At 38.1% G+C, this 121,896-nt stretch overlaps 1 protein-coding gene across 8 annotated transcripts; it reads right to left on the reverse strand.

Moving 5' to 3' along the window:
• Positions 1 to 15,111: 15,111 nt before the first annotated feature.
• Positions 15,112 to 121,068, reverse strand: KIDINS220 (kinase D interacting substrate 220). 8 transcript variants are annotated; one of them, XM_045549000.1, is made up of 33 exons: positions 120,932 to 121,068; positions 112,781 to 112,924; positions 106,729 to 106,827; positions 105,156 to 105,254; positions 101,066 to 101,164; positions 100,238 to 100,339; positions 95,372 to 95,470; positions 91,243 to 91,440; positions 88,896 to 88,994; positions 86,834 to 86,932; positions 85,014 to 85,112; positions 81,382 to 81,559; positions 78,204 to 78,368; positions 77,035 to 77,214; positions 76,092 to 76,257; positions 74,277 to 74,428; positions 73,799 to 74,088; positions 68,539 to 68,679; positions 67,566 to 67,809; positions 67,314 to 67,402; positions 65,706 to 65,850; positions 62,115 to 62,277; positions 42,600 to 42,778; positions 41,256 to 41,482; positions 39,078 to 39,191; positions 38,270 to 38,326; positions 31,429 to 31,461; positions 27,160 to 27,291; positions 25,141 to 25,239; positions 23,621 to 23,857; positions 21,385 to 21,465; positions 16,814 to 16,865; positions 15,112 to 15,525 (listed from the first exon to the last, which is right to left on the reverse strand). In XM_045549000.1, the coding sequence occupies exons 2-32, from the start codon at positions 112,886 to 112,888 to the stop codon at positions 16,815 to 16,817; spliced, it is 4,224 nt and encodes a 1,407-aa protein (XP_045404956.1). In that variant the 5' UTR covers positions 112,889 to 112,924; positions 120,932 to 121,068; the 3' UTR covers positions 15,112 to 15,525; position 16,814. The 8 variants fall into 8 exon arrangements, with proteins under 8 accessions (XP_045404956.1, XP_045404955.1, XP_045404949.1 ...); XM_045548999.1 differs by having other exon boundaries at positions 15,112 to 15,593; XM_045548993.1 differs by lacking the exons at positions 15,112 to 15,525; positions 16,814 to 16,865 and having other exon boundaries at positions 18,575 to 21,465; positions 100,238 to 100,336.
• Positions 121,069 to 121,896: the final 828 nt, after the last annotated feature.

The raw sequence follows: 121,896 nt of genomic DNA on the forward strand, positions 1-121,896 counted from the left end.
AGGGGAGAGACGGCCCCACTACAACTGAGCATCGTGCAAGCTGTGCACGTGCCACTCAGGAATGAAGAGGACGCCGAGAGAGCAGGGATGGGAACGTGGGTGATTCTTCCTAAATTCGGATTCACCCTTGTCTCGGATGCACCATGGACGGCACAGCGGCTGGCTGAGGCACTCACATGAGCTTCGTAGGCATTAAAGGTCCAGGCCGGCATGGCCTCCACCTTTCCTTCCGGACTCATCCACAGTCGAGTGCCCACAGTCTACGTTCCAACCACCAGACCACGATAAAGAGTTTATTCAAGCAGTTTCCTTGAGGAAACGTGTGTGTGCGTGTGCGTGTGTGTGTGTGTGTGTGTGTGTGTGTGGTGAAGACACACTTGTTTTCTTTAGCGGTCACCCACCCTTACTCATGAGACTAACCAGCCCAAGGGATTTATGGGTCTGGTTACTCAGTGGGTGATCTCACTCAGTCCCCACAGCCCCACCGTGACGTAGGTGGTCTCAGCAGCCTTTAAGCCTGAGGTTTAGAAATGTGGAGTGGCTCGCCCAGGGGCACACAGGGAGCCGGTGGGCAGCTGGGGCTCAGACCCGCTCCCAGTCCCACCCACGTGGTACCGTCTACCAGCTGCATGACGACCTGCGCAGCTGCCCTAGCACGACGCCGAGAGGGAGCACCAGGAACTCCGAAGTCAGCAAACCTGACTGTGATTCCTGAGTGGGGATGAGACTTCAGGCCAGTGTCTTATCCCTTCTGTGCACCAGTCTCCACATCTGTAAAATGGGTACCTCCTTCCTTGAGTGAAGCCAGCAACGTGCTGGCACACCACGGGGCCAACACTGGGGTCTCAGTGTTGATTCTGAATTTTGAGTTCTGTCCTTTCCCAGCTGTCCGGCTCCAGCTGCACCAAGTACATTGATAGGACAGTCAAGCCCTCAAGCGCTTCCTCCTTCCCTTCTGTAAACTTCCTGTGCGAAGTGAAACCCACACAGAGAACAAAGACCAAAGGCTCATCAAGTATTGGATTTAAAAAGAATTTTAGTCATGCATTAGTTATCTATTGCTGCATAACAAATTATCCCAAAACTTAGTGGCTTAAAACAACGAACATGTATCCTCTTGTGTAGTTTCTGAAGGTCAGGAATCTGGGAGCAACTTAGTTTGGTGTCCTGGCTCAGGGTTTCTTACAAGGCCAAGGTCATTTCAAGGTTCCACTGGGCAGGAGAATCTGCTTCCCAGCTCACTCCTGTGGTGGCTGGCAGGCCTCTCTCCTTAACTGCTGCCGGCCAAAGGCTTTCAGTTTCTTGACCTACGGGCCTCTCCATAAGGCTGCTCATGTCACGGCAGCTGGTGTGCCCCAGAGTGAAGGAGAGAGAGAGAGAGAGAGGGAACGTCCCAGACGGAAGCTGCACTCTTATAACTTAATCTCAGAAGCGACCTACCCTCGATACTGGTCACACAGACCAACCCCACGAGGCAGGGATTGCCAGGGGCCATCTGGGAGGTACTTTTATTAAAAGCTTTGGGTTGCAGGGTGGGGTGGGATCAGGCCAGGCCAGATGTCCTGATTCCTTCATTGTTGGTGAAAACCCATGTAGAGACCCCGAGATCATGAGCAAGCACTACATTCCATAGGTCCTACAAGTAGGAAATGCCTCTTTAAAAAATGGCTAACTTCCTGCTGCAGGCACCATTTTAGGTGCTCTGCAGAAACATTTGGTGGAAATGGCAGGGATAATTTTGGCCATGTAACTCCTCCAGGCATATCTTGCTTTGTCACTAAAACTCTCGATTTAGGAATTATGCTGGCATTTCCTCCAGCTGCTGAAATGTCTAGATGTCAATGGTTTATATCTGTCTTTTTTAGTTATAGCCAAGATATTTCAAACATATTTACTAGACCACAATTAACTTGGTTTTTTAACCCAAGAAAATAGCATATTAAGTAATCACGTGTCTTTAGATACTTTTACTTTTTCTAAATAATGTTCCCAACTGATTGAAACACCTGACCATCAATGGTACCTTGAGCTGAAGTAGATAATAATGTAATATTTCCACTTCTACAATGGCAAGGAGAATTTTGGCATATCTCAAAGATATGTATTTATTACATAATGTATAGTTTATATTATTTTATTAAATATAATATATATTATCTATATCATATATATTATATTCTTCAGATGTGCCAAAATTCTCTCAGCCATTGTAGAATATATTTACATATGTAAATAGAATGTATCTATTTCTATTCAGAAGAACCACACTATTAAATTATTTGCACTTGAAATGATTATTATAATAATAAATTAAATGACAAAGCAAAATGGGTCCACAGGTAGAATAGCCAAGGAAGAACTTTAGGCGTTCTTCCCCCACCACATGCACGCAGCTTGTCTGTGGGAAGATCTTTTAATTACTGAAAGCTCACACATGGTTGATGGTGTTCTTCAGTCTTGGCATTGCAGGTGACAGCCCTCAAGTCCTAGTGCTTGGTTGAGGTAGACAGAAGGACCAAGGTGCTGGAAATGCAGCTCATGCCCTTGGCTATTTCCACACATTTACACATAGGAAGGTGGTAGCTTTTTCGTAATATCTAGATAGATAAAGACAAGGGACTTGAATCCTAAATCTTATGTTGATATGCAATCCCAAAATAGTATATATTGAAGATTTTTATACACTTCAACATTTTCTGTGTAAGGCCTTTATATTCTTAGTTATAGGCAAGAGCCCAAGTTTTCTGAGATCCCATAGCCAAATCATCAGTGAAATAGAAGAAGAAAAAAAAACTCTCACTGGAAGCCATATGCAAAGGGTGGCGAGAGTGTCTGCAAAGAACGCCATTTCTATTTTTTACATCTCTTCCACTATAGTAAGGGTGTGAATTTTAACTGACATTTTCCAACTAGTGAAAATCATTCCAGGGTGGGGAGGGGAACGGAGGCAATTAGACACCAAAAGAGGGCTGGAGGCTGCGATGTTGAAGGAAAATATCTACTTGGTTTCAAATATTTTCCACCAAGACAGCCTCCTGCCCCAAGCCAACCTCACAGAAAGCCTGTGGGGCAGGAAGCTTCGGAACATTGTGCCCTTTTTCTCTGCCGTTCACCACGGGGTGTGAGGGAGTGTGTGCACCAACTGGCTCTCAGTCCGCCAGAGGCGAAAGGAGGGGATCGTTTCTGCTCTGTTCTCCTGCCCCAGATTAGCAGTTCTTGAGATCAAGCTGGGACGCACCAGGCATGCAGCAGACGTGTTTTTCCACTCATTTTCTGCCGTGATAGAATCAGTCCCTACAAACTATTTGTCTTCCTTCTCCCTGTAGTGATCTGTGGCAATTTGTATCTTCCTAAAATGGCTGTAAAAATACTTCTGGTCCCACATGCTCTTGTAGAACCCTGCCACTCCTGCAACAGGAGGGGACATCTATGTCTCCTGCCCTTGACTCTGAGCTGGCCTTTGTGATTGCCTCCAACAGGATGCCATGAAAGGAAGTGACATTCTGTGACTTCCAAGACTAGGTCATAAAAGGTGATAGGACTTCTGCCTGGTTCTCTCTCTTGGGACGTTCATCCTTGGTTTGTAGCTGCCATTTTATGAGGAAGCCCAAGCTGCAGAGAGAGACCATGTGTAGGAGTTGCCACCAATAGCTGCCGTCCCAGCTGACAGCCAACATTGCCTGTCAGACACGTGAGTAAGGAAGCCTATGAGGCACCCCCAGCCCCAGCCACCATCTGGCCACAACTGCATGAAAGACCTGAAATAGGACACCTGGCTGAGGCCAGTCAACCCCAGAACTGTAGAACTATAAGAAAAAAATATTGATAATAAATATCTATAATAAGCAATTGTTTTATGTCATTCCATTTGGAGTTATTTCTTATGCAGCAATTGATAATCTGAATATGGTCTGGAAAGGTAAGAGAGCAAATAGAATTACTATCTTCAAATATTTTTCTTTATGTAAACCATTTTGAAAAACTATGTATTCACTCACACATTTTTTTAAGTTGCCATCTAAAATTTTTGCTGTCAGTTTAAATGTCTGCAAAAGAAAATTTCATGCCAAATAGTCAGAGTATTCTCTTCAGTGCATCCACTGGAATATTAGCACCATTTAATAGCCATGATCACCCATATTTAAAATACAAGAACCATTTCTTCTTTAATAGTCAAAAACTTCACATTATTTTTTCTCTCTGAATTAGTGTTTCTATTTCATTTCCCCCATGGGATTTTATTCTAATGTGATACATGTTTATACTTGAAAATTATTTATTGATTACCCTATCATACTTTTCTGTAAAAAAAAGAATATATATATAAATGTACTGCAATTATAAATGTTTTTATTTCCAGTGATCACAAATCATTCTTCAACACTTTATACTTTTTATATAACCATTAAGATAATATTTTATAGGAAATAATCTCCTAATGAGATGAGCTAGACTGATATATTTTTGTATAGAATGAGCTAGAGTTCAGCATGAACTTTTTTTTTTTTTTTTTGGAGAAAGGGTCCCACTCTGTCACCCTAGCTGTAGTGCAGTGTTGTCATCATAGCTCACAGCAACCTCAAACTCCTGGGCTCAAGCGATCCCTCTGCCTCAGCCTCCCAAGTACCTGGGACTACAGGCATGCGCCACTACGCCCAGCTAATTTTTTCATTTTTTTTGTAGAGACAGGGTCTCTCTTCCTCAGGCTGGTCTCGAACTCCTGGCCTCTAATGATCCTCCCACCTCGGCCTCCCAGAGTGCTAGGATTATAAATGTGAACCACCATGCCAGCATGAATTTTATTCCTGCTTTTTTTTTATTTGCATAGATATAAGTACCAAGAAACTTTATTCCCATAAATAAGTAGATGGAAATGGAAGCAGTTATGATGGAACTGTATCATTGGTTCTTTCAACTTCTTCCAAATGATATGCTAGAAATTACATAGTGATTCATCATCAAACATCATTTTCAGTATTCTAGCCAAGGATAGCTCAATTGCATTTGCCTTCAATTTTATTGAGAGTAAAGAATTCGAAACCACTTGGCTTGAACAGTTCCCCAGGCCTTTGAGTTACTCAACTTTTCCATTTCTGAGAATTATAGTATAATAAAAAGGCTTCACCAAGATTTATCAAGTGACTATTAATTTTACCATTTATTCTTTTACTTAGGGGCACCCTGTTGAACAGCTAATGCTCAGAAAGGAGTGAGAAAATGGTAATATCCATCGTGTCAATAAGCCTTTCCCCAAACAATATTTTTGATAGAATGCTTTTTATATTGTGGGCTTTAAGTACATTTTGTCAAAACTGGAAACACAGAAAGTTTGTATAATTATGCAAAATGTCCCCATAAAAACTAAGTGGTAAAGGGTCCTCATTATCAAACAAGTCAGTCAACTCTTACTTTTTGTCTTTAAAAAACTAACTTTATTTTTCCATTCAAAATTCAAATAAACGTGTCCGCAATACCTCCTGGCAGCCAGGTGGCTGTAATTCTAATTCTGCAGGGGGCCTGGCCACGTGGGACGTCTGAGGACACGCCCCCTTCAAGTTTCCTACGGGGCTTGGGGGTCCTCCCTCGGCAGCACTTCCCGATAATTGAGGGAGGGAAGAAAGGGTGTTAAATAAAAACTATCATTCCTGAGCCCTTCTCTCCAATCTATCTCGGCTCAGAACATCCCAGCTCGGACTGACATTCCTTTCCTATATGCGGGCCAACCCGTAGCAGAAACGTGTTTGAGACGCGGAAAGACGGGGTCCTACCGCAGCTTTGGGAGCCTCCTTGAAGCCAGCCTTGCAGGGGTCTTCAGTCTGCTGCCTCTGGGGTTCGCCTCGGGCGAAGGGTTCAGGCCTGTCTTCTGTGAAGTGGAGAAAGGAGGTTGTAAGAGGCAGGAGAGGGCGTGCTTCACTCCCCCCTCCCCGCAGGTGCGATCCCGCCCGCAGGTGCGATCCCGCCCGCAGGTGCGATCCCGCCCACAGGTGCGCTCCCCGCCCCACCAGCTCCGGGAAGAGAACAAGGAAAGGGAGGCCGTGAAAGCGAATCCCTCACCTCTTGCTGCCTGCATGTCTCCAGTTTGCAGACACTCGGTTTAGCACGGAGAGAGGCTACACTTCAGTGTTGGCCGCTCATCCCGGTGTTCGCTGACTGCAGCTCATGAAGGAACATGAGCAGTGCGCTTCCGCCTCCCGGCCTGGAAAATCTAGGGTTATGGGAGTAACTGAAAAGAAATGAAGGCCGGGCGCGGTGGCTCACGCCTGTAATCCTGGCACTCTGGGAGGCCGAGGCGGGAGGATCGCTCAAGCTCAGGAGTTCGAGATCAGCCTGAGCAAGAGCGAGACCCCGTCTCTACTAAAAATAGAAAGAAATTATATATTAAAAAAAGAAAGAACGAAATGAAACTTGGATAGCTTTAGATATGTAAATTTTTGTTTGTTTTCATTTTCATTTTTAACCAAGGTAATATATGAACATAATTTAAAAATCCAAACAATACCAAAATGCTCATAATGAAAAACAGCATCTCTGGCCCATCCCATTGCGCCCATGCCTCTCACTCCCCAGGAGAAACCGGCTTCAGCTCTGCCGCCTTCCTGGATTTACTGCCCCATAGCTAAATAGTGCGCCAACTGCTCTTTCTGGATTTATCAATTCGGGCACCCTATATTCACTTCCTACGCCAACAGTATACATAGACTCTCTCATCTTCACAGAGCTATAACCACAACTGTTATTAAGTCAGCCGTTAGTGTTTACATTATTAAAACCACCAAGTAGCACACCAAGACCATACCTCTATTCTTGCATATACCTTCAGTTTTTCTGAAGCTGATTGTCATATTTTCTCAATTGTTTTCTTTCTTATAAACTTACTTTTAATTTCTCCCAAATTCTCAGATACATCTGTCACCTGTTTGTCAATAAATTTTCCATACAATAAAATGTATCAGTCTTCCCCCTGTCCATGAAGATTTTTTCATCCTGCTTCAGTCTGGCTGCATGGCTGTTGATATGGAATGTACCTTTGCTATAATCTTGACATACTTGACTCTCTTCTCTTTGGAATCCCATTTCCTGGATTGTTTCTCTTCCTATCTCTTGTTTTGCTGGAGTATATCTTGCAGTAGCTTCCTCAGAAAAGTCCATGTATTGCAATCTATTTAGAGTTCTTGCATGTTTGCAAGTCTTTATTCTACACTCTCACTTGATGGATAATTTTTTCCTGGGTAGAGGATTTTAGGTTGAATGACATTTGTCTCTCAGAATTTAAAGGCTTGTTCCAGTATCTTTCAGCTTCCAATATTGCTCTGAGAAGACTATTATGATTCTTTTATTTATATATGAATTATTTACATATGACCCATTTGTTCTTTTCTGCAAGCTTTTAGAATCTTCTATTTATCCCTGAGATACTGAAATTTCATAGTAATGTGCTTTGGAGCAGCTGTTTTTATTCACGATATGGAGTACTGGTGGGCCTTTCCATCCTTCAGTCTGGGTACTTTTTCTTGTAATGTTCTGTGATAAATCCTCCTCTCTGTTTACTGTTTCTAAACCTGCAGTTTGTTGGGTGTTGGATCTCCTGTATTGATTGCCTCACTTTAAAAAAAATTTTCCCTTGTATTGTTCTTTTGTGATTTTATTGTACATTCTGGGAGATTTTCTGAACTTCATCCTTATCCTTTCCATTAAATTTTAAACTTTGTCCATCATTTATTTAATTTCCAAAAATCATTTTTTGTTCTCTAATTGTTCCTTTTTTATATATCGCATTCTGTTCTGGTGGCAGTATCTTCTCTTAGCTACCTGAAAATATTTATTGGAGTTTTTTTTTTTTTTTTAAGTTTTCTTCTGCTCCTCTTTGCATTGTCTGTTTCTTTCAACTATCTTTTTTCTTTCTTTATTTTTCCTTGTTTGTCTGTTTTAGTCATTCTTTTTTATATTGGAAGCTCTCTTAAAGTGTTTCCTGATACTTGGATCTATTCAATCATGTAGCAAAAAAATAGTTATATAGAAAACACAAAAGCTCTATGTTTATAAGATGGAATATGACAGCTGGTGGGCATCACTGAGGCAGGGGACGACACCCCCTGAATGCCAGGCTCCGGTCCTATTTCAGGACTCTTCAGTTGTTCTAGGATTGAATCCCCCAGTCTTCTGCCTGGGGGGGTCCCAGTTGTCAGCTTCCTGAGCGCAGAGCAGGGCATCAGGCCTCCAGCTACTCAGTGTTGCAGAATCTTACTTAATCCCCTTGTTTTAGAACCTGTGCCTCACCCTCCATCCCGTGTCACCAAGTTGGGGGTCTCTATACCAGTTTCTCCAAAGAATCAATGTTCCCTCTCCCCCATGCAGGGGGGAGGAGGGATCAGAGGGGCCAAGAAAGGGTGGTCACCCGCCATGCGGTGGAGCAGGGGCTTTGTGTGGCCATGTGAAAACCGTCAGCCAACCTCCCTAGCCTTACCCCGCTTTCCTCTTGGCCTCAAGAGGACATCCTCGGGCTGCAGGTTCTGTGAGGGCCTGGCAGGGCCCTGTGCATCGACGCTCATCTCTCCAGGGCCTTCGGCAAGCCTTGGGGATATGGCTGGTTCCTCCGCTCTCGAGCCCCTTGTCGTGCCTCATCCGCTTGCCAGGACGGTATTCACTGAACCCTCCCACCTACTCTACTGTCACCTCCCTTCCTGTGCTCTGTGTTCGTGGGCTGACACCTGGGTCAGGAAGGAGAGGAAAGAGGTGCACGTGGTCACTCTCCCAACCGGAACCGGCAGACAGTGACTTGTACTCAGACCTGCGCAAATGAGCATCTCACACCCTGAACAAGCAGCTCAGGCGGCCTCCTCTTTTGGAACTGATTTCAGCAATTAACATCATAGTTTTTTTTTAATATGCTCAATGGTGGATTTGATTTATTGAAATTGCCAAAAGTCATCTGGAGGAAAGGCCTGCATTAAGCAGGCCCTTTATAGAATGTTCTATGGAATACTGTCCTACAGGTTGCTCAGGGGAAAAAGGGTTTGGGGTGAGTTAATTTGCAAGAGATTGCACAACGTTTTCTCTTCTTGGGGTTCAAAATGTACACTGAAAGTTCTAGTAAATTATGTAACAAAGCAACCTATTTGGTTGGATTTTCTAAATGGACCACAGATCCGGTTTACATGTGCGCAGCACCTGCTAACATCTTCACATGCCCCATCCTCCCCAGGACATTCCCAGGGAAAGGCTGAGCTAAGTGACAAAGCTGGTGACAGACTTGGGCCAGAAGCTATTGCAGCTCTTTCGGAAAACCCCCTTCAACTGGGCCCCCGTCGTGGTGAGGCCCCGCTCGGCTACCTGTGCTGCGAAGCCTTCTTTGCACCGTTGGGAGGGTGAGCAGGATGCCGTGGATGGACGTCTCAACCTCAGGGACTGAACAGTATCACAGAGGTCAGGGGAACAAAGCAACGCGTTCTTTGTTTGTGATTTTGACATGTGCACTAGTTGGGATCTTGGGAATGTTGTCATTTTTCAGTGCAAACTTTGATATTTTGTTTCTGGGTTCCAGAGAAAACACCATCTCTCATCACCCAGTACTGTTTTCCACGAATCCATGCTATTTTTGTCCAGTGTCCTTAGAAAGACTACAACAAATGTCAAGGCTTTGATTTATCCGTTTGTCACTCAAATTCACGGTATATCTTTCAAAAAGTCTTACCTGGTATTTAAGTCGTCCCTCAGAATATGTGATCATGTCTTGAAAGTTAACTCTTCATTCTCCCAGTACTTGTCACTTGGCTAAACTCACATCTTTCCCACGATTCTGTAAGTGATGGCCTGTTCACTTGGATTGTCTTCCATACCTTCCATACCCTGTTTCATTTTCTCGCCACACTCACTTTTTATGTCTTTCATTCCAATAAAGGCTTTTATTTATGTATTTAAATTTTACATGAAAATTTAACTTCACATGAACTTTGATATTAATTCTTTGCTCCAGATAATGTCCACTTTCTTTCAAGCCAATGCATAATACATTATTCTGTTTTTTTAGGCTGCTAGAGCAAAATTAATTTAGACAATGCTGAGATTAATGCTGCTACATGTTAAAACAAGTTGCAACATGCTGGAAAACATTTTGAGCCTGGATTTTTAAATTTGCAAATTAAGAATACTGGACCAGACTCCAACTCTACAGTCTCTTTGGAAACCTTTAAAATGCTTCGTCTATTGCTAAGCTCAGGACTCTTCTGTTTCCATAAGTTACACAAGAACATTCTTATTAACTTATCATTCATTAAATTTATCTAAAATTTTTGAGATTCAGTTATGTTTCAGTCTATTGTAGCTCTTTCAGGAACAAATTCTGTTAACTTGCACACCAAGTTCAGGTTCGACCCTTGGTCCAGCACCTTGCATATAGCAGTGACTACGTGAATGAACATTTTCTTAGTCTGTGATAAGTTTTCAAGCTTCAAGGGTTACCCCCCCACACATACAGACAAATGCACTTCAATAGAAGATGTCGAGATATTGTGCCCGGAGGCACAGCGTTGCAGCATGCGAGGAAGAGAGGAGCGTGCATTCTGGGAGTCTGAAGTGAGGACAAACTCATGAAGATAAGGTCCATCTGTACATTTAGTTTCCTGAAGATATTTGGAATATTTAGGAAAAACTAGTTAGGTGGACAACTTCAGCTGAGAAATCAGTTTGCACAGGAGTAAATTTGGGTCGGCCATTGCAGCGCCTGAATGCCCACCTGGGTCGTTAGAATTTGATTCTGCGAGTGACAGGGAGCCGGTGAACAGCGCCGGGCAGGAGGTGGCAGTGGTGAAGGCCGCACTTGGGAGGCTCCTTCGGCGTTTCTGTGCCGAAAGGAAAAGGGGGGCAGGCTGGAGGCAGGTGACAAGGATGGCTAGGTTAAAGATGGGGGGACCCCACAGGGAGCCGAGTGGCGATGTGCTGTGCAGCGGAAACCTCTCAGACTTGGAGTCAGAAAACCGGAGTTGGTGTTTTGTTCTGCTTACAGCTGGGTAAACTTGAGGGGTAGAGAGATCTCAAATTCTTGAATCTTCTTTCCCCCCAACCAAAAAATAGAGATAGTGATAATGTCAGTGTTCTAGAGCAGCGGTCCCCAACCTTTTTTTCCACCAGACGGGGTGGGGGTTGGTTTCGGGATGATTCAAGCGCATTACATCTATTGTGCACTTTATTTCTATTATTAGTACATTGTAATACTTAATAATTATACAACTCGCCACAGGTTGGGGACCCCTATTCTAGGGGACAGTTATAAAAATCAAATGCATTATTAGTATGTAAAAGTTGTAACTTTCTGCAGCTCAGTCTTCTCATTTGTGAACTAGGGATAATAACACTATCCACTTTACAGGATTATAGGCCCTAACGAGTTACTCCAGGCGCGGTGCTACATGATGTCTGGCGCGTGGCAAGTGCTCCAATTGTTAGGCAGACACTTGTGTAAAACTAAAGTGTCACCAGACCGTCTCAACCTGCTGTCTGTTCTCTGTTACTGATGTGTCTGTTCGTCTCTTAACTCTGGTGACTGATTTGTCATTATGAAAGGGAGAAGGGTCCTTGTTTTGCCTATTTCCTTTTCTTCTTTCCTTAGGAGACAATGACCAGAATCATTGGGGTAAAAACAAAAACAAAAACAAAACAAAACAAAAAAACTCTACTGCAGGAATGATTTTTAAAATAGATATATATTTCTTATCTATTAACATTTATTAAGCATTAAACTGTTCAATAATATAGTATGAAGAAAAATACATAGAATGGTATTTGGATTCTATCCAACACAGAATACTGACAATGACATATAAAAGGGCAAGTATATGAAAACCAGATAACAATAGCATTGCAAATAAGATGAATATATTCAACGTTATAAATAAACTTTAATGTAGTGGTCTAATCCATGAATAATAATGGGATGAGGTACATTAAAAATGTCAATAGATTTTTTAACCAAATATTGAATGTTGTTAAAATAGTTAGTAGGAACAAAGATGTCTGATGTTAAAAATAATCAAGACTTTTTCTCTATAAATATAATTTACATGGCTATAAATTTTTAAGAGTTTTACCTTTCTAAAGCAGACAACTCGCTGAGAGACTCCAAGTCCATTTTAAAACAAGAAAAAAATGATGATGATGATATAGCAAATAGAGCTAAAATTAAAATGTATCTTGGAAAAATGTGAATGTTGACTCATTCCCAACTGGCAAGGAACAATGATGATAAATCTAGAACCCAGAGTGGGCATTCTGGAGCCACACTGCCTGGGCCTGACCCCCAGCCCTGCCACTTACTAGCTGTGTGACTTTGGGAAATTACGTAACATCTCTGTGTCTCAGTTTCTCATTTGTGAATTGAGGATAACAGTAACTATTATATGAGGTTGTCATGAAAATTATATTAGTTACTACATATAAAGGCCTTAGAACATTGTCAGGTATACATTGTATGTCTAGAAAAGGTAAGCTGTTTCTATTACAATAAATGCATAAATAACCAAAATGAATATAGGATGATTAGCTAATAAATATTCAACTAATATTGAATAACTAATAAATATTCAACAGAAAATGTTGAATTTGGGGGTCAGTTGAATACAAGTCATCACCAGCCTATTCATATTGCTAAAGATACAACTCAATATAACCAAATTTAACCATGCCATATATTAAAATAATATCACATTTCATTAAGTCTAACAAGATAAAATCAACTGTAGGAGCTTTAGGAACCATTAAAAAAAATGTTGCCATTGATATTATGGATTGCAAGACATACTCTAATATCACATAAGTCAAAAGGTAAAAAAAATGTGCATCTTAGAATTGAAAAAGTCTATGAAAAAACTGGAAAGTGGTCCAGGGAATTGGACTGTAGAAGAGTTTGTTTAAAAACAAAAATGCAGACATAAAGTCTAATTTGCCCCACTGACTTCTAAGGCGGGGGCAGTATTTCTGGGACAGGAGGCTTAGCGTCTGGTCAACTACCAAGCCCTGGGCCGCCAGGGACAAGGGCATGCCCTGGGCTAGGGAGCCTGGCAGGAACACATCCTACCACACCTGCCAGGTACAAGCAGAAGCCACCAAGAGTTACCATTGCCACTGTTGGGGGCGGGGGGAGGAGGCTAAAGAAACAATAGCACCAGAATGTTTATATCATCAATATATATAATCAAATCTTAAAAATCAAGCAGATTCTGGGTGGGTTTGATGGTCTGTGGGAGTCCCTTGAATAAAAAGCATCCCAGAAGAGCTGTGAAACTTCATCTTCCCACCCACCCCCTTTTTTTTTTTTTTGAGACAGAGTCTCCCTCTGTTCCCCTGGCTAGATAGAGTACAGTGGCATCATCATACCTCATTGCAGCCTCAAACTCCTGGGCTCAAGCAATCCTCCTGCCTCGGCCTCCCAAGTAGCTGAGACTACAGGCACGTGCCACCACACCTGTCTAATTTTTCTATTTTTAATAGAGATGGGGTCTCACTCTTGCTCAGGCTGGTCTGGAATTCCTGAGCTCAAGCAATCCTCCTACCTTGGCCTCCCACAGTGCTAGGATTACCGGCGTGAGCACTGTGCCTGGCCAATCTTTCCCCTATTCTTAACCTTGCCTGCAACCTGCTCTGCATTAGAAATTAAGCTTTTCAGTGCATGGAAAGAACTGGCTTATTGAAAACTACCCTTCCCTAAAACCCTTCTTTGAGTTAGGTGTTATGATTTTAACAGACCTCACCATCAGAATAAAAACTGCACATAAAGTAAAACTTAAGAGATGTCAACAAGAAGAACTGACTGCTGTTCCATACCAGATGAATTCACCACATGTGGTCTGCTGTGGATAATCCATGTCAACATCTAAATGGCAAAGACTCCGAAACGCTCCCCTTCCGCCAGGGCGCACAGTCACAGATTTCCCGTCTCAGTGGGAGCCCGTGACTTAGGAAAGCCAAGGGAACGTGGGTGACAGTGCCATGTGCATCACTCACAGGCCTGGACAGGTGTGCTCCTCCACCCCGTCTCCTCCCCTAAGTGTGGACCAGAGGCAGAAGGCGGGGCAGAGGGCTCTGAAGCCTTGCAGGACGGTGGAGCCCAGGATGAAGGAGCCTGGGTCTCTGGAGTCTTTATGTGAACTTAGTTGACAGTGAATGTGACATGAGCAAAAAATAAGCTTCAAATGGATTAAGTTAGTAAGGTTTGGGAATTGTTGTTACGGTGGTTTGCCTACCTCAACGTGATAAAGAAATTTTCAATCACCACGTAATGACTCACTCATACATAAAGTCGTCTATACGGAATCCCAAGATAATATGCTCATTTTAGGTCAATCAGAGTGTTCTGAGGTGGGGATGACAGCAATCAGTAAGGACGGTCATTGGAAATAAGCAGCCTCCCTGAAGGAGAAGTTGGAAACTGAGCCCCGGATAGCGTAAGTCACATCCCAGACTTTGTGATGGTCCTGATATTATCCCAAAGAAAATGTAGAGTGGAACCATTTAAATTTGATTCTAGAATTATATCAATTTATAAGATGGGCATCGTCATGGAGGACTAAACCAAGTACACAAAAGGATTTAAAAATACAGCCAAGAAGGACGCACAGCCTAGCACGTCATTAGCGCTTGTGGAGATGGGCTGTGGGTACCGTCCCTGGGAGTTTTTACCAAAACATGCTATTCTGTCTTGGAAGAGTCCTGAAATCATACACAGAACAGCTTACGGAGCAGGCGGGTGACAGGGTGAGTACAGAGTGAGCGGGAAGCTGGGCCTGTGAGGGGCTACAGCACCACCTCAGTATTTTTAAGGCTCTGGGTGGGATTTGCGAGCAGACCACCCCAGCTCAGCTCCCCACATAGACACACTTGATTCACTCACTCAGCAAGTGTTCACTGAATGTCCACTGGCCATCTGACATCTAGGATTTGGTCTCAAAGCTGTCTTGAGGTTTTTCCCATTCTACTGCTCTAAGGAATGTTTTCTGGTAAAATAGGATGAGTACATGACAACCTCAAAAAAACTTAAGACAAAAGAAGACTGAAGAAAACCAGGTAAGGGACAGCAGAGGGAGAAAACCACAAAGCACTCAAAAAGAAAATTCCTTTCTTTCTAAATAAAAAGTTTAATTTGCAGTAAGTATAATAATATGCAGTCTACAAATTCTCAGAAACACAGCTAAAAAAGTGCAAGTATCAGGAATTATGATAAATTTGAAAATAATCTAACTTTTTATCAGATATCTGACCAAGAGGATGCTATCAGATATGAAATGTCAGTTATGTAGTTTATTTTACATGCTTCTTGCTATATACATTTGGGCTTTTACCTAAAATTTCATAAAAGGAACACTTCATTGGAACTAACTTAAATTCTACAAGTACTGAGAACAAACAGAGCTGGTAGAGGTGAACACATCTCTTCTCCGGCCGACTGGACAGCAGGGTTACTGAACGGTGGGCAGGCCGTGTCTTCTGTCCCCCCTGACATTTGGCGAGGAAACCAACTGTGAGGACCGACCCGCGCTGCCAGGAGAAATGAGAAACGAGCTTGGGTCTACGGGCAAGGAACTAAGCTCTAGAGCCCTTGTTGCCTTGAAAGAAAACGAGGTAAATAAGTATAAAATGTTAACATGAGAAAATGACAGTGGACAATCAAGACGATCTTAATTACTTCAAACAGCTTAATTTTAATAATATGGAGGATATAGTTCTATATTCTTTCTAAAGGTAAAATGTCATTTACTCAGTTAATTCAGTTTGATGTTATTATTCCATGTTTTGCTGACTCCCAGCAAAACTCAGAGAGGGTTCCTCATACGTATCACTAGTGTAAGTAACTTTACAAAAAGCATATTTAACCAGAAGTATGAAGGACTTAAGCGTATTCTTCGTGAACAAATGACTCCTAGGCAGACTCTGTGTATTTTGTGTGTTTGAAACATAACACCGCCTGTATTTCACATTAGGTGACTCAGGCTATTGCTAATTTAGGTTGGTCTTCACTCCACATAGGTGTTTTATTGACCTTTAAAGAGTCATCCTACTAACAGTTTGGAAATAATTGCTCTTCCTTCTTGACCAACCCTTTCATTCTTATAAATTCTTCTTTTTCCAAAGTGCCTCACTGTGCTGGAAATTCAGGACGGTGCTCATCCTACAACTACCCAGGCCCCACGCCAAAAGGGATTCTGCTCCAAGTTCCACAAAGACCCTGTCACGAAACCTTTCACCCCCAGCGCGGGCGTGTGACACACCAGACTCTGATGCTGGAGTCAGCCAAAGTGGAGGTCTGCTAGTCATTTTACTTAAAGAGCTTTGACCATGTAGATAACAGTATTTAAGTTCTAGCAATCATTTTAGATGTTGTGAAAGCGATGAGAACTACAAATCCTCTAACTGGTGAGAACTTTTTCAACAGCTGGCTTTAGAGTGCAGTCATGCACCACCTTACAAGGGAGACACGTTCTGGGAAACTCATCTGTAGGTGACTTCATCCTTGTGCGAACATCACAGAACGCACTTAGGCGAACGCAGCGTGCAGCCTACGACATGCCTAGGCTGTGTGCTCTAGCCTGTTGCTCCCGGGCTACAAACCTGCAGAGCGTGTCACCCTGCTGATTACTGCAGGCAGCTGTAACACAATGGTAAGTAACTGTGTATCTAAACATAGCTAAACATAGAAACGGTACAGTAAAAATACGGTATTATAATCGTATGAGGCTACTGTCACACATGCGATCTACTGCTGACCAAAATGTCCTTAGCGGGCACATGACTGTAGCTGACTTTGAAAACTAATTTTTTTACATACCTTAAATTGTATCCTCTGAAGAGCTATCTATCTCAAGAACAGCATTTTCTTCCTAGGCATGAAAGGGTTTAAAATTACGTAAGATTCTAAATTCTCTATTTAATCAGTCTCAACCAGGGATTCTCAACCTTTGTGATAAGCAGTTAAAAAGCCATCAGTGCTGGCTCACTGTTATCTATAAATTTCTATTTTTCAGTTCATTTGCATAATTATGGCCTATGCTTAAAATCCTGAGGTAGGGGAGGGTAAAGAGGCCCTTGACCTGGAAATTAGAAATGAAGTCATTTCTGACAGCTGCCCAAGGCTGCCCGCCCCGCCCCACCCCGGCAAAGTTCACGGCTGTTTCTTCCCTTCTGCCTGGTGTCAGGGCAGGTCCAGAAGGGAAGGTGGGGAGTAACGGAGCACAGATACTCAGTTTCAAGCATTTGCCAAAGAAGTTAATTTTATGGCGCCTTTCCTTCGACCTGTTTATTCTCAAGGTCACTCACGCCTTAGATAAAGGGGAACAGTGCATCTAGTTCGCTCCAGTTCTTGCTAGCTATGTCGAGGTACTCAGGAGTTAGCCAGGTACCTCCCCGAGGTACCTCAGGGATTTTTAAACTCCGGGATACTTCTAAATAGGCTGAGAATTCCTGGTGTAACTAAAAATCATGTGGTCTTAAAACCTTTTAAATTTAGTATGTTAGCCAGAAGAAAAAAGGATTTAATTTCATTCAAAATATATCTTCTAATGGTTAGTATTTGTAAGAAACAAATCATAATTACAAATATATTTTACTGCAGGACTGTAACATGCAAATGATCTAAAGAGTTCTCGAGATGAGGATGTTAGCGAATAAGTTTCCAAAATTACTTGGCTAGGCAAATAAAATGATTTTAACCACTATATAAATAAAACTCATGTAAGTAAAATATAACATGAAGACAAATTTTCCTTTTAATATTTAAAATGTTGGTTGTTATGAATGCTCAAATTTCCCAGTGTTAGAGAGGTGCTCCTGAAACATCCAGCACTTTGTAAGTTGCTTCAGTTGAAAGATCAAGAAGCTTCTTTTCATTTCTAGTCTTCTCTTGAAGAAAGGTTGCTCTCACAGGTAGCACTCCAAAAGGCCAAGAACAATCTGCTTAATGTTAGGCTACATTAACGGGCCTATCTGTGGCTTTAAGTAAAGGTAAAATGGTTTATGAAGCACAGTCTCTAAATGAGACAGAATCCAAGGGATTAGCAAGTTTAGAGCACCAATTTTCTTTTCTATCATATTTTACCCACCTTAAAGCAGAGTTTTGCATATGTGAGCATTGCACTGAGCTATGTATTACAAATTGACACAGATGAACACAAGCATTGACACACAGGTTCAAAAGGATGATGGTGTGTGATTCAATAACTCAACTGATTTGTCATTTTCTGTATCAGTATGAAAAAGCAAATCTTTCCAGGATGTTCATGTAATAAACTGATATCCTCCCAGGATCTGACAACCTAACCCTGTGGCTACAGAAATGACTGCTCTGTGCTATCGGGCGCTAATGCTTCATGAAAGCACCATTCAGGCACTGGGACTTAGAAGCCAAGTTCTCTCAAAAAGGCTATTTGGGAGCAGTTCAGAACACTCCTGCCAACTCCACGGCTGTACGTGAACCTGAAAGTCTTTAATAAACTTTAGACATATGATAAAACAAACACACAGATTACTTTTTTATTTTTAATCAAAATGTGAATTATCATCACTGTAGTGAATAAAAATTCATGACTCAGAATAGCATGCAATGTTTTATTGTTTTCTAAATCTATTTGTACACTTAATACTCTAGTCTTAATTTCACAAACAGTATAAAGAATGTGCTCTGATGATATTAAGCTGCAATTACTCACCTGAAAAGAAACAAAATATTGCCTCTGAAATAATTACTAATTATACATACTGCAAACTAATAAACACTATAAATATTGAATGTTAAGACTTCAATATATAATGTAAATAACATCCTGCCTTTTTTTAATTGCTTAAAACATTTGTTAAAGATCATGCAAAATAAACACTTCATTAAAATGCTAGATTACACTCAAGCATCAAGGCAATGAAACACAAAAGAGCAACTATTTAGCACAATGACTGGCTAGGTAAATAATTTGATCACCACATTAATAAAAATCCATTAAGTGATAAACATTGCAAATGTAACACTGAATCTAGACAATCGCATATCTGTGACCTCGCCGTCTCTGACCCTATCTGTGACTTGGGATATGCTGCCAGAATTAACTCTACATGAACAAGCTACGTTAAAATGACAAAAGAAATTTCAGTACATGATGACAGGGTACATTTCTAGTCCACACAATACGTAAACATGATTATTCTCTCAACTCTGCTAAGAATTAATGGAAAGTATAGTTTTATAGTTACATCAGTTTTATCTTTTTTTTTTTAACCCCCGCTTTGTTACATGTTTTTAAACTTTTTTAAAAAATGTTTTTCCTTTCTTATGCTCCTCCTCAAGAATTAATATGCTGATTTAGGAACAGATGAAGTAGACAAATTCTGCCCTAGTAAAGGAAAGCAATGATTTAGTTTTACCTAATTAAATATTTCCTTGTTATTTGTCAGTTGCCACTGACCTTTCTGATGTAATTATTTCCTCATTCACTCATTCCATAAATATTTATTAGTGCCTATTATTATCAATGTCTCCCTGATTTTCCAAAAAGAAAATTTGTGGGTTTTTCCCCCCCTCTCATTGCTAAGCTAAGAAAAAGTTGGACACATGATTTAAAAGGGTTGCAGAACACACCAGGGTGGTTTCCTGGGCACAGATGGATGGTGCTGGAAGCCAGGTCTGGGGTTTAAGGAGTAGAGTATCCAGGTAATAAGGAGGTTGTTGGCCTCTCCCCCCACCTACTGTAACCTATAAAATCTTATCTAGATTAAATCCCCTAAGAGCAAAATTTGTTTCTGCTTCATCTAATACCATATCATCCTTCAAATATTTGATGACTGAATATTCTACAAAAGGGGTCCCTAAATTTTTATTTTCTTTGCCAAATTAAGCCCTTTAAATTTAATAGAATATTTCTGACCTATCTTTACATTTAGCTCATGCCTGTCTCATCTCAAAAAGTTTCATGGGGTTATGGGCCAATGAAAAGTATAATGATATTAGTGAGTTTTAAGCTTCTAATTGCAAAGACAATAGAGGATGACTGGTGTACCATCATTCCTTATGCTTCCTTGTTGCACAGTGTATGTCTCAATGACCAAGGGCCTTCCCATCCATTAATTATCTGTAAACGAAATGTATAAACGTGATGTGCACAGACGGATTCTGAATTCAGGGCAATTTTGTCATAGGGCATAGTAATACTACTCTGCTTTTGTGTGTTTCTCTTAAAGAATGCTTTCTCTTTCTTCTCCGAAGCCTGTGCTCTCAGACGGGGCTACGGCATGGAGCTCTGAAGAATCTTTGGAGAGCCTCGTGTAACTCGGACGCTGGCTTCGCTTGTGCGTCATGCTTTTTAGATTTTCATTCTGAACAGCAGTTGGGTTGGGACTGGAACTAGGCCTCAGAATGACTTGAGAAGTCTCCCTGGGCCCCTCCATTTCGTCGAAATTCTGATTGGCCCTGTTGGCCGGGGCACTGTTGTTGTTCAGAGTCAGGGTGCTGGGCGTGCGGTTCAGGTTGTAGGCTTTCTGACACGCAGGCCAGCTTTCTTCAGGGCTGCTGGCTATCAAGCTGCACTCGGAAGGGCTCTTCTTGTCCTCTGAACAGATGGACATCCGAGCTATGATCGGGTCCTGCAGGCCGCTCAAGCTGTGCGGGATTCCGCGCTTGCCACTGTGGCTGTCGTCTTCCAGCTCTATGAGATTCGCCTTTTCGAGCTGGGACTCATCCGCCGCTTCGTTGTGAAGAGAGTGATTGGGGGAACTTTCATTGGATCTCACTCCTGAATCTGAGGAATCCTTTTTGTCCAGAAGGGCATCCGATAAATACTCTTTTGCTTTAATGAAGGTTCTAATTGGCTCGGCGCTGTGTTCAGGAGACTTTGACACTCTCTCGACTTTCCCTTCGGCCTTTTTGTCTTTATCATCCTTGAGCAGTGGCGTATTATCTGATTCTTCCGTTCCAGATTCATCTTCGTCACTGGGCAGTTTCTGATAGCGCAGCCCCCCTCCCTTAAGCTTCAAATCCGTCTGGAAGAGACTGGACCTTTCGGAGGATTTCTTGCCTGGGAGAAGCTTACTGCCTGACTGATCAGATTTTTCATCCTCTTCAGTGATAGGATCCAGGGGTGAGGCATCGTTAGTGGACACCCCTGAGGATGAATAATCTATAACATCTCCCCTCTTCATTAAAAAGGACTTCCTTCCATCATCTTGTTTGGGTTCACTCTCCTTCCCTTTCTCTTGCTCTAGATTAGAATGAATAGAGCCCCCTGACGAACTCTGACCCATGTAGTATGTGCTATGTGGAGAAGATCTGCCGCTAATGGTTGCAGACCCTGTACCCCCTTCTAACTGGGACATCTGAGCAATGTATTCTCTATAGGCATCTCTATACTCGGCCTGCACCTTATCAGTAAGCTTTGAAATTTCAATACTGGAATCCTGGGAATTGAGACTCGAAAGACTTGGGGTTCTGCGAGTTTGTGACTGTGAAGACAGAAAAAAAAAATAATTTAAAAATTCAAATAAGCAAAACAAAAAGCATAATAAACATCAGTTTAGAAAAGATATATGTACACTAACAATTTTAAAAGTCATCAAAATACCAAGTTCTTTTAAAATAATTTTATATGACAGTTTAACAAAAGCTGTGACCTTATAAATAATTCTACTGTTATTAGAAAGCTTTATATAAATTTTAATAAAATCAGTTTATTACTAATATTTAAAAGTATAATTAAACATAGTATTAACAAATAATCTTAGCATTTGTTTTTGTTTTGTGATTTTTTTTAATTTAATTTTTTTTTAAGGGACGGGGTCTTGCTGTATTGCTCAAGCTGGATTTGAACTCCTGGCTCAAGCGACCCTCCTATCTCAGCCTCCCTAGTAGCTGGGACTACAGGGGCACACCGCCACGCACAGCCAAAGCACTTGTTTTTATAATTTCAAACTTTTAACTTTTATTTAAGGTAAAGTCACCTCCATTGATAAAATATAAAAAGCCATGAGACCAATAGTTGGGCCCTAGTAAACACAGAAATAACATTTTTTAAAGTTTGATTTCCAATATGAAGTTTTAGGGCTAGAATTGCTTTAGATCCCAGAAAAAACTAATAAACAAGGGGTAAAAAGCACAGATTTGGAAAAGGGAAACAGGAGAAAAAGAATCAAGAAATTTTAAGAAGGGATGAGAACAAAGGTTAAAACAAAGTAGAAGCAAAGCAGAGTCTTCCTTCCAGAGGAAGAAGATGTCCCATGTCCTTAAGGCCCCAGTGATCACATTCAGACTGTGAGGACAGTGCCATTCTCCACCCATTAGGGTGGCTGTTCTTAAATGTAGCGTGCGCCCCTTTCCCGGGACCCATAAGGTCAAAACTGTTCCTCTATGAATAGGAAAACGTTATCTGCCTTTTCCACCCTCACAAGAGCATCCAGTGGAGTTTCCAGAGGCCACATGACATGTGATGTCACAAGAGATTTGCCTGTGGAAGCAGGATGGGAACCTGGGGGTCTTCTATGAAGCCAGGCATTTAAGAGATTTGCAAGACAATACTATTCTCACTAAATTTTTTGTTTTGGAAAATACAGTTTTTAAGAGTGTAAGGGAGCCGAGACTAAAGAAAAGTCTGAGAACTGCTGCACCAACGGGAGAGCTCTGAACTTCCAGGTCCTGTAGGAAATACCAAGCACAGTGAAGCTAAAACTGAGGGTTTCTTAAGAAATTTCAAAGGGAACCCTGGGGAAAAGCAAAGAGCTGCTGCCGTTGAACAGAGAAATAAGAGGATCAAGTGAGGACTTCGCTTATTGTAAAATTTTTATCTTAATAAGAATTTTTATTTTAATAAAAGAGTAATACTATAATAGTCAATGGTTTCCCAACTTATAGAAATATAGGTAGATAGTATGGAGAAAAAGATAATAACAACGAAAAAGTATTTTTACTATCAAACAAAACACTGTTAACAACAGTAGACCTACCCAGTACTTGCTTTTCCTGAATACTGACCCCGTTAGTGTGGTGCTTCTTTGTAGCTACTTTTATTTTCCTCCCTTGCTTGTTTCCTGTACCCTGCTCTGATTTCTCCTAGAGTATTCTCCTTCTCAATCCCCTCTCCTCCTCCTCCTCCTCCTCCTCCTGCATCTCTCACTTCGTTCTGTTCCTGCTCCTCACCTACACCCAACACCAGCTGAGAAGAAGAAAACCAATACCCATAAAAAGCATGCATATGTACTGGAAAACCAAGTGACAGTGCTCAAAGGGAAACATGTGGCAAATGTTCCAATAAAGACGTATTTTAGCCGATGATTAATGAATGTAACAGGAACTTGCCAGCGAAAGGCCGAATCTGCAGACCACCCTCACTGAGGCAGCCCCACTGCTGTCTACTCTCCCAGCCATCACCCTGATTGGTTCACAGGTCTTAGCAATTTCTAAATGGTCTCACTTTTTTCCTTCATTTGACTGACTGTCCCTCTCCAGATGAAAGCAGCTCCCTGAAGACATGGCACCCTCCACCTTGCCCACTTAAGTATACAGTAAGCATTTTCCGAGTGAATGTATAAATGTCCGATATATTCTCAGTGAACTGAATAGTGTCCTTATTCTTCAATAATATGAAAAATGATATTTAATAAATACCTGCCAACTTAGGTTACTGTGACGTGGGGCACCTTCATCTAGGCCAAGTGTGTTCAACTCTTCAAAGCTGAAGTTCAGTGTGTAGGGCGTCTGGCTGGCGAGCTCGGTGTGAGGCAGCTCGCTGTGTGCAGAGCGGCGAGCGGCTTCCCCGTGAGGAGTGGGGCCGCTGCTGTTCTCGTTAAGGAAACGCGGGTCTTCAGGAACCACCTGGTTTTCTGCGTTTCTCATTTCTAGTATCTTAACAGAAGAAAGCATATCATAAATATCTACATTGATCTTCTTTCTTCCTCCCTTCCTCCCTCCCGTTCCCTTCCTGAGACAAGGTCTTGCTCTGTCACCCAGGCTGGAGTGCAGTAGCATAATCACAGCTCACTGCAGCCTTGAACTCCTGGGTTCAAGCAATCCTACTGCCTCGGCCTCCTGAGTAACTGGGAAAGCAAGCACATACCACACCACACCTGGCTAATTTTTTTTTTTTAATAGAAATGGGGTCTTGCTATGATGTCCAGGCTGGTTTTGAACTCCTGGCCTCAAGCAATTCTCCCCCTTCTGCCCCCCAAAGTACTGGGATTACAGGCATTAGCCATGGTGCCCAGCCAACAAATTATATTTTAGAAGCTTTAGAAATAGCTTTTTAAAATAAAATAGCATAAAATTATTATAAGGGAAATGAGTAAGCATACTTCTGGTAAGAGAATTTCTAGTGAATTTGTACTATATCTGCTTACAATTAATACTAAAAGAAGTAATGGCAGAAATCACCATATATACTACCCCTTGGTTTGCCCATTATATTATTACTCTAGTTTAAAACTTAACTTGAGAACAAAGCAAAATGCAACTGGAGTGTGTCAAAGAAAACCAGAACTGGACAGTACTTAGAGCAGTAAAAACAGATTTTATGCAGGACTACTGCAGTAGGGTAAAAGAGATCTCAGGGTAACAGTGGGCTCAACTCTGAATACAGCATGGACAAATGGAGATTTACAGCCAAGGAGCAGGGTGGGGCCAGTGACTGGAAAGTGACTAAGAGGAAGCATCAGGTGGGCGGGTCTGGCTAACCCAAGGCCAGGATGACCAGACATCACTTGGGGTGGAGGGGTGAGGAAGCTGATCAACTGCCGAGGGGGATCACGTATGGTTGTGGGGGGCGGGGCTCCTTCTAAACTGACCTCACAGGATTCTTGCTAAAACTGGGCAATGCAAGCCAACGGACAGACACTGAAGGTCGGGGGCCTAGAAGAGCCTGACCAGAGTTAGGTCGAGAGTCTGTGTTAAGTGAAAGCATGAAGAACTGGCAGTGGCCTCTTCCCCAAATTTCTGAGTGAAATGTCAAAGAAGGCAAAGGTTGCCAAATGCTGCTGTGTATATTCTCCCTAACCTAACCGGGTGTACACAAGTATAAAATGTAGTTTTAACATTTTTTTTAAATATGGAGAAATACCAGTTTAGACCAGTATTGGTTTTATGCAATGTTATAAATAATCTTGGACATTAAAATAATGTTATAAATATCTTACTGTGCTTCTGAAAAGGTGCCAGTCTCCAAAATTCATATTCATCTCTTTCTTCAGTTCATCAATGTTACACTGAGCTAACACACGGCCATTTATGTTTGCCTGAGGAAAAACAAGTACAAGGACAAACAAAATGTGAAATATTCTGAATTACTAGTGATTAAGAGGTACGCTTACATTTAGTTTTACAAAAGTCATTAGAGACTAGAAAGGCTGACCCTAAAAAAAGGTTGTCATCTCCTGTAATAATAGGTAAAAAGCGGAATTTGAACAACATAAGCCACTCTATATTTTCCCAAGTGCCTTAAGCATTCAAGTAAACAATTCACTCTTCAGGGACCAACCCAAGAACCTACCCTCCCAACTATTTCCAAAATCACCTACCCTGTCATGAGCAACAACAAAACTGCTAGTTTTTCTTTTCTGGCCTTAGAAAATATGAACATGAACACAAGCTTCAGGGAAGCAACAAACACATCTGTCCCCACAGGTGTGTTTGGTCCTGAGAAGTTTCTAAGTGAAATGTGCCTAACAAACTTGTTAATCAGTTACAGTAGATACTTTCAGCTATAAAGAACATCCGCCCACTAACTTCCTAGTCTATTAAATTCACAAAAACGATTTTATCACTTTTGGTTCTCTATAATCTTAGTTTTCCCCAAATAAGGAACACAGCATTTTCTTTATTAATAATAGGCAGCTTACCGATTTTATGAAATATAAAACCTGCCTCTATTAACTGTGGTAAAATTACGGAATACCTATGCTTAAAATCGATGCAATGTTCAGTTACCAAGTTAATTCTGAAGAAAAAAAGAGCCAGTCTGTGGTAGAAGTCCCACTATAACACTGCAAGGGAGTTTGCAGCATGTAAGAAACTACAATAGCTGCTATGATGGACTTCAGAAAGCCAGGGCCTGGGAGTAAGGGCTGAGTGGGAAGGAAACCACCGTCCTGATGGAAACGAGACTGCCACAAAGGACTAAGTGGGAGACCTCACTCCTTCCTGACGCGTGCCGGTCGCCTGGAGGAGTCAGTCTGTCACGAGAAAGGCAGTGCTTGACTCATGCAACTGGACCAGCACGAACGAGCTCTGTGAGAAAACCTTTCTGACTAAACAGTGGCTAAGATTAGTAAAATGGTATCTATATATGCTCATAATTCTTTTAAAAACTTATTCTAGAGGCCATTCTTTAAAGTATGTAAATATCAGAGGCTTGCTTTTTGTTTTTGTTTTTTTGAGACAGGGTCTCGCTCTGCCACCTGGGCTAGAGTGCAATGGTGTGATCATAGCTCACTGCAGCCTCGAACTCCTGGGATTGAGCAATCAGAGGTTTGTTATTGATGTTCTATTCTACTATAGTACTCAGATATATAAAGTATAACTTAGTGGAAATATCTACTACAACTGGACTTGGTTAATCTCGTATAGGGGAAGCTGCCTCCAAAATCTCTGCCTCACTGCCCAACTTCCTGGTAGCTATTAGAATTGTAAGAATAGGATGTTGGAAGAAATAAACTGCAAATACATTACCCTGGCAAACCCAAACCTATGTGGTTTCATCAAATGTGACATGATCCTAAGTCCTATATGACACAAAAATAAGAATCTGGGGAAAATGAAGCAAGTGTGGCTTACTTTAATGGAGTCATACATACAAATATTAGAATTAAAGAAAATGTAACATAAAAGAAAAAGTTCCCTGTTCCACACTGGAAAGGTGAGTTATTGATTTTCTCAACGTAAAATCCCTTAGAGCCTTACATTTCTTGCTAAGGCTTTCTTTTACTTATATTAGGTCATTACGAAAATAACATTGTAATACAGCTATTTTATTCTCTTTTATCCATTTATAAAGCGATAATAGGGCAGTTCTAGGAAACAACACAGTAAGAGTCATGCTTTCCATTTAGAGCTTTCCCATTTCAACAGGGAACCTGTCTCTGAGATGCTACTTGGAAGGGTGCTCTGTCCACCACACCCGCAGTCCCGTCCCTACCAGCACGTGAACCGTAGGTCACCTTTTTGATTGTTGCACAGTACTGCGGCAGCATGCTCTGGTCCAGCCCTTCTATCTGTTTCAGTTTCTCACATACTGCATCCACACTGAACGAATTCAGCAGTATCACTGGTCCTGGGGCCGGGCCTGATCCCTGGGTAAGTCGAGGAAAAATACAGGTATGAGTAGCATTTAATGCTAGATGTATGAGGTCATGTGACAGACAAACTTATTAAGTTGTACTATGAAGTAAAGTAAAAACAAATGTGTGTAACATAAGGAAACGCTATTAGGAGACAGATTTAGCTATTCTTACACCCTAATGAGTAGCTTTTATTATAGCTGATACAGCCTTCTCAAAACTACTCTTCTAAGAAGATTAAACATTCCATGAACCAAGCTTAGGCCAACTGCTCGAATGTTTACAGCCTAACCATAAGAGAGAAGGGCGCTGTCCTTAAAAAGAGGAAGGACAGAGGTTAGAAAAAAAGCAACAAAGGGTAAAAACTACTGATGCCTGTGTTATAGGAACACAAAAGATAAACCTAGGAAATCATTTTTAAAGTGCCTATGATAAACACTTACACAGCTTTGAATGTTTCTACAGACTAAACAGCTGAAGTTTTCATATCTTGATCATATTTTAAGTCCAAGAGATCTAAAATTTCCTTTAGAATCTACGTGTAATAATCATGTAAATATAAAACTATTATTTCTTAACACGTGAAAGCAAATACAGCCTATTATAATTTACTCTCCTTTAAAAGATAAGTCAAAATAATAAATAAGCCTAGTATTTATTTGAGAGAAAAACATTTCCTGAACGTGGTGACGTATCAAAGAAGGATCTGCTGTGGTCAACGACACCTGCATCTCCTCAATTACAGATGCGCACACTGAGATCTAGAGCATTAATTCAGGACTTCAAAGTCACAGAATAAACAGCTAGTTAGTGGTAGATTTGGACCAGAACGCTAACTTATCAGGTCTTTTAACTTCCTATTTTCATTGCTCCAACTCTCTATTTTTGATGAAGTTATATAAATTACAATCACAATAAAGAGAAGACAAATACAGAGGAAACTAATATAAAGGACAAAGATAATACGCCAAACAATATGTCCTGTTTACCATTCAATCTAATCTTCAAACAGAAAGTAAAATTTATCATATCCTCAGGGTATATGAATTTATATTTTCTACGGCCTTTTATCCCTATAAGGGCAAAACTAGACTACGGCACAGCCAAAAATGCCTTTTGCTAAACATTCTTTATAATATGAAAGCGTAATGTAATATTCTTATTACTAACTGATAAATATATACATATAGTATACATACAACATATATCCGTATTACAGATAAATATAAATATAGCTAGGGAATGATACCATATTGAACAAATAGCTGTAGTAGTAGCTGTGTAGAAAGAGAGAATTAGGGAGTCTTAGCAAGTTTACAAGTATGACACAGGCCCATAAAAGTTTGGAAATTAATGACCTGGAACATAATGCAAACACATTTATTTATAGTTTGTTTTTAATTAAATAAAAATTTTAAATATGCCATATTAATGGTCCAGGGTTCAACTGCTCCAAAAATACTAAGAGCAAAACACTAGTCTTTCCATAATTTAGTTTTCTTATCTCTCCATATAGTTCCATTTTCTGCCTGGCCAAGTAGAACCAATATTCAAAGTATTAATTATCCACTATCTACCAGGAACATGCTTTCTATGAATTTTTAATAACTATAATTGTTTTATCTTTTCTTTTTAAATAGCTTTATTGAGATATAATTCACACACCATACAATTCTCCCATTTAAAGTGTACAACAGAGTGATTTTTAGTATATTTATAAACTTGTGAAATCATCACCCCAAACTGAAACCCCTGCACCCATTTGCAGTCATTCCCCATCTCCTCAACACCCACCCCTGTCTCCTGGCAACCACTGATCTACTTTCTATCTCTAGACATGTCATATAAATGGGATCATACAATATGTAACCTTTTGTATGTGATTTCTTTCACTAGTATAATGTTTTCAAGGTTCACCCACATTATAACATACGTCAATACTTCATTTCTTTTTACTGCTGAATAATATCTATCTTTTAAAAGATCTTTAATTCTGTCTTTCAAATGCTTTTATTCCTCAACCTGTCTCCTTACTCTGGAAGCATTTACACTTGTCTATATTTTTTTGGTTCAAAAATCACAAAAGAATGGTTTGATCAACAAAATAAATAATGATCATATGGGATTATACCTCACAGATAAAATAAATATCCATGAGTCCATACTGATATAACTAAATAATTGAATAAATAAATGAGTTAGGAAGAAGAGACAGCTTTTCCTTACAGAATTCCAATTAAAATATGTAGAAGAGGGAAATCAAAAATAATCATTAGGCAAACATAATAACAGTGATTGTACACATGATCCACTGATGGATGCTAAAATTAATGATCTAGAGTGTAAGTAGAAACAAGAAAGATATTTGCAGCTTCAAAGTATCTCCCCCAACAGACTTTTTAGTTACAAAAGGAAAAACAGCCCCTTACAGTGTTGAAACCTGGCAGACACCACCTTAACCAAGTGATGGAGGTTAGCATTCCCAGTGGGAAGACTCAGGGACACCGCAAAGCCTCACTATGATGCACCAAGAAGGACACGGCATCATTCCTGCGGTTTTCTCGCAATGAACAACCTCCTTCCAACCATGAGGAAACATTGGACAAACCCAAGTTGAGGGACACGTTAAGAAATAACTGACCAGTATTCTTCAAAAGTATTAATTAGGAAAGACTAAGGAATTGTCACAGATTAGAGGAGACTAAGGAGAAATAACAACAAAATGCAAATAAATTGGATCCTGGACCAGAAAAATGGCATTAGTGGAAAAGCTGGTGAAATTCAAATAAAGTCTGTAGTTTAGTTAATAGTAGTATACCAATTTTAATTTCTGCCCTTGATAATTCTGTTTTTGATAACTTTAATTTCTGGTTATAAAAGATGTTTACATTAAGGAAATTACATATTTTTTGCACCTTTTCTTTAGGTGTAAAATTATTTTAAAGGAAAAAGTTGATTAAAAATTTCCCCCAAAACTATTTTTGATTGTGCTAAAAAGGACAAGCATAATAGGTATGAACCAGATTAACTCTGTCAGCTTAGGGGCCAAATGTAAAATATTAAAGAGTATTTTATTTCCATGGAGAATCTAAGAATTCTGCAACAGACACATGTTAATAAAGATACTACACTTTCCTTTAAAGCAAAAAGTTCCACACAATGTTACTACCATAATCCTTTAAAACTTTTATTAGTTACTTTAAAGTATATTTTAACCTTTACTGGGGATTATGTAGAATACATATATTAAATCTGAATGATTTTTAAAAGCTGTATAAGAAAAGATAGACACACACACGGGCATAAGATCTTTGTGACTACATCAAAACTATAGTGTGACTCTCAATTATTTGTAAGTTGGGCTTTATACAAGGAATATATTATCAATTAATGAAAATGTGTTACAATATGCATCTTTGAATAAAGGAGAAATGATAAATACCTGCCAGGTCTTTTCTAAAGTAATCATGTATAATAAAATTATTTTGAAACTAAATAAATCCTATAACCAAAATAATGATTTTGGATAGAAATCTCATAAAAGAAAGAAGAAAGTATAAAAGTGATAAGGAAACAGTAAAAAGCATATTCAATAATTCAGTAGGTAAATTCTTAATAGAAACTAACATACTACTTTGAAAACACACGAAATAGTTCAAATACTTTAATATTTACCATGCATTCTTACTTGAAATTTACATGTAAGTCAAGAACAGATCATTTCAGCTTACTGATTTTATAAATCAGAATTTATTAAAAAAAATCTAATTTGGAAAACTGAATGCAGAAAATGTTAGTTTGTTTAAACTGTTAAATACAAACTTCAAAATGCATGCAGATTAGAATTTCTCCAGGTAAAAGTAAAGCTACCAAAATACTGAAGTTAACTTGAGGTAACTGTATGATTTTTATATTGTAAGTAGATTAAAACTATACTCCGAAACATTATCATCTTTGGTAAATTTGTCAAATAAGCTTAGAAATGATTAGCCAGAAATAATGCCATGCAATGGCTAGAAGCAACTAATAAAATAAACCAAAGGTATCGAAATGAGCAGATTTATAAACAGCCCAGCATGAAGTTGCCAATGATTGCTTATAGAAGTCTAATAACAAAAGTGAGTAAGATTTCACTGAGAGTTTCTGTACCTGTCTCTGTTTGTTAAACCCAGAATCACACGACTTTAAGGAAGGAATAAAACAGAAGGAACAGAATGAAGGACAAGAATGTAAAGTAGCACATTTAATATACATGTATAAATGTATAATATACACAGGCACCCCTTTGTCATTCCTCTTTTTTCCCCCTTAATTTTGAACGGACCACTCAGCAGCAACACAGCAAGGAACACACGTGCATGTGTGCATATACAGTTTAATTTCATTAACATGCACTTGGTAATTCTCAAATTGTACTCTCAAAATTTATACTTTTTGTATCAAAAGAATAAATCATGGGGTATACATTCAATAAGAAAACCAGGTAAATCAAACTTACTATGAAAAGTCAATATTCCTGCTACATACAAGTTTAAAATTAATTTTAAAACATTTAATAAAAAAAAGGCTTAATTACTTGGGCTATCACACGATCACTTCATAAAATGAAATACCTAGCCACACTACTGTTCATGTTCATTAACACACCTTCAAATTGTTTTGTTTCATTGCATATGTGGCACAAGCAGATGCGCTAAGATATCATTTCAAAAGAAAGGCCCTAAGAGCCTCACAGGTCAAGAAATAATAAGCTGACTGGATGAGAACTTGCCAACTATGATGAACATACCCATTTTAGTGAGGTAGACTTTTTAAAACTCTCATTCAAAGCAAACAATCACTGCTGTCAATTATTGTTCTGCACTTACTAGACTGGTGGAAAAGATTCTTAAAATGCTTAAATGATCTAGAGATGACTGACAATATTGTATCAAATTTAATTTACAACATTATTTTAGCACAATAAAATGCCAATACTTCGCTAGCCTAATATCAGGTGTCTTTCTTTTAACATATTCAGTATCTGGAGTACTTCATGGGACTCTTATTTTTTAGTTTATGTTATCAACCTTGTTATAAATAGATTTTTTAAAAGTTACTATATATATCTGTGGAGACTTGCAAAAACACCAAAACAGGAGTGCTAATGAAATTACAGTTTACTATAAGACACTCAAAACTCAAGAGAAACCTATTGTTGACCTAATTGGAAAATGTAACTTACACTTCAAACTAGTTGAGAAACAATAATTAGGTTAAAGTTGACAGGTAAGACACTACATTTTAAGGGCCGTCATTTAAAAAAAACACAAGTACTAAACAACTGCAGTGAACACAATTTTGTTATTTTTTAACTTTTAACTGTACTCTATGATTCAATGATAACATTACCGTAATATCCTTTCTGTGAAAATATCTCAAGCAAGTAAGTTGAAATTTATTAAATGTTTAGGGAAAAGGTTTGTTTGAGTTGAAGTCTGGCACAAAGACCTTCTTCAAGCACAAAGTGAATACAATTTTTCACTGCACTTCAATAAGAGGAAAAACCAGTAATAATTTTCCAAATTCAAACAGAATAATAAAAATCCACTTCTAAAATACTTTAAAAGGAGTGAATGATGTTCAAGCTGGTTGAAGCTACCGAAGGGAGTCCCGGAGAGCTGACAGGAAGTACCTGTCCTGAGCCCGCAGTCTAAACAAAATCTAAAATGTCCCCAACTGCTTGCCCACGGCATCTGTAACTTTCTTGTCCAAGTCTCCTGAATGATGAAGAGACAGCCTGGTTGGACACACGCTTGTTTGAAAACAAGTTGTAAGTTCTAAAGCAGTGGTGGAAATAAAAATGATCTACAAGTGAGCCCTATCTTTTTATGCTTTTTACTTGATCACTCCAATAACTGGATCCTGTTTAATGAAAACTAAGACCTTCACTTTTAATACCTTTATTAATCCAATAGTGTTCATCCGTCTCTGAAGGTAAAGGCAACAGCACACTGGAAATTCTGATATTGTATTAACACTGCCTTTGCAATTCTGAAGTTCTTTACAATTAAACTTTGTGTTAATCATTGTCATGCCTTTTCAACAAGGTATAAAAGTGATCTAAATAGAGCTGTCTAGAGGTTCTAGAAGTATCGAGTAAACCCTGTGGCAGAGAAGGCCAAGAAAGAATGACTTAACAGTACTGTAATTCCCTTGGTGACCTCAGATCCACAACCTCCATGAAGGCAGGACTTTTACCAATTTTGTTCACAGCTGCATCCCACTACAATAGTGCATCTCATACTCAATACATGTTTGCTGAAGCAATGAATGGTTACACAGGCATCTGCAGTACTCAGTGCTAAATGATCCAGGGAAGAATGAAAGGGTGAAGAAATGCTGTATCACTCCTTCCTTTGAAAAAATGCTTTTCATTGAAACAGTCACTGACAGGAGCAGCATCCCTTAAGTTAAAACAGGCTACAGCACTCTTAAGAGCAACTCTTTGAGATAACAACATGTCACTGAGAAGACCTGGCCAGATATAGGCCCTCCATAATGGGTCCTTCCTTGCATGAGGGTCATAGAATGATCCAAATGCCATCTCCTATAGCTTGGATGTCTCCCCCCTCCAAATCTCATGCTGAAATTTGATCCCCAGTGTTGGAAATGGGGCCTAACAGGACGTACTTGAATCATGGGGACAGATCCCTAAGGAATAGACCAACACCCTTCCTAGGAGAGGGGTGAGTGAGTTATTGCTCTCTTAGTTCTCACAAGAGCTGGTTGTTAGAAAGAGTCTGGTACCTCTCCTCCCTCTCTTGCTTGCTCTCTTGCCATGTGATCTCTGCACATGCCAGCTCCCCTTCCCCTTATACCATGAGTGGAAGCAGCCTGAGACCCTCACGAGAAGTATGTGCCAACACCACGCTTCTTGTATAGCCTGTAGAACTGTGAGCCAAATAAACCTTTTTTTCTGGATAAATTACCCAGCCTCACATATTCCTTCATAGCAATACCAGTGGACTAAGACACCACTATTTCCTGCTGAGAACTGGACTGAGAAAAGCTAAAGGTACCAAGATAAAACACCCCTGGAAAGCTTTCAAAATTTTAAAGTATTTGAAGGATTCAAATAATCTAGAAATTCTTCTAAATTCTAAGAAAACAAAACAATTGACACTTGTGGAGGGGGTGCCTAAGAAGAACCAACAGATAAAAAGGCTGAGGTAATCTAAACTGACTGGAGTATTTATACACTACTCCCCACTACTGAGATAAAAGTTATTTAGCCTGAAACAGTTTCAGTTCTGTTTTCTTTTTTTGAGACAGGGTACCACTCTGTTGCCCAGGCTGGAATACAGTAGAACCATCATAGCTCACTGCAGCCTCCAACTCCTTAGCTCATGTGATCCTCTGACCTCAGCCTCCCGAGTAGCTGGGACTACAGGCACACACCACCATGCCTGGCTTTTAAAAAAATTTTTTGTGGAGACGGGGGTCTCACTATGTTGCCCAGTCTGGCCTTGAACTCCTTGGCCCAAGCGATCCCCTCTCCTCAGCTTCCAGAGTAGCTGGGGCTATAGGTGTGCACCACTGGGCTTGGCTGATTTTTCTTATTTTTTGTAGAGAAGGGGTCTTGCTATATTACCCAGGCTGGTCTCGAACTCCTGGCCTCAAGCAACCCTCCTATTTCAGCCTCCCAAAAAGCTGGGATTACAGGCATGAGCCACCATGTCCAGCCAGTTCTGATACTTTAAAGCTTCATGGAGTTTGGCCTTTGGGTAGTAATAATAAAGTACTTAAAATATGCTAAGGCTGAGTAATCCTTAAATGAGACCTATGAGGTAGGTCTGCTTTTCCCAGGTAAGAAAGTTGAGAAGCAGAGGAGTTAAGCAATTTTTCCAAGGCAAAAAGCTCACGGCCAGGGTCTATTTAACTCAAAAGACCAAAGACCTATCACACCCAGTCTGCACGGGAGCAGAGCAGGCCGCACGGCAAGGATAGTGGACTGTGACACAGGACTCTGGGATTCTAGTTCCAAATCTGGCACTATCCCCTGTTCCCTCAGGTGAGCCTCACATGGCTCACGTGTGGTGCATGGAAACTGGACTAGACCTCAGGTGCCAGCACTCCCTTGGGGACCTTCAAGAGGGAAGGCAAGTCCAAGGTGGGGGCCATGGTTCTGCTTTTACTAATTTATAAACTGGAGCTCTGATTAAGATTTCATTACTAAGAATGAGCTTCTGTGCTTTGAAAGTCTGAAAAACACTGGCTCTTTCTAACACTAATATTCTGGGGAGCAATATCTTAGGTCTAAGGCAAATTTTTTTTCCTGTTTCACAATTTGGCATATATTTTTCTCTATTATAAAATTATAAGGAAAAAAAGGTAGCATGGAGGCCAGGCGCAGTGGCTCACGCCTGTAATCCCAGCACTCTGGGAGGCCGAGGCGGGTGGATCGTTTGAGCTCAGAAGTTCGAGACCACCCTGAGCAAGAGCGAGACCCCGTCTTTACTAAAAATAGAAAGAAATTATATGGACAACTAAAATTATATACAGAAAAAATTAGCCAGGCATGGTGGCGCATGCCTGTAGTCCCAGCTACTCGGGAGGCTGAGGCAGGAGGATTGCTTGAGCCCAGGAGTTTGAGGTTGCTGGTGAGCTAGGCTGACGCCACGGCACTCTAGCCTGGGCAACAGAGTGAGACTCTGTCTCAAAAACAAACAAACAAACAAAAAGGTAGCATGGAGGCTTACATGTTAAATCCTCACCTTTGTGAAACACTGAATATATCTATAATTTATTAATATCTGGTAAGTCTTTGGTTGGACTTCACTAGCTATAATCACTACAGTGCTCTCTAATGTGAGAAAACTCAATTATTTTCATAACGATCTGCTTTACAAAGGTTTATCAGAAATTGCTAACGGTAAAAAAAGATAGGAGCACCCATATTTTGAAAAGACTGTAGCTAGTTAACCCTTCATGGTCTGGCTTTTTTAAAAACCAAATTATCCTTTGTCTGTGATGACAATTTGTCCAAAACCATTTATACAGCTCCTGACTTATCTATAAACAGCTCTTCTCACCAGTGTTGTGTAGGGGACAGCTGAACAAGCAGAGATGGAATCAACGGGCAATCCTGTTGTCCCAAAATACAGAGTTTCCTACCACCAATCTGGAAAGCGCTATGAGCCACGAAGAGCTAAATACTTTCCTATCAAGTATTCTCTCTTGGTCCCACTACAAAGTCCTTGACATTGTTCCCATGTACAGATTCTTCACATTTCCACCACTGTTTCAGTTGGCTTTGAACAAGTGTCTACTTACTTTTGCTAGCCTTCTACAAAGCAAATTTTGCATGCTATTGTCATTGTTAATTTCTTAAAAACAAAGGAAGCTAAGTAAGCATCTGTTATTCACTAATCACAAAACTATTTTTTAATAGTAAAAGAACGGCAAATAGTATGGTTATTTTACTAAACAAAGGCACTAATATATGCAGAGCACCTTTACTCTTTGTTATTGGGCTTCTAAACATGTTTCAAAAATTGCATTATTTCCTCTTTTCCAAAACTCATTTCAAAATTTGCCTAATGCTCCTTCACTGGTTCCTGAAAGAAACTCAGACACCTTTTAAAGACAAGCGTTTGTCTACATTCTTGAGCATGTGAAGAGCTACTACGTCAGCAAGCCTATGTCGCTAAGGCCATCAGATTCTTCATAGTTATCTTATTTTCATCAACAATTTGCTAGGGATTTTAGCTCAGAGAATTGCATTGCATACATGAATCTATGTATCAAAGGCTCTCTGACTAAACCAAAAGTCATTCTTGCATACAGTGGTGATGATCTATGGATTAAAGATTCCTTAAACACTCAAATAGAATTCTGGTGGTTTATTGTGTCTATCATTTGTGGATAATTGAAGTCACTTAAACACTTCAGCTGAAATGTAAATGACTTAAAAAGAAACATCAACCCCTCAGTGAAAGCACCAAAATGATTCTCTTTTTCTCTCTCACATTAACTCAAAGGAAATTAAAGTTAAAGAACTATTGCCTACCCAAGTGCATGTTTTAAGTTAAAAATTAAGGATACACTTAGGATGCAATGTTTCAGTATGTTAACTCTAACTGCTAAGCCACATTTCAGCATGGCTTTAGATTAAACTGATCATATTTATATGGGTATAAGGTATTCTGTAAAAACAACCAAAGATAAAGTACAAACTTAAATTCCAAAATGACTACATGAAGATTTTAAGGCTCATCACAAATTTATTTCTTATTAAGTACAAAGTCTTGAATAATTTATGAAGTGATTTCCTCTACAAGATTTTTGTTTGTTTGTTTGTTTTAAAGAAACCTACAAGGTGTTTGCAAAAACTTTTACGGTGTTTGCAAAAAAAAAAAAGTTTAAGTAATTCCCTTTCCATGCTGTGTTTATCTGGAAATTTTATTTTAATAAATATAAAGAAAAGTAGTACTACATTAAGATTTACATTAAGACTTCATTAATGTGGACACCTAGACTGAGTTACTAAAGATGCATTTTTGGTCTACACCATCTCACAATGTCTTCTTTAAATTTCAAGAGTAATGTTGGATATTTTAAAAAATATTCTACACATATAATACCAACTACAAGCTTAATAGAGACAGTCAAAGGTGAAACTAGACCTCAACACTATGGAACAAATACCACCAATTAAACACTCCTGATGGCTGCTGGAAAAAGCCCTTCCTTACTGGAGAATAAAAAAGACCCCATCCATGTCATTGAAAAAGGGGAAAAGTGGGAGGAAATAAAGGGTAAAGTTAAACATCAGCTTTTAATTAATTCATGAACTATAATTGTTAGCACTCAACTACTCTACACTATAGCTGCCCACCACACCACAAAGGCCGAGTTAGCGAGCTGCTGTCATCACAAGTAAGTCAGTCGTTACTGCTGCACAAGCAACGAGACACTAGCAGTCCACACCACAAGACTACTCTGTTACCCTTGAGGAGTCTGTGGGTGAAGAAAGCCCCTCGGCAGCATCCTCCTTGATAACCTCCTAACAACACAAAATGGGAGAGTGTGGGTGCAAAGGTGGAAGGATGAGCCAAACCATGAAGACACATGAACATGATGTCAAAATAATAACATACAACACTCAAACACTTCATGTGACTAGATTTTCCCTTCGTAACATTTTACAATTTAAATAGCAGTATAAGTTCTATAGCCTTTGCCTTCTAATGTATAAAAATACAATTAAAAGGGAGTTTCTTTTGTAAATTATTAGTTAAACTAAGTTTACCATCAGGAACCCCTAACACTCGGGGCACAAATATCTTTTGTTTTGGATTAATTAGATTCAACACTACATTTGAAGCATTTCCCTTATCCTGTTTAATTTCTGCCACTAGATTGAAATGTCCTTCTTTCAATACATCCTTTATTTCTTATACCATAGTGCTGACATATATATACAGATGCCATATATGTATGTCCTTTAAAAAGATATTAGAAATTAGTAAATACAAAGATTTAGTTTTAAAAGTTTTGGTAATAAACATTATATTACAAGCCAGAAATCTCTGGTTGTAAACAAGTCAACATTTATTTACTGAGACTGCTAGTTATTTTCCTTCCATAGATATTTGCCAGAAATGAAAACAAAATACATTTTATGTTATTAATAGCTTATGTTTCTTAAAACTATTTATAAAATAAGTTGCATTATTTTAGGAAATAACCAAACTTCTAATGCTATCTATGTTTATTATTAGATTAATATTTTAGTTACCCTTTTACATACTTACTAGGCCATTGCTCTGATCTCTGGGCAAATTCGTTTTTACTGATGGACGTGAGATGAGATGTTGGGAACCGCCAGGGTAATACCTTGGCGTGTAAAGGTATGGGGCAAAGAATGGCTATGGAAAAACACGTAACAAAAACAAAAGGGGATAAACAATTACAGAAATCAAAGTGTAATGAGATTTAGCAAATGAAACTAACCAATAACATACAACTCTAAAATTTTTAATGCAAGTGACAAAACAAAAGAAAAAATGCCTCACTCATATTTTATAGGATAGCAAACCCAAACTTAAAACATACTATTTACATTTTTATATTATTCATTTAATATGAGGGTTTCTTTAAAAAAACAAAAGCAACTAAAATTTATCACCTTACCATTTGAAACAATAATTTCTCTTCACATTTAATATGTTTACAAGCTTACCATGTGTCAGGCTCTAAGTGATTACGAATATTAACTCACAATCTCTTTAAAAGAAGAGATTCTTTACAATTAAGATTCTTTACAAAAAGTATTAGCCTAAATAAGACCAAAAAAAGGTCCGGATTATATGAGAACACCCCAGCACAGATTCCAAGAATAGTGTTATTCCAAGTTCCTGGAGTTTACCTCTAATCTCCATCCTGGAGTTTATACCCTAAATAAGCAAGTGGATTTTTTAAAAAACAAGTGGGAGTCCACTGTTACAGGAGATTTACAACTACAGCATGCATTGTAAGCAGCTTCAATGTAGGCAGGAGGCATCAGATTATACGGGCCAAACATGAAGACTGCACTTCCTTAGGTTTCAGTACACTGAGGTAACACCTTTTAGACTCCTACCAGTTTAGAAGAATTATCCTGCTTTTAACTTTAAGATTAAAAATTCAAGTAACTACAGAAAAAGTAATTAGAACTAAAAACAAGAGAAAATTTTAAATGTTTATAAATAATAAAATACCACTGAAGCATTATCACATTATTGCTATTCATGAACATAACATCTATCTCAGCCTAGACTGCCTGGAAATCTTTTTTGTTCTTTCCTCAGATAAACTTCTTCGTTTCAAAACTTCAACTGGCATTAACTGAGCCATCAGATTTTAAGACTGGTAAATAAAAACTTGCATTTCACACTGCCTACCACACAGTTAAAATTTATAAGGATGGAATATGTTATAAAATCCCATTGTTCCACATTTGTCTTCTTGTCTCAACAGAAAAATGGAATAACATTCCTAGGCCTCCATGAGCAGTGTACCTAATTACTTACATGGCCAACATTTTTCAAAAACTGAAAATTTAATTTAAATTCTGGAATTCCTTCATTGCCACATTTAGCTCATATGAAATTTATTTAGGCAGGCAGTTGCCTTCTATGAATACTAGCCCCTAAGTTCTCTAGAATTAGACTAAAGAGAGAGACAAAAAACTAAGAAGCTGCAATGGACCTTGGAGTACAGTTCTAGAAAGCGTAATGCCATGGTTCATGCATGTCCCATTTTCCTCTAGGAAACATTAGCATCTAAGATCATTAAAGTAAGAACAGATAGCTTGGCCTTAACACACTTGACAGGGTGTACCACCAATAATTAATTGTGGTTTCATCTTTTCATCTAGAAAACTGTTTTATTCATATTAAGTAAACAATTATACATGACTGAAGATAACTTGAAATAAACTCTAAAAATGGGCTTTGGTGCTTATTTGGCAATAACATCTGAGCCCTACAAGCAGTATTTCCCCATTATTACCTCACACTTAAAAGACATAAAATGTATTAAGTACAGGTTTACTGAACCACTGTAGGAGTTTAAGTTTGTCATTGTTTTAAATGCCACTATAAATTATTATACAAGATATAACAAATGGAACATTTGTTTATAAACGGAGAAACAGGTTCCTCTGAAGCACAGGATAGTCACTGCTGACCCTGTGTTCATTTTCTAATCAAGAAAATAAATTAAAGCAAAAAGCATCTCCAATATTCAGACTCTCTTGAAATTTAAAACACATTAAAATTCAACATACTTTTCATTTTTAAAAAATCATATATTTTACATTTGAACTTTACATTTTTCCTATTTTAAAGCCAAAGTATAGTTTCAAAACAATAATGGAATCCACAAGCAGAAAACTTGTGTGACTTCTCTGGAATAAATTCTTGAAAGTAAGGCTGCCTCGACCTCCTTACCCTGTTGTAGAAGGGATGCTGAGGGCCCGTCATGCCGCTGTAGTAGCTGCTGTGAGGCTGTGGTGACACCACCCCACCTGTGAAGGGCCCGTTGAAGGACGTGGAAGATGAGCACACAGACGGGGGCTGGCTGTACCCCGACGGCGGCCTGGGAGGAGCTTCGTGCAGAGGGAGTGGGGGGTACGCCAGGCCTCCTATGCCGATCTGCTCTCTTGCAGCACGAACGTCTGCAAGAGTCCATCAAACCCGGAGGCGAAAGAAAACAGGACATTAGGGATAAATCCAATTATCATGTCCTTCTTTAGCTAGCAGACAGAGACATGATTTTATCACTCTTGCCAGGGATTCCAACTGGATTAAAGAAGACAGGAAATCTGAGTATTCCACAGAACTTTTAGTGAGAAAAGCCCAGTACTTTGCATAAAAGTCACCAACATCTGGATTCTTCTCTTCAGTTATCAGAACTATTCATTTTTCTATGACTTGTAAAGGATTTGTTTACTTGTGCTATTCTACAATTCTTATGACTCATAAAGTGTTACCAACTATCAACAACTCACAGTTGTCTAATGTTAATACATACAATGCTAGCTAAGAGTACGGGTTTGGAAACTGTGAGACTCATCCAGCTCTGAACAACAATAGATTCCACAGCCACAAAACGCACCTTTGACATCAGTCTTATAACAGGCACCTAAAAAAGGAATGTAGTAGTTTAAGGCGATCTCTTCACAATTCCTGGAAAACTCAAAAGTGGGTCAGAAGAGCCCTGTTATTCAAAAGACAGTGTTTCAATAAAGGTTCTGTGTGTGTGTGTGTGTGTGTGTGCTTACAGTGGTACCTCAAGAACTTAATCCAAAACCAACATCTTACAGTCATGACTATATGTTAAAAGGAATCTGATTCCAAAGTTCCAAAGTAAAGATTTGGTTGGGGTGGGGGAGTGAATTATAATTAAGTTTAACATATAACATTTTATTGATATTCCAAAAAGGATATCAAGATTCCTAATCTTAGCTGGACATGGAACATGCCTGTAGTCCCAGCTACTCAGGAGGCTAAGGCAGGAGGATCGCTTAAGCTCAGGAGCTCGAGAATGCAGTGAGCTGTCACTGCGCCACTGCACTCCAGCCTGGGAAACAGAGCAAGATCTATCTCAAAAAAAAAAAAAAAAAAAGACTCCTAATTTTAATATCATCAATTCTCCTATGTAGAGCTGGGTTCAATACTTCCTGTTTTTTTCATGGAGCAGGAGAAACTTACATAGCTAAGTTAGAAATAAGAAAAATTTTGAGGACTTGAGGACTTTAAAGAAGAAAAATTAAATTTACTACTAATACTCACCTGCAATAATTTCCCGTAATTTGGGATCTAGGTTTACAGTGCATGGCAAAAAGATTTTTACATCTCGAGCCACAAGAACTGGGGTCCTTGAAGACAGAAATACTTCAAAATTTCTTATATCGCCATCGATTTCAAGCAGTGGCTCAACATCTTTAGTTGTTGGAATATTCTTTGATATTCTTCAAACAAGAAATAAATGAAAAAGGTCATTAATGTCACTATTAGAAAGACAAATTCTGCATGTAACTTAAAATTTGTTATTTATATAACAACACATTACACATCTTGCTCTCATCTAAAAAAAAGAAAAAGAAAAAAAGAAACCCCCCCAAAGTGGTATGGTTACAAAAAAAGGTAACAATGAGTGAGGCAGGTCAGTTATACTACCTTTAGCCAAAGGCATGATATGGGCTGGGGAAACAGAGGAAGGAAAGCGGCATCTACAGCAGGTGTGTCACTGACAGGTGGGGACTCAACGAGTTATCACTTTACACATGAGGACAGTGGGCTGATCAAATAGCCTGTCCAAAGTCACAAAGCTAGGAAAGAGAATGTGACTGGTTCTGAAACCCACGATTTTCTAGTAGAGTACCATGGTTCTTCACTTTGCAAAGAAAAAAAGAAATAAAGAGGCACTTTTAAATAAATTATATAAACTAGAAAAAAGCACATATTTTTCCTTTTTTAAAAAAGAAGCATACATATGCAAGCATATATGTAAGACAGAAATACAGAAAAACAGACAGAAAAAAACATACTTTTACCAATCAAGACACAACAACTGCTAATGTAATGTGTCAGTCAGCCTTTTATTATGCAGAACTTTTTACATAGTTGAGTTCGAACAATATTGTAAACTATTTTGTATAGATACGTACAAATTATTTTGTTTGTAAATGTAAAAACAAGTAATATTCATTAAAAATATTTATTAAATACCACTATGTTGAACTATATGAAACTGCAATTTTTGTAGGCTAAAAGCAATCACACATTGACAATTCTGTATGGTTCAACCTACTTCGCCAGGCAGTGAGCAAGAATGCATCACAGAGATATAAAAGGATGGAAAATATGAAAGAGAAATTAAATGACAAGGAGGTAGATGAGAAAACTAGAAACAACCTAAATGTCCACTAACAGATGGAAAAACAAATAAACAGTGGTCTATAATACAATGGAACGTTACTCAGCAATAAAAAGGAATGAACTACTGAGACACACAACATGGCTGAATCTCATAATCAATTATGTTGAGTAAAAGAATTCAGCCAATAAAAAGCACACAGTTGTATATTTTTATTTCTATAAAACTAGAAAATGTAAACCAATCTAAAGTAACAAAGCAGATCAGCGTTTCCTGTGAAGTCAGGAATGTGGTGGAAAAGGAGACAGGGAGAAAATTTCGGAAGTGATGGAAACTCTCCTAACTGTAGTGATGATTTCATGAGTGCACACATACATCGAACTTGTGAAATTGTACAATTTAAATATGGCAGTTTACTGTTATACCTCAAAAAGCTGTTTACAAATGACTGGAGATAACTTCAAAACACTCACTTCCCAATTAATCAAGAACATTAACTGTTAGATTATACTGAGTGAGTACAGTTTCAGAGGAGCAGTAAGATTTTCGCGCCCTTCAAAAAGCAAAATGGGAATCTTAACTCCAATATTAGTAACAGTTATATTATTTCTTTGAGACTAGCACTTTACTGCTCAGACTCAATACTTGGCTGGTAGTCAAATATTAAAAGTCATATAAGAAAAAATCCAGAGAACAAAATTAGCAAACGAGAACAGAATAGCGTGTTGGTAAGAAAATAAGGATAGCAATTTTGAATTAATGAATTTCAGAAAGTCCCTTTTATGAACTCACACACACACAAAACAAGAAACAGAAAAAGTCTTCTGAAATGGGATTACTTTTCATAAATTAAAATGGCATTCAACCTGATTATTAAATACATTTAAAATGAAATCATCTGCAGAAGTAGCCAAAATATCAGAGCTTAAACAGTTAAAAAGGTAGTTCATCTATTTTAGGAGTTTACCACAAAATACCAGGAAGAAAGAATAGAAAGATTTAGATAAAAACACACAGCTGACAAGTCACATGAAACAAATTAACTGAATTTTAATGCCAGCTCTGCTTAAGCTTGAATGCGGGCAGTGCTCTCAGCGTGACGAACAATGCTGCTGTTCACAGCCGACAGGCTACTGCTGGTTTCCAGATTGAAGTCTCTATTCTAACCTTTTGAGCTCAATACATTAAACTCTTCTGCTGAAAGAGATATTTATGTAAATGATAATCTTTTGGCAGTGGTCCATCAAAATCATATGTGCCTTTATTTTTCAGATATTTTTCCAAAGATTAGCATTTAAAGAATTTAAGTAACTTCACTTTTCAATTAAGAATGAATTTAAATTTCCAGCATTATGAATCATGTGAATTAAAGTTGCCGGCAGTTAAATGGCCACAGAAAGGCTTATAAAGCCTCAGGCATCAGTGAGCCCCTAGTAAGCCTAAATGCAATTTCTGTCTATGCTTCCAGTCTAACAGTACTTGTTAATGCAACATCAATGTAAGTTAAAAGCATTTTGATTATAAATGACAGTGGTTTATAGAAAGTCCACATTAATTCCTTGGCAGAAATTACATAAGCTATTCATAACACTTTCATTCAAAATGAGGTTTTAAATTACATAAAAAAGATTTCTGTTTTAAATCAAAGTATAAACAGATTCTTAGTGCATATTTATTAAGGCATTATTTACCATACTTTTTCTGAAAGTAGTTGCCTAATAATGTCATTATTTAATAGGAGATTAAAAATTAAGAAAAATTTTCTTTAAAAATTTAAACAGGGGAAACTCTTAAATGCATTAAAATTTTATTACCTTAAAATAATTTCAAGTAGACTCAAATACCTTCTACCAGTGAATGACCAGTTATGAAATACCCTCTATGCACAGAACACTGGAGCTTCTGCGAGACACACAGAACACACAAACTAAAACAGCCACTCAGCAGTGTAGCCAAAGGGTCAGAAACAAAAGATAAAACAAAATCCATTTTTATTCCCACTGCTATCTCTGGAAAAACAATCAAAAACCCTAGACACCCAAGGAGCTGGCTACACTCTCCCCTTCCATCTTCACCCAGTTAATTCCTACCCATCCTTTGTACTCAGCGCAACCTCCCCGGGGACCAGCTCAAGTTCCTCCACTACAAGCCCACACAGCACACATACTTTCTTGCATGCCACATATAACAACGAAATTCTATATTCATTAGTGGAATTATTTTCTTAATGTCTGTCTCCCCCTCTAGACTGTAAAGTCCATTAAAACTGGGAACAAGTTTGGCTTTGTTCACCATTGTATCTCACACAAACGTCACAATGCTGTCTGTCGTTCAGTAAATATTTGTAGAGTGAATAAACTACATATACACAAAATGTGTTCTTCCTAAAGAATTCTATTCTTTTAAAATAAAATAATTTTCACTTTAATTATCTTTTCTGATATTGACAAAACCTTGTGCTTGGGAAAGACTAGGTTGATCTACTTGGACTTAATTTTTGTACACCGTGTGAGGTAGGGTCTAACTTCATTCTTTTGCATGTGGAGATCTAGTTGTCCCAGCACCATCTGTTGAAGTGACTATTCTTTCCCCAAGTAACTGGACCTGGCACATTTGTCAAAACTCAACTGGTCATAGAACATACGGGTTTATTTCTGGACTCTCAATTCTATTCCTTTGGTCTATATGTCTGTCCTTATGCCAGTGCCACCCTGTTCTGACTACTGCAGCTTTGCAATAAATTTTGAAATTGAGAAGCATGACCCTCCGACTTCGTTCTTTTCCAAGACTGTTTTGATTATTTGAGGTACTTTGTAATTTCATATGAATTTGAGAATCAGCTGTTTCTGGAAAAAAAAAAAGACTATTGGAATTTTGACAGGTATTGAATCTGTATATCACTGTGCGTAGTACTGACATCCTAATATTCAGTCTTTCTATCCATGAGCACAGAATGTCTTCCCATTTATTTAGCTGAGGCACTTTGCAATTTCATATGAATTTGAGATTCAGCTGTTTCTGGGGAAAAAAAAAGACTATTGGAATTTTGACAGGTATTGTATTGAATCTGGATATCACTTTGGGTAGCACTGACATCCTAATATTCAGTCTTTCTATCCATGAGCACAGAATGTCTTCCCATTTATTTAGCTCTTCTTTAATCTCTTTTGCAATGTTTTTTAGTTTTCAGTATACAAGTCTTCAACCTCCTTGGTTAAATTTATTCCTAGGTATTTTATTCTTTTAGAAGCTATTGTAAATAGAACTGCTTTCTTAATTCCCTTTCAGATTGGTCATTGAAGATGTATGGAAACACAACTGATTTTTATGTGTTGATTTGTACCTTGCAAACTTTATTGATTTGTTTACTAGCTCTAGTAGCTTTCTTGTGGGTTTTTGGGATTTTTTTATATACAGGATTATGTCATCATCGATTAGAGATAGTTCACTTCCTTCCCAATGTGGGTCCTTTTATTTCTTTTTATTATCCAATTGCGCTGGCTAGAACTTCTAGTACAATGTTGAATAGCAGTGCTGAAAAAGGGTGTCTTAGTCAGCTCAGGCTGCTATTACAGAATGCCACAGACTGGGTGGCTTAAACAGCAGACATTTATATCTTGAAGTTCTGGAGGCTGGAAGTCAGAGATCAGGGTGCCAGATAGTTGGGTTCTGGTGAGGGCCCTCCTTGATTTGTTGTGTCCTCATATCAAGGAAACAACAGAGAGAGGGAGGAAGTTCTCTGATGTCTTCTTAGAAGGGCATAATCCCATCATGAGGGCTCCGCCCTCATGACCTCATCTAAACCTAATTAATTACCTACCAAAGGCTCCAACTCCAAACACCACCACATGGAGGTTTGAGCTTCAACATGTAAATTTTGGTGGGACGCAAACATTCAGTCCATAGCAGGGGGCATCTTTGTCTTATTCCTGCCTTAGGAGGGAAAGATTTTAGTCTCACCATTGAGTATGACAGCTGTGGGTCTTTCATAGATGCCCTTTTTCATGCTGAGTAAGTCCCCTTCTTTTTCTAGTTTTCTGAGTGTTTTTATAATGAAGTATATTGGATACTGTCAAATGCCTTTTCTGCATCAACTGAATATTATCTTGAAATCCTTTTTACTTATGCAAGGTTGATAGTATTAATAGCTCCATGTTCTGCTTATTTGCAAATGTCACTAAAATGGCTTTTCCTTCAACATGGCAACAAACTCCAATTTGGAAATGCCAATTCGCTCTCAGTCATAATTGTCTACTACATAAACCTGTGTTTGAATAATAATATCTCCAGTATAACCCTGTCCTTCTAATTCTCAGACTTGGAATTTTGTATGGTTTTTGTATGTTTCTGTCTCAACATTAAATCCAATGGTAGGAATATTGGTTACAACTTCTCCAACCTGTAATCCATACAAAATTGTGTTTTTTTTCCTACCCCATCTAATCCCCAAATTAAAATCCTCATTTCCCAGGTTCCAAACATATTGGGAAAAATATTTGAGAAAAATTCCCCACAATCTAGCGCTGTGTACCTGCACCAATCCTCAGAGGCAGGCCCTAGGCTGGCGGCAACTCCTATTCAAGCCACCTCCACTCACTGTGGTCTCCAGCTCCGGCTCCAAGCCTGGACTTCCACATTGGACTAGTCAACTTGTTGGTCTTTTCAAATAAAAAACTTCTAATCTTATTGCTTCTATTATTATTCTATTCTCTATTTTATTTCTCTCCACTCTAATCTTTATTATTTCTTTCCTCCTGCTAGCTTTGAGTTTAATTTGCTCTTCTTTTCTAGTTACTTAGGTGTAAAGTTAAACTATTACAACTGAAGATATAGCTATAAATTTTCCTCTGAGCACTGCCTTTGCTGCATCCCATAAGTTTTAATCATTCCTATGACGATATGCAGTACTTTGATAACTATTCCATGAGTCACCTTTCATATCATGTTGGAAAGAACATTAGCCTATGGGGTCAGAAAACAGTCGCTTTCCTTGCCACAGCTAAAGTAATAAAAGTAACAAAAGCTGAAACTTCCCACATGCAGAAGACTGCATTCAGTGCACAACAACTTTCAATGGAGAAAAGAACTTGCTAGAAGAGAAAATAAAGAGGCATCTATGTGCATGCAGTGGTCCGAGCAGATTCTCAAGACAATAATGTGAACAGTGCCAGGTGTTTTCACTAATACTTTCCAAAGCCTACAAAGGTATGTTTACATTTTTACAGACAATCTATTCAGTAAATAAGCTAGGAAACAACACAGCATTTCTATACTCTGCATACCAAATATATCATTATGACAAACTTTCAAGTGTGTTCTGATTTTAAACAAGACATTTGCAAATATTTAATGTATTTGACTTATGTGTTTAAGGATGGTCTATTTAGGGTTAAATAATGTACACCATGAAAGTACTTATCTAAGTTGCCACAGAAACCACTGACAGAGCTAAACAATGTTATTTTTTTACTTGCTAGAAGGGCACACTCTACATTTTAAAAAAATTATTTCCCATTGAGTGTATATATTTCCAAGATGATCTATTTAGCCAAAACATTAGGGCCCCAAGATTACTTTTTTATGTGAATGGAGGAAACACATAGGCATGTTATTTATTTTTAGAGACAGGGTCTTGCTCTGTCGCCCCAGGCTGGAGTGCAGTGGCGAAATCGGCCGCTCATTATAATCTCAAATTCCTGGACTCAAGCAATCCTCCTGTCTCAGCCTCCCTAAGTGCTGAGATTACAGGTGTAAGCCACCTCGCCCAGCCACAGGAAAGTCATTTAAAGGACAAAAAATGTTCAGTATTCAAACTTGGTAGAATGTCATCATACACGCAAGTTGTCTATCTGCAAGTAGGCCTCAGCTAGGCTTCAACTGGGTAGCACAAGAACCTGGCGCTGGCGGCAGAGGCTCCGCTCCATCCACCAACACCTCGAGCAACACAGCCCCCTCTGCTCCAAGTCATGTCCACTCTTCTGGGTGGTAAGCCAGTGCTGCTGGCACAATCTTAGTTACATCTCAGCTGCTCTTGCTTCTTGTTTTGAGCATGAATAAAAAATAGGGTCAGAAACTGAAAAATTAATCAGGACTAGAAATAATAACAGGAAAAATTTTATGACCACAAAAATCCCATTCTTTATAGGTTAAAATAAAGCACTTCATTATTTTGACATAAAAGCATCCACACTCAAAAAGAAACAAGGCTTAGTGAATTTACAGTGATGATTCAATTTGCCAGTATGTTCAATTGACTAGGAAACTTATTATAGCCAAGTCTGGAGGGAAAACAATCTCCTGTTGAAGCTATTATATAAATTTAATACATATTTACAAGCTAGATGCTTTTCATTAAATGCAATTTTGATAAAGGCAGTAATTCTCGGGATACAGTGCCTGCATAAAATGCAACTTGGCTGTATTTTGAGACAAATGAGCACAGTTATTTACTTCAGTGCCTTCCCTTAAATCCAGACTTGATGATCTCAGATAACTTAGAAGATTGTACAGTCTTTGACTGTAAAGCAATGAGATTAATTTTTTAAAAGACATAAAATGTATTTAAGAGGCTGTGTCACTTGTTAACTGTAGGTGATTTGGGACAAGGCATTTAACCTCACTAGACTACAGCTCCCTCGTTTCAAAGGGCCTGAGGCTGATTTCCAGGTGTGGCCCTGTAACTGCTTCCGGTTCCTCCCCGTGTAGGCAGATGCTCTTTGCTCTCACAGCAATGAAGGAAAGCCTTGCCCTACATAGATCAGAGATTTCCCTTCCATGTCTGAGCTCCCTTGGTTTTTGGTGTAAAAATGAGACACCTGAAAGCTTAATTCCACTTGGCTTTAAGGTTGCAATTTTAGTAACCACAGGGATGAGAAAGGATCAACAAGCAGGGAGGGACCGGACACAGTGGCTCACGCCTATAATCCTAGCACTCTGGGAGGCTAAATCGGGAGGATGGCTTGAGCCCAGGAGTTTGAGGCTGTAGTGAGCTAAGATGACACCACTGCACTCTAGCCCAGGTGACACAGCAAGACCCTGTCTCAAAACAAACAAACAAACAAAAAGCAGGGAGGGTAAAATACAAAAGCAAAGAGTTATCCACTCAGGTTCAGCTACAATACTGACGAGGCATTGCCTTCATTTGTGCCTATTATTTCAAATGTTCCCAGTAGGGTACATTTAGGGGCTTGATATCCCTTTTGTTATATTACATCAACTCTAACAAGCAAATACAAATTTAAAAGCTATGAAAAATACAGAGGGAAATAAAAAAGGAGCTAACATTTGTTTAATACCTACAGTGGGCCATTCTCTGAGCCAGATGCTTTACCTAGTTTATTTAATTTCCATCTCTCAACACCCCATGAGGTATTATTTTAATTTTTAAAATGAGGAAACTGAGGCTCAGAGAGGTAAGCAATTGGCCCATGGACATAGGCAGCAGAGCAGGAACCAGCCAGAGCCTGCTTCCAAAACATAATAAAAAGAATGTTGTTACATGTTTACACATTAAAGAAGATCAACATATAAGCCTGTACTAACATGTCATCCTAGGTTTTTGTTTACTTTCAGTTTTTTGCAGACTTTCAAATAAAGCTTTTCCTTCATCTTCATGCACATATTTAAATTTCTTCACCATTTTTTAAAAATCCAGGTCAGCACTTTTCTGTTCACAAAATTACACAAGCCATTATACTACTACAGCCTACGTGCCTAAGCAAAGAGCATGAAAATCAGTTAGAAAATTGCACGACATGACCCAGGTGACAGGACCTAGTCAGAGAAGCAACATCCAACACTTCAAATAATTTTAAGAAATGTGAGCACCTGTAAGATACTATTTGTGATTCACCTATGAAACAATATTCTCAATTAATTTTCTTTTACGTTTATGGATCAGATTAATTGTAAACATCCTGCCATTGCAAAGAGAATTTAAAAATTGGTAACTTTTGCATCTACTTACGATTTAGGATTTTCTCGATGTTATATTCCCAAAATTAACTATAGAAACAAGTAAATGTTTAAACTGATATAAGATTGCAACAGTCATCCCCAACTCTTCAATTTTTTTTTTTTCATTTTTGAGACAGGGTCTCACTCTGTCATCCAGGCTAGAGTGCAGTGGTGCCGTCATAGCTCACTACAGCCTCAAACTCCTGGGCTCAAGCAATCTACCCACCTCAGCCTTCACAGCATCTGGGACTACAGGCAGGCACTACCATGCCCAGCTAATTTTCTGTTTTTTGTGGAGATGGGGTCTCGCTATGTTGCTCAGGCTGGTCTCAAACTCCTGGCCTTAAATGATCCTCCCACCCCAGTCTCTTGAAAAGTGCTAGGATTACAGGCATAAGCCATCACACCCAGCCCACAACTCTTTAATTTTAATATTCTTCAGAATAGCTCATTTTTCTAATTGAATTTATTAGGAAATGTTATAATTTAAATCAATTAATTTATACTAATTTTGATTTATTTATTGGGATTTTGGATAAGATGTCATTTGGAAAAAGGTTTTCACTGGAAGTAAAAGTCTGAAAAACAGCATGATACCTACCCAGTTATGACCATGCAAGCGATTAGATAATAGCAATTCAGATGGCAAAACGGTAACTTCAGCTAGGGTAATGAGAGAAGACTTCATTAAGGAGGTAAAAGAGGCAAAACAATTCACAATTGACACAAACATGAAAATGAAAATGATATCGTTAAAAATCAAAGCCTGTTTGTTGGCATTAAGAGTTCATACTATGGCTGGGTGTGGTGGCTCATACCTATAATCCCAGTGCTGTGGGAGGTTGAGGCAGAAGGACAGTTTGAGGCCAGGAGTTACCAGCCTGGGCAACACAGCAATACTCTGCCTCCACGAAAAATTTTTAAAAATTAGATGGGCACAGTGGCAAGTTCCTGTAGTCCCAGCTACTCGGGAGGCAAGAAGATCACTTGAGCCCAGGAGTTCCACCCTGGGTGACAGAATGAGACTTTGTCTCTTAAAAAAAAAAGTTTATGGTATGATATTTAAAAATGTTCAGATGAAAGTACATGACATCAAATTTTCATGGCTGTTTTAGGCAACAGTAATAATATCAGGAGTTGCTACCAAGTGATAAGAATTGTCTCTGTGATTGTTGCCTTCAAGAAATCTAAACGTATATCACATTAATCATATATAGAACCAAATGTTCTGTAATAAAATTCTGAATAACACGAATACAGAATGGAGGCTCTGAATTCAAAATAAATCTCTGAATTATTTTAGATTAAAGCAAAGCCTTTATTACATAAGCAATCTTAAAAGATTTAATGTCTAATAAGTATAGAACCCAAGTTCTACAATTTTTAAGATTTAATAGTTTTAAATCTAAATACAAATTTGTAAGCAGATCAATTTTTAAAACTCTTTTTTTCATATCTACTCTTTTCCCAAAAGTTAATTTAAAAGAACTTTAGGAGAAAATGATAACAATAAACTTAAAAACTCTGCCATATGATTAGATAACCACTCATTTCCTTATGGTCATGATTCTCAGTGTTGACAAATGTCCTGTGAAGCCATTAAAAAAAAAAAAAAAAGAAATTCAACCTTTCATTAAACTCTACTTTTCACTTGTTTTTCTGCTATAGAAAGGGGAAAGCAAAATGCCTGACATCTTATTTCTGGCCAAACGTGCTAATGATGTTTCTAGTGAAATACTCCCATCTTGTGGACTCCTTGAAAAATGCTAACAGAAGCCACTTTTGCAGCATAGTTTGACATCAGCACCTCAAGTTATCTTAGCATTTTAATTAGCCAGCATTTTTGTTGGATGTTACTTTTGTTTATTCTTGTATTTTAAAAAGTCTTAAAAATATTTTAATTTGAAATTCTGAAATTATAAACCTTTACTGAAAAAGTTAACTTCAGGAAAAAAGTTAACTACCTGATCTCTAAAGGTATATTTAATTTTTTTGATAAATCTGAATCCTTCAATAATCAGATTTGTTTTAAAAGTATAAACATACAAAATACTCTTATTGTATTATAATATAAACTGTAAACCTGCAAAGTTAATGATACTTTTTTACATGTTAAATATCTATTTTTTTTTACATATTAAAACATGTATTTTAGAGAAACATGCAGTCCCAGCTACTTGGGGAGGCTGAAGTGGGAGGATGGCTGGAGCCTAGGAGTTTGAGACTGCAGTGAGCTATGATCATGCCACTGCACTTCATCCTGGGTGACAAAGCAAGACCCTGTTTCTATTGGGGAGAAAAAAAGGAAAGAAAAGGAAAGGAATAAAAAACTACCTAGAAAAAAATTATAACCACTCAGTGGACATAAAAATGGTATAAACGCTTAAAAAAACAGATGCACAAGCTGTGAAAATGCTAAATATCACAACTAATTTTTTTTAAGCTTTCCATACAAAACCTACTACAGTTACTAAACATAAACAGAAGTGAATAAAGCCATTTATTTGAAGTTTTATATAAGTTGGTAAGAAGTTTGCATTGTTTAATAGAAAAGATAAATCCAATGCTTTAAACAAATTTCTACCTACTGTAACATTACCACTGAAACACAATAAATTATTCTAAATATTTATGGGTATATCAGTGAAAAGTTGAATAAAATATATCTAGAAATTTAAAAAATTAGTTTAGTTCTGTATTTCTAATAGCCAGACCCACTGCCTCACTCACAGATACAGAGGACAGGCTGCTGGCTTCCAGAAATGGGCCTGGGGAAGCTCCACAGTTAAAGCTGTGAAATCTTAGGTAACTCCCGTTCTCTGCCTCCTAGGTTACAAGGAAAGGCTGAATATCCCTTATCTGAAATGCTTGGGACCAGAAATGTTTCAGATTTTGGAGTTTCTCAAATTTGGGAATATTTACAGTACTGGCTTGGCATACCTAATCCAAAAATCGGAAATCTAAAATGCTCTAATGAGCATTTCCTTTGAGCGTCATGTCAGTACTGAAAAAGTTTCAGATTTGGGTGCGTTTCAGATTTCAGACTTTCAGATTAGGGATACTCAAACTGTATTAAATGTAATAATCTAGGTAAAATGCTTAATCCAATATGTGACACATACTGAAGGTCAGGTAATATATTATCTAGTACTTTTATGAGACTGTGCTACCACATAATATACTCGATAAATGTTTAATAAATGTAACACAATCAAAATGTTTACCATAACAAAAACGGAGTCATCTAAGTCACACAGCCATTCAAAACAATACTTACTAGCAACAGTCGGTAAGAAGAGACTGAAGTGGGAGGGACCTGTCTAGAAGTTGCCAAATAAGAAGCAACTCTACCAGACCAGGACATTCGTAAATGGACTGTAAATGTAAGAAACCTTAGAAATGCAGCTGAATGCAAAGTTACAGGTAATGCCTTCAAAAACACTGTGATTTTAGCACCACCTGACAAAAGGCAGAAACCACTAAGTGGTAGGTGAAATATGAAGTCACCATTCAGTCTATGTGTACTGAGGCCCTACTATGTGCCTGGCCCAGGGAAATACTAGCATAATAATAAAAGACACATTTTACCCATATTTAGAACCAAAGAAAGAAGTGGTCTAGATGGACAGGATTCTTTTTAAGATAAAGTGAGGCTTCTCAGCTACCCTCTTTCCCCAATACATGCTTTCCTCAACCCAAATGTCATTCTCTGATTTCTTTATTCTTTCAGACATACCCACTACTTCCTAAATACTAAGCACTTGTCTGGATGCAAGGAATTCAGCAATGTTGAAGGTAGTTAGTTATGGTTCATGGAGCTTACAGTCTCATTCGGAAGAAAATATTAAGAAAACAGCAATGCAAATACTTACAAGAGGGTACTTATGGCACGTGCTATGAAAGAACATACCAGTAAATAAAGGACTCATCTAATGAAGTCTTGAAGAACGGGAGGTGCCTGCTTATGTTAGTCTTCCTGAGGCAGCGGCATTTAAGATGGACCGGAAGGATGAGGCAGGAGAGAGGGAGGAGGGTGAGAGAAGCGCACAAGGAACAGTGGAAAGTAAGAGGGAGAAGGGGCTGGAGCGACAGGCTGACACTGGGAGCTGCATATGGATTTTGATCAATTATTTCCCTTTATCCTTAGAGCCCAATCTGATATGCAAAGACCATCATTTCTACTTTATACTCTCCATAACTCAAATTCAACATTATCCTAAAAGCAACTCGGTTGTTTTCCTGTCTATGACACCTTCCTATACCTAGCAGTCCTCAATGCTACACAAATCGCTCTTCATCCACTCACAACCAGGGCTTCAAACACCAGCGGGGCAGACCATGTAGCTGGCAAGCACAGGGAAAGAAGGCAATTTAAGAAATGATCCAAAAAGTGGGCTATAAATCCATCTTTTTATATGAAAATAAAGAATAAAATGGCCCTAAAAAACAAGAAACTATTGTAACAGGAAAGACATGCAGGGAAAGCTGTCCTATAAATTCTTGCATATGTTTAGAAAAACTAATTCATTTTCTTTCAGTACCCTGCAACAGAACTGTAGATGAAGGTTTTTTTTTTCTCTCCTGGCTCTCTTGTAGGTGCCACTATGGGCCATTTTCTATCACTTGTTTCATATTTCTCAGAGACAAGGTCCTGCTATGTTGCCAGGTTGGAGTGCAGTGGTTATTGACAGTTGTGACTACAGCACACTACAGCCTCGAACTCGTGGCCTCAAGCAATCCTCCTGCCTCTGCATCTGGAGTAGTTGCACTATCGGCAGGTACCCCAATGGCCAGCTCCATCCCTCGTTTCATCTTTACTGTGGGATAGCCAACTACACTCTGCATTTTTCATTTACCCTTATTTCTCTACCCAGGTTCATTCCCGTCCCCTTCCCAGCATGAGATTCTCAAAATATGCTCCCCTTAGATCAATAGAGTTCCCTATCTCAGGCCAAACTGCACTGAAACAACCAAGTAATAGGCAAAAATACCATTACTTCAATAATTTAAAGATACCAGGTAGGTCTATAAAGGCCATAAATTAGATGTCCATAGTGTCTGTTCAGCAAATAGCTATTTCAATGAAATGGAAAAAGGCTACCATTCTGAAGCTCCCTCAGAACCTATTCAATTGTTTCTAAAAAATCAAAATAGCATACCAAAATAAAGTATGTTGCTATTCTTATAACAAAATTTTTCTGACCATATTATCTCAAGGTTACTTCAGCAGTATCAAAACAGAAATTTAAAACGTCATCTTCATGAAAACTACTTAAGTTGATCTTTTAAAAATCTCTATCATGGCTTAAAATGCTTAAAATACCAGAAATAAAGTTTTACACTACAATACTGTATTTCAATGGTTGTCTAAAATTCTGTAAGAAAAAGTAGACAGAAAATCTTTCCCTACAGTTTTTATTTTATTCCCTTTCTTCTTACTAAATGTATGTTAACAAAAAAAACCCTCAAATGATCTAGACAAAAGCTTTTAGCTCAACACATAATTGCAAGAAAATTACAATAATTGTACCAATTAAAATAATCTTGAATGAACAGTATGTCATCTTAATGTTCCAATGGTTTATAGAGGGATCTACTTAATTAGCTGAAATTGCTTTCCAGTGTTAGTATCAAATGTCATTTGTTAAAAGTTGAACAATTTAGAAAATAATTTAACAAAGCAATTTTACCAAACACCAAGAACCAACATTTTCTTTTTCAACTGAATAAAGCAAGCAGATGTATCATCAAATTGCTATAAAAATAAATGAGGCTTTTTATGGATTAAAAAAATAAATTTTACTACTAGCGTTAAAAATACTATTTTCTGATTGTTTTTACCAAATCAGATTTCTTAATAAAATAAATGAATATCAATTATATACTGCTGCTTTTTGTCAGCTGTAAATAAAACTTTTTATTATTCAAATGACAAGCAATAGCATCAAAGAACTCAACCATGGTTAATTAGAAACAGAGTCATCTAAATTATTCTCATATATGCCAATATCTGGTTTTTCAATATGTTGATCAAACTGTCTTCCTATAGTTTTTCATTCCAAATCATCTAATTATATTTAATTATTTTAAATCAATTCCTTATGAATTCTCAAAGCCTACTTACTATATACTATCTTTCTCTCCTCTTTAGACTGGCTACAAAATATTTTTTGTAATAGTAGGTATATAAGACATACATGCTTATTTCACCAAAAAAAGAAAAAGAAAAAAAAGCATCTCAGACTTACCCTGAATCCCACCCATTCATGAACAGCAAGCCCACCAAGGGCCAAGGTCTAAACTAATGGGTTGCTTTAATGGCAAATGAAGTTATTAACATCACCTCTTTATACCTCCAGTAGATATTAAAAATATAAATTTTTGAAAATTTCCTATGAGATTCAAAATGCTGAAAATTATAATGAAAGTTTTAAAAGGTTAAGCAATTTTCTATCAGCAACAACAGTAGTTTTAGACTAAGAAGTTTTCTACCACCTAGAAAACAAAGATTTAGCCTGATACTGATAAAACTTAACTGGCTCATTGTTGGAGCCATCATATTTTGTCTTTCTCTAGTTGCTTCAAATATGTTTACATTTTACCTTCACTCAGAACATAAATTTGGCAACACTCATGTATTTAGTGGCAAATGATATGCCATATGTAATTTACACTCACATGGTTTAGAAAAACATGTGAGCATTTGTGTGTGTGTGTGGGGGGGAAACAGGTAGATGGAGACAGGTATATAAAATACCTGAGAGAGAGAATGAGTGCACAGGAGGCAATGTGAGTGCAAATGACAAAGCAAATGAAGATTAAAATGTTACCCACAGGTGAATGTGGATACAGGGTATATGGGTGTTCTTCATACTATTCTTACTCTTGTGCCTTTTTTGTAAGTTTGAAAGTATTTTCAAATAGAAAACAATTTTTTAAGTAAAAATATATAAGCTCCTCAAGGGCATCAGATGCTTTTGTATTAGTCCCTTCATTCACCCCGCCTCCCCAGCCAGCACCTGCAACACACGAAAGCATTAAGAACAACTATATAAGCTTTGGCTCCTAATAAAAACTCACACTAAATATATGTGAATGAAGAAAATGAACTAGTGTAGCCAAACAAAAACCAAGGGAAGCAATTAGACTTCTAACACCTACTCATCTTAGTTTCCTTAAGAAAAGAAGAGCCAAGATTTCATTATTATCCAAATAATGACATCCCCAGCATCTAGCAGCAGGGGCTGCAAACAGTAGATGCTTAATAAATTTTTGTTGGATAGAACTGAAATATAGATATTTTTGGAGGGCCTTTAAAACTTATTGTTTATTTTCACATCTCTCCTGCTTCTATCTCCTGTGTCTGGGGAGACAGACTCTCTTTCACTCTTACTACCCCCTTCATGGGACACGTAAAGCCACAAAGTCCTCAGCGTGGGAGATACCAATCAATGTTCCAATGACCCTGAGAGCCAGGATACTTCTGCACGTTACATTCAACTAAAGGAAGGTAAGGAGGCTCACCTGAGTGCTGTTCTGTACCAAAACCAAAGACTGACATGAACTATTCACTCTGTTTAAAAAAAAAAGAAATGAGGCCGGGCGCGGTGGCTCACGCCTGTAATCCTAGCACTCTGGGAGGCCAAGGCGAGTGGATGGCTCAAGGTCAGGAGTTCGAGACTAGCCTGAGCAAGAGTGAGACCCCGTCTCTACTAAAAATAGAAAGAAATTATCTGGCCAACTAAAATATATATATAAAAAAAAAAAAATTAGCCGGGCATGGTGGCACATGCCTGTAGTCCCAGCTACTCGGGAGGCTGAGGCAGGAGGATCGCTTAAGCCCAGGAGTTTGAGGTTGCTGTGAGCTAGGCTGATGCCACGGCACTCACTCTAGCCTGGGCAACAAAGCGACACTCTGTCTCAAAAAAAAAAAAAAGAAATGAAAGAAAAAGAAGGAAAACTGGAAAAGATGATAAGTAATAGTTTGTTTTAAACACGGAAAACTGATGTTTTCACAAAGGCAAAGAAAATTTGCAGAAAACTAATATAGCAATGTCTGCTACACAGATTAGTTATTAGAGTTAACAAGAAATAATTTATATTAAATGTCCTAAATATTAAATATGCTATTATAACTTATAATATTCTAAAAGAAAACGGAGAACACAAAAATTTCAAAACTTCAGACCCTTAATTTCACGATAAAATTTCATTTTCCTAAGTGTGTCTGGCAGTGATATAGCTTAAAGAAGTTTCAATACTGCAACGATGGCATGAGGGGCAGCTGAGCACACTTCAGAGCATGGGCTCTGGGGCCACAGTGCCTTGTTTCAAACGCTAACTCTACCACTTACTGGCTGTGAGACTTTCAGCAAGTGATCTGGGCTTACAGTTTTCTCATGTGCAAAATGAGAATAATAACACGGCCTACCTCAGAATTTTAAGACTAAACGAAGTTAAAATGTAAAGTGCTTAGAATAGTGACAGGCTCATAAGTAGTATATGGAGTCTGAGAAGCCTGGACTGAAGTATCAGTTCTGTGACTTAAGAGCTGTTATTTTGGCAAGTTACTTAAATTTTCTGAACTTCAATGTTCCTTCTTAATGGCATGGGACCATTCTAACTACCCCGCTGAACTTTATAAAGATTCAAGAATACATAAGGTAACTAGCAGAGTACCTGGTATTAAGCAAGGGAGGTTAGGAATGCTAAGCAACCTGTCCTCCTTAAATAGGGATTGCTGTGAGACAAACAAGTCTCCTATTACCAAGTTTTCACATTTCTTGAAACCAAGAAGTATATTCCTAGAGTAATATATTACTATTGGAACAATACCAATTCAGACAGAGTCTAAGAATGTAAAACAGTCTCAAAGGACTTCCACAATTTCTTAAGCCATCCCTCTATTTTATCTGAAATTTTTTCTAAACTCAAATCCAGTTCAATATTCCTAAATGAAGGCTTATCCTTTTTTTTTTGGCATATTTTTTTTTTTTTTTGAGACAGAGTGTCACTTTGTTGCCCGGGCTAGAGTGAGTGCCGTGGCATCAGCCTAGCTCACAGCAACCTCAGACTCCTGGGCTTAAGCGATCCTACTGCCTCAGCCTCCCTAGTAGCTGGGACTACAGGCATGAGCCACCATGCCCGGCTAATTTTTTTGTATATATATTTTTTTTTAGTTGGCCAGATAATTTCTTTCTATTTTTAGTAGAGACGGGGTCTCACTCTTGCTCAGGCTGGTCTCGAACTCCTGACCTCGAGCGATCCACCCGCCTCGGCCTCCCAGAGCTAGGATTACAGGCGTGAGCCACCGCGCCCGGCCTTTTGGCATATTTTTATTTATACACAAATAATAACAATCCCAAGGATAAATGAGAGTGTCAAAGAACTATGTTTATGTTAAATAGGGCTTTATGTATAAATATACCATGTGAAAAATAAATCCCATTATTTTGGTATGAATTATTACTAAGCAGTTAAAACTTTTAAAAACTTTTAAAAAGTTTTAACTGTTTAATTATTACTGTGCTCATCTAGCAAGCACTCATAATTATCCAGCACCTGTGTTATAATAGATGCAGATGTTTATTCAGGAAATAAAACTTAATATTTTACTACACAATCAAGAGAAAAACCAATCATGTGTCTCACAGTAAGATGATTTCTAAAACATCGAAGGCCAGATGCAATTCAACACCACTTCTCCACAGGCCTATCATACTTACGTATCACTGCATCTACTGGAACACCTACTGGATACAGCACACAGGGTTTAAACTACTGATTTAGCACAAAGAGCAAAACCTAGAGGAGCTCAAATCTGAAAACTAATACTACAATAACCCTCTACAGTTCTAAAACCAGTTATTTACTTAGACAACATTTAGTAAAATATGCACATAAAAAACAGGGATTGGAAAATTATGAAAACTATATGCTAACAATACTCTAAGAGAAGAAAAATTATTTAAAATCTTAAAAGTTTTAATATATAAACAACACACTAAATCCTTTGTTAGATTTAATATTTCATTGACATTGTTAAAACAGTAGTTTAAATGATACCCCATTTTATAAAATTATTTGTATGGTTCCCTTGTATTATCTTTTTTCTAAGAGATAGTTTATTTAGAATAACAATTGAAACCTTTGAAGTGTTACAAAACAATTGAAGTGTTTTGCAAAACAAAAGAATTATAACTGTGAATTTGACAAGAAACTGGTAACTTATAAAACTTTATATACCCAAAAAACAAAGAATATGTCCAAACACAGTTGTAAATTTTACATGATGGGATACATACCTGTGCTGATACAACTCCAATATTATAATGGAATTAATAAGAATGATCAGTTAAATCCAGAAGTGCACATTTTATACATATTTTATATTTAGTTTGCTTGATATGCATTAACTTTTTTTTTAACTCAAGATCAGATCAAGTTAAATACAAAGAGGTCAAACAAAGTACCTTTCATAGATGGTTTTTAATGTCATTAGATCTGGAACACCTTCAGTCTCTTCCAAATATAATATGAGCCATGAAGTCCGGTAAGGCCACTGCTCGGTAAGGTTGATCCAGCTAGCAAGCCTATCCCAGTTGAAACTAATCTGATTGGCTCTCAGTAACCGCCCTTTAAAAAAATACAAAAACATTTTAAAATTAAAAGATGTGTAATATATTAAGCAAAACATTTAGTATGTTCACAAATAATTTAACTTGAAAATTTTTTAATCTGCCATTTAATTTATACTACAAATTCAATCTAGTATTTATATGGCTTCTAGAATCCAAAGAGCTGTACCATAAAGCCTTTTAGGGCTTAAAAACAATTCTATTTAATTCTAAAGTAAATTTTTAAATTTGATTTGCCACTAGTGACATATACTTCTTTGGCCACATGGAGGCAGGCGTATAATCTGGCCGCCACCCACAACATCAATTCACCCATGATGGGCCCTGATCCTCTAAAGCTGCAGTTCCCAACCTCCGGGCTGCAGAGTTCTGCCGCACCCCCCATCGCCCTCCCCACCCCTTTCATGGAAAAATTATCTTCCTTGAAACTTAAGAAGGAGGGATGGGGGGCACAGTAGGAGGTAAGTGGCAGGCAGGGGTGAGGGAAGCTTCATCGCCTGAGCTCCACCTTCCTCCCTTCCCAATCCCCCACCCCACACCCCAGTCCACAGAAAAATTGTCTTCTATAAAACCAGTCCCTGGTGCCAAAAAGGTGCCACTGGTTTAAGGTCCATTGATAGGCTCTTAGCAGACTGTACTTTAGAGCTGCAGTCCCCAACCTTTTTGGCACCAGGGACCGGTTTCATGGAAGACAATTTTTCCACAGAACAGTGGTGGGGGATGGTTTGGGGATGATTCAAGTGCACTGCATTTATTGCGTAGTCAAACCTTTCTGCTAATGATAATCTGTATTTGTAGCCACTCCCCAGCGCTAGCATCACCGCCTCAGCTCCACCTCAGATTGTCAGGCATTAGATTCTCATCAGGAGAGCACAACCTAGATCCCTCGCAGTCTATGGTAGGGTTCGCGCTCCTTTGAGAATCTAATGCTGCCCTGATCTGACAGGAGGTGGAGCTTATGCGGTGATGTGAGCAATGGGGAGAGGCTGTAAATACAGATGAAGCTTCACAGGCTGGCCCGCTGCTCACCTCCTGCTCTGCGGCCTGGTTCCTAACAGTCCCTGGCCCGGGGGTTGGGGAATGCAGCCTCAAACATATCCAAACATGCTAGTCCTCTCTGGTTTTATTATGGGTAAATGAGCAATCCCATATGCGTTCATCTTTATGTACTAAGAGTGGCCTATGGAAGTAACCTACTAACTGAGCTATGATATTTCTCAAAATTATTTACACATTTTAAAACAACCCTGCCTCCTGCTGGGGTTTTCTGAGGACTCTAATTCAGTGTTCTACCGCTGCGCATGCTCACGCGTAGGCAGCTGCAATCCTCCGACTTTCAGTGCAGATGCTCTGTTTTACTGCATCATCAGTTTCACCCTGATTTGGTAGGGATTCTGAACTGCTGGAACTGTTGCTTTTTAATTTTAAAGAACTGTCAGTTTTACTTCATCATTATCAATTTAGTTTGTATCTAGACTAAGACATCTATTTGTTTTGGTTCAAATGTGAGTTATTCCTTTCCCTACTACTAATAGATATAAATACGCAATCCCCACTCCAATTCTTCCCATATCCCCAGACTCTCATTCCCTCAGCAAATCTGCTCACACATGGAAACTACATTTTCATCACTGGATTGTTTTCCCTGGAAGGTGGGATCTGGTCTACTAGATCAGTGACAGGGTCTTCACCTTCCACCCAAGCTAGCTACTGTCACAAGCATCTGAAAGCTACAGAAACTCACAAGAGTCACAATCAATGATCCACTAGTGCCGGGGATAAAACACTCAACAATATAGATATGGTCCCAGCCTTCACGAAGCTCATGCTCAGTGGAGCAGACAAATAAATCAAACAAAAAAGTATGAAATGAATTAATAAAAAATTGTGACGTGAAGGGAGGAGTTCTACTCTCAGTAGAGTGTAAACAAGTTAACACAGAACTGATGTTTAAAAACCCAGGCAACGAAAAGCAAAGCATTACAATAGGCTTACAACACTGCCAATCTACTTCCTCCAGAACTTTTAAACTGAAAAAACTGATGAAAAAACCTTTTAGAACTGAATTGGAGACCTAGGGTACAACAATATATGCACCAGGTTTCTGTGTTACAAAACCTAATGGACAGGTCAGTCCTTGAGGGTCTTATTTGACCCCATTAGCAGCATTTGACAATGTGTTGGTCACTCTCCTCCTTGAAAGACTTCTATGCTTTGGCTTCCAGAATGCCACAATTAAGTGGAAGTCATTGGTGACCTTGAAAAAGCAATTTTGCTGTGGGACTGAGAGCAAGAGAGTACTGGAAGAGCTGAGAGGGAATAGAGGGAGAGGAGTATGAGACACAGGGACACAGAGTTCTTTCCAGGAGCTTTGCTGAGAAGTGGACAGTGGCTAGAGGCAGAGGTAGAGTCAAAAGGTTTTCTAGGGAAGGGAGAAGCAATCTATTCACGTGCTGATGGGAGTAATTTTCGAGTGACAGGGAGTGCTAGCTCCTTTCCACAGTCTTGTTTCTCGGCACACATCATTATGCAACACAACATCTTTCTGTCTTCCCAGTTAGGGCAAGGACTTTACCTAGTTCACTGCCTATCTCCACAATGCCCAGATCAGTACCTGGCATGAGGCAGACACCCGCCAAACATTTGTTAAATGAGTATGTATACATTGATGACGTGGTAAACCATTTCCATCGCAGAAACATAGCAAGTAAGTATAGTGAGGCTTGAGACCTCATTTAAAAGGATTTAATTACCACAATTATTGTAAATACATTAGCTACAACCTCACATGGAATATTATTCATACCATAAACCCTAACATTAATATAAAACACTATTCTAGTGTATCATAACAGAGTTAACACTAGTACATATTACAAAGTACCAATCAATATCATACAGAGACATAAATTTTACAAACTAAATTACAAGTATTTATGACTGCCCCAAAGCTAATTAGCAAGTAAGAATTAACAAGGTAGAGATCAGAATTCCATGCAAGGAATTCAGTCATAGGGCAATAATCCTCAATATTATTGTCAATATTTTTACTTAAAGTATCATGTGAAAATTAAAACAGAATAACAGCATATAAAATCTGAATTTCAACATTTTAAATTATAAGTTAATTATACTCAGTTATATAAATTGGCATGAAATTATCTTTACACAAAGAGAAAAATTACACTCAAAATGAAGTAAAAGATTTTTTAAATCATCAAGTTTTAAAATAACAGTGTACAACTGACGGTTGATTTTCACTGTTAAAATTAATACTGACTTCATTAGATACACTTAATACAAATAAAGCTGGTATTCAGCGATGTAAACATATAACCACAATAGATCCCTTTGTCTTTGAAATTAAATTGCTTTGTTAATATTATAGCTTATTATCTACCATAGGCAATAAGAAACAAAAGTCACCTGTCACAGAAACAATATTAAGTAATCTTCTCATGGTCTGAGGACTGATGTCACTGAACCAGTCCTCGGTAACCAGCAGTTTTGTAAGATCAAAGGACATCTGCCGAGTGATCGTCCGCTGCATCTGCCTTCTGCGGTAAGTATCCTGAAACAGCGCGTCATCAGTGAGAATGAACCTGGACTTCAAGTCTGAGAACTGAAGTCTTTCTGAGAAGTTAATAGATACTTATGACAACAACAAAAAATTTAAAATTTTAGTCAAAGAGAAATATTTATAGAGTAGTGATTATTATCCCTGAGGCTGAACTTTTATAGAGCAGTTATAAAGTGATATTAGCAGCAACTGTATCAAAAGCTATGATTTGGCTTCAGATGTATTTTGATTTATAGTTGTATAGTTAAAGAAAGCTCAATGCCTTTAAGATCATAAGCAAAATTGTGTAAAGAGAATTATATTCAAACTCTATGGGGGCTCGGTATTTATAGAAACACTTAAGTAATACAGCAAATAAGCCCTTGTCTGGTTTTAAGGACTCAGCATTTTGATTTTTAGGTTATTTTAAAGTGTGTGATGCTCATGTCAAAGGAACAGCTGCTCTAACTATCCTCACATCTCCATAAGAATTAAAGCACTCCACTGGTGAGGCGGGCTAAGGAATTCTGTCTCCCAAGAGGACGGACAGGCACACCAAAGGTGTGTCCTTGTCTAAGGTCATGATGTAACCATGGGGTGCCCAGAGTCCAGACTACCAGGAGAGAAGTTCAAAATAATAAGTCACTTCTCTGAATTTAGTGCTATTAATTCTCATTCATCACAACAACTTTGCATCCATACCTATAAAGGGTAGAAGCATAAAATCAAAATATTCATGAAGACTTTTTTTTAGAGCAAAATGTCCAAATTTAATGGTAGCCAATCAGAAAAAAACACAACGCTAATGGCAGCCCAACTTAGCCATCCCTAAGTGGAACTATTACCACAACTCTCCTGCAAGTGGATGTCTTCCTGTCATTTGTATATAGACACATACAAGAACATGGCCATACAGACAAGATGGGAGAGGACAGGGACAACTAAAGTGCTGGAGGAGAAACCCAAAGTAGCCGGGAGGGGTATAAAAATCTCTGTGTGGCTATAGACAAAAGAGTACACATACCACAAACATTAGGGAAGGAGCAAGGCCAGTAGGAAGACAGAGCCAGGAGTTGGCTCACACTACAAACCTTTCTCCCCTACAGCTATGGCAGCAACAGTAATAATCTCAACCTGACCAGGAATGAACACAGTGGTTCCCAACCCTGGATGAAAGCATCTGGCAAGCTTTAAAATCTCACTCTCAAGAGATTTCCATTCAATTGGCCTGGGGTCTGGAGCAGCACTTAGGCTGAGAGTAGGCTGAGAGAGGACAGGGACTCCTATGTAGTGTACAGTCATTAGGGCTCTAGATGCAGACAGAAACAGCTGACGCTGAAAAGAAATTCAACGGTAACACTTTTTTGAAGAGCTTAATGCAATATTTACAAAAGATTATCCAAGTGGCATCACCTTAATTTTATTTGCATTCAAATAAACAGCAATAACATAGCTCAAAACCAATGGCATCTTACCCGTCTATTGAGGGCTGTCTTGCTACCAAGTTTTGTCATCTCCCCAAGGCTGTTTTGTGAAACTCTTCTGTCACCATCTTCCTGTATTCCTTAAAGAATTTATCGACAGCATTTTTTACTGTAAAATTCTGTTGTACATCATATTTAAAGAGATATGAACTATTAATAATATTTTTTAGGTAAAAGGAGAATCACCATAAAAAACTGAAAAACTATTTCAAACTCAAAGTACTTTAGGAGCTTGATCTTTACCTGCAGTATCTGAGCATGGAATGTCCCCATTTGTTGTTGAAGTCACAAGAAATTTTCTTGCATTGCTTAGTCCACGACTATTAAGGAAAACAGGCAAATGAACTATATTGCGCATATAGTCATGTCCATTTATATTTGAATCACGAAGCACACTATTGAGGTTCTGGTTAATTGCCTTTATGATAATATGTGGATCACTTGCAAAAATGGCAATGAATGGGCCTTTCGAAAACAGAACTCGGACCTGTGGTAGAAGAAATGTATACTTGTGACATAAATTTTAAATTATCTGAAACACTAAGTCAACTCTTCAAAATATGTGCTGCCTTTTGGTGACTGTATTTTTTTAAAAATAGTATTTCTTTTTCATCAGAATTTATACTACAAGAAAGCAAATTTTATTGACAGCTGCATCTGGGTTTGCCACCATCTGACAGTGATTAAACCTGAAAAGAAAACAATTAATACTGTCCTACTCTGAGACGATTACAGTCTGCATAAGAGGTAAGATCAACACGTGGGAAACACACATATGGTACCGGACACACTGGTCTCTGCCCACCCTTAAGCCACTGCTGCTAATAACATAACCTTACAGAGCGCTGCAGACATACCCTACTTTAACAAAAAACTCTGCAAATTCTGTGGGTTCCCTAAATTATCTCAGATTCTAATCGTAACTATCTGCAAGGAAAAGCTGGAGCCATGCTATGGACTTAGGAGATGCTCTATTTATTTTTGCCAACACTGCCATTAAGCTAAAATTATTTAAATCTCTTTGTGATGAAACATTTATTTTTGCTATGTTTCTGTATAAAGAATGGCTGTTTTTACAAAAGAAAAATCACAAGAGAAACAAGTACTAATCAGATAAAACCACAGTTTCCATTCCATTTGAGATATTTCCTGAAGTCACACATCCTCTCGGCTGTCACACGTAACAATGATAGGTTTTGAGATGGTTCAAACGTACAGTGTCCAGCATCTGAAGGACTTTGTCCTGCTCACAGGCATCTAATCCATCAATGATAACCACCAGCCTGGTCTGATTCTGAGTGAAGCTGTCAATGGTTTTTGCCATCCTAGCCATCAATTCCACTTCACACTTAAGAACCTGCACAAAGTATAGAAAGCATTTAAAGATAGGAGAAAGTTAAACGTTAAACACATTTCTTATCACAGCACAATTCACAATCACAAAGATATAGAATCAACCCTAAGCGCCCATCAACAGATGAGTGGATAAAGAAAAAACAAATACACACACACACACACACACACACACACATAGCACAGAGTACTACTCAGCCATAAGAAGGAATGAAATAATGTCTTTTGCAGCAACTTCTATAGAACTGAAGACCATTATCCTAAGTGAAGTATCTCAGGAATGGAAAAACAAATACCACATGTTCTCAGGAACAAAAGAAATTCAGTCCTTGCTGCCAGCTGTAGTTCTACTTGAAACTGTAGTGAGTACATCACAATTTACAAAGTGACTACACGTAAAGTATTGCACTTCACCCTGAGAACAACACTATAAGGTAGACACTGTCATGTCCATTGTCATATCATGCCTGTTTTAAAAAGTACAAACTGGGTCCAGTGACTTACTTGCCAAAACCACATATTCTGAATGTCAAAAGCCTCAGATTTGAATACAAGTCCAAACGACGGAAGACAACACTGTCACTGGCTCCCTATGGCATCTGACCTTCATCAAAGGAATGGACTGCAGAATTCTACAAAGTTCCTTCTAGTTTGAAAAGTATGGTCCTATTTTATACATTTTGGTGGTTCAATCCACTATTTTTAAAAACTGATCTGCTTACTTCACTGGGCTGGAGAACTTATATTATAAGGTAGCAATTGTCACCTGTGGAATAATCTGCTAACTCCTTTTTTTATAAAAATATGCTATTGTTATAATTTTTCTTACTCTAAATTTGTATTTTCACAGAAAAAATCTAGAATAAAATTTAAAATAAATGCAAGGACTTGTGTTTTCTGGTTCCACATACATGTAAGTATCTTGCAAGTGGCCACTCCCGATTATGTATGCTTATGTATATATCATGTACATATCCTATTACACATGCTTATACATGTAAGTGAATTTAATGACAACAATGATACAAGGAATGGGAGGAAGGAATTAGGATTACTTTGTTATTATAAAATACACCTGGCCCTGTCCCACAGGGCTCTGCCTCTTGCCCTTATCCCTTCTGGTTATATGAAGGAAATGGGAAAAGGGAAATGGGAGAGGGGAATTGAGGCAGTTGACTTGTTTTATTATTATTTTTTTTAATTTGTTTTTTCTCCAAGTCTGCCAATCTCTGACATTAGAACAACAGGCAGTATGAGATAATTGTGCCTGATCATGTTGTGATTCTCTCTTAGTGGAATGGGATGTTCTGTCCCCACAAGAAGGATTATACTTTATAGACTTGTCTTGTTTAGGTTCTGTAATTGCCCAGTGTATTGAAACACATACTAAATTCCATGTATTTCTGTTACAAATCTTCTGGGAGAAAATGTGAAACATTAAAAGGTATTAATATCCAAAATAAATAAATAAATAAATAAAATACACTACCCATGAAGTGGTATAGTATTATTTGAAAGTGGGCTTGGATTAGTTGTAGATGTATACTGCAAACTCCAGGGCAAACACTAAAAAACGCTAAAAAAGAAAAAAAAAAAAAAAGAAGTATACCTGATATGCTAAGAAGGGTGAGAAAATGGAATCATATAAAATGCTCAACTGAAACCACAAATGTCAGGGGGAAAAAAGTGAAAGACAAAAATAAGAACAAAGAACAAGGGCAACAAATAGAAAACAGTAACAAAGATGGTAGATACTAATCTAATGTATGCCAATAATCACTTTAAATGGCAATGTTGTAAAGACAACAATTAAAAGACAGAGATTATCAGAGTTGATCAAAAAACAAGACCCAAGTGTACCTTACCTACAAGAAATCCACCTTAAATAAAAAGACACATGTAGATTAAAAGTAAATGGATAAAGATATACCATGCTAAGAGAATGGGAATAGCTGTATTAATTTCTGACCGGAGACTTCAAAGCAAGGGAAGTTACTGGAATTAAAGAGGGGCATTAGATAATGATAAAGGAGTAAAATCTTCAAGAAGACACAATAATCCTTAACATTTATATACCTAAGAACACAGAATCAAAACACATAAAGCAAAAGCTGATAGAACCGCAAAGAGAAATAGATCAATTCACTATCACAGTTGGAGACTTCAACACCACTCAGAGGTGGACAGATTCAGCTGGAGAAAATCTGTAAGGATATAGTTGAACTCAACAATATCATCAATCAACTGGATATAACTGATAGCTACGGGTACTTCATCCAATAACAGCAGAATATACATTCTTCTCAAACTCACATAAAGCATTCACCAAGACAGATGACATTCTTGGCCACAAAATACACTGTAACAAATTTAAAGGAATACAAATCATACAATGTTTTCTCTCAGTGGAATTAAACTAGAAATCAAAATCAGAAAGATAACTGGAAAACCTCAGAATATGTAGAGGTTAAACACCACACTTCTAAATAACACATAGGTCAAAGAAGAAATCTTGAGAAATTTTAATGTTTTGAACTAAATAAAAATGAAAACATAACTTATAAAAATTTGTGGGATGCAGCAAAACAAGTGCCTAGAAGACAATGTATAACACTAAATGCATGTATTAGAAAAGAAGATAGACTGGACGCAGTGGCTCACGCCTGTAATCCTAGCACTCTGGGAGCCGGAGGCAGGAGGATCACTTGAGGTCAGAGGTCGAGACCAGCCTGAGCAAGAGCGAGACCCCTTCTCTACTAAAAATAGAAATATTAGCCAGGTGTGGTGGTATGTGCCTGTACTCCTAGCTACTTGGGAGCCTGAGGCAGGAGGATCGATCGCTTGAGCCCGGGAGTTGGAGGTTGCTGTGAGCTAGGCTGATGCCACGACACTCTACTCAGGGCAATGGAGTGAGACTCTGTCTCAAAAAAAAAAAAAAGAAAAAGAAAAAGAAAAGAAAATCCAAAAGCATCAACAACAAAAAACTCCTGGAACTAATAAGCAATTATAGTAAGGCTGCAGGATACAAGGTTAATAATATACAAGTCACTTTCCTATACACCAGCAATGAACAAGTAGAATTTGAAATTTAAAACATAATACTATTTACATTAGCATACCAAAAATGAAATACTTGGGTATAAATCTAACAAAATATGTATCAGATCTATATGAGAAAAACTATAAAACTCTTTTGAAAAAATTCAAAGAGGAACTAAATAAATGGGGAGATATTCCATGTTTACAGATAAGAAGACTCAATATTATCAAGATGCCAATTCATCTCAACTTGACCTATAGATTCAATGCAATCCTAATCAAAATCCCAGCAATTTATCAACCAACTGATTCAATAGTTTTATTTGTTTGGCAAATGACCCAGAATTGCCAACACAATATTGAAGAAGAACAAAGGTGGAGGACTGATACTACCCAACCTCAAGACTTACAATAAAGCTAGAGTAATCAAGACAGTGTAGTATTGGCAAAAGAATAGACAAATAGATTAATGAACAGAACAGAGAACCTAGAAACAGACCCACACAAATATAGTCAAATGATCTTTGACAAAGGAGTAAAGGCAAAACAATGGAGAAAATATAGTCTTTTTGACAAATGGTGCTGGAACAGCTGGACATCTACATGCAAAAAAAAAAAAAATCTAGACACAAACCTTACACACCTCACAAAAATTAACTCAAAATGGATCACAGACCTAAATGTGAAATGCAAAAGTATAAAACACCTAGAAGATAATAGAGGAGAAAATCTAGATGACTTTGGTTTGTTGTATTTTTTAGATACAACACTAAAGGCACAATCCATGAGAGAAAGAATTGATAAGCTAGATTTCATTAAACATTTCTGCTCTGCAAAGACACTGTCAAGAGAATGAAAAGGTGACTCAAAGAATAGGAGAAAATATTTGCAAAAGGCATAATTGATAAAGGACTCTTATTCAAAATATACAAAGAACTTTTAAAACTCAACAATAAGAAAACAACCTGATTAAAAAATGGGCCAAAGATCTCAATGGACAATTCAGCAAAGAAGATACACAGATGGCAAAGAACCCATCTCTTCTTTATCCCTGAAAAGATGTTCCACAACATGTGTCATCAGGAAAAAGCAAATTCAAACAATAAGATATCAATGCACACCTATTAGAATGGCCCTAATCCAAAACACCCAGTAACACCAAATGCTAGCAAGGATGTGGAGCAACAGGAACCCTCATTCATTGCTGGTGGGAATGCAAAATGAGACAGCCACTTTGGAAGACAGTTTGGTGGTTTCTAACAAAACTAAACATACTCTTAACATATAATACAGCAATTTCACTCCTTGTTATTTAACCAAAGGAGTTAAAAATTTAAGTCCACACAAAAACGTGCACATATAAGTCTACAGCGGCTTTATTCATAACTGCCAAAACTTCGAAGCAACAGAGAAGTCCTTTGTTAAGTCAATGGATAAATGAACTGCAGTGCATCTAGACAATGGAACATTATCCAGTGCTAAAAAGAAATGAGCTATTAAAGCCATAAAAAGACACAGAAGGAACTCAAATGCTTATTATGTTATGCAAAAGAAGCCAATCTGAAAAGGGTATGTACTGTATGATTCCAACCATATGACATTCTGGAAAAGGTAAAATTACAGAGATAATAAAAAAAAATCAGTGCTTGCCAAGGGTTGGGGGAGGAGGGATGAACAGGCAGAGCACAGAGGATTTTAGGACAGTGAAACTACTCTGTATGATACTATAATGGTGGATACGTGTCATTATACATTTGTCCAAACACCCAGAATGTGTAACACTAAGACTGAACCCTAAGGTACTATGAGCTTTGGGTGATTATAATGTGTAGGTTTATCAACTGTAATAAATATACAGCTCTGGTGGGTGCTGTTGATGATGGGGGATGCTGTGCATGGATGGGGGCAGAGGGTATATGGGATATCTCTTTTAAATAATAGTTTTGAATGAATTAACATAATAACTAAACTAAAATAAATCCAACACGTTTAACATTTAGAGAGTATATGCCCTAAAACCCAAACAGGCATGGCAGTGGTGGCATGTTCACATTAATTTTTTCTGATAACCAATGAGTGCTTACTTTCATGAATCCTTCGCTTTTCAATTTGTGTAGTTTGGAGGCAGCATTATGGAGGCGTTTTCTTTGAGAATTCAGGAGAGAGTCCAGCACTTGCCACCATGTACGACAGTTCAACACAAATGCCAACCCCACGATAGATGCGATTGATATGAGGACAGCATTCACTGTCAGATGTTTTGGGTCAACTCTGAATATAGTCAGAAGAGTAATTCCAGCAATAACGCAGCCAACGATAAAAAGGAAGATGACAAAAGATGGGAGGCAACATGTCTTTTTCCATTTCTTTTTACCTATAATACAACAAATGGTTTTAACAACTGTTAACATATCAAATATCTAGAAAATCCTAGTCATTACAGGCATGGCATCTGATGAGTCTGATGTTCAAGCTGTGTTTTCATGAAAATAAACTAAACATTCATCCCTCCCTCAACCCTTAGACATGACACCCAAAGAAGAAAAAGGAAGGAACTTCTACCCTGAGTATCTTCAGTCTTGAATACTCGAAAAAGCCTGGTTGCCAAAAAGCCAAACTCTCTTTCACACGCATCCGAGAGGGTCGCAATCATTTCAGCCAGCGAAGTCTCTCCACCTACACTGGACAGCCTATTATAATCTGTAAACAAAAACCTTGTGGAAAAGAACAAATAAAACATTACTCAGGTAGCAAGTAATAAACAACTTTAATATATCTGTATCATTTACCCTATATTTTCTTTATGTCTCTTTCAAAATGTTTTTAAAGTTTCAAGGAGGGAAAAGAAATTGTAATTAGGTAGCTTCTACTTATAACATCTTATATACTTTTCTTAGGAAAAAACAATAGAAAAAGATAAATGCAGCAGAGTTATATGAAGTAATTCTAACAAGGCAGAAGGGAAAAAAGGTATGACAGAGCTTAGACTAGGAATATCAGATGCCAACAGATTTCACAATATGATGATTAAAAGGTGATGGCCATGTCGGGATGTGACCACAAAAAGCTTAAGTTTTCTAACGGAGATTATAACCTTGAGAAAATATTAATTACAGTCATTAAAGAATTATAAGCCCAGTAATGCCATTTAAAAACTCAAGTTTTAGAATGTCTTATTTTATTTATAGCTTCAACATCTACCAGAGATTTAGAAATAGCTGTAAGATGTTCTTTTCACAGTTGTTCTTCAAAATAACTGTATTTTTGGATTTTTAGTGTCTGAATCATTATTATTTCTGCATGAGTTTCTTTTTTCCCTTTCATCTCTAAATTAAACTCTCATCTCAACCCAGCAGATCAGCATTGCTTTCAAAATACAATCTAGTATTACGCTGTACTATACTGTGTAGTCTTGATTGATGCTATTTTAGTTGTTCTAACTTTTAAAGACATTATCTCATTAATTTTGAGAGTTTTTATTTTCTATAAAAATATTTACCCCAATTATTTTATTCTACTCAACATGTTTTCCTTTTAACTTTTTCATTTTTAAATCCTTTTCTTAATAATTAATCCCATACGCTAATTACTTATAAGCTTTCCCCTTTATTTTTCTCTCATATTCAGTTTTCATATGTTATCTGGTTTGGCCTATTTATTTTCATCTTAAATTACACGTTTTATTTTATTATAATTTTAAAATTCTTCATCTTTTAATGCATTTTTAATTTTTTTGCCACCTGTCTATCAAATTTCTTCTGCTTTTAATTTTCTTTTTTTTTTCTTTCACTTTCATCTGGAGCCCTCCACCTTTCCCTCACCCCTTAAGTGTTTATCATCTTTTCTGCTTTCTCATAAATTTCCTATTAAATATGAATAATTTTAGATACATAAATATATTTCCAGAGGTGAGGAAAGAGCAGCTCAGAGAAGCAAGCTGAGGTTACTGAGGCTATACGCTCGGATAAGGAGGGGCCAGGCCTCCAACCTAGAGCTCTTGAAGGACGTAGGCTGGCGGCAGGACCCCATCCTTGATCCAGTCCTCTATTTAGAGTGTGTTCCAAATGACAGTAACAGGTGACATAAGGGGAAAACAGGATTTATGTTCAAATAAAATTTGGCAAATAAAAATTAAACAGGTTTCTTTATGGAAAAGTAACTCTGATCCTTTAATATACAAGAGGAAGATATACAGTATTTCCCAATGCATTTGACCAGCACATATTTTTATTTTCACTTTTTTCATAAAAAAGTTCCAGGTACCAATGTGTTTTGCAACATACATTGAGAAATGATGCATAATTATAAACTTTTAAAGTGAAAAACCTTTTTTGCTGAATCTTATTAAGGTTGCTTCTGTCAAAGGGACCAACTCACCTCACAGGTAAAGCTTTAGTAGTTTGCTCTGGCAATTCAGGCGGATTCACAAACATCAATTTAAGGAGGAGTTCCAGATAGCCAATATGTCTTGCCAACCTAGTGCTGAGGACCCAGGCCCAATTCCAACTGTCTCCTTCCCGTCGTCCACCAAAGTAAATGACAACTGAAATGCACGGTTGTAAAAAATTATCCAAAACAGTCATTAGCCAAGTAGCTTCTTTTCTCCACATAGTAAAATAGCAAGTAATGACAGCTAAGCAGACATAACTTTTTGTGGTCCCCATACTATTTCCTAACTACTTCTCAAAATATTCAATTAACCTTCCCTAAGATACAGAAGGTATGTGAAAAATGGAAAGTAAACTGATTCAAATATGACCTAAGAAACATAATCAGAAATATAATGCCTTAAACAGAAACATATCTGTAGTTTACATACAAATGCAAATGACTGGGTTTATCATTATTTGTAACTGGTGAAGTTACCAGTTCCTCTAACAGTAAATCTATTTCCTTTCTTGCAACTGAAGATACCCCCAAGAACAGGGATTATATATTTTTTTTACTTTGCTTTTAGATAAAATAAACATTTTAGTCATAGTCAAAATGCTCAAGAGCATGTCAGTGATGGCTGTGGAGCCTTCTTTTCAGAAAAGATTTAAATATAAATCATTAATTAACATATAAAAAGGTAAGTATAAAAAAATTAGAGTCCTGCTTCAATATTAACCAGTAGTATACTCATTTATATGCTACTCTAGCCCAGTCGTGACAATGTTCCTCTAGGCCAATTTATAAAATAGCAAAAAGATCAATTTTCTCACCCATTTATAAAAATCACATATAGGTTTTAAGAGACAGATATAAATAATGCTTTAGTAAAACAATGAGTCTTGACATTTTTTCCATTTTTTAAAAAAGCCAAAAAGCAAAGACTTACTAAAGAATATATATAAGAGAGCCAAGAAGCTCAATGACACTGCTATTCCAAGATTTGGGTCGACTGCAAAAGCAAACAATAAACCAAGCCCTCCACAAAACATCAGGGTAAGAAATACTATGAGCCATGAAAACTGAAAAAGAGGTTCAATCTGTTGTCCTGCAAAAGTCTTCATTTCATCTGAAAAAGAAATATGAAAAACCTTATTCCTACTTTATTTAAGAAATGTAACTTTTAAGTCAATTTGCAATGTTCACATTTTCAATAGAAACATTTATTGGGCACTTACTAGGTCCCTAGATAGAACATTGCTACTTACCATTTTAACCAACATTCTTTTGCCAAATATTAATATAAACATCTCGCTCCCCAGGGGCACAGCTACCATTCTCCTGTTTCACGTTGAGGATGTATAAAATCTCTTTTCATATTCTCCCATTTGTCAAGATTTTGTTGGTATTTAGTTTTCGTGGTTTGTATTAGACAAGGTATTGTTCCATATGCAAAAATGAAAATAAAACTCTGTGTCTTCAAACTACATATCTCCACCATTCCTCTGTTCCTCACCTTTTCTCCCTCCAATCACATTCAAGAATACTGTTCTTAAAGGTGTGTGTTGAGTTCAAATGAGCCCAACTCATCAAGTCATTCTTCATATAAAACTTGGGGAAATTTTTACACGCAATACTGAAAACTGTCCTTAAAAGATGAGTAAGATTTTACCAAGTAAAAAGGGGTGTGTGCTGGGTAGGAAGTAGGGGGTAAGCTGTCTAAGCAGCTCCTAGCAGAGGAAGCAACTCTGGAAAAGTGTCAGGTCTATTCTTGCAAGAGCAAATAGTCCTCTGTAACTGCAGCACACAGGGGGTGCATGCCAGAGGTGGTGCTGGCAGGTGGGGCTGTGCAAATGGACAAGTTTGTGAAGGGCCTGGAAAACCTGTCATCAAGGGTTTCATGTGGCGTTCCCACAGAACTGGCTCTGTTTTAGAAAGAGAACTCAAATGACCGTGTGGAGGATCAACCAGAGGGGAGTAAAACCCTAACAGGCTCATGTCAGTAAACCATATAACACACACGCCCATACAGAAAGCTCTGCCTTTTCCTTCACTTCAGAAAAAGTCCCAGAGAAAACCCTATTATATATACAGACTTTGCATAAGCAGGCCCTTTACCTTCCAGTTTCTTGAGTAAGAAAGATTTCCCACTTCCCCACTGAGCATACAACCCCACACAAATGGGAGGCTGCATGGTAGGCTCACTGAGAATATCTGCCAGGGCGCTGCTGTATAAATCATAGCCAAGCATGTCACCGTCTGTTTCGGTAGGAGACAAGTGTCCTGTAATTAGAAACACAAAATATCCTTACATTAAACAGTGGCATTACCATTAAAAAGGGACATCCATTCTCATTTTTTAATTAAAAAGAAAAAATCTTATTTTCAATGTTTAGACCTATAATTACTATTGTATTTCACAGAACTTAAGTTACCTATTAATTATAAGAGGTATCATTTTTATGTACAAGTAAGAAAGAAAAAAAAATTCTGCTAAATTGCAACACAATGCTTTCTTATCCATTACTTACAGGACACATTTTAATTTCATTAGATTTTAAAATGTATTATAGAATAATGTGTATTTCAGAATCAACAAAATATGATAATTAAAACACAAACTAGTACATAAGAATTTAACATGAGTAACACCCACGTAAAGAAAGTTGCAAACCTTACTAAAGAACATAATAGATACACTGAGCCTTTCTGCCTCCTATGGCTCCAGGCAGAAAGGTTCAGCAATTCTCCCAAATTAATCTAGCACTTTAGGGCAATTCTAATTAAAACCCATGTGAATTTTTTAATTGAAAAGCAAGAAGAACACGTAAGAATAGCTAAGAAAAAAAATGTAAAGACTACCAAAAGGTAGTTGTCATTGGAGAAGACATATAAGTTTACTTATACTAAATACTAAAACTACAATAATTAGAACATCGTAGAACTCGTACAGGATATTAGCATAAGTGGCATTTCAAATAAGGGAGGAAGGAAAGGATGAATTAGTAAGTGGTTTTAAGAGAGTTTAACCATTTATTTGTTAAAAAAAAATAAATTAAATTAAAATGCTACACAGATGGGGTTGGTGGCATGTGCCTGTAGTTCCAGCTACTCCGGAGGCTGAGGCGGGAGGATCACTTGAGCCCAGAATTTTGAAGGCAGCCTGGGCAATATAGCTAAAAGCATTTTACACACTTAATAGCCTCTATAAAAATTAAGTTTCTGAAACATTAAAAAATTAAATATAAAAAATAAAACCATAAAAATACTAAACAAAAATATAAGAGAAACTTTTAAAAATCTTTGGAAAAGTCTTTCTTTCTTAATATAATATCAAGGCCAAAACTACAGTAAAAGACCAAAGGATAAACTAGAAAAATGTATAACTTTTAGAAAGAGAATAAAAACACCACGACCATAAACCGAGAGTAAGCTGGGTAACGCAACATATAGGATGGTCCCAGGATCAATATTCATAACATATAAAGACATTTAAAATCAATTTTTAAAAAATATTAAAAACTAAAAAGTGGGCAAAGGATGCAAAAAGGGAAACAGCAAGAATACAAATAGCCTATGAATATATTAAAAGATCTCAATCTCACTAATAAGTTTAAAACACAAATTAAAATGAGATTTTTTTTTTTTTCTTATCAATCTGACTAGCGAAGATTAAGAGGCTGGAAATACTCAGTGTTAGCAAGGTTGTGGGGAACCGTGCTGTCTCATACTGCCAGCAGGGGAACAAATTTTTACAACCATGTTGGAAAGTCTGTCAAAACTGTGGGCATCCACTGACTTGGCAATTCTACCTCTAGGAATTTACCCTAAGAAAATAATCCTAAAAATAAGAGTCAATGAATATGTGTATAAAGCTGTTCACTGCAGCACGAGCTGTTAACAGCAAAGTAAACTAAATATTCATCAATAGAGAACTCAATGCACTATGAGAATCTACAATGAAAGATTATGTAATAATTAAAATATGATATACTTCAGTATTAAAAACTTTTATATCATAGTAATGACTCATTTTTTTAAAAACTACATACATAGTATAAAACATTTCTACAAATGTAAAGAAAAGCCTGGAGAGTCATTCAAACAATGACCTCTACAAGTTGGGAGACAGAGAACAATGAGGAATTTGGCACTTTCTGTTATATTCATGTTTTCATTCTTAAAATGTAATGAGGGTGCATTACTACTATAATCAGAAAAAAATATTTTAAAATAGAAAAACTCATAATGAAAGAGAATCATATTTATAAGTAAGATATAAGAAGCTAAACTGGAAGGTGATGGGATTCTACTAATTCCTGTTGGTTTCTGGGGCTAACATAATTTTTGAAATCTAGTAAAAAATTATTTCATATTTCAAAATAGCACACATGAATGATTACATTTTCCTGTGCATTCTTTTCAATCAAAAACCATTTTAAGCCAAGCACAGTGGCTCATGCCTATAATCCCAGGTACTTGGGAGGCTGAGGTGGGAGGACTACTTGAGCCCAGGAGTTTGAGGTCGCAGTGACCTATGACCATGCCACTGCACTCCAGCCTGGGTGACAGGGCAAGACCCCATCTCTTAAAAACAAAAATTATTAATTATTTTAGTACCATATTCAGGGCATACGAGATGTTACAGAGGACACAAAGCTAAGAAACAGTGAAGAGCTTGGGATTTGGAAGGGGGAAAATTCTAAAAGAAATAGAATAAAAGGCCATACGTAGTAAGTATAAAAAAAGAAAAATAAACACAAGTGCTTAAATATGCTAATGAGGCAAAAATTTTATGTGGTTAGGCAGATCAGTTAAAGTCATTGAGAAGGGAGTAGGTGACATGAAATGAGCCTTGAGGAGAGCGATCACTGTAACGAGAAGAGAGCATTCCTGGGATGGAGAGGGGATGACTGCGGGGGCAAAACACAAAGGCAGAGAACTAGAAATGCCCTGGCCACATGCAGAAACAGAGAACGGTGTGATAAAAGTACAAAGTAAACTTGGGGGACAATGGGGAAAAACACTTTCAGAAAAGTTGACCAGATTTTTAGAGGTCCTTAAAAGCTTGGTTGATGACTCTGAATGTGCTTAATTTAGAAAGCTACAATACAATTTGGGAGAACTTTAGACAGGGAGGACAATTTTCCCACATTAAAATAATAACTTTCTAATCTCTGATATTCTCTAGTAGAGTGACAATGCAAAAGTGCCACTGGCCTCTTATTTTTCATATTTTTTTAAATAGAACATTCTTTATTTAAAAGCTTGGTTAGGAGTAAAACCCAATACTTACTGGCTCCAAATATTTGAGTTAAAATGCTTTTCTGATGGCTACAGTCAATATTGTAAGGAGTCTCGCCTGCTTTGTTGGGCCTATAAAGTAACCGCCCATCTTTGGGATTTCTTAAAAGAAGTTCTGCCAGTTTCCGACTCCTTCCACGAATAGCAATATGCAAAGGAGTGTCTCCTTTCTGTAAAATAATAGGATGAAACTTGAACTTTCACATTTTTATATGTAGTATATACAGAGTAACAATTTTCATGTTCTGTAAAATCATAGAAAATCTGACCTTTTCATATTTTTCATTTAGAGCACATGCATAATACGAATTTTTATTTCTACCTTCCCCACAATTTCTTTCTCTAGTTCCTTCTCCAGCTTTTTGCAGATATCACTCCCCCCAAATCCCTCCAGAAAGAAGGTCATTCTTCTCCCCTTCCCGTAACTCACTGAAAGAGGAGAAGGAACAGGCTTCCTTCCTCCTTGCAGCGACTCCCAGGCCATGGATCCACTTCATTAGGATCTACCCCCCACCCAAATATTCATTGTCCAAAGATGTCAATCACCTTCCTCAACTAATTTATATTCCATTTCACAGCTTTCTTCATTTGTCTAGAAAGCCCCACGATCCACACTTGAAATCCCATCTAACAAGAGGGATTCAGACAGTTCCTGTGACCTTCGTCGACCATTCACTGCTATGGTGAGCCCTCAAATTTCGTTGCTTTACATTCTCCACCTTTGAGTCTTTCATGTAAGATCTGTCCTTCTCTGACGGCCACAATCTCTTCCACTCTCCTTGCCCTTCGCTTTTCCTTAACATCAGCCCACCTGCTTCCCCCATGAGAATCTCCAATCACGTTAGTGTCCACATCCAACACTAATAAAAACTAGTATGTAAAAACCAAAAAAGCATTCTTTAGTGTGCAAAGTACGTTCTCATTTATTAATATTATCTCACAAATACCTCTATTGAAGATAACCAATGACTCAAAACTTAACAAATTATATCCTCAGTTCTCACCCACCCAATCTCTCTACGGCGCCACATGCAAACGACCTATGCTATTCTTTCTGTGGCTACCATAGCATGACTTTATCTTGACTTTTCTTCTAGATTCTCTCCCCATGTCCTCAATGTGGCACAATAACTATGTGTTTATTGAGCTTACTTATGTAAGGTACTGTGCTGGACACTCTGGAGGACGCAACGAGAAGACAAAACAGTTCCTGCCCTTAAGTAGCTTATGCTGTAATACAAAGAGATTGGATAAACATGCACAACTGCACAACAAACTACAACATGACACATGCCATAAGAAGTTAATTCTGAGCTTAGCTTTGATGATCTTAGTCACTCCCAGCAACTCTCATCCCCAGTAACTAACTGCCAGCCTTGATTTCGTGTCCAGATTCCAGCCCTACACTTCCTGATGCCTACTGGCCGCAGCCTCCTGAATGTCTCATCAGCCCTCAAACTGAACACAGCTAAACCTGATTTCGTCACCTTATTTCCCCCCCTCAATTCCAATTCTCATCTCCAAACCTGTGAGAAGGCAAAATATCATCAGAAGTATTCCTGGCAGACACAAAATTTCTGAAAAAGCAGGGAAGACATTTACACACCCTGATGATATGCTGAAGATAAACAGTGAGCAGTGATGGGCCATGTAAAAATAACATTAATCTTTACTCTTAAATTTGTTTTTATGAAATTCTCTACAAAGAGCCAGGTGCAAGACTTATACACGTTTGTGTCTCGAATTCTGACAGGACAGCACCTTATCCGTCCGCAGTAAGAATGTGTTAAATGAATGAACAACTGTTCGAACTATCGTGAGTTATTTGTCAGCAAGTGTCATGTGCTGACTCTGGGCACAGCAACACACAAAAGGATACCAAGACAGAGTCCTTCAGGAAACTTATTAATAAGTATGAAATAATCATTTATACATAACATATTACATAATTAATGAGGCTATATGGAACCTTAAAAGGTAGAGTCCAGTGGTTCCGTATTGCAAACCAGGGGACCAGTATCAGATATGAGTTGACAGCAGAATGAGGAAAACAGGCATTAGAGGAAGTTTTCTTTAAAGCTTTATACATATTCAATTTCAAAAACTCTTCTTTCATTTTTGTCCTTCCTAATTTTTAATATTAAAATTTCCTTTCTTTTATATGAAATTATATTAATACGATGGGTAGAGGGATTATTTTGGTTTTGTTTTTAAATAATGTTGTAAAACTTGGTAAAATAAAAAGGCAACATATTGATTCTGTGCTATTTTTTTTTTTTTTTTTTTTTGAGACAGTGTCTTGCTCTGTTGCCCAGGCTAGAGTGAGTGCCGTGGCGTCAGCCTCGCTCACAGCAATCTCAAACTCCTGGGCTTAAGCGATCCTCCTGTCTCAGCCTCCCGAGTAGCTGGGACTACAGGCATGTGCCACCATGCCCGGCTAATTTTTTCTATATATATATTTTAGTTGCCCAGATAATTTCTTTCTATTTTTAGTAGAGACAGGGTCTCGCTCTTGCTGAGGCTGGTCTCGAACTCCTGACGTCGAGCAATCCACCCACCTCGGCCTCCCAGAGTGCTAGGATTACAGGCGTGAGCCACCGCGCCCAGCCGATTCTGTGCTTTTTGTTCAACAGTCTCACAAATAATAGAAAGATAAACTTTAATCTATTATGAATTAGTAAAGCCCAAATCATAATTTACAATATTTCTTACTTCATAAATAAATCACTTCTTTTCTGGAGGAAAATCAATTTGAAGTAGAGAAAGAAATAAGCCTGTTTAAAATGGAAACTAAAACGAGAGACCAATTCTATCAGAAGTATTAAGCAATTTAGAGTTAAATTTATTAGAGAAAATATGAAAATTTCTCTAAAAGGAATTTATCCCAAGGACACATGGAAGAACACTTTATCTCCTGCGGTGAACATTAATGCCAGTCTACTTTGAGAGTCTACCTTCTCCAGCCCCACTGGATTCTTTCCTTCTGTTTATGTGCAACAAGCTCTACCCTAACGAAGGCCTGTTTATGTGGTAGTTCATGGCAGCCACCGGTAACTGGCGTGAGCAATGGAAGGAAAACCTGAAGCAGCTTTGTTAACAGCACACTGAGCCGGTCCACTCCTTGGCTCGCTATTATAGCATCAGAATCCCACACAGACATCCCAGCAAGTAATCTTTCCCTGCACAAAATAAAATCAGACCCCCATACATCCACTAGATACAGAGGTCAGTCTACCAGCAGCTTTCCAAAAAGTGTTCTGTAGGTTGGGTGCGGTGGCTCACGCCTGTAATCCTAACACTTTGCAAAGATCGCTTGAGGCCAGGAGTTCATGATCAGCCTGAGCAATTGCAAGACTCCATCTCTATAAAAAATAGAAAACTTAGCTGGGCGTGGTGGTGTGTGCCTGCAGCCTCAGCTACTTGAGAGGCTGAGGCAGGAGGATCACTTGAGCCCAGGAGTTCAAGGTTGCAGCGAGTTATGAAGATGCCACTGTACTCCAGCCCCGGGAATAGAGTGAGACCCTGTCTCCAAACACAAACAAACAAACAAACAAAAAGCAAAGAAAACTATTCTGTGCACAGATTTTTTTTTTCTTTTTTTCTTTTTTGGCACAGATGCTTTACCTTATCTACAGCAGACACTTTGGCTCCTTTATCTAGCAGCAGCTCTACTACTTCAATATTTCTCATCTTGGTAGCCTTGATAAGTGGTGTTTCACCATCCTGTGGGCACAGATAAGAAAGTTTAACATATCAATAGCTTTACACCTAAATGCTTGTCATACAAATGCACTTGACAAGAAACATCTGACTCTGCTAACAGTCTATTATTTAAAATGTTCTCAAGAACACATAGTTTAAGCTAGGCGTGTGGTGGCTCATGCCTGTAATCCTAGCCCTCTGGAAGGCCGAGGTGGGAGGATCGCTCGAGGTCAGGAGTTCAAGACCAGCCTGAGCAAGAGTGAGATCCTATCTCTACTAAAAATAGGAAGAAATGATTTGGACAGCTAAAAAAAATATATATATATAGAAAAAATTAGCCGGGCATGGTGGCGCATGCCTGTAGTCCCAGCTACTCGGGAGGCTGAGGCAGAAGGATTGCTTGAGCCCGGGAGTTTGAGGTTGCTGTGAGCTAGACTGACGCCACAGCACTCTAGCCCAGGCAACAGAGCGAGACACTGTCTCAAAAAAAAAAAAAAAAAAAAAAAAAAAAGACCAAGAAAGAAAAAAACATAGTTTAAAAGCTAACAAAAAAGGTGCTTTTCCTTGCACAACCACCTGTTTGTATCCAAATAATTTTCTATCCCTTATCCAGCATGGGATGTGTCTGCCTGCTTATAAACCACACCTGGCATCAGTCCCTGCACTCGGCAGCAGTGGCTGCTCCTGTCAACCCCCAGGTTCCCCTGCTGACCTCTGGGGCAGCCCCTCCAGAGGCTACTTCCCATTCTCACCATCTCCCCACCAACCAACCCACAGTCCAGCCTGTCAACATCCAGGCAGGCCAGTATCCTGAGCTTTTCAGAAATTTCGTCACTGCAGTTCTCTGTAAACCTAAAGACCTGTGTATAACATTGGAAACCATTTAATATAAGCAGGATGCCTTCAGAAACCTCAAAAGAGTTTGTGATTGCTTTCAAAACCAAACCAAGGGAAATAAGAAGAGACCACAATTCAGCCCTGAGTTAGGAAAAAAAAAAAAAACTGATTATAAGCCACAGGGAGTCACAGGGGCTGACACAGGGGTCCAAAAAAAAAAAAAAAAAGGAAAAAAGATCAAGGAGCCCCTGCAAACCAGAAGGTATCCAGGAAACTTTTCTGCCCTAGGGTACTGGAGGTGCTGTCACTGATTTAGAAATATGCTGGTCCAGATCTCCAGCAGATAAAATATTATTTAATGACCTACCAGGATTGTCTTACAGGTGCCTCCATAATTTTACTTTATTCACTGAGAATTCCTGCCATTTCAATCCAGAATTCTAATAATATTTTCCCCATGGAAAACTATTGTATATAAGGCTAAATACAATCACCAAAGTCTTACATAATTTTTTATTTTTCATACAATTTGAGTAAAATAGGCTACAGTAGCTGGTTTGGGGAATCAACCACCAGTCACAATTGTCTTTTAAATGGAAATGTGTTCTGGATTCCCAATAACAGAAACATAAAAGAATTTGGAGAAAATGATCTGCCCACAATTTATGAATAGCTTATATTGTACTTTCTGAAAAGTATTTAATTGAAGTGAACAAATTACACACTATATTTTGCTATGGATACACAAATCCTGAAAGGATACAAAGTTACTCCTCAATTTAATATGGAATATTACCAATAAAATCAATATAACTCTCATACCAATCAAAGGTGATTGAAATAAAATGAACAGGACTAATATTCAGCATTAAGTATTGCTAACAGAATAGAAATGCCATTTATACCTTTGTGCATATTTCAGTATCAGGATTGCATTGTAAGATATCTCTCACCATTGTTGCATTTCCTTTCTCAACAGCCCAATACAAAGCAGTTTTATTGTCCTATATAATTAAAAAAAAATCAGCAATCACTTCACATAAGATACAATATTTACAACTATTATTTGTAAAACATCTTTCCCGCCAAAAAGCATTCAAACAGGCAGCATGGTGGGAAATAATATCAAGCCTTATGCTATCCTGGCTTTATTTTTGAGAATTCTTTATGAAAGAAACCTATGTAAACTTAACATTGCTTGACTTAAAAAGCAGCAATCCCATATAATCAATAAAATATATTTTTGTAATGCAAACAGATTTCAGGAACATGTACTGGGTGAGAAGTCATCAATGCCTGAACTCTGTAAACTTAGACAAGTCACTTAAATATCCTGAACTCTTGGATTTTCATCTGTAATATGGTATAAGTATACCTGCCCAATGTTTCAAAAGATTTTCATCTGTAATAACGGTCTAAGTATACCTGCCCAATATTTCAAAAGATAATGCATGAGAATGTAGTTCACAAACATAAGGCATTACTGTTTTTATCATTTTTAGCTTTTTAATCTCCACCCACCCTGCACCCCTATACTTTCTTAATCAGATTCTTGAAAATCCTATCTTGCTCAAAAACCAAAAATTGATCCACACAGGCCTTGAAAGTATGTATAGCTAACGAACAAAAAAACTGATTGAAACATAGGAAAACAGGATTGACAGACACACAGTAGTTAGGTAAAAGTCTAAATAGGTGATCTAGAAACCATCTTTTAGTGAAAACATGATTTTAACCCAAAAGATAATGAATGACTTTCTGCTGCTGCCACATTAAGTTTCCTATACTAAAATTTCCCTAATGGAGTTCCCCGCTACACTATCCGGACAACTTTCTCAGGGTGGCCCTCAAACGTCTCTGGTCCTACCTTCCTTTCCATTTCAATTTCTCTACCTCCCACCCACACCCCAACTGATTTACTCACTAGCTGTGGGATACAGTCTTTCACTTTACAATTTTCTCAAATGTTCTCATCCTATTACTACCGCCCTTGCCTGAAACACTCAGCCTTCCTTTTCTCTACCTATTTAAACCCAACCCATCTTCAAACTTAGCTCAAGTTCTACCTTCTTTCAAGTCTCCTTTCTTAATGCCGTCTTTCCCCACCTCAAGACTCATACTTGAACCTTTCACTAGGCAATCAATCATACACCATCTTGTGGCTTCACTTTTTGTTTAAAAAAGGCATAAAAATAAACATTAATAAACTAAAAGTTTCCAATTTAAAATACATATTTCTTAAAGGCAAAGGTCCCATGTTAATTCCCCTACAACATTTGGCATAATATTTATTAGTTTGATTCAAAAATGGATTTGGATACAAGAGATTTTTTTGGCTAAATACAAGGAAAAAGTGGGCAGAAATGTAGACTGTCCAACAACAAAATGAGTTACCCAGAATAGTTTTTTGAATCTAAAGCGCTTGAAGTATTAGATAAATTCACAACTGTGGGCAAGGCTTTTATCTAAAATTAATAACCTTTGTAGCTCTGTGAACGAGGACTATCTTAAGCAAAGTCCACAGGCACTACCAAGTGGTCCTAGCAAAAGCAAGCAGAATGGGGAAAAAGGAAAAGAAACTAAAACAAGAATGAAAGAATAGCATATGGATATAGAAGACAAAACAAAGGGAAAAAACTAAAGAAAATAAATAAGTGCCATACACTCAACTGTCTCAGTATCACTAACTACTCGTTTCAGGACTGAATATATTTGTATGTTAGTAAGGGAGGCACATTCTAAAAACATGAGCTTCTTTTTGGTTTACTTCTATCTAAATTTAACTTGACATAAATACAGAAATTTTATAGTAATGGCAGTGAAACTTAATAATAACATATATCCATTAAATGTATTAGGGTTTAAAAGTTTATCTCCATAGGCAAGTGGGAAGAATAACATTATCCTTAGTGGACCTATACAACCAATCCTACTCAGAGATAACAGCGGCACTGTCATCACACATACCTGTCCTCTAATGTCTATATCAGCATATTTTTGGAGAAGTGCTCGAACAATTTCAACGTGACCACCTCTGACAGCTCCAATCAACACAGTATCCCCACTCTAAAAAGCCAAAAAACAAGGTGACTTGATGAGGAGAACACATAAGCACTGTTTTGAAGTTAAGGCTAATCATTTATTAATATAATAGATTTTTTCGAAAAATTTCTTGGAAAAAGAATCTATCTCCAACCAAGAGAAAAATTTTAATTACCTGATATTAACAGCCCTCAGAATAAGGACTCTATGCCTCAAAATGAGGAGTCTGATATTCCATTTTTAAAAGTTTAGAAAGACAAATTATTCAGAACAAGAATATATTCTCTTTGAAGGTAATCTTCCATTACAAATGTAAATTAAATACAATGACACTGTGGCTGTCAATGACCTCCAAGAACATTTGGAAATTACATAAAAATCTCTTTGAATAATGCTGTATGAAAAAAGCCATGGATTCCAAACAGGGAGCTATAAAGCTAAAGCTATCAGTGGGTCTACAGCCATATTAATTAAGGGAAAGGTTTGTTTCCAGACCAACACCCAGTAATATCTAGTCAATTTGGCAGTTACAGTCCAGGAGTGCATAAGGCTGATTCATTCTCCAGGACAAGACTTTAACAAAGCTCACGCCTCTCTCATGAACACGAAAGAGATGTTCATGAGGACATCTCTTTGCCCTGAAATTATATTCATCAAGCAACCATCATTTTTAATTATCGCTTCCCATTACTTCAAATACTGGAAATGGTTATTTTGGCAAATGGCATAAATATTTTATTTGCTGCTAAATTACAAATCATTTGTAGCCTTTTGGGTTGGGTGAGCTCAGGAGTTCCAGTTCAATTCAATCTTTAGAGGGCCCCGGGATGTGCTATAAATCAAGAGGCAGGTCCTTGAGAGTTGTTAAGTTTAGCACCACAGTGTAGTGTCTTAACTACCACATTAATAGCAGAAATAAACCCAAGGCAGACAACTCTTAGTTGAGAACGTTAGCATTAACATGGGTGCAGACTAGTAAATTAATAAAAGGTTACCAATATTTCGCTGCTCACAATGTGCCATGCACCATGCTAGGCAAGGGGAAATAAGATAGACAAGGTCCCAGCTCTGGGAGAATTTACAGTCTGGCGGTGAAAGACGATATACAATAAACAAAAAATTAGACAAATGCTACGCAAAAAAAGTTAAAATAGGGTAATGTGATAGAAAGTGACCCAGTAGTTAGTATGGATTGGGTAGTAGAAGATGACCTTTCAGAGCAGGTAACATTTAAGCTGAGGGGGATGACAAGGAGCCAGCATTTGAAGGTCAGCACCCAGCTGACAGCACAGTTGCTGCAAAGTCCCCAGGGCAGGAACGAGATCAGCGTGTTCAAAAGGGGAAAGGCACTAAATGTCTGCAACCTACTGAAAAGGGGAAGAGTGGTATAAAATGAGGACAAGAGGGAGGCAAAGACAATGCTATGTAGCATCTATAGACTAAAAAGGTAACGTTTATCCTAAATGCAGGAGGAAGTCTTGAATGGCTTTAAACAAAGGGGTACATGAGAGATTTATTGTTTTAAAGATTGCTCTGAGAACAGGGTGAAGAATAAAGTCGAGGCAACAAGAGAACCCAGATGCGATGCTATATGCTATATAACATGCTATATAACACGGTGGCTTGGGTAGGGCAGGTGATGGTGGAGATGAAGAGAAGCAACAGATAAAGGAGATGTTTTGGAGTCAACAGAATGTGCTGGAGAACTGGATGGGGTAGGTGAGGAAAGAAAGAAATCACAGCTAATGCACATGACTTGGGGCTTTAACAACAGAGTGGATGGTTGTACCACTTGCTGAGATGGAGAAGACTAAACAAAAAGCAGGTTTGGGGTGAAAAAAAAGGTCATCTATTTGCCTTAAGTTTAAGAAGCCAAGTGGACATTCAAGTGGAGAGTTCAGGTAGAGTTGGATATTTAAATGTGAAGCTCAGAGAAGTTAGGACAATAGAAAGAACTGTGAAAATCTTAAGGGGAAACAGTGGTACTTAAAGCCCTGGAACAATGACTAACCCGAGCCATGAACACCACCTTCAGTGATGTACATCAAGGACAGTTACAGATGTATATGTGACGTTTTCAATAACAAAATTTTTTGACAAGCAAAAATTACTCAAAATAATTTTTAACTTACTAGTTTTAAAGGTGGAAATGAAACTTATCTTAAAACAATTTTATCTCATGCATGAAGAATCCTGCAAGGTGGTAAGAGGCAATTAAAGCAACCTTCCATCCACTTCACCACTAGAAGGCACTATGAAACAAGGAGCCTACCCTGTCAGGTATGTTTACGTATGTGCCAGCGTCTAGCAGATCCTGTACAATCTCCGTATGTCCCTCCTTTGATGCAATCATCAAAGCTGTATTTCCATCCTTATCTGTTAAATTGACATTTGGATTCCTCTTCAAAATTTCTTTTACTGACTGTGTGTAGCCTCCTTTTACTGCCACAATAAGTGCAGTCATTGAATTCTAAAAAAGAAAAAAGCAAGCCCAAGAAATTAGTATAGTCTAGAAAATACACAATGTATTCCATAATCATAAAACAGGTGTTTTCAAATAGATGCCTATTATTGCATTCATTTCTGATAATAAAATGCCAACACAAACAACCAGACATATACCAAAAATGGCCAGAAGGCATATTTTGTTTTTGAAGATACATTAATTCTCTTGAGCCATTAGAACTACTATTATCATTTTTTAAATGATAATCTGAAACTGGAGTCATTTACAATGAACAAACCCTCTCACTAACGTAATTAAGTACAAAATAGTTGACATGGTGACTAAATTTAAACACATTCTAAATTAAATAATCCAGAGTAAGGTAAATTAGACTTCAAACTAAGAATTCTTTATAATAAAACTCATATGAAAAACTGAAGTTAAACACTGAATTAATAGCTATAGGATATTTCAAGAAAAGTATAATATATACAGTCTTTTACAGTGATCTAGAAACCACACTTCAAAAAGCGTCTTAAGTCATTCTTTTAAAAACTGCATATCTATTTTATAGCAATAAATCCCCTAATAGAAGAATCTAGCTCATTACCAGACATGTTAAAATTGCTTCTTGAGGCCAGGCACAGTGGCTCACACCTGTAATCCTAGCACTGTGGGAGGCCGAGGTGGGAGGACTGCTTGAGGTCAGGAGTTAAAGACAAATCTGAGCAAGAGCAAGACCCTGCTCAATTAAAAATAGAAAAAAAAAATAGCCAGGCATGCAGACACGCCTGTAGTCCCAGCTACTCAGGAGGCTGAGACGGGAGGATCATTTGAGTCTAGGAGCTTGAGGTTGCAGTGAGCTATGATGACGCCACTCCACTCTAGCCCAGGCAACAGAGCAAGACTGTCTCAAAAAAAAAAAAAAAAAATTGCTTCTTGAGATGCTGATTTACTTTAAGATGTCATATGATTTCCTTATAGAAATATTTCAATTATTAGATCAGCCCCCAAACCTAAGCTGTCATTCTCTCCATATTAAAACAACACAGCTTTTCAAATCCTTTGGCAGTCAGTCACCATAGAGACAAGCCAGTCATCCACTTGACCAACTGTCCAGAAAGGACAAAAGTGGAAGGTATGATGTTCGCAGCTGCCTATGGATCATGCTGTCTCCACACGGCACGAAAACAGTACACACAGCTTCAAGGTCGGCAATTAGTAGCTTCTCTGCCAACATGGAAAACAGGAGGAACTGGTTGATATGTCAATATAAAGAGTTTACCCTTAATTATAGCCAGAGACTTGGCAGTATCTCTTCTCAGAATTCTTTACAATCCATCTCACATAATATAATACTTCTACAAATAGTAGTCTGTATAATTTTAACTGTTTCCTGGGCATAAATGTTGTTTCCTTTAACTGTATTCCTATAAGCTCAAGGGAAAAGCAATTTGTTAGGCTTCTCCAGTTTCCCTGACACACTTGACACAGGGGGGTATACAGCAGGTGCTCAATAAGGAATTCATAACTGCTAGTCAGTAAGATGTCTTTAACCAATTTTTAAGCTTTAAGGTTCTGAAGGCTGATTTCTGATTTTTTAAAATCTGTTTATTGATGATAGACAATATGGCACAGCTGAAAATATCCAAAAAATTACAATATTGAATTTTTTAAAGAAAATGTACTTTAGTGGAGCATTACTTTTTCCACGACTAATATTAAAAACTATTTGAACATTTTTTTAAACAATTTATACTAAGTGTAGAAGAAAATAAACTCAATTTTCTTTTATATTCTCGCAACACAAAATAATTTTGGTGACCAAATGTGTGGAAGTTTTTCCCCACCCACCAAGCAAGCAATCACTGCAGCAGACACTAGCTACGTATTCTCCAATTCAATTCTGACACTACCTACCTGAAGATAGCGACAGATCCCACAGGTTGAGAGCTAAGTCCCCAAGACAGCCCCTACTTCAATGCCAACTGAAATCTTCAGGTTGTTTTACCTGTGCTTCTGACCGACTGGCTATAAATCAGAGTTGCCACAACCCTCTCCTTGGGTTCTATTAATTTGCTAGAGTGGCTTACAGAACTCAGGCTTACTTAACATTTACCAGTTTATTATAAAGGATAAAGGATACGAATGAGCACGGAGATGAAGGGATACACAGGATGAGGTCTGGAAGGGTCCCAAAAACAGAAGCTTTTGTCCCCATGCAGTTGGGGTATGCCACCCTCCTGGCACATGGATGTGTTCTTGTTCACCTTCCTGGAAGCACCCTGAACTCAGTCCCTTTGGGTTCTTATGGAGGCTTCATTATGAAGGCATGATTGACTAAATCACTGGCCACTGGTGATCAAGTCAGCCTTCAGCCCCTCCTCTCCCCAGAGGTGGGAGGGTGGGGTAGTGAGTTCCAACCCTCTGAGCACACAGTTTGTTCCCCTCACAACCAGCCCCCCAATGTGTGGTTATCTAGGCGCTTTCTAAAAATCACCTCATTAACATGAACTCAGGTGTGGCTGAAAGGGACTTGTTTTAAGTAACAAAAGACTGTCTTTCACCTTTATTACTCTAGGAACTGTTTCAAAAACCAAGCACAAAAGGCAAAACATTTTAACAAAAGATACTCTCATTGCTCTAGTCTCTTAGGAAATTACAAAGGAGCAATGAGCTAGGAACCATAGACAAAAACCAAAATATAGTCATGCGCAACACATTTTGGCCAATGACGGACTGCATATACAATGGTGGTCTCATAAGATTATAATACCGTATTTTTCCCGTACCTTTTGTATGTTTAGCTATGTTTAAATGTACAAATACATACCATTGTATTACAGTTGCAGTACCATTGTATTACAAGTACAGTAACTTGCTGTCCAGGTTTGTAGAGCAATAGGCTATGCCATATAATCTAGGTGTGCTCTACTATCTAGGTTTGAATAAGTATATTCTACCACTTTTACATAAGGGTAGAATCACCTAACAACACATTTCTCAGAATGTATCCCCATTGTTAAGTGACACATGACTGTAAATATATCATAATATCATACTAATATTGCTAAAAGTTATTATTTATACTGTGAACTAAAATAAAATCTTAGGCCCCCCAGCTGACTGAATGGACTCTCTCTTGGCAAGTGGACCTAAGAAATACCCTAAAGCTGAGTTGCTGGCCTTGAGAAGGGAGGTCAGACATGCCTCATCATTCCCACCTCCCCTCTTCTAGATATCCTTTGTAACTCATTAACAGGCCTAAAGCTATACAAGGTAAAGCTTAAACCATACCTGCAAGTCATCAATTTACTTAACAGATCAGTTGAGTCTGGGTTTATGTCCGATGGTTTGTCTCTGATTAATAGACTTCCTTAACTTAAAACATTCCGAGCCTTTAGACAAAGCTTCACTTCTTTAACCAATTACAAATCAAAGAATCTTTAAACTCACCTATAACCTGTAATCCCCTGCTTCAAGATGTCCTACCTTTTTGGGCCGAACCAATGTACTACTTGCATGTATTGATCTATGACTTTATGTGTCATTCCTGCCTCCCTGAAATGTATAAAACCCAACCGCAGCAAGACCACTTGCTCATGGCTTCTTGGGCATGGCTCTCCAGGTGACGGTCACACATATTTGGCTCAGAATAGCCTCTTTGAATTATTTTACAGAGTTTGGGTCTTTTTCCATTAACAGTACTTTCAGCCTCACAAAATTTATATGCATTAGCAATAGATCCTTAAAAGCATATATTTATAGCATATAATATTCATAATGTAACACACTTAGGATAAAAGAAAGAAAATGCATGTTTTCCTAAGTCATTATCATTCAAGAATTAGAAAGAAAATTTCCCAGACATATATTAATACTAAGGAAAAACAGTCTTTCTCTTAAAATCAAAAACATATCTATATCACCAGGAGTTAAAATATAAGATACTTACAGCTCCTTCTTGATCAACGTCAGCTCCCATGGCCAATAAATGTTTCACGCATTCCAAATGACCCTTTCTTGCTGCCCAAACCAAAGGGGTGGTTCCATACTGTGAAAACAAACAATAAATTTAAAATTATCAGAGGTATACTAAAAGAATCTATCTCTCAACATGAATTTTAATAAAAATCATACTCTTGAGTATTCTTAGATAACTGCATACACTAATCATAACTTTAATCCTAGATAAATCCTATTTCTCCCAATTTATTTCTCCTGAACAGATGATTAACAACTGCATGAAGTGTCTTTTTAACTTTTATGAGTGACAATTTTTCCATCATAAAATCATACAGCCCCAAATTTTCAATTCACATATCTTATGAAACAGAATGTCCAACAGACTGATTGTAGGTGAAAATAGTAACATCCAAGTGCCAAACTAAATTAATTCTAACTACTTTACATGGGTTAACACACATAATCCTTACCACAAGAGTAAGTACAATTCATGATACCACATTTTCACAGATGAGGAAACTGCGACCCTGCGATGTTAATCAACAGGCTAAAGTCACAAAGCTATCAAGTGGTGGAACAAGAAAGACCCATGAACCTAACAAGTCTGGCTGCAGTCTGTGCTCTTAACCACCATCCCCAGCCAAAATCAGCCTCTGTACATGACAACTTCAGCCTAGAAACTGCACTCAAAAGCACCTTTCCCTGAAACATGATTCAAAAGGCATCAGAGAATATAAATCACGCATAAGGCAATGTTGTACCTTTGGGTGTCTGGCAATCAACAGATATATCAATACCCACAGTGACCTTTAGGTACCTGGGAGCCCACAGATAGAAATCAACATTTAATGAACATTTATTCTCTAGCGCAGCCCTGTCCAGCAGAACTTTCTGTGTTGATAGAAATGCTCTATAATTCTGTGCTGCCTGATACAGTAGTCACTAGTCAAATACGACTATTAAGCACTTGATATATGGCTAGTGTGACTGAGGAAATGAATTTTTATCTTATTTCATTTTAATTAATTTAAGACTAAGTAGCCATATGTGGCTAGTGGCTACTACATTGAGCAGTGCCGTGCTATAAATTATATCAGACACCCCAGCAACACGCTGTTGAAGGTTGTAGCCCTGGGCACTCTTCCTTGATGGATGGGACCTCGTGACAGCCAGAATCACAAGGCTGCCAATACAGCACACGGGAGCAGGTGCCTAACAAAAAGGAAGAAAGTAATAATGAAAGGGAAACAGTTGTTATGGCCACTGCCTCAAAAGACGCTTAGAGAGACGGAATAAGGAGTACAGGAGTAAATTCCCAACTTCCCTCCTGCATCTGTAGTCTTCTCCCAGAATTAAATTCCCTTTTCTAGCCTCCTCCTTTGTGGATAACATTTTCTCTGGCTAAAATGCCTTCCCTAACCTTATAAATCAAGATCTGAGACATCCTTAAAAATGACACACATAGACACTGACCCTTTATAAAACCTTTTTTAAATATACTAATTATAATTAAGCTCTCATCCTTTGAACACCTATTATATTTGATTTTTGCCCTTCTTGTAAAACTGAACAATACAAGATTACATGTCATAATTTCTATTCTTTCTCCCACCCCATCACATTAGCCAGCTGGCCTCACCCCTATGTTCCACAGACAATCTCACTTTCATCATGAAAAAGAATTTCTGACATCCAGCAAGACCATCCCTCACCTTGCTTCCTGTCTACTTCAAAACAGCTCTGGAGTCAGCACTCAGAACTACCTCGATAAGGCTCTCTCTTCTCTTCTTCTCAAATTCTGGCCTCTATCCCTCCCAAACCTAATCTCTTCATGTGTATTCACGATCCTACCACCTTCTAGTTTCACCTAGAACCTCACTCAATCTCCTCCCACATCTTCAGTCTTTTCTTCTTATTCCCTCTTCCCATTAGGTCTCTGATTTAGGTCCCTTCAATTTAGGTCTCTCTTATTCTAACAAACTTTTCCAACAAGCTACTCTCTTAAGATACTAGTCATTCTTTCTTTCAGATTTTTCAAAATAATTTATAATTCTTTACCAAAATCTCCTTGAAAACTAATTTCTGTTATAAACATTAAAAAACCACTATCCCTGAGGTCACTGATAGTCACCTAAACCCCAGATCTAAAGATCTTTTACCCAGTTCTTTCTTTTCTTCCTGAAAGCCCTGCAGTATTCTGAACTAAACTGACTGTCCTTTCCAACTTGAACTTTCAATTCGTTCATCACCTTCGACGTTAAGCCAGCCAAATTCTCCTACCTCTGCAGACACTCCTAATAATCAGCCCTGTGCTCACAGCATTGCAGTGCTACTGATCTCAGTTACCAATCCACACTCACAGATTTCAGAATCACCCGTGTAAGCCCTTCATCACCAGCACCCCACGCCGCCAGGTCCACTATCTCGCAGGAACCTAACTACAGGTGCCCCACCGCTTCAAAGTCAGCACATCCAGAACAAACTTTATTCCCCTTCTCTAAAAATTAGTTTGCACAGAAACCTGCTTATTTCTGTCAGCAATAAAAATATTCTCTTAGTCTTCAATCCACCCCACAATGCACTACCAAACATTAATTTTTCTAAAACACCACTTTGTGCCAATCTACTACTTGGATCCCCCAGTGCTTTTCTGTGTCTACAGGGCAGAGGACCAACCTCTCCAGTGGGGTGTCCAAGGCCCACCTGAAGGCGGCTCCACCTGTGCCCCAGCTTCCTCCTCTCAGCCCCTCCTCACCACTCAGCCCCTCCAGCCACACCCATCCACTCAAGGCCAGCTCAGCACACCGCACAAACGACACCCTGGTGCTTTTGCTCTCATGTTCCCCTGTGCCCAGTTCATCTCCCCTCCTCCTCGGCACTAACAGAAGCTCCACCCTTTCTTCAAGGTCTAGAGTAAGTCTCAGTTCTACCCAGTCTTTACTGACTGCTCAGCCATCAGTGAATTATCCCATCTTCAAACTCCTAAGTCACTTGACCCTTAGCGTTTGCATTTTGTATGTCCCACTTACGTCCCTGCTTCCCTGAACAGAGATCACTTCTTCTTTGTTTTTGTATCTCCTGTGCTAAGTAAGGGTATAGGGCACTGCACACAGTAGGTGCTAAACATTTTCTCAAAACGCTAAAGAATGACAGGTTAGGTAGCATAATACCTGATTCTGGAGAGCCTTGAATGCCAAGCTACATATAAATATTTTTCTATAGGCCAGTAGGAGATAATAAAGGTTTCTCTATCTTATTAAATTGTCAAATCAGAAACATCGACAGAACTTGCTGCCATTTTAGACATACCTCAAACCTCAGTCAACTTGAATTAGCAAACAGTACAAAATGCAACATTCCTAAATGCTATATTATAAATATTTGCAATAGCTTCCTTATACTCCTCATTAAGCTATTATTTTATGCAGTATTTTTAAATAAGGCATAACATGCATAAAATGCAAAAAATATACTAATTTTCAGTGTGCTACTTTGAAGATTTTTTACTTTCGTAACCACCTGTATAACCACCATCCAGATCAAGATAAGGATGATTTCCAACACCCCCATAAGGTTAAGCGATACTGTTTCACTTAAAGAAATTTATGCACAGAATATATTCCAATTACAAAAAACAAATCTTTAAATAATAGCTATTTTTCTGTATTTAGCTACATTGTTATTAATCTGAAATGAATATGATTACCCCAACCACGTGTTAAGTTCTAAGACAGCTAACGGAAATAATGGAGGTACAAAAAGAAAAAAAAAGGACATTCCTTATCTTTATGAAACTTACACTCTAGAGGTAAGAAATCTGCAGAAATCAATCATCACAAGGCAACAGGTTACATACACAAATGAAAGTATGCACAGACAGAACTGACAGTACACAGGAAGGGGCACCTACGTTAAGGAGACTTAACAAGGAAGGTAACACCTCAAATGAGCCTTGAAAAATAAATCAGAGTTCATCAGACAGAGGAGGTAACATTTCTAGCAGAGGGAACAGAATAAACAAAGCAACTAAGTTCACCGAACATTAGACAAGCTGTTGTATCTAAAAGCACAGCATATATGAAAAGGAATGGCAAGAAGTGAGCCTGGGAAGGTTGCTTGAAGCCAAACTGAGAAGCCTGGGCTTTATCCTGAAAGAGTGAAAGCCATCAAAGCTCTCCAAAAACAAGGAAGAATAAGATAACTAGGTAAGTACTTATTGAATATTTGAGGTACGTGTTAAAGATTTAAAAAAAAAAATAGGACAACATTCTAGGGAGCTTTCCAGAGGTGATGGCAAATGAGCTGAGGCCGACAGATGAAAAACAGCTACGGCAGAGGAGGAAGAGGCACGGCAGGCTGCGGCAGAGCACGTGCACTCGGGACGTTGCGGGTCCTGGGGTGGCTGGCGTGCAAGGGGCTGCGGGGCACAGGGAGCAGGAGCAAGGAGAGAAAGGCAGGCAGGGCCCACCTTCTCCCACCATACCAGAGATGTTCTTTAGTGTTCTTTAGCATTTTAAGCACAAGAGAGAAATAACCAAACTTGATTTTAGAAAGATCATTCTAGCAACAATACAGAGAAAGCAGATTGACTTAAGGTAGGAACAAGCATTCCAATAGAAAACTTCGAACAATGAAGACAGGGATTCCATTAGCCCTGTTTGTTTTCTTGAGAATGATGAATGTGACATAAAAAACATCAAAAGGACACTTAGTACACAATACACATAAGGGATCTATCTATCACGTACATATCTACATAAAATATATTAATATACAAAAACATAAAATGCTTATAACTTGACACATTGAGTGGACATAACCTGGACTGGAACCTGGGAAGACTGTGCTGACCTACCTTATCAGAGCAGTTGACTTTAGCACCATTTTGCAGTAAAAGTTGCACTATATCAGCATGGCCTCTCCCTGCTGCCCAAATGATTGGGTAAACACTGTACTGCTGGGATAGATAGGTAGGTAGGCAGGGAGATAGGTAGATAGATAGGTAAGAAGGAAAGAAGGGAGGGATGGAGGGAAAGAAACAAAATTTTTTAGGTGGACATTCAAAACACATTTGCTAAGTAAAGTAAATATCAAAGGAAGTAACACAAACTAATATTTTTTTTAAAAAAATCAAGTTACATACTATTCTCCACTTTAAAAACACTCATAAAATACACAAATGGTAACTAAGATGCACTCAACCTTAAATAAACACATTATGAACATATTTATAAATTCAGTACACTAAAATGTGATTATCTAGTCAAGAGGCAATACTAATTAGAAGAAAGTAAAATAAGAGGATTATGTGTATATATAACAGAATATATAGAAAAATGGTATGGTTATTTTGTAAATGTCGCTTTTCTTTAAAGAAGTTCAGTTTAAGGATGCACAATTACAAAAAAAACAAGAAGATGACTAAAGATTTCAAAATCTCTTTTTGAAATGTTATATAGTATTTAAACTCTAAGAGCTGCCTTTTTGTTGGACAAAAATTGAGAAATAAACTTACCTTAAGAAAAAAATTCTCATTATGTTTTGAAAGCACATTCTACATTATTATTGCTTAGTAAGATTCATAAAATTTCTATCTGCTTTGAAGTTAAGTATAATCAGCCTTAAATATTCCCTAAAAACACTTACCATTTATATTACAAATGAATTTCTTATTAACACTTACCAGACCAGTAACACTTGGATTGGCACCATGAGAAAGAAGCAACTCTACTACTGCAGTGCGGCCTTTGTAACATGCCCACATGAGAGCAGTCCACCCTCCCTGAAGGAAAAACAAAGGGGGGGAAGGGAGATAAAAGTTTGGATCTTCTTTAAGCATAAAAATGCCACTAATGATTTTCTTTCTGTGAATGTATTTATAAACCAATGTTTATATTATAAAGTTAATACTATGCAGTTTTAAATCCCCATATAAATATACAATAGTACATGAAATAAGTCAAATCTCTTAAGTCCACAAATCATCACTCCACACTTTGTACTACATCATGAAAATTGAAATAGGGAACATTCATGTTGGATCTTGCCAAATTTCTAAGATTTACTTTGGCTGTCTAAAAACTTTCCTTCAGAAAACTTTAAATGTCCCTAGATATTCTTTTCCTTGTATGAGTCTAAACTTTATCCAGAGAGGAATTCCAATAACCATACTCTACTCCTGCATTAAAATACATCCGTTAATCCCAGGTCATTAGAGTTCCTCTTGCTAAAAGAGGGAAACGCTAAGGCAATGATCTGTGATCAGGACTCCAGGGGTGGGTGAGGTCATTACGTAGAATTAACAGCATGGTAAACGTTTTATTTACTAAGCTACAAGAGTGACTTTCTCTTTAGCTATAATGCAATTCAATAAAAGAGACCAATATAATCAAATCTTACCAAGGAATTATGCGTTATTTGGCTTTTTAAAATCAGTATTTGGACCAACCCACATTTGGTTCTGAGACTATAAATCACTTAATCCGTCTGATCGTGTTTCAAATGCTTCCCCTAAGCTGGAAAAGACAAAACTGCAGAAAGGGCAAAGACAGGGGTTGGGGAGGGGGTGGAGGGTTGATTGTAAAGGAGCAGCCTGAGGGCCTACCCAAGTGAGGGGCCTGTGGTAGGTATATGACACGGCACATGCCTCAAAACCCATCAAGTGTACATCATAGAGTTAATTTTACTGTACATAAATGTTTCTAAAAATCAACCAAAACATTAAGAATATGGAGAGGAAAGATAGAGGTATCAATAGGGACTTATTTTTTTAAATATATATATATATACAGATAGATACAGAGATAGATGTATGTGTATGCAGAGTTAGTATACATATACATGTATTTCCTACTTCTATCCTTTGAGATGGACTAGAAGCAGTGACAGCCTATTAGCAATAGGTACATCTGACACCTAGACATTGGCTTCTCAGCATTTTCCAATAAAAAGAGCCAGACTTCCTTGGAAAACTGGTGGATTTCAGTGCTAGGGCAGGGAAAATATAAAGTCAGCATGAGCCTGAAACATCTTGACGTACCAGAAAATAAGGAAGTAATTTTAAAAAAATTTTTTTCAAAAAGGACAGACAATCTTGAAAGGGCATAGAAGCCAGCCTGAAGGAGATCCCATTGGCCAAAACTGGACGTGAGCAACAAAATAAGTATGGATTATAGCGCTGGATTATAACCCAAAGAATAAAACAAATACTCACCAGTCCATTAGGACGGACTGACACACATGTGTGTGTATAATGTGTATTTCCATGATGATATATACATATATATTTATAATAAATATATTATATAATATTTATGTAGTATATAAGTATATTTTATATAAACATTATATATATTTATAAATAATTATATTTATTCTTTATAGAAGAATTCTAATTAACAAATGTAGAATAAATGAGGGAAATAGAAAATCAACATAACACCACAGGAATAAGTGCTGTAGGTAGGATTCATTAATGGATGATAAAACAAATGAGTGAAAGTTTAATTAGAAAAAGGATATTTGTTTCATCTCAAAGTATCTTCCCCCAAATATTTAGTAATTACAAAGGGAAAAATAATACCCTTACAGTGGAGAAACCTGGCAGACAGCATCTTGATCGAGAGACCAAGGTCAGCATCATCAGTGATACATACTGATATCACGTTCCTCCTAATGTGGTGTACTGAGAAAGGCACATCACCTCCGTGGCATCCTTCCTAATAAAGCACAATCTCAATCTAATCATGAGAAACATCAGACAAACCCAAATTGAAGGACATCCTAAAAATACCACAAGCATGCTCTTCAAAAGTGTCAAGGTCATGAAAGACAAGGAACGACTGACATAATTCATTTAGGTCAAATTATAGAGCTGGACATTTAGTCAAGTCTTACATACACCAACATTTAACCTGTACAATATCTGCCCTGAACTTTTTTAAAATCATGCCCTCACTTTAATTTGAATAATGCCCCCGTGTGCAAGAATCTATGAGATAAAATTTTAATCTCAAGAAAACTAATCCTAAATTCACAAAAATGAAAAACTTGAGACCAATTAACTCTAGTACTAGTTTTATTTTTTATGAACTCCTTCTTCAGACTGGTGCCCATTAAAGGTCCTCCCAGGAAGAACCCTTTCTACATTTCCTGACATTACACCTGAAATTCTTCCTGAACCCCAGAGAACCTCAGTGGTCACCCTCCTCTCCTTAAGTAAGTCCCAAAGACTTTGCCTTCCCTCAGCTTGGTGGCTACGACCACCAAGCCAACCCTTGGAGGTAAGGTTCCCCAGGACTAAGTGAGACACAGTCCTCAGTTTCCTCAAGTTTTGGGTGTTTTAAAGCCAAACACAAAGACCGTTTAAATGGTAAAGGTTTTGTGATCATTACTTTGGTGAAATAAGGAGAAATAGGGAGAGCCAAAAGAGTTTAAGAAATCTTTTTTTTACAAATCTTACCAGATTTTTACACATTCATAATGTATACTTTACAGTTCCTCACTCCCTTGGTAATATACATCGAAGAATGATAGAGGAGAAAGCTGTTGCAGTAGGCAGACCTAGGTTCAAAGCCCAGCCTGACTGCTGTGTGACTTTGGACAAAGATTCACTTCTTCTAGTCTCAATTTCCTCATCTATACATCGAGAAGAACAAAATTCACCCTAAGTCCATAGGATTGTTCTGAGAAGTCAGTTAAATAAAACAGAAACTATAAAGCACCTAAGGAGGCCTGGCATAGAATAGGTACCTCGTATTATTAATTCATCTGATAAACTGGTATGGTACGTTTAATAAAATATTCAGAACTAGCTAGCTTCCTGCATTTCCCTTCTACCTTATGTACCAATAAGATAAGAACACCACATTTTACTCTTTGCCTAAGTTACTGACATCATTATCTTCTCTCCCTAAACTTTTATTGCAGTGCACTTAAATTTCTTTTAGGAAACAGAATACCAGTGTTCTCTGTATCTTCATATAAAAATAAGGCTGCCACCCACTTCACTAAGCTTTGAGAACAAATATAAGTTTATAGAGGTAAAACCACCATGTAAACTGTAATATACTATTAAGTGCAAGATAGTAGAATGCTACACCTTCTTAAAAACTCAGACCATCTGTACTTCAAAAAGCATCATCAGCTAAGTAATGTATGTTTTATATACTGAGGCAGATAATTTATTTCCTTTCTTCTACTGATAAAATTAATTTTTGAAAAGGCTGAACATTTTAAAGTAAGCCAGATGATGATCCCTTTCATCACCTTTATGCTTTAACCAGATGCCAAGGTCAAATACGAGCTAAGTGATAATTAAGGATCACATCTTGTTAAACTTCTAATGTGTACAGATAGCATATCTGAACAGAATTACATCATAAAATAAATCTGTAAATATTATTCTCAAAATTTAAACTTCAAACTGACAAGTATTTTTAAACTATCTGATGTCCCTCAGAGTACAAAAGGAATCAATTTTCTCAAAAGTTCTAAACACTCATTTATTGAAGGGGAATAAGTTGTTTTTAACACTATTTCAGAATTTTAAACTCTGAAATAAACTGAAAATGATGACTAAGAATATTCGTAAAAAGATACATCATAACACCTGGGTTCTAAAACATTCTGAAGGGTCATTTCAATGTCCAACTCCAAATCCTAAAAACATTATTATGATATCACCTCACACATAAAAATATAAGATTTCACATATATCTACTATTGTTAATAAGATTTCATTTTATTAAGAACATTTATAAAAACATACATACCATATCACGGTGCTCCAAGTTAACCCCACATTTAAGTAGTTCTTCCACGATGTGTACGTGCCCTTCTTTTGATGCAGATATAAGTGCTGTCCAATTATCCTTGAACACATACACAAAAATGTTACCATTTTAAAACCAAAAATAACATTCCAAAGTGAGGAAAAATAAATTTGAATTTACATACCAAATGATCATACCAAATTGACATGATTTGACCTACTCCAAACCACTCTAAAACAATACTGAAGTCTCTTAAGAATTTATCTGTCTACTTATTTCACTAATAATGGTGTAGAAATGGTTTCACAACTGTCCAGTCTTCGCACTGGACTTCTAATAATATACTGTGTTTTGTAAAAAGGAGAGAAGATGAACATCAAAACCTCAAAGCTAATCCTGTGGCGAGCAACCATCACTATAAATTGAGATCAAAGAGGCTGTAATCAAATTTTAGAGCACATTCACAGGCTAAGAAACTAGAGCGATCCCATATGATAAGTTTAGAAACTATGTGAAAAAAAACGAACTATTTTCCTTTATTTTTTAAATAAAGGATATAAGTATCCTATTTTAATTTTTATTCGTAACTGTAATTTAATTCAAATGATCACTAAATTAAAAAAACAAAACAGATGTAGCGGTGTGATCCTCAAAAGCAATTCCAAGAAAAACAGGGAAAATTAGAGGAAATATAACCTCTTGGAATGGTGATACCCTCAGAAGTGATATCAGAAGGGACCACATCTTTCTGGCCATTATCATATGTAGTGATATTTATTGTAAGTTACCATTATGGGGTGTTACTTAACAACATGACTTATATGTAAATATATTCTAGGCAGGCATATAACCATATGTATATGTGCTCTCTACTCTACTGGTGCCATCTGTATACAAAAAACATAAAGAGGCCGGGTGCAGTGGCTCACGCCTATAATCCTAACACTCTGGGAGGCCGAGGCGGGCAGATCGTTTGAGCTCAGGAGTTCAAGACCAGCCTGAGCAAGCGCTAGACCCCCGTCTCTACTAAAAATAGAAAGAAATTATATGGACAGCTAAAAATATATATATAGAAAAATTAACCAGGCATGGTGGTGCATGCCTGTAGTCCCAGCTACTCGAGAGGCTGAGGCAGGAGGATCGCTTGAGCCCAGGAGTTTGAGGTTGCTGTGAGCTAGGCTGACGCCACAGCACTCACTCTAGCCTGGGCAACAGAGTGAGACTCTGTCTCAAAAAATAAATAAATAAAATAGGAATCATCAAGTTGAAAAAAATGCTGTGGTTTACTAAAGTCACACCAAGTTTATCTAATTTTTTATATGAAAAAATATCTTTTTTTTAAATATAAAATTAAAAAAAAAAAAAAAAGAGCTGAGATCCTTCACTGAAAGGAAAAATTTCTCTCCTGTATTACTCTTTTAAAAAACTGATGTAGCCAATTAAGCAACATTGAGATACATCTGAAAGTATAATTTTTAATATACTACTTCAGAATTACTTCTTAAAAACAAAGAAACATCAAAGTTAAGCAAAAGAAAATGAAGACAAATGAGTAAATTATTTTAATATATACCAAATCTTCCAGATTGCAGTTAGCTCCATTCTTAATTAATTCTTTCACTATTTCCAGATTGCCTTGTTCAGCAGCTATCATCAATGGAGTCTGGCCACACTGGGGAATATAAAAGACACAGGAAACTTATCAAGATGCTGCACTTTTACTGAAACACCATGGTTAAATATACCACACATATTTTCATAAAGGTATGTTAAGCATTAGCTGTGTTTACTATATTTATTTAATTTAGAAAAAGCTTTGAATCTTAAGTTTCAGTTTACTAATAATTTAAAAGTCAAAGAGAAAATAAAACATAATTTTTCTTCCTACAGTATTAAGAATCTGTTTCTTGGCACTGCAAATTCATTTAAAATAAATAAACATGCACAATACGAGGACCTGGAAAGTGATTACTGAAACATATATAAAATCTTAGAATACCTATGGTAATCAAATTCTCTAACAATACAGTTAGAATATAATATATAGAGTGTGTTTTTAACATATATATGTTTTATTTAAAACAGGACTAGAGGGAAAAACCTAAAATAATAAATAAAAATACAGGTGGTATATAGAATATACATATATAGTTCTTTAGAGCCTTCCGTTATAAACTTAACGGATTAAACTAAAGCCTCTGCTAGTTAAATCAGAGTTTCCCAGCTTTGTGCTAAGAATGAGTCACAGGAGTAGAGACAGTACTCCCTGAGCCCTAGAGATGGGGGCAGGACCCAGGCAGCCAGATCCCAGGATGTCACCTCCGGCAGCAAGCCTCACCTACTGCAGGTGCAGTATCAACATCATCAGTTTCTGTAAGTGCCATGACAAAAAACATATGCAGAAGCACCAGGTTAAAGAGTGATAATACTAAAGGTCCTAAAACATATTAAGGTAAATGAGAAAAATTTACACCAAAAATTAAGTTCAATTACACAAATATTTAAATTTAAGCACCTGCTTATTATGTGTGTATCAGTGTGGGGGAAAATACCCGAGATTTTTCAAAACACCAGTACGACATCATTCCTCTGCTTAAAACCCTGCAACGCTTTCCCATAGCTCTTTTGGATAAGAACCAAGGTCTTCACCGAAGTCACCAGGAGCCCTGAATGATGGCAAGGGCAGAGCAGGTCTCCCTCTCAACCCAGTCTGCACCACTCCCAGCCCCCCCATATGCCCTCATGCTCTTTCCCACCTCCTTACTGATCCCCTATAATTCCCCCTTCTATGCTAATCCTTGTTCGTAATCACATTTTTGTGTAATTAACAACTGATTATTGTCTCTCTCTCCTAAAGCCTTTAAACTCCATGAGGGTGGGAAACATGCCTGTTTTGCTTATGGGTTTAATACCATATATACTCAGTGTGAGGGACAGTGACTGAGTAAATGAGTGAGCAAAGACTCAAAGAATTTAAAAATCTATTAGGAACAACATACAAACAATTCTAATAACTGGCAAAATACAACAGATGCTATCATAAGAATAACACAAGTAAAGAGTTAAACACAAATACTGGTTTGAATAAAGTACAAAAGTAAATCACGTTAAATATAGACGTTCTCATGTAACAATGGATACTAAATTATATGTGGCAGCCCCATGTCATTTAACCAGGGTCATTAGGGAATGAGGTATTACACATAAACAGCTTTTCCAGATCAAAACATTTATCCATTAAAAGCATTAAAGTTGATTATAACTTTTACGATAATCATCATTCTAAAAAGCAATGTGCACACATTGCTACTTGTTAAACAGATTACCTTGAACCTTATGCTTAAGATTCTGAGTCATGACTACACACAATTATTACACCATGCCTGCCTCTGTCAGCTCTCAGTTCTTTGGGATACTTGCTACGGCATCCTTCTCCCTTCTAATCTACTGGGATAAAAAGTGATAAAAAGTCCCTAGTATAATATATAAATTAAAGCCAACAAACTCTGAATCCTTGGCCCTGACAATACATGAATTTTACATCATAGTGTTCAAAATTATAATTCCAAAGACTCAGAGGAGTTTTCTGTTTACTTTCTGGGGTCACAGTTACATTTCATATAGTTCACACAGGTAAGTGTTTCTAGAGAATGAGAGAAAAAATAATGTAAATGTGTATAAATACCTATAACACAAATAAGAAAGACGGTTGAAATGTGATTACCTAGGAACATGTCAAATAAAACACTTGAATAGTCATAATTTTTCTTGCAGAAACTATTAGCTGTCTACCCAGTATCTAGGACAGGATTTTGTTGGGGGTGGCAATGAGCTCAGGTCAAAATCCCACATTGTTCAGACACACTTGCAGCTGGAAATAACCCCGTGGCCCTGCTCTGGCTAGGCCTCCAGGGAAAGCTCCATAAGGGGACTCACTCAGCTGGTCTGCACCCTTTTTCCCTCTTCTTGCCAATATGCAGACACAATGAGGGAGCTGAGTCAGCATGGGTGATGGGAGGTCATCGGCTCACAGGGAGAGGTGGCCAGAAAGGCAGAAGCAGCCTGAGTCCTTGAGGGCACCCTGAAGCTATCACATCAGCCTAGGAATGGCTCCTCCAGCTTATTATTATGTCAGAAAAATAAAACCTTAATTTGTGTAAACCACTGTTTTGAGTGCTGTCACATGCAGTCCAAAGCAATTCCTAACTGATAGACATTTTATAGCTATACTATCCAAAAAGATAATGGTTTTCAGTAAAGGCTGCCAAAAAGTTTTATTAGATCCCCTAATAGAAGGATAGTTACCTGATAAGCTGAGCCTTAAAACAAAGCCTATCTCTGGATTCTCCCAGTTCTTGCTTAACCAATCTCATAAATACAGTTTAGAGCTACAGAGTAGTTTATCATGTCATGACAACTTTATTCTTCCACTTGAAAATGAATCAATAAAGGTCCCTTCCATACCTAACTGCACACATTCCAGCAAATCCCACGCCTATCTCTTTCCAAAAAATGTAAGATTATATAACCTACATAACCCCTGCTCTCCTACTTATGACCTCAAGCCAAAACACACCCCAAACAAAACAGAACACTGCACCAACTGCAGTTCCCCACAACTGGTACTATACTTTATCTCAGCTTCCCAGAAGATTCCAATGCAAAAACATCTATCTACTCTTCAAGCATCTCTTCGCTCTTCCCACTTTCTAGGTTCCCATTTCTACTTATTTAGGTGCATTATTAGACCTAAATAACCATTGCCTTTTAAAGCAGTCACCTTTGGAGGGTATATACTTCTTCCAATAATGGTAGTGAAACTAAAACATTTTGAAATCCTTTGAAATTTCCTTTAAAATCTATTTATAAACAAACAACAAAATCTATCACTTAAATTTAAACTTCCAGTTCATTTTTTTAAACAGGAGAAAAACGTCCAGCCCCAGCCCTATTCCCTTGTACCAAGAAGAGCAAAGAGAATGACTTTTCACAATTTTCAAAAATAAAATAAAAAACCCTTCACTACTCTATAAAGATTAGCCATCACTAAGAATATTCACAGGCCAAGAGGTTGTCAGGGCTGGGGAACCTGCAACCTTGGGGCCACATGTGACCTTCTGGATCCTTGAGTGTGACCTTTTGACTGAATCCAAATTTTATAGAACAAATCCTTTTAATAAATAAACAAAATAAAACTAGATTCTAGTTTATAAATAAAGTAGAAAGAAAAGAAGGAAACTAGAGTTTACTGATTGTGGCCAATTATGTGCTTAGCACAGTATCAGGCAATTTTAACCACATTATTTTATTTATCTAATATTTAAGAATCCTTTCCAAAACTGATAACCAAAACACATTAACATTAAATTACTTAAATACTTTACTTTTAATAAGAAGGGGAAAAATCCAAACTTTTTATAATTCTATAAAAATTAAATTTTATCAGTAGTTGTAGAAGCAAAATGCTTTAAAAAAAAAAAGCCTTGCGAAAGTTACTTTATCCCCAACCTTCACATTAAGCCATAACTAAACAATCTCAACTGGTTCCAAATTATTATTTTAAAACTCCAATTTAAATTGGTATAAATGTTAAACTGGATATAATGATAATTAATATCCATTAAATGCTATCTCATGGATGATCCTAAATTAAGCTCTATGCCAAATATGCTTCACCCTTTATGGCAATATATAATTTTATGCTTATTGATATGCTATGTTTTTCCTTCCAAGTAAAGCTATTTTCTCAGTATTCCTGAAGAAAATGTCTAGAAGTAAAACAATGTTTTTAAACTATCTCACTGTTATTCCAAATATGCTAATATATGCTAATAAAATGACTTTATATAATTCTTTTATAATAATCTCCAATTATAAATTTTATACCTTATCTATTTATAACAATTTTTGACTACTCATAATCATAAAAGGCTGCAATGATGTTGTTAACTAACCAAAACACATTTTGCTCGATACAGAAACACTGGAAAGACAGGCATCATCATTAGATGAACTTTCTTCTGAAGACTCAAAGAAAGGCAGTGGAGCTTGGAGGGTCCAACTTTGAGTTCTACTAGATAGTATCTTGGATAGGTAAATTAGGAATTAAGTCATAAATAACAGTATTATTCTTTATACAGTTGCTATGCAAATACATACAAAATACATACCATTATATTTGTGTAAGTATTAAATAAAAACATTAGCTATCATATTATTGCAATAACATTTTTCGATGACTGAGTTAACATTTAACAAAATTAGGTACCCAATATCCAAAAAAAGTAACAATAAAGTAATAACTGTCAATTCAGTAGTTTTAAAAACATTTGTGATATTTACACACCCATGTTACATACCCAGCATTATTCACAATAGCCAAGAGATAGAAGCAACCTAAATTTCCATTCAAAGATGAATGGATAAAATGTGCTACATACATACAATGGAATATTATTCAGGCTTAAAAAGGAAGGAAATCCTATTACATGCTACAACATGAGTGAACCTTGAGGATGTTAAGTGAAATAAGCCAGTCACAAAAAGAAAAATAATATGAGTCCATATATATGAGGTGTCATTAGTCAAACTGGCAGGAACAGAAAGTAGAATGGTAGTTGTCAGAGGTTGGGGAAATGGGACAGGGAGAGTTGTTTAATAGATACATAGTTTTGGTTTTACAAGATGAAAAAATTCTGGGCATCTGCATGACAAAGCGGAAATATTTAACACTACTGAACTGTATCCTTAAAAACGGTTAAGACAGTAAATTTTACATGTTGCTTTATAATAATTTACAAAAACTTTTATGTCTACACAGATACATGTATACGCACATATATACATATCAATACATATACATACATGTGTAAAATAAAAATCACTCCTCATTCATCTTATCTAATGGCAAAAAAAAATTACACTTTATTGAAAATACATACAGTTCTAAGAAACACGATTCAAACACATACTTTGCCACTTACTAATACAGTATTTATACAAAAGTTTATTAGTACCTAAAACATGCCAAATAATCTTCACCTTGGCTATTCATGATAACATAAGACCAAATTTTCTTTACTCATATTATTAAATAGAAATATCTCATTTAAGTACATGTTTATTAATGTCTTATTAAATATAACACATAACCTATTTAACTCTCTCTTAAAGATGAAGGGTCTTTAAAATCCCATGTTATGTGGAATGAACAATCAAGGAAGAGAGTTGGGGCTCCATTCAGGAAAATATTTCAAAAATTCCTAATTTTGTCTGGCTAATCTATTCACAGGAAGATAGGGTCTAGATGCTCTCTAACATTTCTTAGAAGCACTTCGGATTTCAGTAATCAAACATCCTGAATACTGATTATTCCATCAAGGAATAAAAAGTCAATGATAAATCTAAATTCAATATTCAATCATTTATATAAGTTAAAATGCACTCCAAAAACATGGCATTTGAAGTACTTTTAACTATAAGAAATTATACCATAAGTACAGTCCAACATTACTGAGGGTGAGAACCACCTATTTCTTACCTCTATCCTTAGCACAGTGCCTTGCACATAGTGAGTGGTCAACAAATCTTTGTGAAAGAATTTAATTTTACAAATATGGTCTTACCTCATTTCTCTCATCTACATCTTTGCATTTTTCAAGAAGAGCTTTCAGAGCAGGAATATTTTCTTCTTCTACATAATTTATTACACTCTGTGATATCAGAACCGACATTGTCACAGAAAGCTGTAGCGATCTTTATTTCAATACCTGTTAAAATTAAATTAGACAAAGTACACATAATTTATGGTTAGGAAAAAAAACTAAGTTACTATTAAATATAGTATCATTCTTAACATTAAACTTGAGCAAGTACACCTCCAGTGGCAGAAGTGAAAACAAGGCTCCACAGCTCAGCTGTCAAATGCTGATCAGATGTCTCTTCCCAAGACTCACACTCATCTCAATGTTAACTTTTCCACACTCCAAACTCCAGATCCAGCCCGGAACCCTCCTTTATCACCACCTCAAATACAAGGAAGTGCTCCACTGCTCCTCCTACTGTCTCCACCCAGTAAATGGCAGCTCCGGGTCCATTCCTCCATGGCCAAAAACCTTGGAATTATGCAAGACTTGCTTCTTCCTCTTACACCCTACATTCAATCTATTAGCAAATCCTTTTGGCTCTACCTATAAAATATACTTCACATCTGACTACTACTCAGCACTTCCATCACTACCACCTTGCTACAAGCCACCATGACCTCTTACCTGGACCACTGTCATGGCTTCCTGACTGGCCTCCCTGCCTCCACTCTGCCTTCCCTGCAGTCCATCCTCCACAACACAACCACAGTGACTTTGAAAACATAAGTTAGGCCAGAGCTACCAGAGGCTGAGGGGGCATCAGGGTGGCTGGGGAATGAGAAGATGTCAGACAAAGGGTACAAAGTTTCAGACAGACAGGAGGAATAGTTCTGGTGACCTACTGCACAGCATGGTGACTACAGTTAATAATAATGTATCACATATTTCAAAATTGCTGAAAGAGTGGACTTTAAATGTTCTCACCACAAAGAAATGGTAAGTATGTGAAGTGACAGATACGCTAATTAGCCTGATTTGATCATTTCGTAATATATACATGTATCAAAACATCACATCGTACCCCATAAATGAACAAAATATTATTTGTCAACTAAAAATTATATTAAATTAAAAAAAACTTTAAGATGCATCAAAACCACCTGGAGAGAGGCCAGGTACGGTGGCTCACACCTATAATCCTAGTACTCTGGGAGGCTGAGGTGGGAGGAACACTTGAGCTCTGGAGTTTAAGACCAGCCTCAAACTCCTGGGCTCAAGCAATCCTCCTGCCTCAGCCTCTCGAGTAGCTGGGACTACAAGTGCATGCCACGATGCCCAGCTAATTTTTTTCTATTTTTTTAGTAGAGATGAGGTCTTGCTCTTCCTCAGACTGGTCTCAAACTTCGGACCTCAAGTGATCCTTCTGCCTCAGCTTCTCAGAGTACTAGGATTACAGGTGTGAGTCACCGCACCCCGGCGAGATTTAGAACTTTTGAGCTGAGATTTAATGAAATCTGGACTTTGAGCAAATGCTGTAATGATTTGAGATTTTGGGGGGCCTTGAGATTGGTGAATATATTTTATGTGTGGGAATGAAGTCTGTCTTTGGGGGCCAGAGGGCAGAAACTATTGTACTGTATAATTCTATTTATATGACAATCTAGAAAAGGAAAACTACAGAGACAGAAAACAGCAGGGATTGCCGGGGTCTCAGGTGGGGGAAACAAAAGTCCACTAAAAAGGGTGAATTTTATTGTATGTAAAATATACTTCTATATACTTTACTTTTTAAAAATCCTCAAGAAAAAGGTTATGTTATTTGATCCAATAACTTCTCTCCTAGGAATTCATTCTAAAAACATGAGAAACATGGACAAAGATTTTAAGTATAACACAATTTTGTTCATAAGAACAAAAAACTTAGAGATGGACATTATATAAATTATGATACATTCACATAGTAGAATAATATACAGTCATCAGAGGTGGGAGGATCACTTGAGCCCAGGAGTTTCAGGTTGCCGTGAGCTATGATGATGCCACTGCACTCTAGCATGGGTGACAGAGCAAGACCTTGTCTCAAAAAAAAAAAAAAAAAAAAAAATATATATATATATATATATATATATATATATATATATACACATATATATACACACACACATATCAAAATGTTTCCCAAAAATGTATGACCGAAAAATGCTTACGATAGAAGAAGTGGGGGGAAAGATTAAGAACTACATTATACAGCATCTCAACTATTTAAAATATACACATTTTTAAATACTGAAGTGCAACAGAACAAATGGCATTAGTGTAATTTTTATTTTCTTTAGAATATTTATTTCCGAAAGGAAAAATAAAAAATAAAGGGGGGGGAATAGAATATTTATTTCCTAAATTTTCTAGTATGTGACATTTGTATCATTAGAAACCAAAAAGAGACTTTTATTAACAGTCATTAGCACCAACACCCAACGCCTTCGTTTGTTCCCACTTCCTATGGGTTCAAGCCCAATACCCCCATACCCGATATCCAGGAAGCCCAATACCCCCATACCCGATATCCAGGATCAGCTCTCTTTTCATACCAGCCCCATCCCCACAGCCCAGCCAGGCTGAAGCACTCAAAATTGCTCCCACTTGTCATGCCACACCAGGCACCTGCCTCTGCCCAATTTCCTCCCTCCACTTAGAACACTGCCCTGGTATCCACTCTACCAAAGCACGCTGCTCTCTCCAGAGCCACAGTCACCATTTTCTGTCCAGTTCACCTCCTAACACCTGAGATCAGCCAACCCCACGCTCAGTGCCTTAGTTCTGGCTTTCACCGTCCATATTAATCAAGTCTCCTAAGGCTGCAAGAGACAAATTTAAACTAGCTTAAGCAAAACAGAAAAATGTATTTTAAGGATTCTGGTTTATTTCCCACAACCACACTACGGGAAATGTGGGTGGCACTGGACCTCAAATGCAAGCAGAATTCTCTTTCTCTATTGGTTACTCTACTCTCATTCTAGACCAAACTCTTCTGCACAAAGGGGAATACAGCTTCCCACAGCTATCTAGCCTCAAATCAGACAGTTTCTAACACCAGAGAAAGCAGTCTATTCTTTGTTCTCAGATACAAAAGTCCCAGGAAAGGACTCTGACTGCCCAGACTGGGCCAGTTGCCAACCCAGAACCAATCAACTACAGTCACAAAGTTGGGAGGGGGTTACAAGGTCACACAGTATTGCCACTGTTTCCAGAAAAGAGGGAACAGTTGTGATCTAGGGCATGAATCCTAAAAATGTGTACTACACCATCTCTCCCCTGGATCAATGTGACAGGCTATCAACTCATGCCTCCTCTCTCCAGTTCTGCCCCTCCAATCTGTGTGCATTCCCCACCCCCACCAGCCCTCACCCCCAACCCCATCCCCCTAACCCTGCTTCCTGGAGCTCCCAACACAGAGCAAAGCTTTGTTCCTTGAACTCCTCCCCAAGTCACCTAACATAAGCTCAAATCCTATAAGACCTTTCTAACAACCTCTTAGAGAGACCCCCCCAACAGTTAGTGCCCCAACACATACTCTCCTTTACCAGAAGAGTTAATGAGACCAACTTGGTTCAACAATAGGTATGGTGCTGGTGGTCTCTGACTAGAGGTCATGGACAGTGTTTAATAAATTTCACTGAATAATCAATATTAAAATGTCATGTTTGTGGGCACATAAATACCTAGAAATTACAAAATAAAATTATAATATTAAATCCATATTTGTTGATACATAGTAAAACCTATGATGCATTGTCATATTTAAGATTATATGTATAGTATGATTCTAGTTGATAAAATAAACATACCTCTATATATTCAGTGTATACACATGAACTAGGAGAAAAGTGTGGAAGGACACACATCTGGCTGCTAAAATTGGTTATCTTAACAAGTAGGACTAAAAGGAGACGACTAGCTTTGCCTTCACACATCCTTGTGCTGTATTGTTTTACTTGATAAACTAAGCCAACATTCATTTTTATTAGAAAAAAGAAAAAATGTTTCATCGCAAAAGATCTGTGCAGCTTCTCATCCTTCACACTTCAGTTTCAATGTTCTCTCTTCAAAAAGGCCTTCTTCTTAAAGGGCAGCTCAGCGTAGACTCAAGAACCAGACCCCCTTGGCTTGACTCCTGACTTTACAACTTACTATTCTATCACCTTGGGCTAGTTTTTTTTTTAATTTTTTTATTGAGGTATGATAATTATACATTTTAATGGGGTATATGTGATATTTTGATACATGTATACAATGCATAATGATCAAATCAGGGTATTTAGGATATCAATCACCTCAAACATTCACCATTTTTTTGTGCTGGGAACATTTCAAATCCTCTATTTTGAAAAATACAATAAATTGTTGTTCACTGTAGTCACCCTACTGTGCTATCTAACACTAGAACTTATCCCTTCTATACAACTTATGTTTGCGCCCATTAACCAACCTCTCTTCTTCACCCCTCACTCCCAGGCTAGCTGCTTGACCTCAGTGTCTAAATTTCCCATCTTCAAATAACTGCACAGTTACATGCAAAGGGATTGAAATGGTGCTAACACATACAAGGTCAATAAATATTACCTATTTTACATAATAATAGATACTAGCATTTCTTAACCACCCTGTCCTGGTAAATTCCCCTAACCTGGATTGCTCTCTATTATAGGATCCTTTTTTGTTCCTTCACAGCACTTTTATAAACTTGTAATTTACACATTTACCTGTTTAATAGCTGTCCTTCTCACTAGGATATAAGCTTTATAAAAGAAAGGACTGTTCTATATCAAATACCCAACACCTGGCACAATTCCTGGGCCACAGACGACACTATATCTCTTGAATAAATGGGCATCATTTGAATCTACTGTCCATGGCATTTTTTTGTCTACTGGGAATATAAGGTCATACATTCTTGACATTATTTTTGAAAATGGCAGCTACAGTCAATAGTGATGCTAGAAAAAAAAATCTTTATGTTGTAGTAAGTTCATTTTTAGAAATTGCAAACACATTTAATAGGCGGACAAAACTTTTTTGGTATTCAAAGTGCTTTCACCAAAAGGCCAAGTGGTTAATAGACACAACTTATAACTTCTCCCATTACAAACTTAATTTGTTTTCCTCCAGATACAACACAATCAATTCCTGAATGTGGCCTCTCCCACAGTTCTATCTCCAGCCCCGCTCCTCCTCCCTTCACCTAAGTCTCCAGCAACACTGACCCATTTGCAGTCCCCAGAGCCTGTCCTGCTGCTGACAACTACTGGGCCTAGATCTCACCACTCCACACAGATGCTTGAGTGATCCTCCTAAATCATAAGTCTTCTTATGGCCATTCTGTGCTCAAAACTCCCCAACAGTTGTCCTTTCACTCAAAATAAAATCCCAGCTCCCCAATGTGGCCTATAAGGCCCTGCTTGATCTATTCCACCCCTTTCCCACCTCCCTGAGCTCATCTCCTGCCACTCTTCTTCCTTCTTTCTGCTCAGGCCACTGAGTTTCCGTTCAGATGTCACCTGATCAGAGCATCCCTGACCACTGTGTATAAAACAGCCATCACCCCCTCTACTGTCACCCCCCATTCCATAGCCCTACTTTAAAAGTCTTCTATAGAGCACTTAGCATCACTCCACATACCAGGTACTTTCTTTGTCTGCTCCCTCTACCCAAGAAAATGTAACTCAATGACGATGGGGACTATCTCAGTTTTGTTGCTGCTACATCTCCAGCACTTAGAAAAGTGCCTGGTATACTGCAGAACCCAATACTTGCAGAATGAATGAGCATGCCCACGCAGATCCATCTACCTGCAATGTCTGGCCCAGCTTTAACATTCTTAAGGAACCAAAATACATCCTTCAAAATCCAGCTCAGGGGTCACCTTTGAACTTATCTATTAAGATCTATCTCCCCTTTGTTTTTATATCTCCAGAACCTATTATAGGTCTAGAACAAGTAGAAACTCAATAGGTAACTGTCAAATTGAAAAACCAAAGATGCCCCTTCTGAAGGACTTTGCCCGCTCACAGTCCCTGCTACCCTCAATAGCCATGTTCTCTGCCGTGGCCCATAACCAGGATGGGCATATGATCTGTGACATGAGACTGCTCAGTCAGCTTCCTCTCTCTAGAACTGGGAATTAGAAACCAGAGACTGGGCCTGCTATTGCGGGCCATGTGTAAATGATACAGTTTTGAGACAGCCAGTCAGCAGAGAGAACACAACAGATATGAACAAAGAAAGACTCCTAAGTAAAAGAGCAGATGTGGCCACTGAGAGATGCAGCACTTGGTGCTGCCCTGGACCCTGACTTCTTGCTGATTCTCATTCAATCCCATGTGCCTTGAGGTAATAGATTAAGTTTCTGGTACCTGCCTTCTAAAGAGCACTTATACAGTAGCACATAAAGTGGAGAAACTGACCGTAGGAACGGTGGATGGCACACTCATACATGATCCTAGAAAAATTAATCTCCCAACAGTGTATGTGACCCAGACAGGAAAAACACAAAGAATCAGAGCCCTGGACACCAGTCAGAGAACCACTAAAACAGCCCACAGAAGAGGGACCAGGCAGTGGTAATGGAGACGTGAGAGATATTAACTTGAACAATATAAAATATCCAATATTTGACCCACCAAATATTCAGAAGAGATATTCTGGATATAAAAACAAAACTAACCATGTGACTGGAGAAGAAAAAGAACAGGCTGAAGATTGACTAGATGTCAAGCACAGGTGACTGGAGGATGGTGTTGCCCTTAGTAAAAGAGAAGTCAGGAGGAAGAGTAGACTTTTCTCTGCATGGTTATGTCTCCTCCTTCCCTGCCACTCTGGCTGGGTGAATGGGGGATGTGGGTGTTTTGGACAGGCTGAATTTGAAGTGCTCCAAAAGAACTAGGTTGAAGAAATCCACCCAGAACTCAGAAAAATAGATCTGGAAATCATTCAAAGTGTAGAACAAGGATTCTCAAACTTGTATGCATCAAAATTATTTGAGAAGCTTGTCAAATACACATACCCCTTGGGCTCCTCCACTAGAGAATTCCACTAGGTAGATCTGGGGTGAGGCTTAGAAACTGACATTTTAACAAGCACCCCAGAATGATTCTGATGAAAGTAGTCCATGCTAGCAAAGCTAGAGGAGAACAAAGAACACACCTTGCTACAGCATTTCCCAACCTTGGCTCTGCACCTGATACCCTAAGGTACTTTTAAAAAATATAGATGTCTGGTCCTCAGTGTTGTCAAATGTGGACAGGGGCACACTGAGGTGTAATTCCTGAGCCACACCCCAGGCCAAATTGGCAATCTCTGAAAGACTAAAAGGTACATTTTTAGCAAGTACCCCTAGAGAGCAGAGATAGCTGCATGAATAATTATTAATAAGAAAAATTCTTCATTGGTTTAAACCTGTCAAAACAACTTGAAAGAATAAAAATTCCAACACTGCAGGCTGACAAAGAAATCCTTTCCCTATAAATAAATCATGGCAACGTGGAAATCGATGGCTTGCAGGTATCTTGCCAGGCGTTTAAAAGGCTGCACAGGACAATGGAGCAATGGAACTCAATATGAAAGCAAGAGAGAAAACAATACCTCCTCGCCCATGGAAGCCCAAAAAAGAAACACAGAACGACTGACTGCCTTAGCGGCACCCGCTAAAGAGATTCTCCAGGTGGTGGGTGTGCCAGAGGCTGCCTGGCTAAAGAACAAAAACAACTGTTTCACTAACATCCTTCACCCCCACCCCACCCTACCCCTGAGGGGCCTCTCCGCCCCCAGGGAGACTGACCACCTGAGACACCAAGTCCAGAAAACCTACCCGCACTCCAGCAAAGTGAACTCGCCCCGAAAGCCAGACCCCGAGCGCCCGGGGCTCCCCTGCCCGGGCCTCCCCGGAACCCCTCTCTGTTCGACCTCGCTCCCTCCCCTCCCCGCCCGGCCCTCCGGCCCATCCCCCGCCCGGCCCGGCCGCTCCCTACCTGGCCGCACCTCCACCCGGCCCGGACTCGCCCCTCCCCACGCGGTCCGTCCCCCCCCCCACTGAGCCCCCTCCCCTCCCAACCCGGGCCCTCTACCCACCCGGCCTCGCCCCCGCCTCCTCCCCCGTCGCGCGAAGCCCCGCCGGCCGACCTCCACACTGACCGTCTCACAGCCTGGCCCAGGGACGGCGCCCTCAGCTAGGGCAGAACGAGCCCGCTCGGCCGCAGGCGGTGTCAGAGGACCGCAAAGGAAGAGACAGCGGCTGTAAGCGCGTCGCCCTCGCCACGCCCGGCGGCCATATTCCTTCTTCTCCGCAAACTGACAGATCACGTGGCCGCGCACCGGGGAGGGGCGTGGAGTGGCCACGCCCCCGGGGCGTGGCGGGCACGGAGGAGGCGGGTCTGGAGGGCTACAGGCGCAGCAGGAGGGCGCAGCAGAGGGTGAAGGGTGAGTACCCCCTTCGCGCCTCCAAATGTGTGTATTTTTGACAAGTGCCCCAGGCAATATTGTTGTCACTCTCAATATCACTCCTCTTATAGTTAATTCATAATCCCTATTTACCATTATAATCAAGCTTATTCAGAGAAATAAACATTGCACATGCATTACAAATGCCCGAATCCGCAAGCGAGATCTCTCTGCCTTCTCTGAGCGCCTGTGGGTTTACGTCCGGTCTTCCAGAGCGCCCACCGCCTCCCCTAGCCCTCCCTGGTCCTCTATCCTCCCACAGCCTTCCTCCGTCCTCCCTCTGTCGTCCCTGTCTCCCCACCCCGCAACCTTCCCCTTGGAAATGTTCCTTTCCCTGGGCTTCTGTGACTCTAATTCTCCTAGTTTTCCTCCCATTCTTCTGGCTGCTCCTTCTCAGATTCCATCTCCCTTAAATTTGTTTCCGGTTCCGGAGTTCTGCCCAAAGTTGAACTTGTCACCCTCCCCATCCAATGTGCTCCTCCCCTTGTATCTCTGTTCTCAGAAGACCCGGTTCCTTCCCCATCCACCGAGAGTTGGAAGTCACCCTCTGCAGTTCCTCCCCAAGTCATCTCATCAGCCCATCACGTGACTGTAGCCACTTTCATCCCCCAAGATCTATTTAAAGGCTCAAAAGCTCCCAGCCAAGACTACCCCAAAAG

This window comes from Lemur catta, chromosome 4, assembly GCF_020740605.2.
Source record: "Lemur catta isolate mLemCat1 chromosome 4, mLemCat1.pri, whole genome shotgun sequence".
Lineage (NCBI taxonomy): Eukaryota > Metazoa > Chordata > Mammalia > Primates > Lemuridae > Lemur > Lemur catta.

What these genes read in the sequence shown, in the direction of transcription:
- KIDINS220 (XM_045548992.1), bottom strand. Translation starts at nt 112,888, where the DNA reads ATGTCGGTTCTGATATCACAGAGTGTAATAAATTATGTAGAAGAAGAA. An exon ending in ACGTTGATCAAGAAGGAGCT is followed by an intron (nt 91,441 to 95,371) that starts GTAAGTATCTTA and finishes TTTCTTTTTTAG; the next exon opens with AATTCAATGACTGCACTTAT. An exon ending in CTTACTCAAGAAACTGGAAG is followed by an intron (nt 77,215 to 78,203) that starts GTAAAGGGCCTG and finishes TTTCTTTTTCAG; the next exon opens with ATGAAATGAAGACTTTTGCA.